Raw genomic sequence first — 123,163 nt, 5'->3', positions numbered from 1 at the left:
TCAGTTGCCCCCAGTGTGTGTATATATAGAAAATAATGTGTTTGTATTTAAATTACATTGCGCTTTTCGTCTGGTGTGCCCTTCAGACGCGTTTCACTCCTGCTTTGCGACAAGCTTTGATCTCACCCGTCTCTTCATGACTCTCCACTGACTGCATTTAAAACATGTTCATTTAACTGTTTAACTTGTCAAATTTGACAAATAAATGTTCGATAAAATAACCTGTCGCTTTGTTTATCATTGATAATTGATGGTTCAGTATGAAATTAATAAGCTTTACATTAAGTAAATCAAATTTTTTTAGTTAAATAATACTCACAAAAATGTCTACATCTATTTAACATTTCTTTAGGATTTTTGATTACATATACTCAATTTTTTGTGATAGAAAATACATGTAATTATTGAAATATACTAAATGAACAGATTTCAAATTTACTCCATATTTTTAAGTGTATAAATGAAAAGTTTTTAAAGTGTATTACACAAATGGCTATTGTTTAAAAATTCTTAAAACTGTGATCACTTTTAGTAATAATCTGCAGCGCTGATCGAAAACTTTAGCTCAGGTCTGAGTTTTATGCAGACCAGTTCTTCACAGACTCAATCAATACTTTTTTTAGACCTTGGTTGTAATATAACCTTCCATGTTGGAGTAGAAAAAGGCCATACATTGTTGTTATAAAATAAGAAGCACATGTGTGTGAAATATTTTGTAGCATTAATTTGTACTCACGGAAATTATTAAAGTATAGTCAAACCTGTTCATTAAGGAGCGTGCCAATACTTTGTCATGACAAAAGTATAAGACTTTTTTTCTGCGTATTACAAAAGTGCTGAGTGTCAGATAAAATGCATCGTTTTAACGAATGTGTAACCCACACAACACACAAGGTTACTGGAGTGCAATTCTCTTTATCGCCTGCAGCTAGCGCAGGGAAATCACTCTGCCTGCAGGTTGCCAGGCAACCTAGTAAACAAACACACTTTCCTCCGGTTGAAGACGTTGCTTGAAAGTATCAAGAACTGTTTGAAAGCTGTGAGAGAGAAAGTTAAGCTGCAGGATGTTGAGTTTTTCAAGATACCTCCGATTGTTTTTTTTAGAAAGGGATAGATCTGAATCTTACCCTGGCGGTCAGTGGTGAGCCAACCGCAGAAGTGAATGGACCAAGAGCCTGGTGTGGCCAGCCGTGGCATCTTTGGACCTATCATCATCATCCTTTGCCTTCATTTTAAAAACTGATAGTGAAGAGAACATATACTTCAAGAAACACTGAGAACTTCCATGGACTCATTCTTCATTTGAGTTATTTATTTTGAGTTTATTATGCACTGTGCACTCAGGAAGCCGACTTAGGTAGGCAGGGAATGTAAATAATTAATTTATTTTTTATAATACACTTTATAATACATTTTCAAATTTACCTGTTTTGTGTTGTCTGTTTTCTGCTAACCTTTTACTATTTCAGGCTCCGTAGAGCTTAGCCCATATCTCATTTTTAATACTTAAATTAGTTATTAATTACACTAATTTGAGACAAGGGGTTACAAGTGCACATAATAGTCAAAATATTAGCATACATTTAGGCCTACACGTAAACTGAATATATATAGTTTTGCTGGACCGCATGTTTATATTTCCATCAATTTTCGCTTAGTGCTGAATGCTGATTAGTGCTGATACAATCCAGCAAATAAATAAATACATGTTGATATATAGTTCAAATGGGTTCTTTATATATTATTGCAGATAATTCATATACGAATATAGCCAACCAATATTTGTTCTGTCTCATTATATTATTATACATGTAAACACAGCTCTCTTGCGCTCTCTCCATCTTTCTTTCTCTCTCTCTCGCTCTCCACATGGCTTACTATGGCGTTTGAGATGCATAAAAAAGCAATACCAACAAAAGCATTTCATTCCAAAAATCTTACAATTGTCTTGAACCAGCATATGGCGGTGGATAGTATAGCCTAAACGGAACAGCAGTCGATCAAAATATTAGAAACATGCACACCCGCTGGCCGTTCGTCCAAGAAAGTCAGCGGAGGTGTGGGCATTCCCGTAATTTCGGTGGTTTTAAATATGCATAAATATAAACATAAATATAAACACATAAATTTGCCTATTGAATTTGCCTAAATTACTTTTCAAGTACAATGCACTCAAAATGAACAAAAATGACTAAGGAAGAACAAAAAGTTAGTTAAGTCCAGTAATTGTCCGCATACTTCATGATGAGCACTGAAGAAAGCATGGATTGAAACGTCTGCTCTCTAGTCTGTTTTTTATACACTTTGCACTGTTGTCACTTTTGCATAAAATATTTTTGAAATATCACTTATAGTCTATTATAGCTTTATAGACTATTTACGAAATTTGCTAAATTGCATGAACATGAAAAATCTCTTATTCTATGCGTTCCTTTTTATTGACAGCCATTAAAAAAATAAGCGATGTTGATAAACAAAACAAAAGAATTTAAATCCGCCCCAAAGTGGACTTGAACCGCAGCAGCATCGACATTAGAACCGAATGCTCTAACCACCAGGCTAACTGAGACAGTTCATGACTAATCGACTAATACAGTTGATCTGTTAGACCAGGTGGGATTTCATGTTTATTCAAAGCTGTGAAATATTTCAACCCCTTACTTAATGTCTTGGGTAAATGTATTTACTTAATAATTGGGACACCTTAAATGAGGTTGGTGTGCTATTACCGCTCCTATTTTAACATGATACAGAGATGCAGTATTTTTTTTCTTAAGCTAATATATTTAATCTTAGTAACGTTAGAGAAAAAACTATAATTTGCTGCCCATTTATGATATGCTGCGCATGCATGTAATCTTTAAACACTTATTTCATCATGGATGATCAGTATGAATTGCTCTGGCCTGACTCAGTTCATCATTGATTGGGTAAGAACGGTTCAAACCTACTGGCTGTGGAAATTGATGGGAGGGGCTCATTATACCACTAGCAAACGCCGCTTTTTACGCCGTCTTTGACAGAAGATAACGCCGTTATTTACGGCGTAAATGGCAAGACAAACGGCGTCTCAAAACGGCGTCATTGATTGGATTATAAAACGCCGTAAATAACGGCGTTGTTGCCGATTTTCGCGCGGTTTTTACGGCGTTTGGAATCCCGACGGCGTATTTAGCGGCGCAAATTCTGTTTTAAACGCCGTTAAATACGGCGTTTGGATGCAAACGCGATTCATTCATTGCGTAAATGTGGACCTTCTGGCTTGCCATAGAGTGCTCTGTTCCACGCCCGGGCGCGGATTGGTTAATCGCGCTGCGGCCGGGTTGCAGAGGTGGGCCAGAGCGCGGTTCACTTGGGCTCAGGCGCGGAAGGCTGTGGTGTGAGCGCAATCGCGCCTGAGAGCGATTCAAAAGGTGAAGACGTCAGTTGCGCGACCACTCACCTTCATCTGCCTCCGTAAAAACCTTTTGATGCACGCAGCGGGGTTACGTGAATGTCCGCGCTGCGCACATGACAGATCAACTAAGCAATATGATGACATGTGAGAGGGCTGTCTGTAATCGCGCACCAAACGACTCCGAATAAAAAAACACAGACCTATCATTACGGTGGGTTCCAGTGTTCAGTGAGAGCTTTACTTCCTGCTTTTTTCAAAACAATCGCATCTTAATGACGAAAGCGCGCCCGGACTCGGATCTGTAAAAGTACAGTGTGAGTGCGTGCACATGGGGGAAGTAGGGAGGGGTGACATTCGCGCTGGGGCATGGTTTGGTTTGGTTTGGATAATGTGAGTGCGCCCTAAGTCAATTTTAGTAAAAAAAAGTATTCTTTAACAAATTAATTTAGGTTAAAAAGTGTGGTGTATTAAATACTATTAAAATGTGCATTAAGGTTGTCCCTGAGGGCTTGCCGTTGTTTTAGTCGGTGTGCCTTCTGCGCATGTCATGACAAAAAAGTTGAGCCTCATATACCCTCTTGTTGAGTTTGTGTGTTACGCTGCGACCTCCCTTATAAAGTTGAGAAACACGTTCCTTGCCTTGTTGTTTAAATACACCACAAAAAGTATTGGAAATGGGCTTAGGTTTGACAAGTAGATACATGTAAAACCTTAAGCTTACCATGAAATGTGTCACAAGCCGAATGTCGAGTAAAATTGAATGTATATACAGCGTGACAAGTTACCTTTAAAAATATTAGCGTGATGAGCCTTCAGGTGCCGCTTGAGGTTGGTGGTATTCTTCCCACCTAGTTTGTGGCCACATTTACCGTCGTCTCCCAATATGAATTCCGTTTTTCTTTCTGATGGATTATACTGAAAGTATGTCCATAAATCATCTCGTCATTTCCGTTTATTGGCGTCACCGCCACGGTCCTTCGAACTCGCCACAGCCGCAGGTGTGTTTTTGTTGTATGAAATCTGGTGTGCGTGCGCGGCATGGCGGCAGCCGGGTGGTGGGCGTGAGTGAGACTGTGTTGACCAAAAACAAGGATAGGAAGCGACAGCATTGCTGATACTTTTTAGCTAAAAACAGACACGCAAAATTGGCAGAAATGACATGCATTGTGAACGTCAGACTTATAATCATTTTCGTTCCGTCTCGTCTCGTCAACGAAAACTCGAAAGCATCTCATCATGTTTTCGTCACCTTAGAGACATTTTTAGCTAGTCATCGTCGCGTTAGCGTCATAAAAAATAGGTGCGTCAACGAAATCATTTCGTTATCGTCATCGTTGATGAAAACAACACTGATGGGCAGTTCAGTCATTTTATACAGATCAGTTTTTCGGACACAACCTCGGCTCTTTAAATGCCGACATCTCTATAATACACACACACACACACACACACACACACACACACACATACACACGCATTCTGGTTTCCATGTTTTGTGGGGACATTCCATAGACGTAATGCATTTTATACCATACAAACTGTATATTCTATTCCCCTTACCTGCCCCATTCCCTAACCCCAACCATCACAAAAACCTTTGTTGTACCTTAGATTTTCAATAAACATCATCATGTTTGATTTATAAGCTTGTTTCCTCATGGGGACATCAAAATGTCCCCACAAGGTCACAAAAACACTGGTATTCCTATCTTTGTGGGGACAATTGGTCCCCACAACGTGATAATTACCAGGTACACACACACACACACACACACACACACACACACACACACACACACAGAAGTAAACTTGCTCCTTTGTCTGTGTGTCTTTACAGCACGTCATGTCGCTACAACACTACACAGCTGAATGAAGTCGTCTTGACTCTGTCTAAAGCAATCATGGAGTTATACATGTTGTACAGCTGTTCCTGACATAGCAAAGAATCATCTCTCTCTCACACACACACAGACCCACACACACACACACAGCTCCTTCAGACTTAAGGAAGAGGGAGCAGAGAGCCAAGCTACGTCCTTCAGCTGACCGCCAGCGACAAAGCATCCCCTGAGACCAACTAGGACAGTTAGAGAGAGAGAAAGAGAGAGAGACATTGGCAGGAACTCTGCAGCAGCCAAGCAATGATACTGAGAAAAAGATAAAAAGCACAGAAAGATGACCCAAAACATATAAGACAATCTGTTTCTAAAAGCAGGCAGTGGGCGAAATCCAATCTGAAGTGATCATCCCTATGCCATATATTCCCTTCGAAGATCAGAACTCTTGATGTGTAAACTAAACAAGAGCAAATAGTGCGGCCGATTAAAATACACTTGGTGAATAGAGCAATGAAAAACAACGTCATTATCTCTTTATTTGGGGGACTGTTTATTCAAAATCCCCTTCCTGAAGTGCCCTTTAAAGACGCAAAAACACCTTTTGGAATTCACCAAGTGATGTTGAATGACAGGCACGTACCTGTAAAAAGTATCAGTCAGCACAGAATAAGTACAGTAATTAGCCATTTACATGGAACGTGTTGTTGGGTTTTAAACAGCTAGACAAACACAACAGAATGCAGGTGTCACACACTTTACACTGCGTTCTAACGGTGAGAGATACTGAAACAAAAGCAACAAACGGCAACAAAATTTGTGATGTAAAAGCCAAAAGGGTCCTTTATATTAGATTAGGTGACCAGACTTCCTGGTTTCCTTGATTTCAGCTGTTAAGTTCACTTTGACTTGAAATATCTTCAGTATCTTTCAGTCAACAGTACTGTCCCTGGTGGTTCTCAGTTGAAAGAAACTGCAATGAATAACAGCTGTTTCTTCGTCTGATTTGCAGATACTGTCGTTGTAGGATGACACATGGCATATGTACATTTCCAGTAATGTACAGTATGTGGTTGCCGACATAATGATTTGCAATGTTTGCTGCTGTCTTCTGCAAGCATCTCCTTGTTAGCAAGCAAGCTACATAGGAAAACAGGCAAACAAAAATAGGATTTTAACAATATGAGAGAAGCCTATCTGCCATGCATGTGAGCTGTATCTCTGTCACCATGAATGTTTTCTTACAGTACATCTATGGAGGCAAATCAGACACTGAACAGCTAAGCACCACAGTCAAATCAAGCTTGTTTTTGTCATTGTGGTACAACAATACACCCTAAGGGTGTACAATATGCTCACACTCTGTTCATTTAAAGCATCTGTTTCAAACCTGTAGGGCTTTCTTCCTTAGTTCGTTCAGGCATGTTTGACCATGGCAAAAACACTCGGATCTGCATCAAAAATATCCGTACGAGATTGCGGGCCGACACCACCTTGATCAGGCAAAATGAACTCTGGAGCGTGTTGTGAGAATGCAATCCAACCCGATGGACCAGGCTGAATATGATGGGTAATGAGGTACATTGTGTGAAAAACGGTAGTGTGTTTTACACATCTGGTCGAATAGACGTATTTCACTTTTATGCAAAACCGCATTTCTTTTGTCACTGCCACCCAATTCAAAATAATCACACAGATTTCTGATGCATTTTTCACCCCTTGTGATTTCCAGGCTGTTTTTAAACAATCAGTTGATGTCTGATAAAAATGTTTTTATGTGCCGATACCAATTTTATCCCATATAGGGCCCTATTTTAACGATCTGAAACGCAAGTGCGAAGCACAATGCGCAAGTGACTTTGTGGGTGGATCTTGGGCGCTGTTGCTATTTTCCCGGCGGGAGAAATAACTCTTGCGCCAGGCGCAAATCAATAAGGGGTTGGTCTGAAGTAGGTTCATTATTCATAGGTGTGGTTTGGGCGTAACGTCAAATAAACCAATCAGAACGCTATCCAACATTCCCTTTAAACGCAAGGGCGCAAGTTCCATGGCGGGTTGCTATTATTATGACGGATTTATCAGGCGCACGCCAGGAGCGGTTCACAGCCGAGGAGACCGACGTTCTTGTAAGAGCAGTCAAAGACAGAGAAGTTGTTTTGTATGGGGATAGGAGAAACCCGCCCAAATCAGCGTTGGTTAAACAGGTGTTGGAAATAGCCACAGTCTCATCAGCTGGCATCCCCATGGTTGCGCCAAGCGCTACAATGATGTCAGGAGACGGGGGAATCCCAAGCTTGCCAGCATAAATCGGGCACGCCGTGTAACGGGAGGTGGATCTGCCTCAGGGGCTGACGCCAGCAGAGGACATCGCTGCGTCCACCCTCACCGCTGAAAGGGTTTGGGGGCTTTGAAAACGGACCCAAAAAACGCAAGCAAGGTCCAACCACAAAGTACACTTACAAATCAAGTTCATATACATTAAGGTTTCTTATGAAAATATTTTAATCCTTATTTGCATGAGAATTTTTTAACGCAGCCACACAATAAATAAAAACTATTACCACAATGCTCACCACTATGATTCCCCTTATCTCATGTGTTAATATTTTTTATTGTAACAATTTATGATTTGCAAAAAAAATGGTTGCATCTGTGTAGATTAGATAAGCAAAGTGTGTGCGTGTTGTGCATGGTCAAGCATGCGCCCTTAAAATACCATAATGAACCACGCGCAACGCGCCACTGACTTTAGACTAGTTTTTTTTGGTCAGTGGCGCAATTGTTTTTTAAAACTGCAAAATAGCATCAGGGATGGTTTGCGCCGGAACATGCCTCCTTTTTTGCGCTGAACCGCCCAGGGAGCGCAAGGTCATTCCCTAGTTTGCCGACGTGCGTCTGTGGAGGGAAAAACCCGCTGTGCGCCGGTGCAAAATACGAATGATACATGCGTCACTGACAAAGTCAATTGCGCTGGGTGCAAGCTGGGCCCATAATGTTTAATTTTTGTGTTTATTATACTTTGTTTAAAGAAAGGGTTGCATTTAGTCTAAGATAAAGATGTTACAGGATTAAATTTAAGCCAAGACAGACCTTAAGTATTTAATCTCCTCACATACCTACCTGAGGCAATAAAAGAAATTTAAACTGACGGTAGATCATTTCCTTTAATTTTCTTGAGCAATTGCTAATACCCTTATAATAAGCACCAGCGATGACGGACTTACAGTTCGCTGACGAATGAATGCAAACAAAACTGCTGAAGATAGCCACACACTTTTTGCTCTTAATATTGATCTATGTGTTTTACGGAGACATACACATCTACTAGAGACCTGCACAATTTCCTTCAGATTCCTCTGCGTAATGGCTTTAAGAACTGCTGATTTTATTAGCCGTGATTGGCTTACCCACTCTGAAAATTACCAATCGAGTTTCTTGAGACCCGGGCAGGGATTCAAACCTGCAATGGGTCATGGTGTGTTTAAACTTTGTCGCCCAAGCGGGCCACATTCATTAATGCAATGATAAATTAATCAAGTTTTTGAACTGACCAGCTATTTTAGAGTTTTAAAGCAGGAGCGCAAGACTGCTGACCTGGGGCTTTACCGTCCTGGTCCTCCGTGAGGGATCATACCTTATTTACCTCACCACTGTTTTGTGAGACAATATGATTAAACTTTTACTTTGTAAGACAATTAATGCAATAAATTAAGTTGATGGTCAAGTCAGGCTGTTTTACATCCTCCCGACTCATTGTCTTTTTTCGCTTGTCAACACACACACAATACATTTTCTAAGTTGTATATGTAAGTGGTCATGCGATTGTAAGGCCAGGACAGGTGAAGGAGAGAGAGGGAAATCAATATGGAGCCAAATAGGAGAAATTCTTCCCATTATTTTATCCAATATTTACAGGACTCAGGAGGTACATAAACAGCACACACCCTGGCACTTTGCAATACTATGTTGTTTCTTTATCTTGTACAGTGATTATACATAGGTTTGTGTTTGTCTCAATTCTTTGTGACGCAAAATACAATGATTTATTTTTATCCACAATACGGTCGATCCATGAAAAGTTTATGACTTCAGCCCGTAGGCACGCTCACACACAGCAGCCCGATTTCATCCAGCCAGAACAATTCAGGAGCTCATAAATTTCAATCTGGAACAATCACCAGCATCAAATTTAATACATTATGCATCACTCGATAACTCACAGAATCCGAGCTCTACATTAACACTGGCCTAATGATAGTGATGCATTATTCTCAAATTCAGAACATAAACAGTACAAAGAGAGCAAGGCCTTACTGCTTGTTCGGTGGAAGCCACCCACCGTCATCCATCTGAGGAGACTGCGCCAGGGCACAGGGAAGGTAAACTGGGAATGTTGTACCAGGAACTGTGATTTGGGGGAAAGCAGATTTATAAAATATCCTTATACAACCACACCTGACTGAGTGTGAAAAACTGATAGATTTAGATTTGTTTATAAAATATTTAGCTTACTGAAACACTATCTGTAAAATAAGAAAGATTTGTTGGTTCAACTAAAAAAGTAAGTTACCTGGTTTCCTTAAAATATTGAATTAATCTTTTTCTCTCTAATGACGCGCACACACACACACACACACACACGTGAATGCAGTGCCAACAGAGCCCTGCCTCATCTCGTTCACTGGTTGAACCGTACTTAAAAGAATGGGGAGTCTCCCCGACTGATTTTAGATGACAAAAAAGACAGCAAGAGTGCTGTGAGGAGCTTTTTGGATGCGAGTCAAATGAACATGGGAAGCCGAAGGACACAAGTGAAGTAAGCCAAATATTCAAGTGTTGCTACAGCCACTAATTTAGTAAAGCACTTGAAGGACCGACATGCAGACCTGTTTCAAAAGATGAATCATCATTAAAGGTGCCATAGAAAAAAACTGTATTTATGTAGGCAGAGATGGATAATAAGAGCTCTGTGCATGGTAATGACATATCGTGAGCCTCAGACGCGTTTGTTTCCTCATTTTTATGTAAATCTTGTGCAGACCGCTGGAAAACAGGCCAATCTAAACTTAACGCCGACTGTGACTTCACAGTTGAGATGTATGCCCCAACATTAAATTACACAAAAATAACAAAGTTGTTCAAATGCTAAAAACAAAGTTAATTACATTAATTAGCTACATGCTAATTAATGCTATATGCTAGCGGTTAGGCTGAAGTTCTACTATTGACGTTACAGTTACGGTTTGCAGGTCCATACTGAAAAAACCCCCACAAACTTTCCATTCAGAAACTTCCATTAACAATCTCCAAACAATTAGTTGTTCCTTAAAATCTATATTTTATAAGGTATAAGTAAGGGATAATGTAGAGGCAGCCGGTAGTTATCGGGAAATAAGCCCCGACGCGAAGCGGAGGGTCTTCTATCAAACTGAAGGGGCTTATTTTGCGATAACTACAGGGTGCCTCTACATTATCCCGCTTATTACACGGCTACTTGCCGTTACTTTGGAGCGGTTATTATTTGAAAAGAACGAACCTGCAAATGTCTCAACTGACCAATCAGAATCAAGCATTCCAGAGAGCCGTGTAATAAGGCAGAGCAATCAGAGCAGAGCTCAACATTATTCATGACCCTTCCAAATAAGGTAATAATAGACTATTTAATTATAAGGAGAAATCCTAGGGTTGTAAATGGACATGTTAAAAAGTTTCTGGATCATTTATGAAGAATTAAACATATTATTTCAATGCATTCTTTGGCACCTTTAAGTATTAATTCTAGACTTTCCAAATTGTTGTTGATATGTGTGTTGTCCCGTTTTTTTGCCTTTAATTATCAAAGTTAATACAACCACCTCAGAGTTATAAGACAGCGTTTTAGCTTACAAGAAAATACTTTGACTATGGTTGGAAGTAAGTTAACACAGATATTGTTGTGCTTTAAGTTCACAAAAATTTATTAACATTTATAAACCCTCATCTTGTTCAGTGTGGTTTATTTTCACATTTGCATTATAATCTGTTTATTATATAAATGTTAACGTATTAATGATAAAGTCTTACCATTAACATTTATTTTCCAAGATTAGTTAGCTAGTTAGGTTTATTTTAAAAGCCTGAATAAAAACTAAATATTTCCTAACGTGTGATAAGCCTATATCTTCTGTTATAGCATCAGGCAGAAACAGATGAGAAAAAATCTGCAATGAGCTTGCAGTAATGTTACAATGTGAAAGTAAAAAAAGGCCATGTTGTGTCTAAGCTTAAGGCCTTAATGTTGAGGCAGATTTTCCCTTTTTGTATTGAAAATTGCTATCAAATAATGATAGTTTTCCAGGTATAGAATTCACATTAGAAATTCCAGTATGGTGACAACACTACCCTGCACAACATGAAAAACAACCACTTTTCAAAACAAAAAGCAGAGTTTACTGATGTCACCATCTAATTTCAGAAAATAATATCAGATGCTGCGGTTCACTGTGATTTTCATTCTGTTTGGTTGGTTACTGTATATTTAGAAGCGGTGAGTGTCAGGGTTGTTTTACGCAAAGACAAAGCAGATGTGAGAAAAAGAGAATAAGTAAATGGATTTTACAGAAGACAAGAAGAAAAGCCCAGTTTGGCAATATGTGATATTATTGGGCACTAATCCAGACCAGAGAAACTCTGCCAACAAGACAACTGCTTTGTCCTTCATTTGAATCTTTCCGCTTTGCTATGTTCACTTTTACTTCCTCACACATTTTAAGGCAACATTTTAAATGATTTTTTTTTTCACATATAACATACAGTGCATTTGGAATATACGTCCATGCAAACAAAAGAAACAAAATATATCCACCTTCCTCTGACCTGAAAGATCTCAAATGTTGGAGTTTAAAAAAAAGTGCCACTACACACATTTGCGTGCAATTCTGAATGACATTAATGAGAAATATTACAATGGTTACCAACCATACATTATACTTTACACAGAGACAACACACACACAGAGAGAGAGGGAGAGAGAGAGAGAGAGAGAGAGAGAGAGAGAGAGAGAGAGAGAGAGAGAGAGAGAGAGAGAGAGAGAGAGAGAGAGAGAGAGAGAGTGTACTTACAATCCTGAGGTAATAATTGTTTCATTTGTTCTATCGGCTGGCAGATAAATATGTGAGAACAGACTAGAATTAGCATAGGATCAATGAGCCAGGACACTAAACTAATTAAACCAGCTCAGCCATATAGCACGAGTGCCAACATTCCCATACACACACACACACACACACACACACACACACACACACACATTCTGGTTTCCATGTTTTGTGGGGACATTCCATAGACGTAATGCATTTTATACTGTACTAACTGAATATTCTATTCCCCTTACCTACCCCATTCCCTAACCCCAACCATCACAGAAAGCCTTCTCCTACTTCACATTTTCAAGAAACATCATTTTGTTTGATTTATAAGTTTGTTTCCTCATGGGAAAATCAAAATGTCCCCACAAGGTCACAAAAATACGGGTATTCCTATCTTAACGTGATAATTACCAGGTACACACACACACACACACGCACACACAGTCATGTTGGCCTTCTGATTTATACACAAATACACAGATCCAGAATTACAGTACAAGACAAAAACATGCATGCTACACAATGTCCTTCAAACAGCTCTTGGAGTGTAACGCATTGGTTTTGTTAAACGACAGGGACAGTAATCACACAGGTGGATGTTTCTGCTGATGGTGCGGTCCTAAAGGTCAGTGGGTATTTACACACACAGACTGATCAACATGCTGGTAGAGCTCAATAACATCTCTACATTCTGTTCTCAGACCTGTATGAACACGTTTAAACTGTTTTATCTGCCCAAAGAAGCAAAAGGTTTTGGTTATTTTATAGCAAAGCTTAATGCCACTGAATTAATCAAACAACTTCACTTTTGATTTAAACTATGTGTGAGTATCTACATGTACTGTATATGCACGTGTGAGCGAGTATGTTTGTGTGATCTCACTCCTTATAGAGCTCAGCGTAATCTTTTGATTCGCTGGATTGACCCCACTTAATTCAATGGAGGAGAATTGCTGTGACAGCAACACCGCATGGATTTTCAATGCTCTGCACCTGCACTAAGTTAAAGGGTAACCTTCTTTCAGATAAAGATACAGTATACTGTCCATTTAATAAAAACACGATTCTTCCTTTTCACCCTATGTCATGTTAATAATTTGTTATCAATGTAATATTTGATTTCAAGGATATTTTTGTTTATGTACACTAAACAATTCTGGTTTTGCATTGTGTGATATCCAACGTAAAATCTGTGTCTCGAAATAAAACGAGTTGCTGCAAACAACAGCGTTAAAGCATCCTGTACGGCTCTCTCTTTGTCTAAATATACAGTAGTGAAGGCCTATCAATTTAAAAGACTGCAGCAGAGCTCAAGATCAATGTCTGCCTTCAACGGCCTGTCTGCGTACTGTCTGGCCTGGAAGGGGACAATGTATTGTGGTGGCAAAACTCAGGTCTCAAATGTTACAATAATGTTATCAAGTCAAAAGAGCCTACTGTACACATGTCTCTACTAGGGGTGGGCGGAATGACCAAAAATCTATTTCACGGAATGAGTCATTTTATTTCACGGAACGGAATATTTCACGGTATAAATGTTTTTCAGTTTATATTGTTTTTTGATGATAAAAATTTACAGAAATACACCACTCACTATAGCTTTTAACTAAATGCTCACCACAGTTTTAAAATATGAGCAATTTAAAGTTAATAATGATACAGTGAAAATGCCTAGAAGATAACAACAGATAAGTCTTGATTAGACAGAATCTTGTTTTTAATTGAGTTATTAATTTTATAGACTATTGAAGCTATAGTATGGCTTCATTTGTATTTTGTATTTATGCATACATTACATTTAACATATGCAATATGTAAAATGAACAGGTATATAAATATATGCAAAAACCTACAGACAGGATAAATACCTTTATATGAGAGAAGAAGCTCTAGATATTATAAATGTGACAGGTGCTATGATGTGATGATGATCATAAAGTTTGTTTTAAGGTCTTGACACCCTTTACTTTCTATTAGACCTACATTTGCATCTTTCTCGTCTTTCCGATCAAATATGTTTGTATAAGCAAATGCTTACGAAAATTAACCATGGTTTTACTACAGTTAAAACCAAAAAACCATGGTTACTGTAGTAAAACCATAGTAACTACAAAATAACCATGGTTTTGACAATCATGGTTTTCAAAAACCATAGTTAAACCATAGTTAGTGTAGTAAAACCATGGTTTTGCTGATAGTAATCAGTACACCAAAAAACCATGGTTACTACACTTTTACCACAATATAACCATGGTTAATTTTCGTAAGGGCGCGTCAAAACTACATCACTCCAGCATCGCACGTGTCACTGATATAAACGCGAGTTTTGTTTTAGCTTGCTTAAAGTTCAGAGAACTTTACAACTATTAGCATTATGTGCGAGAAGAACTCTTTATTTGGCGTCGCAGCTCCTTGCGCTTGCCTAGAGAGATCTCTGCACGTGAGAGACCGGCCGGCTGCTGCATGAGGAGAGAGAGCGCGCAGGCAAGTAGAGGTAGCTGCAGGCTGGAGCAATGGGCGTGGCAAGAGTTCGGAAAGAAATGGGGCGTGCCACGAGGAATGGGGCGTGCCGTAAGGTCTTTTCAATTGGACGCGAAAAGCTTCCTGATCCGCATAAAAGCGAGCCCTAAACTTAATCACTATATATTATGTTGCTTGCTGATGTATGTATATAAACAATTTTATCGTAACACACAGAGCAACACTCACACGCTGTTTGCTGATTCACTCACTTCTTTTACTGCTTTATTCAGTACAGAACTCACTCTAATATAGAACACTGTTGCCCCCTAATGGCAACTCTTCATATAGCACAATATTTAGCTGCATATATAACACTATACAAAATACATTTCTTTCACTGTAAAAATAACAATAATGATATTGAGAATTCATTCAAAAGTACGTTACCTTCGACACCTTCTGTATGGCGCGGGTTACATGACGTCATCACCACCGCAACTTTTTCAGGATCAATCATTAAAAACATTCATAATGTTTGTGATAAATGCCCTTTTTGTAAAACATCACTTAAAGATATTAAACATTTATTTTTGTATTGCCCTTTTTCTATTTCATTTTGGACTGACTTCAAAATAGGTATTCCTACAATAGAAATTCCCATTATTAGAATTTAGAACCTCATGACATTTTACTTTGTTTCCAAAACCCATATTTTTCTGGAAAAAAATATATAATTAAATTATTTTGTCGACGTTTTATATGCATAATACACAAATAAAAGAAACCCTCCTATATTACCTTTTATAAGACCCCGCAGTATACTTTGAAACCCTTTCAAACATGAGATCACAAAACAAAAACGTTTTTGAAAATATCTATAACTACTTTGATTCATAAACTTTTATTTTTGTATTCGTTTGTATTTTTCATTTTATACTTGTTATTCTCCGATTTACACATTTTGAGCTGTATTTACAATGCTTTGTTTTCATCGTTTTTTATTGCATTATACTTGAAATGTCTGTATTTGAACTAAATAATAAAATAAAAAAATCATTAAAAAACTAATTATTATTTTAAAGATAAAAATGTATCTAAAAGTAATGTTATTTTTATAAAAATGGTACAGCAAATGTTTTGGCTGTATAAAGGCATATACGTGTTTGATCAAACACTCACCATATAATTATTAAATGAAGTAAAAACGGTTTAATAAACTTCTTTTAAGTGACATTAATCAATTAAGCAAAACAAACACCATTTTATCCAAAAAACATTTATTCAGTAATTTTACATTAATTTTTTTGAAACGTCAAATGAAGTTGTTATCAAAGGCTTGTGTTCTTGTGTTCAAAACTCATTCCTTCGAACAGAAGCCATCAAACTCTCTATCTAAATAGAACGCATAGTGACCCTTCATGGCGAACCGCGCGAAACCTGTGGCTTTGCAAATGGCTTTGTATCACAAAGTCTAACAACACTGAGAGCACAGAACGGACATCGACATAAATCGCCGACTCGGATGTCTTCGATGCAAATGCAGTCATTAATTTTTCTCACTGTAACATGTATCTGTCAACAACAATTAAATAATCCCCGAAGCTGAAACGACGTCAAGCAAAGAGACCATCAAATTATATCGCACATGTATTATATCCATCTTCTTCTTTCCTTCAAAAGAAAATTACGATTTCATTTTAGCTAAAGGAAATGACGTATAACTATGGTTACGGCTGATTGGCCAACGCAGTTGCCCGGAGGAAGCTCCTTTGACCAATGAGAAACCTCTTAGCACGCCCCTACCTCTTGCCACGCCCCTACCTCTTGCCACGCCCATTGCTCCAAGCTGCAGCTACCCCTGTCTCCGCGCAGGAGAGAGAGAGAGCGCGAGAGCGAGCAAGACAAGAGTCTCGCTGCGTGACCCGCGGTGGATTCACTGGCACTTATTATAAAAATTACACAAATAACTCGTTCATTTTTTATAAGTGAATTATTTTACATGTTTCTCCGTCACACTCAGTCTAACATGCTGGAATGCAGAGTTAGCCACGCCCAATTATTTGCATTCCGGGGAATAGACGGAATAGAAAAATCTGTTACGTCTGACATTTTATTACGCGGTAACGGAATATACCGTCATACCACCCAGCCCTAGTCTCTACTATTCTGATGCAGAGATATAGGTCTTGCTAAACAGTTGCCAGGTTACTCCGTTTGTTTGTTAGTGAATGAAATGTCATAATAAATTAATATACTCCGAGCCACAGTTGAAACAAACCCACAAATCCAAAAGTCTGCCATTTCCAATTTTGATATGTCGTCATTTGTATGTAGTCTGGAAGATATATGTATATGGAAAAAATGTGGTTTTGAGTCGATCGGAATAACGCTCGCGGAGATATTCATGTTTTTTCGGACTCCAATAAGGGATCAAGTCCTATGAAAATATGTCAACTGCAGCCAAAGTTCAAGGTGTTTAAAACATTTGTGTGACCCCTAGGTGGCGCTGCGACAAAACTTAATGACTGCCATCACAAGTGCTACGTGTTGTGTCAATACGGCGAAGATACAGCCTCAAATTGTTTTTTCACACTCTATGTAAAAACCTGTTTTTTCCCAAGTGGTCTCCCATCCAAGTACTGACCAGGGTCAGCCCTGCTTAGCTTCAGTGGGCAAGCTGTCTTGGGCTACAGGGTGATATGGCTGCTGGCTAAATTTTATAACTTACGTACACTTCTATGGGATTCCCCTAGGGCTTGAACCCTAATGTATTCAGTGTAATGCACTCAGGGAACTACACTAACCTTTTCCACTGGTGGCACTTGCGCTACCAACTTTTTCAGTTACTAGCGCAAAATATGATTTGGTCGCACATATTTTTTTTTAAGTTATATTAAGGCGCTCTGGATAATAATGAACAATAATGAAACTGTATTGCATACAGATATGCTTTTTATTTTACTTGCCATCTTTTAAACCACATGCCTTCTTGTTTTCTTAAACGTTGCAGTGTTTCCCACAGATCTGAAATGTACTTGGTGGTGGTAGCCGGTGAAAAGGGCAATTATTACCCCCTGACAAATAATGGTCTACTATACATGTGATGTAGAACTAATAATGTGTGACACAACACAATACTTTGATTCATTGAAAATTAATATTAATTTCACATTATATTTCATCAATCTAACCACCCCAAACTTTCTTTGCCATTAACAAAGCTGACACTGTTTGTCAAAGCACCACGAAAACACTTACTGTTTTTGCACTGATATATGAAGCAATTAGACCCCTTTTATCAAAGTCAATATAATACAATACTATGTATAGTATATTAATAGACAGTGCATGGTCTATAGATTATAAATGTGACTGATGTTATGACTGATGTTATAATGGTAGTAATTTCTATTAGATAGGCACTTTTACTGCTTTTGCTCTATCTTTCTATTTCTCTCTTGCCGATTTAAAAAGCTTAATCCACTCATTATTTCAGATTTAAAAGTCTACTTGCTGTCCCGGTGACAGACTTTACATTGCTTTGCTCGTTCAGTGCAATTGGCTTGACATTAGCATTGCTTTTTGCTACAATCTCTGTCCAAACTTAATATGGATATGGTTTTAGAAAAGATATGGTTTATTAATAATAAGATCATAAAAAAAAATGTGAGAAAGCAAATGCAGCGCGTGGTCGTAACAAGAACCATCGCCATAGAAACCGGAGGCACGCTGAAACTGCACTCGAGCTTTAGCGCGGTAGCGCTCATGGCCGTTTTCCGATCGACTCGGGTTATAAACACAACATTAATCAGACTTGGGACCCAAAGTAATTAAACTAGGACCTAACCGGACCCGACAGACCATTTAAAATATAAACCCGGAACCATACGGGTCCCGCGTCCTCAGTGAAGAAAGCCTCTGCTCAAGTTCAGAAACATGAAAGACACTGCGCTTGCGTCGCACCTAATTCATTGAGAAACAGCTGAGCACGCAAACGCACACTGATAGGGAGAGACACGACGTGCTTTCACGCAAAATGAAGCCAACGTGTTGATGGCTCAGAGCACGTTATAAAACGTATTCTTAAAATCCACATTTCTGTTTTAATAAATGCTCATAGTAAATCATAGCATATTGTCTAAAACATTAGGTAGCACATTTGCGACCCATTAAAAATTAGGGTCGCAACGGCAGTTCAAAAGGTCGCATATGCGACCATTTTGGTCGCAGTGTAGCTCCCTGAATGCACTGTAAGTCACTCTGGATAAAAGCGTCTGTCAAATGCAAAAATGCAAATATATATGTACAAAATAATGTCAGCGTATTATAGATACCTGTGTTGTCAGGTGTTTACTTGCAAATCAATAAAGCAGCTACACAGAAAACCTCTGTGTTGAAAAATTTGTCTGATACATCTTTAGTTAATATATAATCAGTATGTGCGAATAATAATAAGTAGGAGTTTATTAGCAGTATTTCAGTGTTGGCCCTTTAAATTTATATTAGATTTACACAATAACCTGAGGTTATTTCTGCCTGTTTATTAAAGCACAACAATCATTTTCTTTTACAGATCAATAGAGCAACAATGTTTCCATGACTTAACATTACGGATGCACTTTAAACACAGCTTTCTAAATATTCAATGCACTGTTCTCTGATTCCCTGTAGAGAACTGTTTAAACAGCACACATCCTACACATAAATCATCAGCTATCTCTGTGTGTAACTAACAATCAATGGAGTGCGCCCTCTAGTGGTGCTTCATTATAAAACACAATAGAGTCGCACTGAAGCAGGCTGGAAAAAAACAGCGCATTATCTGGCTGTAACCAATTGAAACAAAACAACTTCTAAAAAACCGAAGTCGTTATTTATACAATATAACAAAACATTAAATGATAAAACTGACCCCTTTTCATGGTCCTCATCACTTGAACGACTCTTACTGGATGTAAATTGACCAGGGGTGACTATAACACTTACTGTACATGGGTCATTATATCCTAACAGCACCAAGCAGCTTTGTCTTATAGCATCAATTAAAATCTAGCTCAGTAAAAAGCATCACTGTATGCACACTAAATATTTGTTTACTTTTAAATAGCACTTATTTTACCTTTTACAAAAGTTATAATGGGATTTTCATAACTTAATTATAGAGACAATGAAATATTCAATTCAAACGCATAAGGACCATTAAGATAAATACTAGGGCATTAATATTTTTATCTTTAACTAATTTATACTATAGACATGTCAGGTATTTATAAAATGCATCTACAACACATTTTAAACTTCACAGCACAATCTTTGTGCATGTACGTAACACCTGTACAGTAACGTGTCAGTAATGCTGCGTTCCAGGCATCAAAACCACGACTCACGAGTCACGACTCTATGCGTTCCAGGCAGCCTGTAATTTACAACCTTCTACCTGTGAAAGTGCAGTGGAACGGCAGTCAAACTCGTGACTTCCCACCCGTGAACTCGTACTAGATCCATGTACTCCCAGTTCAGAGTCGTGATTCACGGGTTACCGGTTGCCTGGAACGCAGCATATCTCCCGCCAAAGCTCCCATCCCAGTTTCTTGCTAATAACACACTAGCGGGCCAACAGGTTAATCGCAAGTTATTATCTTTAACTAACTTTACCTAAAAAAAACGTCAACATTTGCATATTCCAAAAAGTTTAGTCCTGTGATTCATGTTAAAATCAAGTCGGTTAATAAGGTAGATAGATGTTTCAAACACTGCGCATGTGTACAATCCAAAGGAATAACAAAACTGACAATCAATGGGAATATCTCCACTCCACACACACACACACACACAAAATGAAACCCTATACAAATAAAGTAGTACCTGTGCATTGAAGTACGTTAACCAGGAAATGCTGTTGTTGATATGCGGTTTTAGCTGAGTTGCCACGTCTCAATTGACTTTGTTGACGAATGAGGGCATGAGGCCCAGCAGCTAACCGCCCTTTACAAAATGGAGCACCACCACCAAAAGTGTCTACAGTTAATACGATAATGCAGTTAATATATCGAGAATAATCCAAATAAATTAACACAAATAAATAAAAAATATAAAAAAAATTACTGAATACAACATTATTCCTAAATTAACAATTAATATGTTTACATCAAAACAAAAGACTATATTAAAACACTTTAATGCGTTATATCACATACAATATACTGTATAACACAAACCTGAAGCAATATATATAAGTTTTACTAAAATATTACTACTACGTAGCCGGTTATACAAAATTTGCTTTCGAAATGTTGCAGTTGCATGTACTGCCAATAGATGGCAACACTGTACTTCTTAACGATGTCAGTGTTTCCACTGTTCACATAAAATGAAATGTTCTGAAACTTGCATTTTGCTCTTCATTTGAGCTTTTCCTTGTAAACACATGAGTACGACTGCTCTTCATGTTTAACATAACTGTCTGGCCTATATTTTCTATTTTGTTTAGATAGTTTGAGATCAAAGATATAGGGGTGGTTTCCTGGACAGGGATTAGTTTAAACCAGGACTAGGCCTTAGTTTAATTGGGTAATATAACTAGTTTTAACAAACATGCCTTCCTTAAAACATTACTTTTATGGCAAAAAAAAAGGGCACTGATGTTTTTTTAAGAAATGTCAGTGCAAGTTGTTTTCAGTTTGGACAGCTCTAACATTTATTTTAGACTAGGATTAGTCTAATCCCTGTCCAAGAAACCACCCCATATAGATTATAGATAAAATTATAATAATAATAATAATAAAAAACTCAACCAATATCATAAAATACTCTTAAAATGAACCACTTTTTCTCTTTGTTGTTCCTCTTAAAGGGGACAGAGAATGAAAACCCATTTTTACCTTGTCTTTGTTGAATAATGGTAGTCTACCCACATTCACAAACATACAAAAAGTGCTAGACATGCTAAACATCTCAATCTCATAGAAATTTCTCTTTTAGAAATGTCAGCCAGAAAACGGCCCAATCTAAAAAACTGATGTTTATGACATCACAGGCATCTAACTGCCCCTCCACTTTAAAATAAGTGGCTACATTTTTTGAGTGGCAGCAAAGTCAGCCAATCAGTAATGAGATTGCAAGTTAAGCCAGTAGGGGGAGCCAAATAGGTGAAAAACCACTTGTTTAAAATCCCCCACCCTAATAGAGCTATCTGAGAGAGGTTTTCAGGAAGCTTCTAAGGCATTACAGACCCAAAAAAAAAATTTTTTGTCTACATGTCACATCACAGAACAAGGATAAATACCCAGTTCAATCAGTCTATGTCACCTTTAAAAAGATAAATTAGAATAGTATTTGTTTTACACATAGTTGTCATGTTAACTGTGATCAGACCACGTTTTCTCATGCCTCCCACTAACTAAAAAAAACCCAACTCAGACATGCACCTGCTTGTTAGCATTGTGAGCAGCTTCACTTCCTGAAAAAGCTCACACACAGTTGCATATAGAAACAGTAAAACCACTAAAGAGGACAAACACTATCATACATTACCACAGAAAAGGTCATGATCGGAAAGGCAAAATGAAGTACATCTTTATGGCCACATTCACACAGCACCAGAATACAGTCATTCATTCCATAACATCAAATCAATATGAATCACTGGCCATATTTAAACAGCTAAAAACAGATACCTTAAAAATCGAATAAATACATAACTAAATAAAGATAAATAAATTAATCTTGAATATGTCATTTTGCTTCATTGTTTGTTTGATATGGTATTAATAACTGATATTAAATTAGAAAAGTGTATTCTGTAGACACGTAACAATAAAAACTAAGGTGTGTGATAAAATTATGTTGCCTAATATTGGCTACTATAGTATTTACTAAACAGTAGTAGGCTATTGTAGTATACTGTAGTACATTATAGGCCTAATAATTACTACACTTACACGTATTAGTTTAGTAGTAGTATATTTATTTATACAGTATATTACAGTATATTTATTATATGGTTCAAAAACACTATATTAAAACTACAGTTTACTATAGTTAATTTAAAAGTATACTAGATTATGTTGTCATATAAATTAACTTTTTCTTTGTATTTTTTATATTTTAAAGTCATGAATTTTAAATACAGGTGATACGTGTACCAAAAACAGCCGGTAGTATGGATGATAGCTATTGGTTCAGAAGCATAACGCCATGGGAGGGCGTACTCTCACTTGATGACAGCATCGTAATTCGCGGGCTGAGCAGCATTAATATCATCAACATCATCATCATTTTATTCGTGGATGTACGGAAGAAAAAACAGCGTGCGTGACCATGTACACGAGCGTGGAATGCAGCAAAATCAGTCTGTCGTGAATGGAGAAGTCTGAATAATCAAATAGTGAAACCGTGAGTAACTTTAATGATATCCTTATGATACCTGAAAGCATAACACAATGCAGCGAACCATGTGGTTTTCTTGTCACATGGACTGATGCTCACTGATGTCTGTATCTTAATATTTATCGGCTATTGTGTAATACTGCTTAAAATAGAGGAGAGGTGAAGTGTTTCCTCCACCTGTTTCAAATACGATTATTCATGTCAACACTAATCCGTGCAAAACAAAGGCTATCATTATTATGTTTATGTTGCTTCTGTCAGTCGAGATATGTTGATACGGGTTACTTTATGCATCTGACACGATAGCCCGTCTAGTAATGTTTAGTCATCGTTAGAGTAAGGGCGTGCCAGCAAACAGCAGTTTACACTGTTTTCTCATTTGAACAGCGTGCAGGTGGCGCGAGGGATGCTCCGGCATTTCCGCATGTAAATCTGCTATTGTAACAGTGTTTGTAACCTTTTTAGTTACATTTGTTCAGCTATTGTATCTAAATGACATACTGTAGGCTAATACAGTACGCACGTCTGCGCAGTGCAACAGTGCTAGTAATTGGGATTAAACCGTAAATAACCTGAAATCCACGTGCATCAATTCACCTAACATGTATTTTTGTCTGCTGTAACTGTCACTTTCCTGAAAAGGAAATGACACACTGATGCTGTTAAATGACTTATTGTACGTGTTTAGCAGTAAATGCATACCTTTCAATACACATATGTAACGTTATCAGACTACAGTGATGCACAAACAGACAACAACATGAACAACATTGCTTCACTGACAGTATAACTGGTTTTGCTTATCCATTTACTAGCCAGTTAATCATCTTGAGTATATTCAGTAAACCCTTTTAATACTGTGTTAGTTTAAGTAGCTAAATAGACTAAAATCTTCAATGTCTAAAGAAAGATCAAGGTCCAATAGGCATGGACTCGACTCCAGTTTTATATTTAAATGTCTGATTCTCACTAATAAGTTACAGTTTGTGGCTCAGCCGTTACACACTTCTACCCTAGGGACTGTTTAACACTAATAATCACACAAAATATCAATTGCTTGTCTTAGTATTACAAATGTGATGCAACATATAAAATCACATGGCAGTCTGTGGCCTAATTTGTAATGCCATGCACAGAATACCACTTTCTTGGGTATCATCATACCTAGCGGATTTGATTTGCTGTAGTATTTTTTTCCTGTATTTATTTTTGTGGCCTACCAGTCACAATGTTTTGTAAATAAACTGTATTACAAATTATATTTATGTAAATATTTATTTAATGTACTTAATCATACTCTTAATGAAAGATGGTAGGCTGGTTTTAGCTGTTCTTCCAGCCCGGTCAAGTTGGTGGGTCATCTGGTTTAAGCTGGTGTTCCACTATGAACAGCTAAAACAGTGGCTATGGCCAACACCAGCCTGCTATACGGGGGCCTGTTTCAGAAAAGAGGTTAAAGGGATACTTCACCGATTTAGCATTCAGCTTTGTATCTGTAGAAACCCGGCAGTATTACTGAATGACCATGTTTCCCTCCCTCATTTCCCCCTGAGAGGAGAGATATCTGCATTTTGGTTCTGAAAAAAAGTCCTCCGATGATGTAATATGACGATTTTTGCATCATCGGAGGACTTTTTTGCAGAACCAAAATGCAGATATCTCTCCCATCTCAGGGGGAAATGATGGAGGGAAACATGGTCATTCAGTAATACTGCCGGGTTTCTACAGATACAAAGCTGAATGCTAAATCGGTGAAGTATCCCTTTAAGGAAAAACTCTGAGTATGTTAACTCTGAAATGAGGTAAACTATACTGAGTATAAGTTACCTCTCCTTCTGAAACAAAACCCAAATTTGTTTCCAGGGTTACTTACAGTACTCTCTGAACCTAACCTGGTCGGGAGCAGGTTTTATTCTGTAAACTCAGAGTTTCCAATCTCAGAGTAAATCAACTCAGATTTCAAGTTTTAACTCAGAGTTGGTTGAGCCTCCAAATGGGCCCCAGCTAAACCAGCTAACTATCTTTTTAGCCGTTTTATTCAGTAGGAAAGGCTTTGCATCAAAAGGTTTTTAAGGATTTTTTAATAGTACTCTTAAACATAGGTCAATTTAATGCTTGCAGTCCAGAATGTATTGTTATGGTTGTCTAAAGTAAGGACATCACGCTGGACTATATGTTGACATGTAAAACATGGACATACAGTATATCCTTGTCTTCCTGACAAATGCTTGTTAAAGGAATAGTCTATCCATTTTCCATATTAAACTATGTTATTACCTTAACTAAGAAGAGTTGATACATCCCTCTATCATCTGTGTGCGTGCACGTAAGCGCTGGAGCGCGCTGCGACACTTCGATAGCATTTAGCTTAGCCCCATTCATTCAATGGTACCAAACAGAGATAAAGTTAGAAGTGACCAAACACATCAACGTTTTTCCTATTTAAGACGAGTAGTTATACGAGCAAGTTTGGTGGTACAAAATAAAACGTAGTGCTTTTCTAAGCGGATTTAAAAGAGGAACTATATTTTATGGCGGAATAGCGAGTCGAAGTACACCCAAAAGTGCTATTCCCCCATACAATATAGTTTCTCTTTTAAATCCGCTTAGAAAAGCGCTACGTTTTATTTTGTACCACCAAACTTGCTCGTATAACTACTCGTCTTAAATAGGAAAAACGTTGATGTGTTTGGTCACTTCTAACTTTATCTCTGTTTGGTACCATTGAATGAATGGGGCTAAGCTAAATGCTATCGAAGTGTCGCAGCGTGCCCCAGCGCTTACGTGCACGCACACAGATGATAGAGGGATGTATCAACTCTTCTTAGTTAAGGTTATAACATAGTTTAATATGGAAAATGGATAGACTATTCCTTTAATAACATGAATATAAACTACTCTTAGATTATACTTTTGAAACCATAAAATGTGGATAGTAAAAAGAATCTGTGCACACATCCTGTGAATATCCTTCTCAAAATCCATCATAGTATATAAAAGTGTAAAATAAAATGAACAATTTAAAAAGTAGTTTTGCTCCTCTGCTCAAAGTCTAATGTATTCATAGTGTGGTTAACATTTATATCGAATTGACCACTGTATTTGTAACCGCTTGTAATGACAGTCTATGTTAACCCACATTTTCCTGTGCCACTGGCAAAACCTGGAGTGCAGAGAAGCTGATTGGCTGCTTGTCTGGGTCATTCATTCCACTCGGTTACACCTACTGGACATGCAGACAATTCATCAGATAAATGATGAGACAATCCGCTGGAGACATAAGACGCTTTGTCTGACTCTGAACACATGCATCAATAAAAGTAACGAGCAAACGTGTAGTGAAAATAATAATAATATAAAATAATAGAAAATAGAAATATATATATATATATTATACTGTACAGAAATAGAATGTTGCGGATAATACATTGCTTTGCATATGTGACATTATGTGTCTGTATATGCACATGCTTATTTGCATGTGGTCATTGCATAAAAATTGGTCATATGCAGGATATACAGTAGTGTGGTTATTACTTAGAAAGTTATTACTGGGATGCGACTTCCCAGTCTGATCCCTTCAGTAGGGCTCTGGCAATACATCGCATTCCCCATTAAAAAGACTTGCCTGAAATCGATTCTGAATGGCAAGGCTCCGATTCTATGTTTCATGCACAGCTTGTGCATGTACTACGGCTCTGTGATCAGTAGGAAGTCCTTATCAGTCCTTACCAGACTAGTCATGCTGTTAATTTAAACTTCAGATTTCATTAATTTCAGGTTTAAATTAACTTTAAGGTGCCTAGAACTGTAAGTATCAGTTGCCTTATTTTCCACGTGGTGACGTAAATCTGAGTGAAACTGGTTTCTGAAATGAAATAAGGCAGGGCTGGATTTGAATTTGTCATTGAGATCGGATTGGATCATTTGAAGTTTGGTTGTATTGCTAATTGCAGCGATCTTAACCTGGACCCTGCCCACCTGCCATACCATATGACCGGAAGTAAAGAAAGATCGTTTTGAGGAAAGGAATGAGATTTGCGGTTTTGATTAAAGATTACGAGGGCACATGTATTTAAAAAAAATTTAAGCTCACAGATAAGTCTACCACAATATTCCACAACAAACTTTCTAGAGACACCATTATGAACCGCAGAAGATAAATGAAAAACCTACTAGGGGTGTAACGGTACGTGTATTCGAACCGGACCGTTTCGGAACACGGCTTTCGGCACGGTGCACATGTGCACCGAATGGCCGAATGCAATCTTTTGAGTGCGGAACATAGGTCAATTTTCGTGTTTCCACACAAACGTATTAAGTGGCGGAAGTCTTCTGTCAAACATATGAAATATTTCGGCCCGCAGAAAGATTTTTATTTTCTTAGACTTAGTTGTATATACGTTTGATTATTGATGTAAGCGCGAGTGTTAAACGTGTGCCAACGCGCTGTTTGTCCTTTCAAAAGTGCGTGAGAGGTTGCGCGTCTTTCGTTGCTACGCGATCATGAGTCGCGCTTGCTGTGACAGCGAGAATAAGGAATGCGTGATCAGATTTTTCATCTGCACCTCACCTCAATCATATCATTGTCACAATGCGATCAGTTAGTTGTGACAGAGAAGAGCTTTAACCCGGGCTTACTCAGCTGTTACTCAGCTGCGGAGGGGTTCGTTAGTTTAAGTCACAGCTTACATTGTCAACACAAGCAAAGATTAGGAGGAACGTGCAAATGATAAAAGAAGGCTATGTATGCAACTCACACATCACAATATGAGCATATAATAAGTATATCATCATGTTGCTTGCTATGCAGTTACACGTAGAGCAGTAATATTATTTTTATACAGAGATGGTACATAACCAATTCAATACTTTGACGTAAAAAAAAACAAAATAAATCAAAACCGAAACATTTTTTGGTGGCAAAAATGTAGGCTAATAGTTCATAATGTATTCAGGAATTTAATTTGTTAGTTTAGTGCAAGGTTTTTGTAGAAAAAGTGTAAGAGAATGTTAAGAAAAGATTTACCTACTGTTATAAAATAATGTAAAAAAGTATTTTATTTAGTGGAGAACTTTGCAGCAGTATTTTATTTATTATTCTTTTTTATTTTATATATATTTTAATAAAAAGTGTTTAAAAAAGTGTAAACAAATTGTTAAAAAAAAGTTTATAGTAATAAACAACCTGCAATTTTGAACCGAACCGTGGCTTCAAAACGGAGGTACGCACCGAACCGTGATTTTTTCGTACCAAGGTCAGAGCAAGCACCCTTCTTTTAAAAGTTTCTGCTAATATGACAGTTAACAGCAAAAGAGCGCTTAACCTTCAATATTTTATTGACAGTTAATGTTTGGTGCGCCTTACGTTTCCTCACGCTTACGTGTTGGTTTGGCACTAAAGTTTCTGCAGTGTCTGGTTCTGAGGCCATTTTACAACAGGTTAAGCTACGGCGTAGAGTAGAGTTGCTGCCTATCACAGTCCTTGCGATTAGAAAATGACGTTTTACCAGATTGCAGTTTGATCAAAGAAGCAATTAATCATTCAGTCTTAGGTCTGGCATCAACAAATTCAACACTTTCATTTTGGCCAACATCATCCTCTTCTCCATAAATCTCTCCTACAGTTTCAGGATTAATGTTCTTGTCAGTCTTCCCATAAACTCTGAACGTTTTCAGGAAGTTTGATCCATTGTCAGTTGTTGTGTGAACAATCTTCTCTTTGTTATTAAATTCGATTTGAATATCATTTAGGGCACCAGCCAGGGCCAAAAAGGTATGGGACCATTTAAATTGCTTTGATGCTAGGACAGCACAAGACCTCTGCATGGTCTGGGGGTTAAACCAGTGCACAGTGACACCAATGAAACCACGATGGTGTGCCATCCAGCAGTCTGTTCTTGTTGCTAAGAACTCAATTTCACCAAGGGTAGCTTTCAGTTTTCTTTTCATTTTAACAGAGGCCTTTGTGACTCTGTTTACAACAGTATTTTGTGTCATGACATATTTGGCTGAAGATGTTGCACAAGATCAATGAAGCCCTGTTCCTGAACAATGTGTGGTGGGTGGTTGCAAGCTTTGGAGAATGAGTTGGAAGACTACTTTATTCACACTTGCCTGGCTGGGACACTCTTTGAGTCTCCCACAGCTTGGTTTGTTCCTTTGAGGGCTGCTGAAGGAAGTTGTGTGTATCTCTCTAGACGAGTGGGATGTTTCTTCTGTGGAGAAAATTAATGTACAGGCTAGAGCACGACCGATGTGCGTTTTTCCAGCCGATGCAGATATTAGTGAGCAAAAAAGAGTGATAACGATATATCGGCCGATATTCTTTAGGTGTATATTATAGTACAGTACACATATAATACAGTATATTATACTACAGTACTGTACATAGAATACACTATATACATTAACAGACTATACTATATATAAATAAATACAATGCAATGCAATGATCACTAACAAATGTGGTGATCAAACACTTAAATTGACGTGACAAAGATGTACTATAGGCAATAAGCTTGCGCGAGCTTATTAAATTAATTGCTCTGAAATGAGCATGTTTAGTAACAACACAAGCAGCTTTAATCTCATATACTGGTATATAAGTGCACGACTGTGCGTAGTTTAAACGTGTCATTTCTTCGTCTCGCGTTTTAATAACTCGCAAGTCGACAAAAGAGTCGGATTAAAAACACCAAATTTAAACGGGAATGCATCTCTTTTAACCACTTATAATAAATCGACCAAAGCGCGTCTTAAAGGGGACAGAGAATGAAAAAACATTTTTACCTCTCTTTGTTGAATAATGGTAGTCTACCCACATTCACGAACATACAAAAAGTGCTAGACATGCTAAACATCTTAGAAATTCCTCTTTTATAAATGTCAGCCAGAAAACGGCCCAATCTGAAAAATTGATGCTTATGACATCACAGGCATCTCACTGCCCACTTTAAAATAATTGGCTACATTTTTTGAGTGGCAGCAAAGTCAGCCAATCAGTAATGAGATTGCAAGTTTAGCCAGTAGGGGGAGCCAAATAGGTGCAAAACCACTTGTTTAAAATCCCCCACCCTAATAGAGCTATCTGAGAGAGGTTTTTAGGAAGCTTTTAAGGCATTACAGACCCAAACAAAACATTTTTTGTCTACATGTCACAGAACAGGGATAAATTCCCCGTTCAATCATTCTATGTCACCTTTAATACCAGGTGTAAAAATATTGTAAAAGACACTGCGTGACTGCAGCCACCTGAACTGAGAGATCACTGACTGAAGTGAAGGAGGTGGGGGATTGGCTGGTGTTACTACAGTGAGTGACCTGGGTCACCATTAGCAACCAATAGGGCGCACTCTACTGGACAAACCAGTACTTACATCTTTCAAAAGCATTTAAGAAAGTTCTTTAAGAAACGTTCATATCGGCTGCATATCTGCGGCTCATATGCCGATACAGATATATCTGCGACAAACTCATATCGGCCGATAAAATCGGCAAAACGATAAATCTGTAGGGCTCTAGTACAGGCACAGATTGAGAATTATTATTTCTCTCAAACCAGAAGCTCAGACTGTCTAGGACTTATGCTGTTTTAATGTCATGCTTGAAGTTCATGAATGAAGGTCAGACTACAAGTTAGGGAGCAGTTTCACTAGTCTATGCAATTATGTTGAGCAGTCCAGAATATTGCCACTTAAAGGTAGGGCTAGTGCTGTTACGATTTTTTTACCACCACGTTTTTTACTAATGGTTTGATTTTAAAGGTCGCATTCTTTCTGATTCCATTTTTTAAACCTTAGTGCGTAATGCACAAATTCACTGCGGTGCTGTGGTTATAGATTTTGTGAGTGTTGGAAGGGTGCGTGCATGAGCATATGTGCATATTGATGCATATAGGTCTTATAAATAATGCATACATATATTTTGAAATATAAAAATGTAAGCGATGATCAGATATACAGTTTTTAACAAACGTGCATGTTCATAGGTGCCAAATTCTTTCTACGCCGGTGTGTGCTCGTCACAGCGTCAAGCAATGCTATGGTTACGTGGCAATGTAAGAGGCTCTGGGAATGCGGCGCGGTCAGGTTTTCCGTGTGGTTTTAGATGTGACATGTGAAGCAACTGTGCCTATGTGCTTGGCCATTTCGGTGGCTGCTCGAGCCGAGCCCTGGAGCACTCAGGGGATCGCTGCATATCTACTTGTTTATTGTAGCATTTTTACTCATGAAACAACAAGTGAGAAACCTTTTTGAGGTTATAATGTTTCCAGTTGTGCTGAAAACGCGTTTTGATGGTGTACTGGTAGTGCAGATTGGTGTTTCACTTTGAGTGACCAAGAGAGAATATCCGTCTCTCAATCTGAAGGCTGGAGCCTCCGGAGGTTGCATATGCAGGCTGCATGTCATCAAGTCTCGTTTATTATTTTCAGACATTTGCAAGTCATAAGCATATTACAACAATGTATGATTAACAAAGAATAACAGTCAACTTTATAATCATTAATGTTATGAAATAATAATCAGGATTATGATTTTTACCATAATTGAGCAGCCCTAGCGCACACACCTGATTTCCATCCACCAGTTTGTTGTTGTCGCTATGAACTCAGTTTCACTAAGGGCAGCTTTCAACAGAGACCTTTGTGACTTTGTTTACAACAGTATTGTGTGTCATGACATTTGTATCTTGCTGAAGATGTTGCAAAAGATCAATAAAGCCCTGTTGCTGAACAATGTGTGGTGGGTGCAAACCTTGGACAATGAATTGGAGGAGTATTTTATCCACATTTGCCGGGACACACTTCGAGTCACAGCTTTTTTTGTTTGGAGAGTGGTTTATTTATATAACACAAACTAAAGGTAATAACAAAATCTATAGTTTTGCACAATTACCTTACAAATAAAGTAATAATTTAAGCTGAGGTAACATTTGGCTGAAGTCGAATTTCAAATACTGTATGTCAATAATCGACTGATAATAAAAAATTTAGCTTACCTAAATATGCTTTTGAAATTAGACGGCGAGTTTTTGAAAGCCATTACATCGTGGTACTTGGGTGCCCAGAGCTTGCAGCACATTTGAAACGATTTGTTTTTACTCTACTTCCTGTTATTTAACCTGGAAGTTAAGGGGTGTAGTCCAAACCGGCCATTCGCTGTATGCCTTGAAATGGGAATTCTGTTAAAGAAAATAAATTGCCTGCCAGTGAACTTTGAGCTTTATCATTTTACAGGTATTATTAATGCTGTTACAGCAACATTACACACTAACTAAAATTTGAAATATGGGATCAGGAAGAATGTGACCTTTAAGGTAGGAGATCTGACTCCAATGGCTAAACTTTTAAGACTGGGCTACTCTTATTTTAACTCCCCTAGGTTGACTGGTCGAGGTGGGGGCCTTATGTCTATTTTTAAAGATGACATCAGATGTCGGATGATCTCCACTGAATTTTGTAATAGCTTTGAGCTACAAGCGTTTTACATAATGTTGACTAAGCCTGTACTGACGTACATTTACTTAATATTTAATTAGACAGATCCACCTTTTTTTATTCATTTTCCATTAAATTATGTAATCTGATTAGTTTAAAACTCCGTTTTACCCTGTTTGGTTCTTTAGCGACTGCCGCGAGGGGGACCAGACCATAGACACAGACAGATGCCTTGCTGATTGTCCTGTGTTTATGTGAAAATCTGATTTATTCACTTGTGTTTTATCTGAACTAGATGAACATTTCTCACAACCCCAAATGTGCCATGATTAATGTTAATGGTATTTATTTTATGTTTATGCGAACAAAAGTGCACTTACATGTAAAAACATTTTAAAATCAACATTTAAAATTGTTAGCTAATGAGGTAACTGGGATCTGTGAAAATTACTGAAAATCTGTGGTAGTGTCATAATGATGTAAAATTTTCATACCATTTCATCTCTAGTTTGTACATTGTTTACATTTGACTCATGCTGTGTGATCGTGTCTCTTTTGCACTTTAATACTGCTTCTGCCACCTTATGACAATGGATTTACAAATTGAATGTCATCAATTGGTTGGAAAATGTCCTTCTTTTCCCATAATTTTTTAACCGTCAAATTATCATTACTGCAAAAATTCTTAGCCTAATTGCCCACCCCTACTTGTCAATTTGTTTTGTTTTTAAACAATTACAAGCACATGTCACTGAAAATTTTATTGGTGAGCCTTTTTAGTCTGGACTTTTAAGTCCTGTCATAGCACATAACAGTGCTAGTCTGGTATAACCAGACTCTCGTACATTCATTTCATTTGTACAGAGAGTCTGGCCAGGCTCCATTGGAAAGCGTTACTTCCGTTAAGGAGGGTCCATTGTTGAAGTTTAAAACTATTGGATCTGCGCAGAGTCACTCAGGATCTGCCAAAGCCAATCGCTAATGTGGTCGTGACGTATATCATGCACCAAAACCGTCTGGAAACAACAAGTCAGAATAATCAGACAAAAAAAGTTAGCAAACCTGGTTCTTGCTCCGGCTTTAACTTCTGTATATTCGGCAGTTTTGCAACAAAGGACCGAATAGCTTTTCTCACGTCTTTCTCCGCTGCCATTACTGAACTACAACTCAAACTGACGCACGACCTCAACGTCATCGTTCTTAGCCACCCCCATCTGTTCGCTGATTGGTCCTGCAGATTTTTGCAGGAGAAAACGAAACTCTATAGAGCCATCCCAGACGTACTGCTGAAGCGAAATGAAAAATAAGCGGAAGCACGTAGGAGGGCGGAGCCAGGCTATAACAGTGCTGGTCAAGGTGTTAAATTGAATTTTTGTTTCACTGGATAATCGTGGAAACGTCGTTTTAGTTTTGCTCGACCTTTCCACAGCATTCGACATGGTTGATCATGAGATCTTACTTGACCGCTTAAAACATGGGGTTGGTTTAAAAGGTAATGTGCCTTAAAGGGACAATAAGTAGAATTTGCCCCCATCTAGTGGTGAAATTGTATTTTGCATTTAACAGATAGTGCTCTCTAGTGCCTCGCTTTTCCAAATGCGTGTTGGAACTATGGTAGCCGTTATAAACTCACCGATTTCCTTGTCCGTTTCAGCTGGTTCACGTGTTCTGTTCTATGTTATTAAAATATTTCATGCCATAGAATTTTCATTATTCTCACAAAAAAACTTATAAGTAAAAAGAAGATAAAAAAACAAAACTCAAGCTCACTGAAGAGTCAGTGATAAAATAAGGATAATAAATAATAATGTATATCTTATTAATAAGGGTGTCTTGATTTTAAATCGAAATTGATTGAAATTAAGTTACAACCTCGAACTTTGAATAAAAAAATGGAATCGTCGATGCTGCCACGCCCCCATGTCACATCCGGTCAGCTTGCCAAGTTGGGGAAAAAACATGTTGAGTGCTGCGAGTCAACCTCCTCTAACTTCGCTAGCTACAGCCAGTTAACTCTTTCCCCGCCATTGACGAGATATCTCGTCAATTAAGAGAAAACGCTTCCCCGCCAATGACGAGATTTTCCGTCTTTCCGCAATACCGCTATTATCCACCAGGTGGCGCCCTTCCGCAACTTTTTAAAACCGGAAGTATTGCCCTATGGCAAGCTGCTGCATGTCCGTGTCTGTTTTAAAGATCGCTCTGAATGGGATCTCTATGAAAAGTCCGTCATAAAAATGGAATTATGTCTGCTTTTTGCTCAAAATATGGTGTTTTTGCAAAAACCTACCCATATTCAAAAGCTGATTGCAAAAGAACCACTAAAGGTAGGATGAAACGGTTTTTTTTGTTTGAAAGCAGAGGGTCTGTTCTTTCATTTGGTATATTGTATGTTTATATATTTAAAGAAGAACATTTTCTGGAAGGCATTAAACTTTGGTGAAAATCATGAAAAACGCTGGCGCTGGCTGGCAACTTTTTTTAAAAACGCTGGCGGTGAAAGAGTTAAAAGATAGCATTGCCGATGCAGGAGACACCACACGAGCTGCTCTTTACATGGGAAACTAAAAACAGCAAGCGCCTCCCACCTTCATCTGAACTCAATCAGAGCAGAGCGCCGTCTGTAACAGGACCAGTCTTTTCTCTGACCTTAGATCTGTTTAAGTTTCACAACAAATTATTTCAGTTGCTTAAGAGTTATGAAAACAGCATTTAAACATGACTAAATGGGGTATAGTCTCACAATCTTGTCTGCAGTAATACAAGTGCGTTTTTAAGGTGCAAAGTACTGACAGGAATGTTCATCTGACAGGAAGTTTTGTTTGATCAGGTATGTGCGTGTACCAAATTTTTCCACCGGCAGCACGACTAACATGGCAGGGCACCTCCGGGTTCAAGGTCAGTTATTATATTTCATAAAAGTCTAGTCAAAAAATTTCATAGCAACCTGTTCTTTTAAAAAAATGTAAAAATCGAGAATCGAATCCTGACCATAGAAGCAAAAATGTAATCAAATCGAGGATTTGGAGAACTGTGACACCCCTACTTATTATGGGTAAAAAAGTGATTTAGTGAAGAGTGGTGAGAGATTTTCTCTCAATGCTGTTTGATTATCATGAGTAACAGACAGGAACAAAAATAGGTAATTTCCCCTTTAAGACCAAAGTCCGAACCCAATATAATGTTACACCTGCGTTTTTCTTTTAGCGGTTTACTTACTCTTGCAGGACGTGTTTATGAGGATACTTGCAAAGAGGGGAATTTTGAAGCATATATGTATTAAAGGCCAACCGTTATTAATCTCACTAAAGTGGTTGGCTGTATGAGTCAGAATCATTTATAATATGCTTACACTTGTTTTTAAAGTCTTGCGCAATTTAGCTCCTGTTTATTTGTTCAGTATGGTGGTACTCTATACCCCCCAGATCCTTAAGATCAGAGAGTCAACATCTGCTCTGCGCTACCAGGACAAAATGTAAACAGAGGTGACAGTCAGAGCCTTTTCCCGAGCAGGTCCTAAATTGTGGAATGCTCTACCTCTATCTATTCCACCTGCTAAATCCTATGAGATCTGCTAATCCTAAGGGTATGTTAAAATAACATCTTTTAAATACAACTGGGGAGCAGTTTAAAATTGGGTTAACTGTTGATTTATGTTTTATGTAATGTGGGTGTTCATTTTATTGTTGTTTTAGTGCTTATTTTTGTTTGAGATTGTGAAGCACTTCGGGCAACGCGAGTTGTATTAAATTGTGCTATATGAATAAATAAACAAGCAAACAAAAGTTTGATCGGTTGTTAGTTGTTGTTTGGACAATCTTCTCTTTGTTATTAAATTATGTGTGAATATCAATTATGGCACCAGCCAGGGCCAAAAAGGTATGGGACCATTTAAGTTGCTTTGATGCTAGGGCAGCACAGGACCTCTGCATGGTCTGGGGGTTAAACCAGTGCACAGTGACACCAATGAAACCACGATGGTGTGCCGTCCAGCAGTCTGTTGTTGCTATGAACTCAATTTCACTACGGGCAGCTTTCAGTTTTCTTTTCGTTTCAACAGAGGCCTTTGTGACTTTGTTTACAACAGTATTGTGTGTCATGACATTCGTATTTTGTCGGAAGATGTTGCACAAGATCAATGAAGCTCTGTTGCTGCGGTGGGTGGCTGCAAGCCTTGGGGAATGAATTGGAGGTCTACTTTATTCACACTTGCCTGGCTGGGACACTTTAAGAGTCTCCCACTGCTTGGTTTGTTCATTTGGGACTGCTAATGGAAGTTGTGTGTATCTCTCTAGACGAGTGGGGTGATTCTTCTGTGGAGAAAATAAATGTTCAGGCACAGATTACGATTCATATTCTTTCTCTCAGAGTTATATGAATAGAGTTAAAGGAATAGTTCACCCAGTGTACTAAGCATGTGCTAAGGATAGTCATGATCCTGTGTGTATGAGAGTGCACAAGCCTGTGTGGGGCAGCCTTATGGGTCCTTGTAAAGAGGTTATATTCCCAAAATGCTGTTTAAAAAAAACTTAGTGCTACTTTGCAGTCATGCCTACAGCTGCGTGTGAGGTGTCAGAATGGTATATGTTTATACTTCACATCCAACCACAATCAATTTTACTATCCGGTTGGATCCAACATATCTGGATAGGGTTTTTTATGATAATGTAACTATCCAAATGAAAACAAGCTGAAATGAAATGGGACTTACAAGGCTATTTTTTTAATGTTTGACAAAATTGCTGAGGAAACAGAATAAACTAAGTTTAGACACTTCAAAATTTTTTAAAGAAACATATTCAGAAAGAGCCATATAAATGTACAGTACCATGTTCTGTGTCTGTCTACTGTATTTACAACAAGTTTTAAAAATGGATGTTTGTTTGTGTGAATGTTTCCTTTCTGTAAACCTTTGGTAAAAGTGTGGTTTTTGCTTTGCATTGTTTCCTTGTTTCTTCTCTCTGTAATTCATATCGCATCCTATGACCATCTAGCGTGTTTCAAAGAGACGGGAAGGAACCTGCACCCCAGAACAAACACATGTTCCCACCCTGAGAGTCTGAACTTGCTAATCTTATCCTTCCCGCTTTTTGATCACACTTTTAAAATTAGAAATCAAAGAGTTCCTAGAACTCAATAACAAATAATTTGAGTTATTCAATAATCTCATTGTGAGAATACACGGGTCAGTTCCTTTTTAACACAGAACTGAGAAATAGTTCACTCACATGGTCTCAACACCACCGGTACTCTTAAAGCAACAGTTTGCCTTAAAATACATGCAAGCTTAAGAAGTAAAGGATATAAGTGATTATACCAAAGGGTATTCGGAATAATTGACTCTGGTCCTTTGAGTTATTTGAAAAAAAATATTTTTCTCTGGTTCAGATTTTTACTTGCCCCACTAACAAGCACTAAAAGAAAACAGGCCTGGTTATTGTTTTTGACCCATGTAGTCTTAATAAATAAGGTTATATTACCAAAAACTGTGAACTGTTAACATTTAGGCTACTTAAGACATAACTATGTTTACAAGGATAATCCTGACACTTTATTTGGTGCAATGTCTGGACCATTTGCCCATATACAAATGCTATCATGAGATGTGGCTTACTGGGCTCACAGTCCAAATGTATGCAAACACAAATCTTTTTAGAGCGCATTAGTAGCGCATTGACATCGTTTTGTGTCTTCTTTTAATGAATATTTAATTTGACAATGCCTCAAAAATGTGTGCAAATGACACTGATATACAGTGGCTATGTTTACATGCACAATATTTTGTCAATCCGACTGAATTTAATATGATTGAAGGTTATGACAATACAGTTTACAAGCACACTAAACATTGCAATCTGATTAAAATGTTTGTTTACATGTACATCTTATATAATCCGAACCAAATGTCTGCGCAAGGGCACAATCAGTGTTGCCAGATCCGCGTATCAATCCAAAGGGACATTCAAAACTAGCCCAAAAGCATCCCAAATGACTATTCACAGCCCAAATACCAATAACTAATGAATGGAATCCTTTCATCTTTAATCCGCAGAAAAAAAACTGGTGGAAACAGGTTGAAAAATTGCTCAAATCTAAACTCGAAAAAAGCAGAGGACTTGGCAATGCCACGCTGCAGACAGCATCTCTCATTGAGTTCAAGCTTTATCTCTGGATAAAAGTCAAAGCTGAGTTGAAGAAAGTTGTTCTTAAGACATTTTTAAATATAGGCAATGTAAACACAATTTATTGCTTTATGTAATGTTATGAAAGACATGAACACTGCAGAATGTACAACCCGTGACCCCATTACTTCAATAATGCGTGTTGCCATTTTCCTTGCTATTGCATGTTTCTGTGACGAGAATCATGTGATGCGTAAATAAGAGGTAAATATAAGATATTTTTCCATCCCAAAATCTGAGAAAATACTACTATTCACGTGCTTACATACATACTTTTCTCCTGCTGAACGAATCACAGATTGGACTACACAATGGAAATTTGCATCCGATCAACCTCAATCATATTGATTAACTCCTTCCCCGCCAGTTTTTTGTTTTTGTTCTTTAAATATGTAAACATACAATATAAATCAAATGAAAGAACCGACCCTCTGCTTTCAAAAGTTTCATCCTACCTTCATTAATTTAGTTCTCTTTTATCATCTCTCAAATATGGGTAGGTTTCTTCAAAAACATAAAATTTTTAGCAAAAAGCTGAGGTGATTCCATTTTGTGAAGGACTTTTGATAGAGATCAGATTTAGAGCGATCCTCAAAACATACACGGACATATAGCTGTTTGCCCTAGGGCTATACTTCTGGTTTTATAAGTTGCGGAGGAGCACCACCTGGTGGATAATAGCGGTGTTACGGATTGCTGGAAATACTTCTCATTAGCACGGAAGCATTATCTCTTAATTGACAAGTTAACTCGTCAATGGCGGGGAAAGAGTTAAAGTGTTTACATGAAGGCTTTCCAAAATGAGTGGAATGAGTTTTTTTTTTATTTTGTTTTCCCTTAATAATAAAAACCTTCATTTAAAAACTGCATATTGTGGTCATTTGTATTATCTTTGACTAATATTTAAAAAAAGTTGATGATGTGAAACATTAAAGTGTGACAAATATGCAAAAACATAAGAAAATGGAGGGGGGCCAAAACATTTTCACACCACTGTATGATGTGTCCGACTCTGTGCATGATGTTTTAAATGAAGTTTAAAAATGCATTTTATTCTGGGACTATTTTCGAGTTCAGATCTGGCTACTGTTTAAACTGTCTCCACAGGTTGTTTTTTCCTGTGGATTAAAGATGAAAGGATTTTGTTTGTTAGTTATTGGTAATTGGGAAGTGAATAGTCATTGGGATGCTTTTGGGCTAGTTTTGAATGACCAAGCATTAGGATGGCTCAATCGTATTAAATTCAGTTGGATTGACAAAATTTTGTGTATGTAAACATAGCCACAGTCTCTGCAAATATTCTGGTAAACACAATTGTTTGTCTAAGGTGAACATATAGAGGTGAGAGAAATCGGATCGATCATCTCTCCCGTAACCTGCGTCCTTCCATTTCATTTAAGGTAATCAAACAACAAAAGATGAAAAGAAAATCACTTTGGGTCTTAGAAGAAAGGCCGTAATGACTTAGTAGTTAGATCGTAGTTTCAGAAATCCTGCTTTAATATGCTTACTGTTTACAACATGCATGCTATTTCAGTTAATTGACGATTTTGTGGCATCTACATTTTCAGTTTAAGTGTTCAGTGGCACAAAATAAATTAAAATCATTCAGTGTTTTCATTGTGGCAATGCAAATACCTTTGCTAATCAATTTAAACAGGTTAGTTTAAATTTGTTCTGCTCTATTTTTTACAGTGTATAGCAGTTGCATCGGATATCTCAATAGATTGTATCGTGGGCGTGGCACATGTATCGTGACATGCATTGTACCCCAAGGCCCTTGCCATTACACAGCCCTACTGGATTATTTGAGTATTTCCAGATAATAAGCTTTAGGTTCTGGCTATTCTCATCATGCTTGCGGTTGCTGTTTGTTTATTATCCCATATCCTCCAATTGTACATTTTGTGGTTTATATCACCATGGGGTCTAGACAAGATCAAGTTGGTCTTTGTGGTAAATGGCCAGAGGCCCGAGTATACTTCATTTTTCTATAACCATACGTACAGCCTTGCAAAGTATACTTTATTTGACTTGTATGTGTACACAGGCGTTTGATGCATGAGCATTGCAACAAATTGTAATACCTCTTCTGGCCTACAGGGGTCCGTACTCTTTACTCTTTCATGGTACTATCGTATAAATCAGGGTACTTCCTAACCTCTTCACACAGTCATCTGTGGCCTCCATTGTCACTGTAGCTTGCATGTGTTCGATTTTCGTTATGCAGTTTTTCTCTTTCTATCTTGTAAATTAACACACCCAGAGAACGGTTGCTGCCTTTGTGGGTAAATGAATTACTGCAAAATAAAGTGCATACAAGTACATGCGGTTTCAAAAATTAGGTGGTGTGCATACATTACACGCCATAGACTGTAAAAACATGCACAACGCATGTCTCTTGTTTCCTCAAGTGTCAATCACAGATTATTCAGGAGCTTTCCCGCCTTCTCGCATATTGCCTTTCCAAGCAAAAAGTGTCTTAGAAATTCCAAATTAATATATTGTTTTATGTGAATGAGTAGGCAGAATGATATTCACATAATTTTAAAGAAATTTTTTTTTATTTTTATTGTTGTTTGAAATCATGTTGAAGATAGGTTTTGTGGACTTATGCGTGGTCTTTGAAAAAGCAAAACTTTTAAGTCACTGATATAAGCATTTTTCTCCTAAAACTATAAAAACATGTACATACATCAGCGTTGTATAAAGTACTAGAAAGCAATACTTGAGTAAAAGTGCAATTAGTATTGTACTAGAAAAAGACTTTGGTAGAAGTGAAAGTTATCTTTTAAAATATTACTCATGTAAAAGTCTTAAAGGATCTGATATATACTGAACTTAAGTATCAAAAGTAATTTTCTGATATTTAATGTACTTAAGTATTTGAAGTAAAAGTAAAAAGTTATTTTTTTAAAAGCAAGTGGTTAGAACTTTGATTGTGAACTTTATTGTGGCTTTCTTACACTGTTAGACATTTTCAAGGATTTTTACAGTAACCTACTGGCAACACTGTTAAGTTAAGTGATGAATTTACCACTTTTAGGAGATCTGCTTCTAAACAGTTAAAGACACTTTTGAAAAAAGATGTTGGGAGTGTGTCAAGGGCGCAGGTTGATGTTTTAAGATGCTGTACTGTTTCTTCCAAAATTTTACCATCAACTGCTTCGAAATCAGACATCGTAACTACTTTCTGATGTTGTGGTCTGATTTGTCTGACCCCGGCACAGCTCAAGGATGTGCTGATCACCTTTCTAATATTATTGATTTTCTCAGAGAAGAAGTAAGCAAACTCACTGCATTTGCTGTCTGAGAGCATTTCACTTGGAATGTGACTTGGGGGGGTTGTTAGTCTCTCTATAGTAGCAAAAAGAGTGTGTGTGTTATTTATGTTTTTGTTTATAATATTTGAAAAGAAAGTCTGTCTAGCTTTGCCTAGTTCCACACTGAAAGCACGAAGGCTGTCTTTATAGATATTATAATGGACTACAAGTTTTGTCTTCCGCCACATGCGCTCAGCTTTTCTGCATTGTCTCTTCATATTCTGCACAGCTGTTGAGTTTCTCCAAGGTGATTTTTGCCTGCTCTTCTTCTTCCTGACTTTTACAGGAGCAATATCAGTGCTACATCCTTAATAACAATTGATGAAATGTTTACACCCTTGCTAATAATTAAATCTAGAGTGTGTCCACGATTGTGTGTGGGTCCATGTACATGTTGAGTCAGATCAAAAGTATTTAAAACAGCTGTGACATCTTTTGTCATAATGCTTTCTGGCTTATCTATGTGAATGTTAAAATCTCCAGCAATAGCAAAACAGTCAAACTCTGAGGAAATCGTTGATAACAGTTCTGTAAAGTCCTCAACAAATGCTGGAGAGAATTTTGGGGGCCTGTAAATAATGATCAGTAGAATGCGTGGGGTACCTTTCAACACAATACCTAGATGTTCAAAAGACGGGTAATTCCCAAATGACACTTGCTTACATTGATAGACATCTTTAAAAAGACCAGCTAGACCTCCACCTCTCCTAGCAGTTCTGCAGAAACTCATAAAAGTAAAGTTTGGAGGGGCTGTTTCATTAAGGACTGTTGCACTGTAGCTTTCTTCTAGCCATGTTTCATTTAGAAACATAAAATCCAGGTTGTTTGTGGCTATTAAGTCGCTGACTAGAAGTGATTTGTTTTTAAGTGAACAGATATTTAAAAGTGCTAACTTAACAGTACTACTTTTTTCCCTAACAGAGATCTTAGTTTGACATGTCACAGGCAGCAGATTAGATTGATTTGCCACACGATTTGACCTAGCCTTACGCTTTCTATCATGTACTAAAACAGAAATAGAGAAAGATATAGGCACACTGAGTTCCTGCTTTTGTAAACATTTGATAAAAGTATTAGTATTTTCATAGCAGGAACCCGACACACATAACTGAGAGCCGTTATCAGTTGTTTTTGGTTCACCTACAGTAGATGGAGGAGGGTGTGTGCCTTGGCGTTGTGTCAGAGACCGAAGAGCTCTCACGGGACGAGGAGGGGGAACTACTCGAATCACTGCAGATGGCCACAGGTCTGTGTGTTATGACAGTGGGACGTGGTTTTCTGATCGAGGCTGAATATTTACTGTACAGCTACCTTTTCCTCAAAAGCAATTTTATACAAAACAAAAACACATTTTAAAACTTTATTTTATGCAAATTAGGTTTCAGCCTTTATGTTTAAACATATTCACATTGAAAATATAATGTTTTTCCGATTGGCCACCACACACATAACATACGGTCATACGTTGAAGTCGTTTGTAAAACTAAATGTTAAGGAAACTATTATGTTCTCATGGGACTTTCTAAAATGCTTAACGTAGTTTAACGAATTTGAAAGATAAAATTTTGTTATACATCTTATTAATAATGCATAATTTATGTAACAGGTAAAGACAAGCGGATGAGAATATAAACACAACGTGGTAACTTACACTTTTTTAAATATGCTTTTATATTAATAAATTATTCTCTCAGGTAACGTTATATACTAAATCTGATCTTTTCATATCATTGACGTATACATTAGGCTACGTTAAGCATTTCTTCATAATAGTTTTATAAAAGGAAAACACTAGCGTGTAATTTAACGCACCGCGCGTGCTCTTAGGCGTGCATACACATAACTTTAGTATGATTTTTAATAAGGTTTATACTGACTTTGGTAAACTAATATTACCGTTATGTTAAGCAACGCGTCCGTTTAACGGTTTTAAAATGTCCCGTTCGGGTAAACAACAACCGCGGGTCTGATAATAAATACCTTATATAGATTATTTTACCTTGCTGGTCTTTTTTCAGTCTCTCCTCTCGTGTATCTTTAACTGAAAAGTGCCGCTGTCCCAGCAGGGAAAGTCTTGTTTGAAAACTCTTCAGTTTATGTGCACACCTGAAATCGGTCCTCTGAACACCTGTGCTGCTACATGGTTCCTTAGCTAAAATAAGTCAACGCCTGTGTGTATACAATTGTCAAAAATGATGATTTTGAGAAAAATAAAATAAGGATTTGTGTGAATAAGGAAAATACCAACAAAATACAAAAGCATACAGCTATTTTCAAAAATACAATAAATTACTGTATATGATGTATGATGTCACAGAAAATTCCCAAAATGCAACGCGAATTACAGTTATGTACTGTATAAATAGTTTACAGTATTATACTGGGTGATATACAGTAAATAACTGTTAAAAATTACAGAAATTTCTAACAGTGTATAGTAAAGCATATTCAGGGTCAATCATCAAATAAAAATCTGTGTCTTCCAGGACTTTTCAAGCACAATTCTCTTAAGTTCAAAGAGCAAACAGCATATTTTTAGAGCTGACATCAAATAAAAAGCCAAAATTTCACTTTTGTATGAACTTCAGGTAAAAATGAAAAATAAATAATAACTTATTTCTTTCAAAACATGAGCATATTTTTGAAAAAAGTGCAGTATCCCTTTAAGTTAGCTGCTCTACTAAGAAAAAAACGCCAACTCGTTGTGTGGCAATGAAACCACTGTGACTTTGATCAACAATGCAAGCATACATTCACAATGTATAACATTGGCACAACATTATCCTATAACTACTGAGTTTTGAGTTAATTAACATAAAAGGAAATCTCAAGTTTGACAAAACGTATGATGCTTTTGAAGACGTGAATACAGTCTCCTTAACACTTTCTTTCTAACCTGCCACTGATAGCAGTTTTTAAAAACTATTTCTCTCAATCTAACATTAGCCTACCGGAGGGAATATCCGGCCGGCAGTTATGCTATAATGTTACCATAAACAGTTAAGCATGTTTCAGTTGAGAGTTCTCTGTGAATTAAATAAATCCATGGGAAAATCAGCAGTGTAACGTTAACGTTAAAGTTGACGTTAATTAAACATGTGCCACTGGCCATCACACTAGACAGATAATTATCTAATACGGCTTATGATAACTAATGTTGAATCACATTGACATTGTGGCTTTACTTAATAACTATTATTTTAACGTACCTTGATGTGATTCTTCAGGTTGGATGGGGAGTTTTTAAATGACACAATTTAAGTGATTTTCGGTAGGCATAAGAGGCGCTTTATTCGGTAGTAAGAATCTTTAATTCCAATGTACAAAAACATTTCTTTCATATACGGCCACGGGTGTATAACAGTATCTTTCTCACCCGGTTCACCACTATCGTCGGGGTGGTCGTCTACGATAACGGGAGGTCCTCCAGTAGGTGCTTTCATTGCGGTTTCAGTTGTGCTTCCTCCTCCTTTGGCAACACTACGCTACAATAGAGTGTGCGTGAAATAGACGCTGCGTCCCAAACCGCATACTTCCATACTATATAGTAGGCGAAAAGCACTACTTCTCGTACTCTTTGCCTATTATATAGTACAAATACAAAAGCTTGAGTCTATTTTTAATGATGTACTGTTTGTTGTGGTAAGTAAAATATTTTACATTATGAATATAAACAATACAGTGATCATTGACTACTGACTGGTTAATGATGTTAAGATAGGGGTGTGACGAGACACTTAATCCACGAGACGAGACGAGACACGAGATTGGGTTCACGAGAACGAGACGAGACGATATTTTTACACTTTTTAAGAAACCCTCAATGATAAAATAAATGAACTGAAATCATGTTATTTTTAAATGTTTTAACAAATCAGGGACTGGCCCTAACAATAATTTTTCTAACTGATAATGAAGTAATTTGTTATTTTTGGGTAATAAAAACAGACCCAAATGAGCAGTAGCCTTTAAAATTACATAATAACTATGCAATAATAATTGGTTCAAAAAAGTATTAAAACCAAGTTACATTAAACAACATTACATTTACAAACACATTACATTTGTGGTCTATAAATAAAAAGCATTATGTATATATTATAAAAAATGCCTGCAGGGGGCGATAGTGGACTCGTCTCGCGGACGCTATCTTCACTTTCACTTTAGACGGAGAGAAATGCTTATTTTTAGCTAAACAATGTTTAAATCCATTTGAATATTTAATATACGTCAATTTCTTTACAATAGAAATGATACAGCCACTGTCATTTTTTTGAGAAAGAACATGCAGACATTAAATCATGTAAACTATGTGTGAGGGTTTAATCTGCTGAGACTTCACATCTGACACTGACCAACAGACAAACACAACGCGTCTCAGACTTCATACGAGTTCCCAAATGAAAATTATTAGAAACCCAAACAAAAAAGCGAAGCAGTAAAAAAGAGCAGTGCGACGCAGATTTTTATATTGCTAAGCAACCACCGAGTCAGCTGTCTTGTCAATCAAATATTGAAGCGTGCGCTCTTTTGCTGTTAACTGTCATATTAGCAGAAACTTTAAAAAGAGGACGCTTGCTCTGACCTTGTTTGAGGGTGAGAGGTGCACAAACACACAGGAGAGAGTGAGCGAGTGTAGTCCGGTTCTTCAAAGCAACCGTAAACTTCCCTCACCACCAACGTAAGGCCCGCCTCTCCCCTCATTCGACTGGACAATGGACGCGAATGACGTCGGGCGCTTTTCCGCTCTCAGCGCTAGCCAAGAGTTCAAGGACCTAGCCATTACATTGTATACATCTTACATCTTAGTTAAATAGATGATACGCATTCGATATGAACAAAGGTAATTTACTTGTCATTTATTTCCCTTGTTATCAGATATAAAATTGTTGCGTTTAGTCAACAAAAGCCGTTTGTTTATGTTGTTGTTGCTGAAACCGTCTTTAACCCAAAGGTTTGTTCATAGTTGACCCAACCATGGGTTGAAACAACCCAACATTTTTTAAATTGCACTAAAAACTTTTGCACATGAATAAAGACTGCTGTTATATCTCAATCGGATCTGGTGACCTAAGAAGACCTTTCATTCTTCCTAAAATACCATGACCTTTGAGGTCAGTAACAAACATGTATGCATCAATACAACCACAATCCTTAACATTTTACCTCTGAAAAAACCTTTATCACCTCATTGGCAGTCATAACTGTACCGAGTACCTAAACTGTAAATAATTTCTGATGTTTTAATCTAATTAAAAACAGCATGAAGTGCAAGTTGATCTAACAATGATAATTGTTAATAGAAACTTGCCTGAGTCATAGAAACTCGCTGAAACACGATTGATTATTTCATACATAATCCCGCCAAGGCTGAGAACAGAGAAACATCACCAACTAACATCGCACAAAACTGCAGAGCTTTATAAATACACCTTTCCCATTTGCCCCACGGTCTGCACGCTTGAATCTACTAATTAAACAGCCGACCAAACAGAAAACAAAAATGCCGTACTTAGTTGAATGCATCTGCGAGTAGACACTTATAGTCGAACTGTAATTCCCAGTTAAAGAGAGACCCTAAGGGAAGTGCTGATAGTATTGAACATCATTCAGTCTGAGCACCCGAGCTCTCTGTATGCTCCGCAGATTCCTGCATGCGCACACGCACACTAGTCCTTAAACTTGCCCCAACCCTTAAGTAAAGCACTAAAGTAGATTCTGTAATGAGACATATGTCTCCAAAGCCTCTCACCATCCAACCCAGTATCACAAAATGACGTACCTATAGTCACGTAAATTTGTGATTCTTTTCCGTGACACTGTCACGTTTTTCCGTGACCGTATCACGTATTTCTGTTTACGTGTCACTGTCATGTATTTGTTACTCAACTGTTTTGTCCTATTCTCTTACCATTGTTGCTTCGGTTTAGGATAAGATCTACATAAAATGACATCATTACCAAAAACCCAACTCTAACCCTAATGTCAGGCGACAATGGTTTAAAAATCATAAAATATAAAAAATAAATCATGAAAAAGGTATAAACCAATACTTAAAGTGACTTCCTAACGCAAACACCAAGTCTAACCCTAAACCGAAGCGTCAATGGTTTGAAAGTAGGACAAGTAACAAATTATGTGACAGTGACACGTAAACAGAAATATGTGACATGTTCATGCAAAAAGGTGAGATTGACTTGATGATTCAAACAATGCTTGACATACGCTAGCCATTAAAGGATTAGTCAATTTTCTTAAAAGAAAAATCCAGATAATTTACTCACCACCATGTCATCCAAAATGTTGATGTCTTTCTTTGTTCAGTCGAGAAGAAATTATGTTTTTTGAGGAAAACATTGCAGGATTTTTCTAATTTTAATGGACTTTAATAGAGCCCAACATTTACTACTTAACTCAACACTTAACGTTTTTTTTTCAACAGAGTTTCAAAGGACTATAAACAATCCCAAACGAGGCATAAGGGTCTTATCTAGCAAAACCATTGTCATTTTTGACAATAAAAATAACAAATATACACTTTTATTCCACAACTTCTCGTCATGTAGATCGTCTCGGTTACGGATGTAACCCTCGTTCCCTGAAGGAGGGAACGGAGACATCACGTCGTGACCGACGAATTGGGAACTCTCTTAGAGAGACCAATCTGCTTCGTATACTACTAAAACGCCAATGAACTTGGCCTTGAGATATTTGCATAATGCTGGCGCCACCCCCGCCAGGTGCCTATATAGGCAGCAGGTGCAAATATGGAAATTAGCTTCTTTTCGCTGAGAAAGGCGGGAAAATGAGACCGGCCGATAAACAGCAGGGGGCAGCCCTGTGGCGACGGGACGTGACGTCTCCGTTCCCTCCTTCAGGGAACGAGGGTTACATCCGTAACCGAGACTTTCCCTTTCAGTCGGTCACTACGACGTCACGTCGTGACCGACGAATTGGGAATCCCTACCAAAACGCCACTGAGGGCTGACCTCTTCCAGTGTCTGCGTAAAGCCCTCCGGTTCCACTTAAGGAGAAGGAGAATAGGTTTTAAGGCAGAAGGCCGGGCACTAGATGTTCCTTAACCCCACAGTAGTGCCAGCGACTGGGAAGCGCCCTATCTGAGCGGTATAGGAACGCTGCGGAAGCCACCACCCTGTAAAGGGCTAATGGTGGGCGAAAGTCAACCGTAGTTGAGGAATAAAGACAGCCGTGGCTGTGTAAGCAAAGCGGTGCTCTGCTGAGGGAAACGTGGGCTAGTAGGATTAACCCCACGGAAAATACACACAAAGGAACCCGGTGGGACACAATGTGGAGCCCGAGCCAGACACGTAGGTTCGCAAGGATACAGCTATTGAAAGGCTGACAGCCAATGCTCCGCAACAAAGGCTGCCAAGGCAGCGGACACAGTTGACACAGTTATGAAGCGTCAGTTGGAGGCTGCAAGCCGACCTGCGAGACTGCTCTCCGTGCTCCCCCTGATGAGGAAAGAACATGAGAGGATACAGGCTCGATACGAACACTGTAGAATCAAATGAACGTATTAGGTGTCGCCCAACCAGCAGCTCTGCAGATGTCTGTTAGCGAGGAACCACGAGCGAGAGCCCAAGATGAGGCGGCACTCCGTGTGGAGTGCGCTCTCAAATTAAAGGGGCAAGGAATACCCTGAAGATTATAATCCAGGGCGATAGTATAACTATCCAATGAGACATCCTCTGCTTAGTGACAGCATTCCCTTTCTGTTGGCCACCAAAACAAACAAAGAGCTGGTCTGAGGTCCTGAGGCTTTGCGTGCGATCCACGTAGAGTCGCAGTACGCGTACGGGGCACAACAAAGCCACGGTTGGGTCTGCCTCCTCTGGGGGCAGCGCTTGCAAGCTCACCACCTGATCTCTGAAGGGAGTGGTGGGAACTTTGGGCACGTAGCCTGGTCTGGGTCTCAGTGAGACAGCAGGACCAAACTAAAGGCACGAATCGTCAACAGAGAATGCATGTAAATTCCCTACTCTCTTCACGGAGGCCAATGCTAGCAGGGTCAGAGTTTCCTTGACAAAAACTTCAGACTCGCAGACTGCAAAGGCTGAAATGGGGGACCTGAAGGGCTTCAGCACCATGGACAGGTCTCAGGAGGAATAGAGGGAGGGCGCGAGGGGTTTAGCCTGCGAGCGCCTCTTAAAATGTAATAACCAAATCATGCTGGCCAACTGATCTGGCGTTGATAAGTGAGTGAGTGACGAGCAGAAATAGCGGCGATATCAACTTTAATGGCGAAGGGACAGCCTACCATCTAACCTATGTAGAAGATATAAAGCACAATGTTAATGGGGCATTCTCTGGGGTCCTCGAGTTGCAAAGAGCACCAGGTGACGAAAAAGGTTTCATTTAAGCGCGTAAGCCCGTCTTGTGGACGGTGCTCGAACCGCGTCGATGGTGTTAGATACCGTTTGCGATAAATCACCTAAACCTTGCGCGCGCTCAACGACCATACATGGAGATCCCACAGGTCGGGGGCGCGAGTGCCAATGTGCCCCTTCCTAAAGAAAGAAAGTCCTTCCTCAGGGGAATCCGCCAGGGAGGGCTGTCGCGAGGAGCATTAACTATGAAAACCAATTCCCAGTCGTCCAGTACGGACGATTAATAAAAAGGCTCTCCTCGTCCTGCCTGACTTCGCACAGTGTCTGCGCGATAAAGCTCACTGAAAGGAATGTGTATTCACGCATCCCCCGCGGCCAGCTGATTGCCAACGTATCCACGCCGAGGCTGCCCTCGGTTAGTGAATAAAATAGGCGACAGTGGGTATCGTCCGGCGACGCAAACAGATCCATCTACGCACGACCGAACTTCTTCCAAATTAGCTGGACCGTCTGGGGGTGGAGTCGCCATTTGCCGGGGGCGCAGCTCGGGAAGTGCGTCTGCCGCTGTATTGAGCGACCCGGGATGAAAATGGTACGAAGGGACCTCAGATGCTTCTGACTCCAAAGGAGGAGATGACGAGCGAGATGCGACAGGTGACGAGAGCGCAAAACCGCCTTAACGGTAAATAACGCAACAGTCGCAATGTTGTCGGTGTCGGCTAATACATCCTTCCCTCGCATCTCCTTAGCGGAGCGTACAAGTCCCAGATATACAGCGCACCGCTCGCGGCAGTTGGGGTGCTATGCACACCCCTGAGACTGCAAGCCCGTCATACGTGGTGATCATCCCGTGCTAAGGGCATACATGCTACAGAATGCCAGGAGACCCCTCAGGGGCACATCCTCTATCGGAAATGCCGGGTCTACCACGGGGAAAAGTTGAAATGACACGCAGGTGTAATGTTTACATGGTGTATGCCGGTGCGCCACGCTCTCCTCGAGACTCGATCGTAAGCCAACGCTGAAGCGGTCTCATATGAAGCAGCTCGGGCGGTGTCACAGCCGCAGCATGCTATCATATGTCCAGGAGCTTCTGAAATTGTTTCAGAGGGACCGCGTACTTCCCTTGAATTAAACCGAGGCAAGTCAGAACTGACTGGTTGCGCGCTCTTGTAAAACACGCCAATTAGTCGATCGAGTCCATTTCCATACTGAGAAAAAGGATCCTCTGCACGGGGCAAAGTACTCTTTCCCAGTCGACCTGATGACATAAACGACCGAGATGCCGAAGCATTAACTCTCTGTGTTCGCGCACGTCTGCCAAGAACGAGCTATTATGGTGGTGAGTAAATTATCTGGATTTTTCTTTTAAGAAAATGTAATATTCCTTTAAGAAAAAGACAAAAACATGCTGGTTTATTTTTAACCCGGCACTGGTACACAAAAAAGGGACACACCCAGCAGCTTGGTTAAATTAACTCAAAAAGTGTTTATGTTTGAACAAACAACGGGTAAAATGAACCCAGCATTTTGGGCTGAAACAACCCAACTTAGGTTAAATTTTAACCCAGCAAGTTGGTTTCAGCCTTTTAGAGTAAATGTGTCTGTAAGTGCCAGGACACCTTGACACAAAAACATCTTTGGAACGAAGTGTCTGCCAAATGCATAAAAAAATTTGGCTGAATGTAGGATTATTAAACGTCTTTGGAATCGTTTTTATACTCCTACATTGATATGCAATCATGAAAAGTGTCAACCAAGACAAGATAGCGGTCAAGCAGAAAACAGCTTTGATTGGTGATAATCTGTGCAGTGTGTCAACAGCAAAAATCCTCTTAACACAGTGCAGCCTATTGTCTTAATTCCTAATGCTTTATTGTTGCTTCGGTAGACAGATGCAATCAGATTTTATGAAGCACAAATTGCTTGTTAATAACATACGGCATATTTTGGCAATCATATTTCTATAAAGCTTATATATATATATATATATATATATATATAGTTTAGTTTCTAAAGAGTTTTTAAGTGCTACACATAATGTTTTATGTCATGTTTATGGCCTGTGAGACCTGTTTTTGTACCAAATGCTTTTGGCAACCATATGGCACACGTTTAGTACAAACGGTGAAGGACAGGCTCACTTAAATCTGGACACAGCTGAACACATAAATTAAAGGAATAGTCTACTCATTTTCAATATTAAAATATGTTATTACCTTAACTAAGAATTGTTGATACATACCTCTATCATCTGTGTGCGTGCACGTAAGCGCTGGAGCGCGCTGCGACACTTCAATAGCATTTAGCGTAGCCCCATTCATTCAATGGTACTATATTGTATGGCGGAACAGCACTTTTGGGAGTACTTCAACTCGCCTGAAAAATCCGCTCCCCTTCTCACTCTCATAATGGGAGAGGGAGGGTGTTACTGCACCGAGTCGAAGTACTCCCAAAAGTGCTGTTCCGCCATACAATATAGTTACCCTTTTAAATCCGCTTAGAAAAGCGCTACGTTTTATTTTGTACCACCAAACTTGCTCGTATAACTACTCGTCTTAAATAGGAAAAACGTTGATGTGTTTGGTCACTTCTAACTTTATATCTGAGTGGTACCATTGAATGAATGGGGCTAAGCTAAATGCTATCGAAGTGTCGCAGCGCACTCCAGCGCTTACGTGCACGCACACAGATGATAGATGGATGTATCAACTCTTCTTAGTTAAGGTAATAACATATTTTAGTATTGAAAATGAGTGGACTATTCCTTTAACACATGATGTTAGATTGTGAACTATGCTAGGGTGACCATACATCCTCTTTATCCCAGACATATCCTTTTTTTGGATCTAAAAGGTGCAATGTGTAAAATGTGTGTGGATATAGTGACAAATATTTAATATAATATATAAATAAATATTGCATAATAATATGTTTTGATTGCCTTAAAATAAGCCGTTTTTATGCACATACACCACGGGTCTCCTTACATGGAAGTCGTTGTCATGTTTTAACAGTAAATGGATAAACTGCTCTATAAATCATGTTTTGTCACAAGGTTGTTACTCAGATAATAATTACATGTTTGTCCTTGCTTTGACGTTTCTCTTTAGTTTTCCGCCTTCTCGCACGCCACGGTCGGTCACAGCTCTTCCGAGTGGCGCGAATTCAAAATATGTGTTTGTTGCAAACAAAATACTCGCAAGACACTCCCTTAGCAGTAAACTCTGATTACACATGAGATTAAGTGAGTATCTGACAAATGCGAGCGTCTCTTTTATCATAAACCCTTTAGACGCATCTGCATCAGGCACTTATTTTGACATGTTCACTTGAGGCACGAACACATATTTAGAAAAAATGAAGAACCACACACATGATGGACTACATACATGTTGTGACGAGCTTGGCATTGTGCGCCCACGCAAAAGAAGTCACTGGCCGCCACTGGTCAGTCATGTACACAAACATTGGTCAAACTCATTGGTCAATGTTGTCTTGTAATCAGATCAGTCAGTACACAAAAGTAAATATTCACAATTGTTACCCTTATGAAAATTAACCATGTTTTTTTGTGGTAAAAGTAGTGGTGTTTTGATTACTATTAGCAAATCCATGGTTTTACTATGGTGTTTGGTTTACAAAACCATGGTTATTTTGTGGTAACCATAGTTGTACTACAGTACAACTTTGTTTTGTTGTTGTTTTAACTGTAGTAAAAGCATGGTTAATCTTTATAATACAGTGGAATGGTGCAATAATGTTAGTATAAAATCCAATCATAGTATTCAAACAATTTCTTATTTGTTTAACACACCCTTATTGGGGGCTGAAGATAACCTGGGGTTAAGTGCAGTGTAAAAAATCCCAGAGCTTGGAAACACATGGTTGATTTGAATAATAGAGTCTCGGTGTGGTAACGTTCAGATCGATGGTACAACACGTCCCCTTAAGAAACTGCTGTGGGAAAGTGGTGTGGGAAAATGTCTTGGCAAAAGACCTGAGAAATGACAATAGCTAGACTCAAATTTGTGACATCTGTCTGAGGTGTCTGAACGCAACACTGTAAAAATGCTGGGTTATTTTCGACCCAAAGTTGGGTTAAAAAGGGACAAACTCGACTTGTTGGGTTGTAATTTAACCTACAGTACAGTGGCGTGCACAGGGGAGGGGCCGCAGGGGCTCAAGCCACTGCCCCTTTTGTCTTAAAATGTAATGTGCCCCTCTCCACTAATAGTAAATAATAATGTTTTTTTTGTATAAATATTATTATGAATAAAAATACGTGTCTATATACAACTGCCACTAACATTAATAATACAAAAAATAATATAATGTTTTATCCTTTGGCGGAGGTGGGGCGGTAGGCGGAGTTTCCTTTGCAGCACGCACTACGTACTGTAGCGGTAGCCGCGAGTCTTCAAAAATAGCTACACGAGTGTCACGAGCAGCAGGGCAGCAGGTAAGCTAATAGGGAAAATAGACATTTATCCTACATGCTGCTACTATAAGGTTTGCGACAGCATGTGAGTTATGCTTAACCAATTCGTAAAACTAGATTTCAGCTGCTTTCTGAAAATGTTCTCATACTTTCTGTAATGTTTTCATCGAAGGCCAATGTTACGTTACATCCTCGTGTTATTAGTTTGGAGAAATTCATCTAGTGCAATGAAATCTAAGACCATGTCCATCTCTAAATTGTAAGGATGGAACTTATCATTGATTTCATAGTAATGCTTTACATGAATGCTGTATAAGTGCAGTTATTAGGTTCATGTTAACATGTAGTTAAAAGCTCTTACTGATCAAATATCATCGCGAGTGCAGCCTGATTCTTGCTGTTTACCTATTTAATGTAAAAGATTGTACTTAACACAACAAACAATACATCATTAGAAAGGTGTAAGGCTCAAGCGTTTGTATTTGACCTTTATATTATATTTAAAAAAAAATAGAGACAGTAATGTCTTAATTTGTGTCACAAGTTATGAAAATGAAAATCGGACTCCATACCTGTAAAATGAAATATGACCAGCGGTCGTCATGAAAGCACGTCACAAAACAACATCCTCGGGGCTTCTGGTTCAAAGGCATGCATGTTTGGAAACACATTGATTGATTTTATATGTTTACTTCTAATTTCTAAAGAAAAGAGTAATATTTATTCAATTTTTATTCCAAACGCGGTGATATGAGCCACTGTTGAACTGACCTTTACACGAGTCTGTTCATTCATACGTGACGCCTGAGGGCGCCCTCGTGCACCATAGCGCAGAGACACTTTAGAATTGACACACGAAGAACGCTGCGGTCCGATTCAGAAGCTGTGTCCCAATTCAAGGGCTGCAACATTATGAGCATTCGACCTTAAAAGGTGAGCACTCGGTCTTTCAAGGTGGAAGCCTCAGAAGTTCGCGAAGAGAACTGAAATGAGACGGTCTAACCTTCGCAGGACCCATAATTAGCATCACCTGCTGCACGCGCCCGCCTGCACGTTTCTGACTTATTAAAATAAATATGACATCAGAAAAATCATTAATTTATTTTAGAAATATGACACGTTGATGTATATTAAACTATTCAACAGTATACCAAATTAATCAACCTTATAAATATACGCAACATAAAAAGAATATTATTACCACAAAACATAACTTATAATAAACTTACAGTGACAAGAAAAAATGTTTTCTGATAAATACACTTTTATTTAATAAAGGTTTTAATTGTTTATTTTAGAATATCCACCCATTATATTCAGCCGTTGCAGACGCGCAATGACTCTTGGGACATCCTCGGCTGTTAAGGATCCATTCGTTCTATCCTTAAAAGCGCGGAGAAATGAGGACGCATTTTGAGGCTTCATTCTAAGCATCCTTTGAATTGGGACGGCCTTACTCGCCTTAAGTCGCGCTGCTGTGATGCAATCGGTCTTAAAATACGTCCTTAGAAGGTCGCAGCCTTTGAATTGGGAAACAGCTAGAATTTACACTTTTAAGGGCATTTATCTACCCTGCTGCCAATAACATGCAAATAAAGATGTTCTGATGGATAAAACAAGAAGACAATAAACTTAATTAGGATTATATATGGTATATCTGTGTTGTTCCGGTCATGTTGGGTATTTTCATAATGCAGTATATTTATTTATTATAATGCAACACTTTAGCACTGTGCAGAATACCAAAAAGAAAGAGTGTATTATCTGTTTCATTTTGCGATCTGAAGCCACATCAGCTCAAAACACTTGATCTGCTATAAAGTTAGTTTGGAGCAAAAATATTAATCCCACTATTTGTCGTGTTTTGATGGTGTGCTAAACTAACAAAGTGGTGTGTTTTAGCTATGAAAAATAGGTTTTAGGAATAATTTCAAATGGTTAAGCTTATTGTTTCTTTTTTGTAAGCGAGACATTTAATCAAAGAAATAAGCAATTAAAACACTGTGATAGACCGGTTAACTTGCTGATTTAATGATAGCTAACACTTTTATACATATACACATAAGTCCTCAAAACTTCTTTCTCGAAATTCTTGCGAAAGTAAATAATATTTTCCTAACTTGCCTATTTTAGTTTGATGTGTTATTCATTTGTTACAACATTATTTAAATAATGCCAAGGAAAGAAAGAATAAAAACACCAAAGTAATGAATACATTTGATTGTTATTTGACGTAAAAAAAATTATGCCCTTTTAAGTCCGTCAGCCCCTGCCCCTGAGGAGGTCTGTGCACGCCACTGTATGTTGTTTTAACCCTATTGTTGGGTCAACTATAAATATTTTCTGGGTTAATTTAACCTAACGGTTGGGTTTAAAAGAAGTGAAGCACTAACCACTAGGCCATGTGACTGTGATTTTGCCAAGCAGATACTGGTTTGACTTATCATTGGTCGTTGAACAACATTTCTGATACCTTATCAGATAGTAAAAGAGGCAGGCTTAGATGTTTGCAATTCGAACAATGTTCTTATCAAGCATAATTTCTCTTTAATTTTAAAAAGTTGGAGTTGTTCCAGGACAAACAAAAGATCTAGGATTAAACCTTACTTGCCAAAATTTCCCAGATTGCGAAACATAACTTTTACTTTTAACTTCATACAATACACTATCAGACCAAAAGGTATAAACGTTGTCACTGGGATGGTACCTTTTAAAAATGTTCCTAATTTTGGTACAGATATGAACCTTTGAGGTACCAGTAAGCAACTTTGAGGTACAAAAGTTTGCTTTTGAAAAGGCACTGCTCTGAGAGTGTACAAACCCTTTTTATCTTACAGCACATCACCTTAGTCATGAGCTGTCATGAACCTGTCAAAAACTGTCTAATAATTTATCCTCAAATCATGAGTCAAACTTTTCAGAAACAAGGCGCGTGTCTCAAGCACACCTTTTCCTGCATACTGTAAGTCTTCAAACGCTGTGTTCATAGCATGCCGATGTCCCAAAAACAAAGCCACGCTTGCTGTGACTGCCGCATTTTTACCTTTGTCTAAAGTGTACCTGCTCATTTATTTAGTCATCATTTACCCTACCACTTTTTGTTTGGACAGGAGGTTTTACGACATCGTAAAAATACTTCATCAAAACAAACCGATCTTTAAAAATGGAAGAAAGGAAGTGAAGAAAATCCCAACAGGCTGGAAGAACAAATATATTGTCGGTCTCACAAAAACATTCATTCATGCTGAATGCCGCACCACAAAAGCTCCTGTAATTATAAGCAGGTACATGGGCTCATTGATGTAGCTCTTTTCATACTTTACGCAACTCTTGTGACTGCAGTGTTACAGGTGCGTTAAGACACCTGTCACAAATGAAACCAACAATTTGAGGAATCTCTACTTGCGGTTAATCGTGTTGGCCTATACGCGTGTGAAATGTTTTTTAGACATGTCACAACCAATTTACTTTCCTTCTCACACCATTACCTTTCTTTCTGTCATGCATAAAGTGGCTACAATATATATTTACTAAACTGTAAAAAATTTGCTGTAATTATGCAGCTGTTTGCCAGTAACTTACTGTAGAACAGTGGTTCCCAAACTGGGGTGTGCGCAGACTGACCGTCGGGGGTGCGCGAGAGAATGTTTGTAATGGCGGGGGAAAAGATTGGCTCTTTATTATTTTTACTTATTTAACTGTGGTAAACTTCACATGGGAAAGTTTTAGTAAGAAATACAATTTCACATTACAAGCTTTAAATTAATTCTGATTTAATTTCCTTTTACAAGCACGTCTGTGTCACAATAGCCCCGCCCTCTTCATATTAGGCGCTAACTGATAATTCGTTCATTTATTTTTTCACTTACTACATTCATCAAAATGGACACCTGGTTAAAAACGGGCACTTTAAAGAAATCAAGGGACAGGAATGAGCCATCTACATCAGCCTCTTCCGACCACAGCGCTGAATATATAGAAAAACCCGATCAAAGGGACTCGGATGATAATGAACGAAGTAAAGCGGCGGGAACAGAGAAACCTAACAGAGATGTACTGGTCAAGAGAAATAGGCCTACATGCCAGAGTGAGAAAATGTCAAGTAAGAAACGCAAATACAGTGACAGTTAAATTGCTTTTGGGTTTACATGGATTGGTTATGCAGAAAGTCCAAACCCGCAATGTGTAGTCTGTGGTGAAATTTTAGCTGTTTTCTAATCTACAGTGAATATTTGTATTTAGTTACTGCAATTAAAAATGTGAAGTTTAACCAGAGTAAGGTGTTAGGGGTGCTTGACAGGTGTCAAACACTATAAAGGGGTGCATGCTGCAAAAAGTTTGGGAACCACTGCTGTAGAAGATAAAGACTGAAATTAATTTAACTTTGAACAAACTGTTGCCAGTAAATAACATAAATGTAAAATCTACAGTAAGTTACTGGCGACCAGCTGCAAGTAATACTGTAATTTCTACAGAAATGTTTTACAGGGTATGAATATACAGTATGTATATATAGTAAATATATATTGGAGGAAATATATGAAAAAAGTTCAGAGACCACTTGGTCTCAACTGGTATGTGTTGGGTCCTTATGGTATTTTATTGGAAACCATTCGAATTTCTGTGATGGTTTCTATTTTTTTTTTCAGCAGCACTGGGTTTTTAATCTTTGGCCTCACATATTCAATTTTCAAGATAAGGTTATATATTTTTACAGAAATTTGATGGTTTAATGTATTAAACAGTAAATCACAAAACAATTACTTTAGTTTTTGCAGGGTCACATTTATGGTGTTTGTTAGGTTGTTAAATGAAAAATCCTTTAAGTCAAAATTGATATTGAAAGCATTTGAACACTTCCTTGGTGTTTATGGGCACGTTTAGGCCCTATACTATATTTTTAGTGGTGTCCGAAATCATAGTGGAAATTATTGCACTTATTCAACCCCACAATGCACCTCAATAATGAGTGTACAACTAATGTACACTCACAAGTAGCTGCTACTCGTCCACTGAGGGTCACACCAAATTAAATCTTGCATTTCAGAGAAAGACACTGCCCCCACTGCAGCGCTTTCGGCAAACTCAAGTGTCTGAATTCACTCACTTGTTTTCATTCACTACTTTTCGAATGAACTATATGAGTAGACTAATGTAGGGAATGGTAAAGGAGGGTATGGGGGCTATTTCGAACACTACCTTAGTTAAACATGTCCATAGTTTATGTTAGGTACTGCACCTTATTTTCTGTGGTTATTGGTTACTCTCTAGGACACCTGAAATGACTAAATTAACCCACTGATCAAGCTTGCGACTAGAAAATGTAAGCTAATCCTGAGAAAAACCCCAGCATCATCAGTAGATGACCACAAATTTGAAATGTAGTCTATGTTCTCAGAAAAAAGTTGTCACTGGAGCAGCAGTACCCATTAGGTACAGATGTGTACATTTGGTACCAGTGTGTACCTCTGATGTACTAATGTCAACTCTATAGGTATAAAGGTGTATTTTTAAAACGGTACTGGCACAGTGACAGCTAGGAACCTTTTTTTTTGGGTGCAATTTTTTCGACCATTTTTTCTTACAGTGTAATGCAGTAACAATGATGTATTCAGTAGTTTGGCTAAAGTGTTCATAAACTTATTTTGCGGAGGTACTGTATGCACCCAAAAGTCAAACACATCAAAAGTGTATTAGCGGACCTCTGGGGTATTGTTTAATACAAAACAAATAAATCCCAAATTCTGTATGCAGCATTTAACACTTTAACACCATTCATCCAAAATGACTCTTGACTTTTAACACAGAAGAAACCGGAACGATTCAGATGTGTTGTGTAGATATAAACACCACATATAAACTCACATATAAACAACACATATAATCTCACATATAAACAACACATATAATCTCACATATAACAACGCATATAATCCGTATTGCCACATTGATTAAAAGGTATCAGTATTTCTGCTGTCCAAACCCAACAGTTATATTGACATACACTACTATATCTACACATGTCAAATCTGGCACAATAAAAAAGCTTTACTAAGAGAGCTCAAAGCTTCAGCAAAGAAGACACTTTTCTCTAGAGAAAGTGATAAAGTGGTAACATTTTCAACAAATTGCAAACTGAAATGCGAGGTAAATAGACTTACCTGGAAATGCTCTTCTTCTCACCCGTGTCCTTTTCCCTTGACCCAGAAGTAGCCGGTTTGGGACGCAGCGAGAGTGTGCGGAGTGTGCGTAATGCAATCTAGAAGCACTGATTCGCCAAAACCTCCCTTATTGAGGTTGCACACATTTCTTCTGATTTTATTTTGTAGTAACGAGTAACGAATATGCTTAGTGGAAATATATCGGAGTAAAAGTATACATTTTATCTAGAAATGTAGTGGAGTAAAAGTGAAAGTTGACATAAATTTAAATAGCGAAGTAAAGTACAGATACGTGAAATTTCTACTTAAGTACAGTAACGAAGTATTTTTACTACGTTACATTACAACACTGACATACATGTTGCTCACATAATATTGTAGCCCAGTTTGTGCTGAACACAGTGTTATAAGACTTTTGCCATTTATTATGTTTTTTAAGCAACTGAAAAAAGCACAAATGTCAGTGCTGGTCAAAACTGCTCAAGGATGCAAAATCAGCCAAGACCCCAGAACAAAAGTTGCTTAGCTTTTTGGCAGGAAAGACGGTTCCTCTTCATCTAAGGCAATGAATTACATGACTTTCTCAGTAATGCCACATGCTTTGGCACTATCATCTGCCAATTCTTAGACTTTTCAAAGAGTGTGGCGACCAAGGGTGTTTGTGATGTAGTTGAGGTACTTTTAACCAATGTTGTTTTGTGGTACTTTTCATGTTCAATTGGATGTCTTGATTTCAGGTGGTGTATCAAACATGTTGTTGAAAAGTTCTTTGGCACCTCATCCCGTCTTGAGATTTTTGCAGAACAAATGTTGCATATTGCAACTTTGGTGTCCTCATCTGAAACTTTAACTGGACACTGGGCGTGCCTAAAGGACTGTTCACATTATAACTATAACGATAACTATATTAGCGTCCACATCACTGGACGATAACCATAAATTTATGTTAATTCGCTCACACGTGCAGCGCTTGCGCAAATCACTTGCCTTTAATGGCATTTACTAATATTGCATATTTCTTGTAATAAAAACATTTGCAATTGTTTACATGTCATTAAATATATAAATATGCTGTTCTTGTTGCATTTATACACCAGGTAACCAGCAGATGTCCTCAACATGCTGCATTTCGCGTAAATCTAAATATAGTTTGTGTAATCTAATATCTTACCATTTGGCATAGTCAATGTTGGGGAAAAGTATTATGTAGTCAATTTCACAGCAATTTCATCCGTGCTGTGATGTGAACTCCGCTAATCTCTTTAATATTAACCGATTTTTGAAACTATATTTTTATAGTTATCGTTATAATGTGAACGGCCCTTAACTCAGCACTCCTGCATGTTAGACTTAGTGTGTGATGGAGAAATATGTAAAATAATCCACTCATAACAATGAACGAGTATTTTGCAAAGGTCTCTTTCGTGTGCAGTGCACTGTCTATTGCTGTCTACAGCAGGAAGTGGCTTACATTGGTTGGTTAGCTCCAAATATCTACTTTCTCTTTTCACTCCATTCTCAGCATCACATCACTAAATTAGCCTAATTACCACACACACACACATAGACGCACACACACACACACACACGCACAATTTGTAAGTATTTTTAAACTAATGACGGCATGTGCAACAGTCTGTATTTCAATTGACAATTGAGTGTTCCCTGGACATTGGTGTTCCCAAATTGACACCCTTACTCTTCTACATGTGAATACCCTAATTTAGTGCCTTATTTTATAATAATAAGTGAAAATTCTTATTGAGTTAATATTCAGGTTTTTATCCGATTGGTCGAATAATTGAAAAAAGTATTGCCCGATTAATCGATTATAAAAATAATCGTTAGTTTCAGCCGTAGTTCTCATAAGGTGGAGCCACGGTATCAAAGCCACACCCATTTGCCTGTGACAAACACACAAATCAAGTCATCACACCTCTTTTTAATAACATTTTGGCTGTTTCTCAATATGCGTCCTTGTGTCCTCGCTCGCTCTACGTCATCATTAACCATCGAAGTTCAAGTCCAATTCTCAAGAATGCAGGTACAGAAGACGCATGAAAATACCCAGATGTGTTCTTGATATCTAGGATGCATCGAGTGCAGACTTTCGCGTTGAAGTTGCTTTACTTCCCAGAAGTCATTGCGGCAAAACAATGGCGGAGGTCAGGTGACCAACAGGAAGATCGCACACATCTCAATTCTCACAGGTGCGTTCTGTGTTCTTGCGAGTTCGTCCTTCCAAGGTCGCCTGGCAAGACCGATCTCCACGAGAACACGTGTGTTCTTTGCAATCTTGGAATTGAGAAACAGCCTTTATGACTAACTAAAAACAAAACTTAATAGACAATAGGGGTGGGACAAAAAAATAGATTCTTAGATGAATCGCGATTCGGGCGTGGCCGATTCTGAATTCGATTCATAAATGTCAAGAATCGATTCTTGAATGTTAGTTTACAAAATAATAACAACATAAGAGAGCACGCACTGCACGAGCGCATAGCGGAGCTTACAAGAACAGAAGAGAAAGAAATCAAATCTAGAACAGCCCTGTTTGACTCATTCTAAACTGCAAGAAAACAAAATACACTTTGGGATAGTCTTTCTCTGCCTTTTCTCTGTTCAGTGAGTGGCAGGAAGAAACAGCGCATTTAATTTAATGACTCTTCTGACTGTGCTAATAGCGTTTCCCTAAACCATCCGCTGACTGTTTAGATATGATATGAATATATTTCTGTAAAAATATAAACACAGTTTGTTATTCAGTTGCTGGGTGCGTTGCATTATATAAAAACAGTAATACTGGCAAAATCACTGTGTATAATGATGATGCTAGACGCTTAACGTAAGTCAGTTCGTGGAAGTTAATGACCGTTATAGATTTAATGTCACGTTTAATTACTATTTTTACTGGTTTTAATGTCTTACAACAGAAACAGGACATATGTATATAAGAATGACATTAGTTATCCCTTATTTGCATTAAAGTACAGTATATGACAGTTCAGGGACTAGTAGCAAAAGCGCAAACATTAACAGATATGCAAATTAGTATGTCAAGAATCAATTCTGAATCGATTTATGAAGGTCCAAGCGATTCCCACCCCTAATAGATAAACGAACACTTAAAAGTGCATCAGCCATACTTGATAAGAAATCACTAAAAACCATTACTGCATACTATTTTGATGATGAAGTTTGCATTACACACACTGTAAGCTGTCCCTCACGTACAAGTAAAAGTGACAATACCCAGGTCTTAAAGGAGACATATCATGCTAAATCCACTTTTTTTAGCCCTTAAATGCATTTTGTTGTATATTTGTAGTGTTTAGAAGTACATAAAAGTTGAAATTAGTCTCTTCAGGTGCTTTGTTGATATCTTTATATTCTGTTTTGGTCATATTTTCCAACCTTTTCTGATTTTTCTATTATCTATTACATTTTTTGAACAATTACGTCACAGTATTTGCAGCGGAACTGCCAAATAAGGACATCGACTCCTAGCCCAACACTTCGAGCAATCCCTATTTTTATTTCTCGCTGCAATATTGTAGTCCAAGCTCAAGGATGCAGAAGTTACGAGAGAGCAGGTCAAAATGTTCGCTTCGAAGTGCCTGGTTGAGGTTTATTTTTCACGGAAATGTACCCACATCTGTGGGTAAAGTCATTTTTGTGTGCGCAAAGCACTTCAAGGATAACTACTTCACCAACTTCCGCCAGTATAAAGTAGGATTTGCTGATAGACTTCCTCTGATTGAGGGGTCAATTACTTCTATCTTTGGAGACGACGAGCAGAGCACTTCGGTAAGCTGTAAATAACTAAAAAAAAAGTAAAGTACACGGCGGTCATGGTTTAGCAGTGCCGTTTTTCAATCCGAAAGCTGCAGCCTGCGGAGATCGCTTTTGGTCATCAAGCCTGGTTTATTTAAGTTAACTGAGCATTACATTTGCAAGTCATGAGCATATTACAACAACTTATGATTAACTAAGAATAATAGTCAACTTTATAATTGTTAATATTCTGAAATAAGACCTAGAACCCTAGAAATGCGACCTCCGGAGGCTGCAGCCTTTGGATTGACAAACGGCAGTAACACACCATTGCGATACTTCCATACGAAGACGTTGTTCTGCAGGTTCGTCGTCTTCATTTTCATCTCGCTCTGTTTCCGACTCTGGCTCGAACATGTAAGGCTGGATGGACAAGTTTTCCGTTGTTGACATTTTGTGAATAACGAGTGAATAAAAAGTTTCTGTGCCGCTAGATAATCGTATCTCTGCTATAAAACTACAAAAATGGCAGAACGGGTTGGAGTTTAACCAAGGGTCACCTCTGCAACTTGGAGAGGGGTCAGGGTATGAAGTTTCTCATTTCCTTTTAAAAAGACAGCACCAAAATGAGTTGCTCTCAGATGCACACCAGAAAAGGGGCCTGTGGAGCTATAATAATGAGGAATTCAGACCCAAGCATTGCAGTTCCGCTTTACATAGACCACAAATGTATGATTTATATGTAAAAAGGACGGATTTAAAAGCATGATATGTCTGCTTTAAAGGGATAGTTTACACAAATAAAAGCTTACATCTGTTGTTTATTTACTCACCTTCAGAAAACTGCAGTGCTTTGTGATCCATATAATGCAAGTAAACAGGTACTTTGAGAGTTCAAAAAGGAGATTAATCCCAAAACAAAGTAATCCCCACAAATCCTGGTGACATGTTGACGTCTTGTGAAGCAAATCGCCCCCTTAATAGTCAGCTTGTACTACAGTATATTCACATGGGGGTCCTGGTGGTCAGCATGTACTGTATTTACAGAGGGTCCCTAGAGGTCTTGATTGTAATAGTTGTCACCATGTATTCAACAAGGGCCCCAGATTTAATCTTTTGTTAAGTTTCTGAGGTCTTTGTTAGCTACATTATAATCTAGCTGTAGATGATTATTTTTACCCAATAAAAAAGCTGTTTTCGCCGTATTAAATAATTCACAATGATCATATCTGCATGATTAAAAAAGCTTAAGAAGTTAATAATAGTGGCCAGTGATTACATCTTTTGTATCTATTCTCTCGGTGTGCACTCTGAATAGAGAGCTTTAATAGAAAATTGAATATTTGTGTTATTCCGTCCATCAGTTTTCTTAAGGTTATGTTAGATAGGTAATATATTACATGTCTGTTAATATATCCTCTCATTTGTTTTTGTTTTTTTCTGTTGTGTGCAGTTGTTACATAGCCAGTTCTTAAGGCTATATAGATATTACCGGGATGCCGCAGTGCATTACTATGCAATAGTCATACGGCCCAGTTAAAGAGTCAGTTGTAAATTGTAAAAGACTGGTGATTCTCCAGGGGAAAAGAATATAAAGTACTTGCCAACCTTTGCAAAAAAAAGTGTTTTTAGTGCAATTTGAGCTTAAGAAACAAAATTTATAGCGCAGTTGATGTCAGGTTTAATTGTCGGTGTGAAATATGTTGTTTTATTGTGACCTTAGCCAGCGATTTTAAAGATGTCTGGTCTTCTACCATTCAAGTAGATGGGACTTGGTCTTGTGTGACTGAAATCTGCCTAGAAATATAGATGACTTTCCTTGAAGAGATTTTGCTAATACTATTAGTTGGATTAATAGCTGTCATACAATACAGCCCTTTGCTGCAGTATTGTTACTGGGTTAGATGTATTACAGTTTTAAATGGCCTGTCGACTATACACAGTATTTTAGTCCTGGCAGGTTAATAAAGATAAATACAGTCCTGCACCCACAACTGTAGCTGTATAAAGCGTGATCAGATGAGACGTTGAGGTGCTGATTATCTTATGTAAGGTAGGTACTGTAGCCTTAAGGACAAGTAGTCGAATTGGGTCAGTTACCTTTTACTGGATGTGAAGCAGACTAATAGTAACGCCCATTTTTGGGCTGTCTCAGTTGTTCTTTGTCTCTTCCCCTTTCTTCTTTGCTACATAATCAGACTCTGTCAGACTGAATTAGAGCGATGAGCAGTATCATGTGGAGCTGAGGTAGGAAAAGTAAATAGTTTTTGTTGGTCTTTTAGTGATACTAATGTAACAGAGCTTTTTTGTGATGTGTAATGCATTTATTTATAAAAAGGTAATGTTGTTTATGAATGTTTCAGGGACATGCAAGGTATAGTGCTTAATATTTTGGGTAATGTTAGTTGCTGTTGCTCAAACGGCAATGCATTGTAGGGTCATGGATTTGATACGCAGACAATGCACATACAGATAAAATATATCTTGGGTAAACTAGTTACTTCAGTAACTTAGTTACTCCAGATAATAGTGTCAGTCGAATCTATAATTATAATAATTTAAAAAAGTAATAATAACAAATAATGCAAATCTTAAAACAATTCGTTTTTATATTCTCCTGAGAACCAGGAAAAAAGTTCTAGAATTTTGTTTTGTTTTTCTTTTAAAATGTATTTTGTTTTTGCCATTTTGATTAAATTTTCATATTTGTTTAATTATACATTCTTTTTTTTTATTAGTTTTAAATTGGACATTTGATCCAAGATGATATGTAGCATTCTAACTTCTTGGCGACACATAGGAACATGTTGCTCATGTTACATCTCACAAATGTTCTGCTTTACATCTGGGCGTTCAGCATCTAGAAACCTTTTTCAATGTCCAGCTTGAGGCAAATGGATCATGCACCATATTTCCTAAATTCTCTCATCTGGGTGTGGCTTACTTTGAATTATTTGGTAACACTTAGGTTGTATTTGTTAACATTAGTTAATGCATAATCATCTAACATGAACCAACAATGAGCAATATACTTTATCAGCATTTATTTAGGGCCCGACCACCAAGGTGCAAGGACCCTATTGTTCTTCAAGGAGTTATTATTATAGTATTTTTTATATATAATATATATTATAATACATGTTATTTAATGCATTTAATAATGTTAACAAATACAACTTTATTTAAAGGCTTACAAATTATTTTATTCAAAAACTTCTCAGCATCTCTCATAGAGCTGCCTAAAACAAACATAAGAACGAAGTCCTGGTGTTCACTACAAAGAACATCAAATAAAAGTTGTTTCCAAAGAGTCAGAATTATTGTACATTTCTGAAATACTGCTAAGGCTAGGCTCTCATGTAGAAAACACAATGATTATCAAGAAAACACATATTCTGCACAAAAAAAAAGGATTACTTACTTCTATTTGTCACACAAAGTCTTGGAGTCAATAGCAAGTTCACAAAGTTTATTTAGAAAAATGGAGAGAGATAAAGGCAGATCAAAAGTCAGTAAACAGGAGACCACACACAACGACCACCGCCGACTCACTCTGGAGGGAATCACTTCAGAGGGTATGATGCACACACGACTGAAGGAGAGAGTGAGCTGGGAACTGAGGACTAATGATCCGCTCTGATCTTGACTGGAGAGCAACCCACACACACAGCCGATGACAGACAGATGCACACTCGACTGAAGGTGGGTGAGAGGCGGAGCTGGAAGATGTTATAATCCACTCTGGTCATGGACCGGGAAGAAATCCACTCACGGAAGATGATGGTGGCCACTGAAACCCGGAAGCAACTGGTGTAACGCCTAAATACTAAGCGAACCAGCTGTACCGGGAAACAGTGAGAGCTCAATAGAGGTCAAGTTCAAGTAATCCACAGGTGTGTGAACACCGGGCAAAGACGAGCCTCCGGACGCCGAAAACCAAACCTGAGGTCAGATGAGAGAGAGAAAACACAGATACTTCCGACATGAAAAGGCAAGGCAGCAGGACTGTGACCGAAACAATGAGCGCGCGACGAGAGATAGGACGGCGTGCTATTTAAAGGGAAACATAAACGAGACATCACCGGTGAACAATTACCGAACAAGCGGGCGGGGCTAGTGAACACATGAGGAACCATCACCAACAGGTAAATAAACAAACACACACCCACACACAACCACAGATCACCCAGGAGTCATGACAGTAGCCTCCCCCCAGGAACGGCACCAGACGGACCAGGAGACTCACCCTGTCGCCGACGGAGGTCCTCGATCAGACCAGGATCCAGTATATCCAGAGCCGGAACCCAACACCTCTCATCCGGACCGTACCCTTCCCAATCCACTAAATACTGAAAACCTCTGCCCCTGCGACGAGAGTCTAGCAACCTCCTAACTGTAAAGACAGGAGCACCATCCACTAAACGAGGGGCGGAGGAGTTAGGGGCAGAGACAGGGGGATTATTATGGGCAAAAATCACAGGCTTAACCTGTAAGAGTAAGAGGTAACTTAAGCTTCACCGTTACCGGATTAATGACCTTAGAAATACTGTATGGCCCAATGAATCGTGGAGCCAGCTTACGAGAGGGCTCACGGAGAGACAGATCCTTGGTAGAAAGTCATACCTTTTGACCACAAACGTAACGAGGTGGAGGTCGCCGGTGACGGTCAGCCGCAGCTTTGGTTCGTCTGGAATTAGATAATAACAGTGTTTTAGCTCTCCTCCAAGTGCGTCTGCACCTGCGCACGAAAGCTAAAGCAGACGGAACCGCTGCGTCGGGCTCCTGTGATGGGAAAAGGGGAGGTTGAAAACCGATGGATAATTCAAACGGGGACATATTAGTAGACGCTATGGGAAGAGAATTATGAGAATACTCAACCCACGGAAGCTGCTCACACCAGGAATTCGGATATTGTGACGACAGACAGCAAAGTGTTCGACCAAGATCCTGATTAGCCCGTTCACAGAGACGAACTGAGGACCCCTATCTGACACTACATCAGTCAGAATACCGTGTAACCGAAAGTCGTGATTTATCAACACCTGAGCCATATCTTTGGCAGAAGGAAGTTTAGGTAAGGGAATAAAATGAACCAGTTTAGAGAAGCAATCCACCACAGTCAGTATAACAGTGTTACCATTAGATGCCGGTAAGCCGGTGACAAAATCAAGGGCTATATGAGACGAGTGGCGGGAAGGCACGGGCAAAGATTTAAGCAGACCAGCGGGAGGTAAATTAGATGCTTTATTACGAGCACAGACTGAACAGGCTAATACAAACTGTCTGACGTCCGTGGTCATAGAAGACCACTAAAAGCGTTGACGGATGGCAGCCAACGTTCTCCGAATTCCCGGATGGCCGACAAATCTGGATTCGTGACCCCACCGGATGACATCAGAATGTAAACGCTCAGGAACCCATAGACGACCCGCTGGGCACCCCTCCGGAACTTCCCCCTCTCGGCCAGTAGGCTTGTTGCGATAGTCGGTGAAACGGTGATTACCGGTTTTTCAGCCTCTCACACGTTAGATCACTTGCCCACCGCGACACCGTCTTTCACCGTCGTTTTGATATTTTCTTGTAATTAAATAATTTAGTTTCGTTAAAGAGAGCAAACACTTACAACTGAATGTGTCTGCTCCCTGAATTCAGCCAAGCTGAACACGCATCACGTCACAGAGCAGCAGGTGTCAGATTTCATTTCTTTCAGTCAGAGTTTGCTAGGCTCGCGTCATCACAGAGCAGCGGCTGCGGGTGTCAGATTTCCTTTATTCCTGTCAGACTGCGCCGAGCAGATGATGGCAGAAGCCGCGTGCTTACTCGTTTTTGTTATAAGATACATATATGATGTTTAATATAGGCGAGATCGTTTTGTTGTTGTTTTTTTCATTAAGAATAATAATAAACCCATCATTCAAGCAGCGCTTTATGGAGGAATAGCCGGTTGCTCTGCTTGGGACAGCCGGGTTTCTGTCAGAAGTACCTGCGCACATTGACTCAAGCACTTAAACCAGCTGTTGCACTCGCATTTGCATGCAAATTCATACGCGATTTAACGCAGCGTACGCAAGCGCTGGATTTAAACAACAGTTGCATCTAATGCGAACTTCTGTGCATTTATAAGCCCCTCCCACCCGGTGAAACCGGTAAAACCGAGTTTGTCACGCGCTGATTAACCGGTGGGAAAATTCTGTCACCGCAACAACCCTATCGGCCAGCCTCCCTCACTCGCTGTTCGATTCCCCACAAGAGGGCACCGACCACCCTCCCCTCCGGGAGGATGGTTTCGGTCCGCTCCAACTCAGACTTCTCGAACAGACGGGAGAGAGCGTCAGGTTTCGTATTCTTTGAGCCAGGCCGGTACGAGAGGGTGAAGTTAAAAAGATCAAAGAAAAGTGCCCAACGAGCCTGCCTAGATGTTAGTCTTCTAGCCGAACGGATATATTCAAGATTCTTATGATCCGTCCAGACCAGAAAGGGTTCCGAGGTTCCCTCCAACCAGTGACGCCACTCACCCAGAGCGAGTCTAACCGCCAGCAGCTCCCGATTGCCTATGTCGTAATTTCGCTCAGCTGGGTTTAACTGGTGAGAGAAAAAAGCGCATGGATGCACTTTTCCATCAACAGATGATCGCTGAGATAAAACGGCGCCTACTCCGACATCGGATGCATCCACTTCCACAATAAATTGTTTAGCCGGGTCGGGAATAGAAAGAACAGGCGCAGAGATGAAACGGGACTTTAAATCATCAAAGGCCTCCTGAGCTTCCTTATTCCAATGGAAACACACGTTAGGGGAAGTGAGAGCGGTAAGAGGTTTAGCGGTCTGACCAAAGTTTCTGATGAAACGCCAGTAAAAATTGGTGAAACCCAGAAATCGCTGAAGCTCTTTACGAGTGTCAGGTACTGGCCAATCGGCAACCGTTTTAACCACAGGGACGAATCTCTCCCTCGGCAATAACAAAACCCAGAAACGAAACCGACTCCCTGTGGAACTCGCACTTCTCCGCCTTAACGAAAAGCTAATTCTCTAGAAGCCGTTGCAAAACCAGGTGAACATGCTGAGTGTGTATCTGCATGGAGGGAGAAAAGATGAGAATATCATCGAGATACACAAAGACAAATTTGTTAATCATGTCACCCAGCACTTCATTGACCATGGTTTGGAAGACAGCCGGAGCGTTACAAAGACCGAAGTAATCCGCCGGGACCCCCGGGGGGTCGGCAGCTGGAACCTGAGAAACAGAACAAATGACAGGAGAAGAAGCAGGACCAAGACAAGAAACATGACACGAAGACTTCCACGACAACACAACATTGTTCTGCCAATCAACGTGAGGGTTATGTTTGGATAGCCAGTCATGTCCTAAAATGGCGAAAATTCGATCTTCTCAAGATGATTGCCAGAAACAAACAAACTCACAGGGGTTGTGTGATGCGTGATCACAGCCATATGCTGACCCTTCAATGTCCAGGCAGAGAATGGAGAGTGCTTGGCTTAGATGTCTGAAACTTATGTCCACTACAGAGGGCAAAAATGAATTGCTGGGTCTCATGAGGATATGTATGTAATTATCAGTGCATTGATGCATTTAAAAAAATGCAATATATATTGCAAAACATACATAAATACATAGGTCTCCAAATCAGAATGTAGTGTACCTCTAAGTAAGTTGTGGTGACAGAATTTTCCCACTGGTTAATCAGCGTGTGACAAATGTGTGGGAGGGGCTTATAAATGCACATGCAGCCGTGTGCATTTTACTTTCACTTTTGAATTGGAGGGAATTTTTAAATGCAGCGCTTTGCGTACATAATGACATTGTCATTGTCAGTCAGGTCGCCTCACACACTCTGGCGGTAATAAATGAAATCTGACACCTGCATCTCTGTGATGTGACATGGGTTCAGCTCGCACTGAATTCAGGCAGAAGACACATTCACATTCAGTTTATAGTGTCTGCTCTCTCTAACAAAACTAATCATCTTTGAAAAATCACGGTTTCACAGTATAGATCAGGAGTCTTCAACTACTCTTCTTCAAGGGCCAGATTTTAAAAATGTAAATATGGTGCAGGCCAATCTTTAACCCCTATTTTTACCTTTTATATATTTTTAACTTTGACCTATTATTTTATGTTATAACTTGTTATTATTTTATGTTATGTTGTTTTTGTAACTTTTTGTTATAGGTCATATATTAAAATACATGCATTTTCAAAAAAAGACTTGTATCCAGCTTTTTGCCTTTTAATGACTGAAAACTTATATTTTCTTTTTAATATTTTACAAACAATTGCAGTTTAACATTGCAAGAGCCAAATGTTAATAGTTTACCTATGCACATTGCACAAAAAATTTGCAAGTGTAAATCAACACATGTATTTTTGTATAGCACTAACTAATGCAGAGTTCTTAAACTTATTTTGTTTATAACTGTTTATAACTCACTTCATGTTTCCTTTTTTTATATTTTAAAAGATATATTGGCTAAACCGCCTTTCCATTGTAAACTACATTTGTATGTACCTGATGAAATTTGCCCCTTAGCGGCAGTAACATGAAATTCCAGTTTAATCGTAAATCCGTGTCAACATGGGAGAGAACCCCGTATATTTAAAATGTATAAATATTTTTATAAAATATAAAAAATTTATAATTTTCACCTTGCACACAGTGTTTTGATTTATGACACACTGAAATACATCACGTCCTGTCTGATTTTTTTAAATGCATTCAAAGCTCAAACTGGATCCGGAAATTACACACCCATGCAGCCCCTTTCCGACTCTTGTTCCGGTTATCGGGGGTCATTCGTCATGTACAGTGAAAAGGCGGCTTTAAAGTTCCAGTCTCTGTTTGTTTAATGGTCTGGCTTGTGGCTAAACTTAAAGGACAAGTTTGGTACAGTATTTTACACTTAAAGCCCTGTTTTCAGATTGTTTATGATGAAATAGAACGGGTTTGACTGAAATTTCGACATCTGCGGCTGCCCCGAGAATTTTGGGGGGTTTGTGTTTCACCTCCCACCTTTACAATGGGTTTAATGGTGCACTGGAACAATCCTTCCTAAAATGCATTAAACTTTCGTTTACAAAGACGTGAAACTCACCGAGTGGTCAGGGTTGTTCACTGATATGCTCACACAAAAATCGCTGCAAAATACGCATTCCAACAGGTTTTATCGTAGTTTTTGCCAACTCCATTGACTTGTATTAGTTGTGCTGTGAGGTACGGTATTACTCCGCGCCGGGAACTTTGTTTCTATTCTTGCAATTGGCAATGGCGGATTAGCGCCACCACCTGGGCTGGAGTGTCTATTATTCAAGCTCTAAGCGGAAGAATGTACGGGTGTGAGGCGTTTGGAAAAATAGATCCACAAGTTAACAACGAATGCTAAAACAGCTGTTGGAAAGCATCTTTTGTAGCGATTTTTGTCTGAGCATATCAGTGAACACCCCTGACCACTCGGTGAGTTTCACGTCTTTGTAAACGAAAGTTTAATGCATTTTAGGAAGGATTGTTCCAGTGCACCATTAAACCCATTGTAGAGGTGTGAGATGAAACACAAACATCCGAAAATTCTCAGGGCAGCCGCATATGTCGAAATTTCAGTCAAAACCGTTCTATTTCACCATAAACAATCTGAAAACAGGGCTTTAAGTCTAAAATACCGAACTTGTCCTTTAACTCTGAAACAAATACCTAGTCAAAAATGTTTTGAATTTCTAAAGACCAGGGGAGGGTGCAATCATGGATCACCACTGTGTGAAGGGATTACATAAATTTTAGGAAGATGTTTTGAGGAATGTTTGTAACCAAAATGTTCATGATCCCCATGTATTCACTTCCATAGTATTCTTTTATCCTACTATAAAAGTGAATGGGGCTCATGATTGGTTTGGTTACAAACATTTCTCAAAATATCTTCCTTCGTGTACCTCTATAAAGGACGGATTTGAGCCGATTTTCCTCCTTATGACAATCCTTATTAAACAAAAAACAGCTTGAAAGCACGTCAGAGGTGCTCCGAACACAAATTGTAAATGTTTATCATGTCGAATATTTGAAGAGATTTGTTCCAAAATACAATAAATCCATTTTGTCTAATTTTGGTAAAAACGTGTTTTCTATACCAAGAAAATGACAAGATAAAAAACACAATTTTCTGTTAAAAACTTTGACATAGCATCTGTAGATTATAATAAAATTAAAAATTCAAATTCATAATTTGATTTTCAAAGATTTTTTATAAAAAGTTTTTTTCCAAAATGCTATAAATCTATTGAATCAATATATAAATGTGCATTCATCTTTGACATGTTATATTCATTTAGTTGGCAAGTGGTATACACTGATTAAAAAATAACATTAATGGCATTAATCAAAACATATTACACTGTTATTGCTGCGGTTATCCTTGGGAAGTTGTCGCTGAACTTTTTTGACAGCAATCAGCTGTAAAATGTTTTGGTCCTGCTCAATTTTCGTTGGCTTCGAGTAAAATAATGTCAGGTTTTTCATAAGATCCTCTGGGGTCAATGTGTTAGCATGACAGAAGCTTGATGCTGTCAGGAGAACAAGCAACAGCCACCATTTTTCTGTCTCCCGAGTGTTGTACATTATTCGATTTTGATGGCTTATGTTTCTTCCCCGTTGCAGAAAACCACTACAGGTTTATCAATGCCATCAAAAGTATTATTTTGTTTTTGTTTGTTTGTTGATCACGAAGAAGGAAGTTGATGAGGAAAACTGGATTCTGTGTGTATGATGACAGAATAACATGGCGGATTGTGGATTTTTGCGTAAAATTAAGAATTAACTTTTTAATACTGACCTTGTAAAAAGGTATTTATCGCATTTTGGAACCAAACTCTTCATTTATGATCAGAAGTCCTGTTGTGTGAGGAGGACCTGAGGACAAACACGCAAACACGCTGTAGATTGTCCCACGATACCCAATCAGAAAACGAGCTGATAAAAGACATTACATAAAACATAACAACCACAGTCATAGCACAGCAGGCACAGTTTAAAGTGCAATATTAATATAACATGGTATTAATCCTTATGCCCATCGTCCGCCATGTTTGTTTACTGTTAAGTCATGTTTGACAGCTAGAGACATCGCAAGATTTCCTGTTACAGCCGAGACTTCCGTTGTTTGAGGAGCACTACAAAGTTGCTAAATTGTAAATTTTTGGTTGTTGTTGTTATGTTTGTGGTCTCGCTTTTTAAAAATCTGATATAATCCCTGCTCATTACTGTTTGGGGGGTTCTTTTGCTCATTGAGCGATCCAACAGAAGTTATTAACTTCAAAAATCAGCACTCGATTCCCTCTTTCTGTGGATTCATAATTAAAGTTGCATAAATAATGTAATGGTTTATTAAGGTTAAATATACCTAAACTTAAACTGTCTCTCTCTTCCACCTCTTTACAGAATTAAGCTTTACAAGAAGTACACTTTTGGACTTTGGCCATCCTCAGTATAAACTGGAAACATCTTTGGGCAGACATCTTTTCAACTGTGCACAGCTGGACACAGAATCAAGCTTTACTGTGTAAAGTATTTCCTGATTCATTTTTACAAGTCCCTAACTGTGCCCCCCTTGGGGCCATGCCCCACCTGTTGAACAATGACACTTCCTTTAGCTCCAGACGAGAGCTTCTGGATTTACATAACAGCCGCCCGGGACCCAATCTAGATACTCCAAGCCCTGTGGAGTCCCAGGGCTCTGGTCCAAGAAGTCCATTCGAAGATGCCAGCACCATAATCCAAAACACTGGCAAACTCGGCATTGATCTCACAGAGCCACCACTTAGAGTAAAGTTTGTCCCCACGGTCACAGAAAATCTGTGTGGATGGGGAGCACTGACTCCCCGGTTTATCCAGACATTCAATACTCCACGCTGGGTTCTCTTCTTCCTCTGTGTGGCCTCCTTCCTCCAAGGCATGATCATCAATGGCTTTATCAACACTGTCATCACCTCAATCGAAAGACGCTTCGACCTGCGCAGCTACCAGGTCAGTTTTCAGTGTGCATTAAATTTTCCCCGAATGCTACAGATGATGATGTTTCTTAACCTTACTAATGAAATGTGTTTTTGTGTTGTCCGTTCAGGCAGGACTTATCGCCAGCTCCTACGACATCGCCGCTTGTGTGTGCCTGACGTTTGTAAGCTACTTTGGTGGTACTGGCCATAAGCCACGATGGCTGGGCTGGGGTGTGCTGATCATGGCACTGGGGTCACTGGTCTTTGCCCTGCCCCATTTTACTACGCCGGCGTATCAGGTGAGAGTTCCGGAGCGCATGGGACTTTGCTCGGGCAATCACACGGAGACATGTGACGACGAGCAAGGCGGGCTCTCGGCTTACCGATTCGTCTTTATGCTGGGCCAGTTTCTTCATGGTGTTGGTGCGACTCCTTTGTACACACTTGGGGTCACATACTTAGATGAGAATGTGAAGTCAAACTACGCACCTGTATATATAGGTGAGTGACCCTTGAACACTATACTTATTTTTAGGAAAAAAGGGTATGTCTGTGAAAACCCTTTTTGTGATATACTGTTAAAGGAATAGTCTACTCATTTTCAATATTAAACTATGTTATTACCTTAACTAAGAAGAGTTGATACATCCCTCTATCATCTGTGTGTGTGCACGTAAGCGCTGGGGCGCGCTGCGACACTTCGATAGCATTTAGCTTAGCCCAATTCATTCAATGTTACCAATCAGAGATAAAGTTAGAAGTGACCAAACACATCAACGTTTTCCTATTTAAGACGAGTAGTTATACGAGCAAGTTTGGTGGTACAAAATAAAACGTAGCGCTTTTCTAAGCGGATTTAAAAGAGGAACTATATTGTATGGCGGAACAGCACTTTTGGGAGTACTTCAACTCGGCGCAGTAACACCCTCCCTCTCCCATTATGAGAGGTAGAAGGGGAGCGGATTTTTCAGGCGAGTCGAAGTACTCCCAAAAGTGTTATTACGCCATAAAATATAGTTCCTCTTTTAAATCCGCTTAGAAAAGCGCTACGTTTTATTTTGTACCACCAGACTTGCTCGTATAACTACTCGTCTTAAATAGGAAAAACGTTGAATGAATGGGGCTAAGCTAAATGCTATTGAAGTGTCGCAGCCCGCTCCAGCGCTTACGTGCACGCACACAGATGATAGAGGGATGTATCAACAATTCTTAGTTAAGGTAATAACATAGTTTAATATTGAAAATGAGTAGACTATTCCTTTAACATAAAATCATCTTGCATAAAGAACATTCTTTGAAAATATAAGCTTGATTTCTGTAATATTGACTGAGAAAGATTGAAATTAAAGTGAAATCCATGAGTGAAATCACACTTTGATGCTCCTAATCTCAAAATTAGATTACCCGACCTCAGCCTGGATTTCAAAGACACACATGGCAGATGGCAAGTCACAAATGGCCGTGTGTAAATACATGATGGTAATAGGTTGTTAACACTTTTTATTTATGATTTTAGGACAAAAATGATTTAACTCACAGACCAATTGCGTCAATCTTTCAGCATTCAAAAAATCTTTCTTTCATTCAAAACAGGCTTTCTTAAATGGTGCATTAGACTAATGTTTGTAATGACTGACTATTGACACTCTCTGGGCCCTATTTTAACAATATAAGAGCATTGTCTAAAGTGCACGGTCTAAACGGGCGTGTCCGATTTACCTTTTGCTAATTTAACGATGAGAAAAATAGTTTAGGTGCCAAGTGCACTGCCTAAATGGGCTGTTCCTATTCTCGTAATAAGTGATGGATGTGTTTTGGGCGTAACGTGCAATAAACCAATGAGAGTCTCAGCTTTCATCCCCTTTAAAAGCAAGTTGCACCTGGCGCAATGCCTAATCCCTATTTAGGAAGCGGAATTTGAAAAAATAAGTGGAGAAAGAAGTAAAATTAGCAGGCTTTCAATTGCTGTAAATGAATGGATAGCCTACATGATCTATGTTATCTCAAGTATCACAAATATGCAAAAAAAAGGTTTGTACTTTAAAAATACTTTATTTGTAACAAACAAGAGATAAAGAATTTACAAATGTGTGGAGAGCCTTCAGCTCTTGGACAGCCCCGTGAGTGCTTTTAAAAGCATTGCTTAAAAATGGTTCTCATCTCACCATATCCACAGTTACAAAGTTATTATATACAATAAATCCGTGGGTAGCATTAAAAAAATATATATATGTGACCAGTCACGGAAAGTAGGGACACAAGTCGGATCTGGGCATTTTGAGTTATTCACATATTCTGAAAGTGCAGTTTCTAAGCTTTCCAACGATGTGTGACACATGGAAATTTGATAAGATTTGGAGAAGTTGTGGCCATTTGAATATAGGAACTCAGAAATACTCAAACCGAGAAAATCGAGACGAAAGGGACTCTTCTTTTCAGCTGGGAGAGACAAAAGGGCTCATTTACATCTCATTTAGCTAAGCCATGCCCCCTGTAAAACCTAATACTACATATGTAGTATTTTATGACCAAATGACAACACGCAAAAATAAACATGACTCTTTTTACCTTTGTGGGGATCACAAGTCGAATCCGGTCTGTTTCAGATTATCCAATGACCATATTTGTCCACAAATGCGTATAATCCGTGAAATATAGATTGTTTACATCAGATTTCGCATGAATGTCTGGTAATACAATATAATATACAATCTGAAGACTATTTAAATCGTAACATGTAAGGGTATATGAGCTTACACTCCTTTAAACACATGAACCCGCCTTCAAAGTTTGTATTTAAACTCCTTAAGTGGCGCTGTCCCGCTCACGGGACACCTAAGTTACGTCAATTTTTTCTATATAAATTTTATGTATATCACAACAAACTATATATTATTGGAAAGGTCTAAGCCTCTAGAATACATATATCAACAGTGTTTTATAAAATAAATTATGTAGGGAGAGTAATTGATTCAATTTTAAAGAGAGTGCGCCTCAAAACATTTATATAATAGGGAAGTATAATAATAGATCATCCAAACAGCGCCGTCGAAAACGTGACATCCTTTAGAGATGTTACCAATGGCTCGCTCGTTCCTCCATCAGCCAATGACTTCGTGGAAAATATTGATAGACAAAACATGTAGCCAATTATATGAAGAATACAACGATATCTGTGTAACTTCTGTGTGTTTGGACTCATGCTGCGCTGCAAGAACTGACATAGAGATGACGTCAAAGTACCGCGAGAGCGAGTCGAAATTAAACTACTCCGTGAGATTTCTTGAAGCGCTCTCGCGGTACTTTGACGTCATCCTACTGCGGCACCGCATAAAGTCAGTGATGCGGCTGACGTACGATGCGGCTGACTGTTATTTGTTCCGCCCCAGCTTCTTTTATTTTTCTTTTGTTTTGTGCGCCCGAGCTTTACAGTCTGGGGAGACGCACGCTATAAGTTTGAAAAAAAAAACTTAGCAAACATGTCTGAGGAACAGGGCAGCCCACTACAGTCACGTGACTTCACGCTCGAGCCTGAAGAGAAGACAATGCTGAATAAAGTCGTAATTCTGCTATTTTTGGACCAAACTATATTTTCGATGCATCAACACAATCTTACTGACCCACTGATGTCACATGGACTACTTTGATGATGTTTTATTACATTTCTGGACATGGAAACCATACATATATTTTCAATGAAGGGGATAGAAAGCTCTCGGACTAAATCTAACGATAAAACATCTTAAACTGTGTTCCGAAGATGAACGGAGGTCATCCGAGTTTAGAACGACATAAGGGTGAGTCATTAATTACATTATTTTCATTTTTGGGCGAACTATCCTTATTTAGTAGTCACGCTGTTCTTTTTGGGGGCGGAGGCGAAAACAAAAGCTTATACAGTATGTAAATATACACACAGACAATGACGCCCCCCGCTGCACGCTAGAATCTCCGGAAAAACAAGCCTATTTTAACCGCAAAATGTACGCTTTTAAATATACAAAAACTACTATCTCAAACATGGAGAGGCTTCTTCGTGATCTCAACTAACAGATTCTGCAATAAAACGAAAATCACAAATTTTGAAAAAAAAACTTTGTTTCTCATTTTCTCGAAACTTGTGCTGCCGACTTGCGTCCCTGGTTTCCGTGACGGGTCACATATATGCAATATTTGCATTTGTTTAAAGCAAAACATTTACTTACTTACTTGGCTACAGGTGAAGCAGCTCTTTACACTTTCTAACGTCTCATAATCAGTTCTCATTTGCGTCCAAGAGACTCAATAATAATCTTTTACATTTAAATCCTTAGATTTTTCATATTTTAAAACGTTTATGTGCTGCTGCGCATCCATGTGATAACCAAATGCGTGATGTCGTCCTGTTTATATTACTAACGCGCTCATTAAATAACAAAAACAATATTGTGCCATCGTCTTTAGACCAGGTTTTAGATGGCCTCAAAATAGCAACGCGCCAACAATGCACCTGAACACACCTTGGCAAAATTGGGCGCAAATGCATTTTGCTATTTAAACAACGTGGCGCTAAACGTGAAAATTATAATTGTGCCGGGTTGAAACCAGCAAAAGACACTTGCGTCGCATTGCGAGAGTATAATAGAGCCTCTGTTTCACTATGAACAACCAAACAAGCTTTTATTGTAGTAAGTGTAGCAAGACCTGTGAGGAGGAATTTATAAAATAATTAATGTCTATGCAAATCTGAAAGACATTACTGGTGCATTTACACCACAACAGTATACATCAGATGTCATACTGCTAACATAGTGACAAAATTGAATTATACTTAATTTTATCAGAGGGTGCGTTTTATTTGTCAACTGTAGGCGGTCTAACAGCACACAACTAAAATGCGTTTGAATTATGTTATATATCACATCAGAATGACCTCAGTGAACCCTGTAATTTTGTCCCATTCATTCATCGGCACACCTAGACGTTTCTTTTGTCTTTATCAGTATGCTCCACTGGCTTCCACCTCAGACATCAATAAAACCTCCTTCAATTGTTTCTCTCTCCACCGTCCAATTTTCAAAGGCCATCGAAGACAATTGCTGCCCTGCTTGCCTCCTCTTCAGACATAGGCACTGGAAATTCAAACTGGATCTCACTTGATGATCAATGGGCTTTTGATCAAAATTAAGAAAACATGAACCAGTGTGAACCCAGACCAGCTTTTTATATGACTCGGCAGGCAGTAAAAGGGTGGTACAGACACCTATTGTAGACCTCACATGTGATGTGTTTTCCCAGGCATCTTCTACACGGCTGCCATTGTGGGACCAGCAGCCGGATACCTGCTGGGTGGAATCTTTCTCAACATGTACACAGAGATCGACCAGACGTAAGTGGCTACTAACAGGTCACCTGGGAAAACTGATTCTATACAGTACTGTTCAAAAGTCTAAAGCCAACATCAGCTTTTTTGACCATTGTGCCTTCACACCAGCTGTGTGGGCAGCGCATAGTGGGCAGCTTACCAACAGTATAAAAATCTCAAGTTCACATTACTTTATTTTACATGCATTTATGAGCAAAACCTCTTCAAGACACTTTTTGACTGCCAGTGTAATTTAAATAACTGTGATAATGTTTATCTCTATCAGGACAGAGCTGACTCCTGAGAACCCAATGTGGGTTGGGGCCTGGTGGATCGGTTTTCTAGCAGGAGGGGCAGCAGCTCTGCTTATTGCTCTGCCTATACTGGGTTACCCACGCCAGTTACCAGGTACAGTACTACTCACAAGCACCATTTAAAAAAAGTCCACCTTTACAGCACAAACAGTATGTATCTTATTGCCTTTTTTTCTGTGTTCTCTATCACGCAGGCTCTCAGAGATATGTGGCCATGCGCGTTTCTGAGGCTCACCAGCTGAAAGATGGCAGCCAGGTCACAGCATCTGATCCTCAGTTTGGCAAAACCGTAAAGGACATGCCCAGGTACAATATAAACACAAGTACATTTATTTTTACTGTACATACTTTGTATAGGACCGTGAATGCACTTTATTGTAACATGCAGAAATGTAAATGCACAGTATGTGGTTTGTCAGCCACATTAGTTAAACAGTATCACGCTGTCTATTAAAGTAGCTGTCATGTGTATATTTGTACACTCTTGACAGAAAAAGGCCAAGACTGTAATTATCTAGTTTGTGAAGTTCAGCGAATTCAGAGATGTTATGGGTCCCTTGATGACTTTTGTGCAATACAGAGAATTAGCACAGTTTACTGACGCTTCACTCTTGCTAACTCGACAAACTGCCATGTTCAAAAGATCAGGCTGTCGATTTTAATTTGGTAGATTTTATTTGGACAATGAAATACGAAACCTCCTGCAGTTTTGTCAAACATCCACTTTTAAAGGCCGTTTAAAGGAATAGTGAAAATTACCCCATAATTTATTATATGCATCTGTATAAGTAAGTAAAACTACATGAACATATTAAACACTATTTTAATAATTTATTGTTATATTTTAGTATGTTATTAATTATAGTATGTGTGGTTTAAGTTGCTCTTTCATTTTTCGTACATTTAGATTACATTTCAGTGTAAAAGTTTGTAAAAACATTCTTATCTTTTGTGCTTTTTTATTCCACTTTTCTCTCTAGATCCATGTTGTTTCTTTTAAAGAACCCTACTTTCATCTTTCTGTGTCTGGCTGGGGCCACAGAGGCAACACTTATAGCTGGGATGTCCACATTTGGCCCCAAATTTCTTGAATCTCAGTTTAATCTCAGCGCATCAGAGGCAGCGACTTGGTTTGGTATGAATCACTGCACCCTCTCTGCAAGCTTACATTTTTATTATGTGACCCTGAACCATAAAAACCAAGATCGTAAGGGTCAATTTTGTTCAATTGAGATTTACACATCATCTGAATGGTTTATTAGGATAGGACAATATTTGGCCGAGATGCAACTATTTAAAAACCTGGAATCTGAGGGTGCAAAAATATAAATAATGAGAAAATTGCCTTTTTTAATGCTAAAGATCATTAGGATATTAATTTAAGATCATGTTTCATGGAGATGTTTTGTAAATTTACTACCGTAAAAATTTACTACCACTTTTTTTGAAAATATGCTGATTTTTCAGCTCCCCTAGAGTTAAACAACACATTGTTTTTTTACAGCACCATTTTTATGTTTCCGACTCATGTGTGATGTGTATGTGGATAAAAGTGCAAAGCTCTTGCTACAGTGTCTGTAAGGACACACAACTTTTTTCCTCTCTCTAATGTGTGTTTTCAAATGAGAGTAAAGGCCGTTAAAGTCTCACACCTTGCAATGCAGATATCAACATGACATGTTAGTTTAACACCAGACAAAGTAGGCCTAAACACATGTTTGTTATGTTTTAAACCGGACTACAATTGGCTTAAAGGCACACCGTGGAACTTTTTGGCCACTAGGGGGTGCTAGACATGTATTTTTCACATCTAGTGCCCCTAGAGGCCACAAGCGCCGCAGCACTGTTGCAAAGGAAAAGAAGACAACTCTTTAGGTCACAAATGGCGCTTTTCCATTGCATAGTACTCCACGGTTTAGTTTAGTTTGGGTCGGGTCAGCTCACCTCACTTTGGCGTGGTTAGCTTTTCCATCGAGTTTAGTATCACTTCGGAGTGGGAGGGATTATAGGCGTGTCGTTATATTTACGCTGCCTACTGCTGTGACATCATACACGTGAGAGCGTTGTTGTACATTCCCATACATTCATTTATTTCTCAGTCTGCCACAAAATAAAAATTGGCCACCACAAATAGATGTTTGCACATCGCGTTTATAACTACCTCTGTCTCACATGACAGTTTCTGTTCAAACACCCGACCCGTGGCATCAGTCGACGGCGCTCCGCTGAGCCTCATTCAAGTTGCATTTAAGCATATATAATGCAGACGTGCACGTCGCGAATGTGCCGCCACAAACTGTAAGTCTGGAAAAAACTGTTATGGTGTCCCGGATTGTCAACCTGCGGATGTTTTTCATCGCTTAAAGGGTGTTTGGAAACTTATAGCAGAACACAGATAACAACATGTTTGCTTGAGACAGCGCAAGCTAGCAGTAAGCTAAAGCTAATATTTACATTATAGCGATGACGTGACGATTCTCTCAGACCAATCAGTGATCTACAGTGTTTTCGCGTCACGTTTGGTATCAGCTCGGGTCGCTTGGAACCCCAACCGAGGTGGTACGAAAAAAAGTATCGGGTACTACGTACTGCACCCAATGGAAAAGCTCCCAACAGTAAACTGACCCGACCCAAACTAAACTAAACCGTGGGGTACTATGCAATGGAAAAGCGCCAAAAGTGTGCCTTCCAGTATGTCATAAATATAATTTCTTGGGTTTTATTTTTTCAAACGCCAAAAAATCACGTAGCTCACATTTACAAGGCTGTTGTAACGGTAAAGTTTATATTTAAAAAATTGCCTTAAAGGGGAATCGAACCATATCGGCCGTGTTGTAGGTCCATGACGCTGCCACTGCGCCACAGCATCACGTGATATATGTCTCTCTCTACACTCTTCAAGTAGCCTCCTGTAAAATATAATGTTCAATAGTGTTCGGGCACCAGACAGGACTTTGCAAGCAACATAACATTACTTACTAGTTCAAAAGCATGACGGCCAAATCAGCATCGGTCAGAAACCCCTCCTCCTCCTTTGGTTCACGCCAGTGAGCGCTGGCCCAATATTGATTCTCCTCCTTCTTTTTATTCTGTCACTCCTCCCGTTTTCTCTTTCTGGTCTCCTTCGACAAAACTTAGTTGCTGCTTCGGCCATGACAAAAACATCAGGAAAATAAATAGTTGAGCTCTCACATCCGAATTTGAGGAAGTGGAGGAAGTGACGTATGCCGTAAAGCAGATATTTGTAGTTCATTTTGTGCTCGGGATACTACCCGAAACTCCAAGTTTAAAAGTATGAGTAAAAGTCTCATAGAAATTCCTCTTTTAGAAAAGTCAGCCAGAAAACGTCCCAATCTGAAAAACTGATGCTTATGACATCACAGGCATCTCACTGCCCCTCCACTTTAAAATAATTGGCTAATTTTTTTGAGTGGCAGCAAAGTCAGCCAATCAGTAATGAGATTGCAAGTTAAGCCAGTAGGGGGAGCCAAATAGGTGCAAAACCACTTGTTTAAAATCCCCCAACCTAATAGAGCTATCTGAGAGAGGTTTTTAGGAAGCTTCTAAGGCATTACAGACCCAAACAAAAAATGTTGTCTACATGTCAGATCACAGAACAAGGATAAATACCCGTTCAATCATTCTATGTCACCTTTAAAGCTTCTGACCAAATTCCCCAGTCATTTTTGGCACTTTCCAAAAATACTGTAGTGTCCTGTAATTTTAAACATCAACTTACTGTTTAGGGCATCTGTCTTGTTGCTTTATTTTAAGCAGTCCACAATGCATTGTTAACTACAGAACTAAACCTTTTAACATGAAAACAGTATTTTAGTGTTGAAAATTGACTGTAAACTTTTACTTTGCCAGAGCCGTTTTTAACATGTCTTTTTAAAATATTTTTTAAACATTTATTGAACAATGGTATATTCGATCATTTTGCTGACCAAAAGCTTTTCTAGGACATTCCCTAGCAAAATACCTCTGTGTAACTGTAACCGCTTTTCTTGTACCATACTGCTCTTTTATACAGTACTTTACTGTATATACAGATTTTAATATGACACACATGCGTATTGTTTTTGCTGTTGTAGTTATTTTGTCTATAAATTTGGCTAATACCATGAATTTCTGGCTATTGCTATAAATATACCCCTGCTTCTTAACTCTGGTTTTCTGGTCCAGGGAGTGAACACATTTTGTGTATTGTGTCCAAAAACAACTACTGTACATCTAAAAGTTTTCTCTGTTTATTCTAGGCTATATGGTGGTACCGGCAGGTGGAGGTGGTACATTTCTTGGTGGATACATTGTAAATAAGCTCAACCTCCGTTGCAGAGGTATAATTCGATTCTGCATGGTGTGTGCACTGGTCAGCCTGTCTGCTATCTTCATCTTTCTCCTACACTGTCCTAATGTGCCGATGGCTGGTGTGACGGTCCCTTACAACAGCAACCTAAAAAACCACCACTACAGCGCCCCCTACCTACAGACAGAAATTCACAACAGCAGGTACTGAACACAACATCATCTACTGCATTTCAGGCTCTTTGATTCATGAATTTCATTTAGCTTTTTTATTATTACTGTAACAGTTTCTTTCCCAGTCATGTTTTAAAGCGCATCATCTTTATTTATGTCTAACATGTGTACATGTATTGATTGACATTCACACTTACAGCAGGAACAAATGTATTAACACCTTATTGGACTGAGATTTTAATTTATTTAAATTGGAGATTATCTCTCTCACAGCATCTCAGAGCTGGGCAACCTGACCGTGAGCTGTAACGTGGGATGTCACTGTGTTAAGGAGCTGTTTAACCCTGTGTGCGGTGCAGATGGAGTGATGTATTTCTCTCCCTGCCACGCTGGCTGCAGCTCCATCAACCACACATACAGCGCCAAAGGCAGACAGGTACAAAACACACCTGCGACAGCTCATCTCACTTAAGACTCATAACAATACTGTTATTTTAAATGTTGCATTAAGGGGGTCATTTTATAACACAGATGGTCATAAGCAGGCATTATCAATGCCAATAATATAGCAACATACAGTAAAGAGCTTGATACAGGGATGACGTATTTTTTTAAGCCAACACGTAAGTTAGCAGGACACTTGTTTCTGTACAATGCTTACCTAAGGTTAAAAGTGGATTCCAAAGTAAAAGTATGAATTGTATGATATGGTCCCTTTAACCCTTGAATTGTGTTTGATTTTTGTGACGATTTTGATGGAGCGGGTCAAATTGACTCGCATTGGATTCAATGCAGTTCACTAAACATCACATCATGAAAAACAAGAAAGAATTAGGTATGAACAGGACTATTTTAGTATCAATATTTGACACATTACAAACAATTAATATTAAAAAGTATGATAAAAATGCATTTAACCACAATTTTTAACATGTTTGTTTTAACAAATGTTGAAAATAAACTTTACATTTAAATTCAACATGTTTGATTTAACATACCTATGTTTAAAACATCGTAAATAAACAATTTTATATTGCTGAACAATGAAATTAAGCTTCTTTGTTCAGTTGAGAAGAAATTATGTTTTTTTAAAGGAAAACATTCCAGGATTTTTCTCATTTTAATGGACTTTTTGATTGCTGTTTCAACTGAGTTTCAAAGGACTATGATAAATGATCCCAAACGAGGCATAACTACGAGGGTCTTATCTAGCGAAACGATTGTCATTTTTGACAAGAAAAATAAAAAAAATGCACTTTTAAACAACAACTTCTCGTCTATCTCCGGTCCTGTAAAGCGCCATCGCGACCTCTCGCAATACGTAGTCATGTCAAAGTTACGTATGCGAAAACTACGCCCCAGTGTTTACAAGTGTGGAGAAAGAGGACCGTTCCGACTTGTTGTATGTCGAATGATACTTATTAATGTCTTTGTGTCAGTTTATTGTTTAAAATTGTCAGCAAATGTGCGTTTCATATATGTAACACGTGACTTTTCGACGTCATAACGCAATTACGTGAGGTCGCGCTGCCGCGTCACAGGGCCGGAGATAGGCGAGAAGTTGTGGTTTAAAAGTGCAAATTTTTTGTTTTTCTTGTCAAAAATGACAATCGTTACGCTAGATAAGACCCTTATGCCTCGTTTGGGATCGTTTAGAGTCCTTTGAAAATGCAATTTTAAACTACATTAAAACTGTTACGTGTTGGGGTCCATAAAGTCCATTAAAATGAGAAAAATCCTGGAATGTTTTCCTCAAAAAACATAATTTCTTCTCGACTGAACAAAGAAAGACATCACCATTTTGGATGACATGATGGTGAGTAAATTATCTGGATTTTTTTAAGGATATTGACTTTAATTTGTATCTATACAGTTTCCTTGGAACAAAATATATTGGTCAAATTGACCCGCGAACATTAAAATCGTAATAAAATCATTATTTGTGTTAAAAAAAATATTTCAAAACACATCAGTATATCCTAACTTTGCATGCATGTTCGTGGCCCTAAATGAGAAAGTGACAAAATGTCTGGAAGAAAAAGATAACTTGAGTAGTATTTCATATACATTGTAAATAGAAATGATAGCTCACTTTTACCATCTGTGTCTGTAAAAGTCTTTTCAGTACTGTAAAAGGGTGAGGAGAAGCATTTTTACCCACGTTTAGGATAGTAAAACTCCAATATAGCAACAAACACTGAAAACATATATTTTATTTGGGTCTGTACAGTTGCTTTGAAACAAAAAAATGTGGGTCAAATTGACCCGCGAACATCAAAATCGTTACAAAATTAGTTGGGTACACTTCAAAACATATCAGCTTCCCCAAACTTTGCAAGCATGTTCATGTCCATAAATGAGAAAAAGTCACAAAATTTCAAGAGCAAAAGGTTAACTCTTTTTTTCCGACAGCTTAAATATCAAAACGGGTGAAATTGACCCAGAACATAATATATGAATAAGTATGTTCATGTCTTCATGTTTCTGCATTTGTAGGTGTATTCTGGCTGTAGCTGTGTGGCAGGAAATGTGTCATGGGATGAGGTGGGCTTTGCTGAAGAAGGAAAGTGTGTTTCGTCCTGCAATCACATGCCAGCCTTCCTCAGCTTCCTCTTTGTCGTCATCTTCTTCACCTTCCTCTGCAGTATCCCTGCACTTACTGCCACACTGAGGTACAACGCACACACTCGCTTTATCTGTTCAATCTGTTTGTGTATTATGTGCACTGTAAGGTAATTTTCTGTATGTAGTTGAGTTGTGTATAGGATGAGTTGTAGGAATACAGATCTCTGTAATATTGCGCATGCACGTACGCATAACAAAAAGTACCACACTTCAGCCTTTAAGGCTTACACACGAGGTTTCTGAAAAATTCATTTCATTCTAACCCCGTTCTCTGTTTTACCCTGTAGGTGTGTTCCTGACAGTCAAAGATCATTTGGACTTGGCATCCAGTGGATTGTTGTAAGGACTCTAGGTGGGATCCCGGGCCCTATAGCATTTGGGTCAATGATCGACATCTCCTGCCTCCTGTGGGAGGAGAAGTGTGGGGAATACGGCTCTTGCTATTTATACCACAACTCATCCATGAGTCAGTACTCACTCATCGCTGGCATTATATACAAGGTAGATAAAAACAAAAATGTGATATCACAATGAGGCCAATACTTTATCAAATAATTTTCATAAAGTTATTGGATTGTGTAAAGTTTTGTTTTTCTGTGTATGTGATGTAGGTTTTAGGCTCCCTGTTCTTTCTGCTGGCCGCTGTTCTGTATAAGCCTCCCCCTGAATCTCCTCAAACCAGCTGCGAGAGCACAGACACGAGCGGGCAAGACAGAGACCTGCCAATCAAACACGTTCCCGCCGAGATCATCACCAACCCACACGCACAGTTATGACCACAGATACACAGCCAATACACTGCGGTTGTGTCATACGCACCAATGCTCTCATAGATCTCCTCACCAGCCTGAACTCCCCTTCGACCTGATTTCATTCTAGATAGGAACGTTTGTTACGACTAAAGAGGCCATCATATCCTTCACGTTCATATACATGTTCAGCATACCAGAGCATATGAGTTATGTAAACAAAACATTACAGAGACAAACATAATCTTATTGTGAAAATGCATCATTTGTGAGTTTAATCTGAGATCATTTTTATTGAAATAATCAAAATGGAAAATGCCAGCATATGACTTTAAATAAGCCATATACAGAAAAGAGCACTTAATATATAAAACTCAATTTCCACAGTACAACAGAACGAAATTGTGCCTTAAGAGTTTAGCATCAATCGGCGCAATTACAATTTACAGATTAAATTTCACACATCTTCATTGTTAATTATGTTTAACGTTCATCTCTTTAAATTGCACTTTACTGATGGAAACAAACTTTTCAGCCATGTACAGTAATGAAATATGTGCCAAGTTTTGTACTCCGTTTCATACATTACACCAATTCTGATTCACATTCTGCCACCATTAAAGTTGCATAATTGTTGTATTTAAATTGATTTGACCACATTTGTGATCCAGTCTGTCTGGTACAGTCATTTATTTACTATACTGTTTTCTACATAAAATCATACTGCATATGCCAAGAACATTCTGAAAAAATATAACCTTGATATCTTTAATATTGATTAAGTTCATGTCAAACATTGATATCAAACTTTGATGCTCCAAATCTCATAATAAGATGAGACTTTAGCGTGGATTTCAAAGGCAGGGTCACATGTTATCACAAAAATGTGCCAAAATACACCTCACGACAGAGATGCTTCTTAATGTCTGATCACAGAGATGTAAATGAGAGATTAAGATGGAGCCGTTTTTCAAAAAGCCCTTTAAACACTGCCTCCGTCAAAAATGAGATAATGATAGTTACCGAATGCACGTATTATACGTTCATTGATTCATTTAGCTTAAAATCCATTTAATCCTGGCCTCAGGCCATTCAGAAATAGAGACTGATAACAGAAAACATTTCAGACGTACTGAGAAGGTTTTGCATCTGAGCTCCATAAAAAGAAACTTGTACTGTATTTACTGTCCATGATGGGACCTTCATGGAAAGCACTTCACAATCAGATTATACAGAAAAATATCCATTGTGTCTTAATGAGACAAAAAAAATGGTTAAAACATAATTCATCCATGTACAATTAATTAAAATTAAAGAGCACACAACTCTTGACAGTGGTTTGAGCATAGCACCCTGTTTAATTTAACCAATTAAGCTGCTAAAGGCCAAATATATAGAAAGTATAACTAATATCTGCTTCATAATTTGCTTTTATCACAACCTCAGTAATGAAATTTTACAATTGAGGTTTTTATTTATTTAAAAATGAAAATTCTGTCATCATTTGCTCACCCTCATTTTGTTACACACCCACATACAGTTCTTTGTTCTGATGAACACAGAGGAAAATATATTGAGAAATGTTTATAACCAAACCATTCGTGGACCCCATTCACTTCCATAGTAGGAAAAAAGTATACTATGTAAGTAAATGGGGTCCATGAATGGTTTGCTTACAAACATTTCTTAAAATATCTTCCTTTGTGTTCATCAGAACAAAGACATTTATACAGGTTTGTAACAACATGAAAGTGAGTAAATGATGACAAAATTTTCATTTTTGGGTGAATATCCCTTTAATGCATTTGTTCTAATGAATTTATTTATTAGCTGGAACTTATTATTTTGTTACTTTTCCCTAATGTAAAATATATATATATACATGACAAACTATGAATGAAAACAATGCACTCAGAAATGAAATATTTGCACAATTAAATTGAACATGCGACAAGATAACTGTGACATGTCATTGTATTTGTGTGCTGCTGTCATGTGTATTTTTACCCGTAATGGCTGAAAGAAATGACAAATCCTCTTTTAGGTGACTGGATTGTGTGGAGTGAGCCTGTTATTGTCTTTATTGATATTTTTCATGTGAATTGAGATGTCTTGCCACTGTTCTACTCATAACAATGTAATTCGTTTTTTGGTACTTTTTGTTAAGTACTTTTTATGCAAAAGTTTTGATAAAAGTTGTAGCAACAACCTAAATACAAAAAAGAAAGAAAACAAAAATGTCTCTTTATTGCTGACTATATACAAACAATGCACTGTAAAAAAGTTAGTTACCTGGTTGTCTTAAAATTTTGAGATGATAAATAACTTATTTAAACTTTTTGGAGTCAAATCAACTAATATTTTTAGACAACTGGATAACTTACTTCAAGTTGAACCCACAAATCCTTTTTACAGTATGGTGTCTGAAGGTACAGTATGGGTGTAAACCGCTAGTAAAATTGCTTTTGTATTTCATTTTTTTATTTTTGTATAGCAATGTAACATAAACATTGCAGTAAAAGCAAAGAAATGTGAAAATTAGTACAGTAGATAATATCAAAAATGTCACACTTATTTGATAAGTGTCCTTGAATCTTTTATTTTTTCAAGTTAGACGTTTTCAGATCTTTTAATATCTATATTTTTTATTTTTCTCCCTTCTTTTTTCAGGTTGGATTTGACTTTTAGATCCCATTACACTGTTTATCATTAATTTGTACCACTAGATGGTGATGCAGTTCTGTTCAAATCAGATCATTCTGGATGTTGTATAATAACATAAAGTTTATGTAAATATATAGTACATTTATACAATATAACCAGACACACTTTGCATGTTTGTTATGGAGTAATTGTACATTATCTTTCTAAAAGAAATGAAAGGGAAAATATGTGCTCATGACTATGCAGGACTGCGAAAATAAAGAATATTTCTGCCTCACAGAGACACTGGAGTTGACACATGGTGCACCTAAAAAACAAATAATGATCGTCATTCAGATCAGAAATGGGTTTAAGTTAAAAAAAGATTTAGATTAGAAGAATCTCTGCAATTTTAGCAAAAAGAGACACAGATACCTGGCTGCTGCATTACCTCTGTTAACTACAATTGTTTTGCATCATTGCTACAGACAGACGCTTTATGAATTTCAATCCATTATTTTAATAAAAGTCGATTTAACACTCATCATTAATGATAAGGTCACATATACACCATGTCTGGCAATTAATATTTCCCTAGGGGTTGTACAATGTTTGTTTTCGATACATTTGTGTGTGTGCGCATGCATTATTTGAATATAGGATTGCATCTGTAATTGGATGTTGTGCTCTTATTACAGACAATCCACTTTATGAAGATGTGCATTGAAGTAATATTTTGAGGGTGTCTGGGTTTGTTAATTCCCTCTGCCTACCACCGTACTGTATAATAATTAGACTCTTGGGACCTTGAATCAATATGAATATCTCAGGATTATTTAAGCAAATATATATACACAATCACCTAAAGGAGTATTAGGAACACCATACTAATACTGTTTTTGTCCCCCTTTCACCTTCAGAACTGCCTTAATTCTACATGGCATTGATTTAACAAGGTGCTAAAAGCATTTTTTAGAAATGTTGGCCCATATTGATAGGATATCATCTTGCAGTTGATGGAGATTTGTGGGATGCACATCCATGGCACGAAGGTCCCGTTCCACCACATCCCAAAGATGCTCTATTGGGTTGAGATCTGGGGACTGTGGGGGCCATTTTAATACAGTGAACTCATTGACATGTTCAAGAAACCAAATGATTTGAGCTTTGTGACATGGTGGATTATCCTGCTGGAAGTAGCCATCAGAGGATGGTAACATGGTGGTCATAAAGGGATGGACATGGTCAGAAACAATGCTCAGGTAGGCCGTGGCATTTAAACAATGCCCAATTGGCACTAAGGGGTCTAAAGTGTGCCAAAAAACCATCCCCCACACCATTACACCAGCAGCCTGCACAGTGGTAACAAGGCATAATGGATCCATGTTCTCATTCTGTTAACGCCAAATTCTGACTCTACCATCTGAATGTCTCAACAGAAATTGACCAGGCCAAGCTTTTCAATTGAAACAGACCAAGCAACATTTTTCCAGTCTTCAACTGTCAAATTTTTGTGAGCTTGTGCAAATTGTAGCCTCTTTTTCCTATTTGTAGTGGAGATGAGTGGTACCCGGTGGGGTCATCTGCTGCCCATCCGCCTCAAGGTTGTGTGTTGTGGCTTCACAAATGCTTTGCTGCATACTTTGATTGTAACGAGTGGTTATTTCAGTCAAAGTTGCTTGAATCCACTTGAATCAGTCGGTCCATTATCCTCCGACCTCTAGCATCAACAAGGCATTTTTGTCCACAGGACTGCCACATACTAAATGTTTTTCACTTTTCACACCATTCTTTGTAAACCCTAGAAATGGTTGTGCGTGAAAATCCCAGTAACTGAGCAGATTGTGAAATACTCAGACCGGCCCGTCTGGCACCAACAACCATGCCACGCTCAAAATGCTTAAATCACCTTTCTTTCCCATTCTGACATTCAGTTTGGAGTTCAGGAGATTGTCTTGACCAGGACCACACCCCTAAATGCATTGAAGCAACTGCCATGGTATTGGTTGACTAGATAATTGCATTTATGAGAAATTGAACAGGTGTTCCTAATAATCCTTTAGGTGAGTGTATATGTCTTATTAAAAAAATGCTGCCTGAAGTTTAATTTAATTTAACTTTTAAGTTAATCAATTTAAACTTGTTTTTATAAGTTAGAGGAACACAAAAATCTATGCTGATATGATATCATTTTTTTAAAGTGCTAGAGGTGTACAAAACGTTCTTGTATGTTTAAAATGTCCTGATACTATTCTGCATTTGGTCCTTTTTCAAATCAGTGTCAGATATTCGTGCAGGCCGGACCGAACTCGCCACAGACAGAAAGATATTGAAATCAAATCCAACCATTTCTTATGGTCAACAACAAAACATGTTTTGTTAATGGTATTAGAGATCTATGGTGGTTGTGAAGCCGGCTGTAAAGGTCAACTCGTTCATGTCAATCTCACACACAACAGCCGCTCCATATGTCAATGTGTGATCAAGATTAGAGAGCGTCAAGAAGACAACCAATTCCCCTCTGAACACAGCACACACATTTTCACACCTTCTTTATCATGATCAAATAACCTGAGCCAAAAGATGAAGATAAACACATGCAGACCAGTTTACCATGGTGCCTGTAGAGCAGTGGTTCTCAAACAACCCCCCATAGGGCATCCCTTCATAAAACAATCTCAAACTTAGAATTTGAATTGAAGAAAATATATTAAATGATACAATGCAGTGTTTATTTGTCTAAGGTTTATTATTACACAGAATTTATGATAAATTAATGTTTGTTATAAAATGTATTAAAAAAAAAACGTATGTCCCCAGTTTAAGAACCACTGCAATATTTTGATATCTGTGAAACAGCATTGCTGACAGACATAATCCTAACCTTATCCCTAATCTTAAACTACTAAAAAATCTGAGGGGATCATTGAGGGGGAAAAATTTTATCAAACCCTGATCCTTAAGCATGATTTAATTTGATGATGAAGATGTTGAATTAAGATCCCGTCCTATAGGAGAAATCACAATAAACAAGTTTACTTTGAGTAAGATTAGTTTAAAGGGCTCAGGGCATGAAAATCTGGCTTTTTCCATGTTTCAGTGCTATAATTGGGTCCCCAGTGCTTCTTTCATCCCAGAAAATGTGAAAAGGGACAACCCTGTCACTTAGTTTTGGTAAACCATTCTCTGCAAGCACGTGAAAAATTAGGTCATTGAAATTTGGCTCCCCTTGTGATGTCAGAAGGATCTCTCATTATAACTAGATGGTAAAGTTTGAAGACAAACTTTATGTTGGCTTGAGAAAGCATAGCCTGAACGTTTAAAACGGTTTGACATAAGTTTAGTTTAGTAGGCTATCTGGCTGTTAGTATGTTTAAGTATGAAGGTAGCATGATTTACCATGAAGCTAGCATGATGTTAGCATGATTAGCATGAAGCTAGCATGATGCTAGCATGATTAGCATGAAGCTAGCTTGTTGCTAGCATGATTAGCATGAAGCTAGCATGATGCTAGCATGATTAGCATGAAGTTAGCATGATTAGCATGAAGCTAGCATGATGCTAGCATGATTAGCATGAAGCTAGCATGATGTTATCATGATTAGCATGAAGTTAGCATGATGCTAGCATGATTTGCATGAAGCTAGCATGAAGCTAGCATGATTAGCATGAAGCTAGCATGATGCTAGCATGATTAGCATGAAGCTAGCTTGATGTTAGCATGATTAGCATGAAGCTAGCATGCTGCTAGCATGATTAGCATGAAGCTAGCATGATGCTAGCATGATTAGCATGAAGCTAGCATGATGCTAGCATGATTAACATGAAGCTAGCATGATGCTAGCATGATTAGCATGAAGCTAGCATGATGCTAGCATGATTAGCATGAAGCTAGCATGATGTTAGCATGATTAGCATGAAGCTAGCATGAAGTTAGCATGATTAGCATGAAGCTAGCATGAAGTTAGCATGATTAGCAGGAAGCTGGCATGATGTTAGCATGATTAGCATGAAGCTATTATGAAGCTAGCATGATTAGCAGGAAGCTAGCATGATGTTAGCATGATTAGCATGAAGCTAGCATGATTAGCAGGAAGCTAGCATGAAGCTAACATTTATTGCGTTGCTAGGGTACTAAGTTTGGTTGCTAGGGAGAAAATTGGCATCCCATAATGATCACCCTTCAAGCCACAAGTAAAACGGTCCAACCCCCGTGTCTCTACAATGTTCTGATGCGGAGATATAAGGCTTTGTTTATTCCGTTACTAGGGTACTAAGTTTGGTTGCTAGGGAGAAAATTGGCATCCCATAATGATCACACTTCAAGCCACAAGTAAAACGGTCCAACCCCCGTGTCTCTACAATGTTCTGATGCAGCGATATGAGGCTTTGTTATTCCGTTGCTAGGGTACTAAGTTTGGTTGCTAGGGAGAAAATTGGCATCCCATAATGATCACACTTCAAGCCACAAGTAAAACGGTCCAACCCCTGTGTCTCTACGATGTTCAGATCCAGAGATATAAGGCTTTGTTTATTATGTTGCTAGGGTCTTCATATTTTGTTGCTAGGGGCGTGGCTTAATACCTCAATAAGAATCCTAAGAGACTGATTGGATGCCTGAGTAAAATGAGCCCACCCCTATGTCTCTATGACACTCTGGTGCAAAGATATCCATCTGGGCTTTTTATAATGGTAGTCTATGGGAGATGTTGCTAGGGTACCCAAAATTGTTGCTAGGGGCGTGGCTTAATAGCTCTGGGGTGATCCTAAGAGACTGATTGGATGCTTGAGTAAAATGAGCCCACCCCCATGTCTCTAAGACACTCTAAAGTGAAGATATACCATCTGGGACGCTTTTATTCCCTTTTATGGGCATGTTTCCTGCCCCATTATAAGTCAATGGGAAATTTTGGGGGCCTCTTACACCCCAGCAGTACAGCTTACACCCCATTGTGAGGTATGCTCTTACACAGCCTGTCAGCCTCCTTAAATGGGGTAAGCCAAAAGTTTCTACAAGTTTCTCACTCGCAGCTATGACCCGTCAAAGTTTGTCTCAATGTTAAGTCAATGGAAATTTTGGGGTGTTTCAGCGCCCCGTTTAGGAATTCGGAAGGTCCCATCAGTTAGAAAAGATATAGCAACTCGAGTCAGATCAGACCGAAGGTCTGTCCAAAGTTTGATGGCTGTAGCTTGAAAGCTCTAGGACGAGTTAGAGTTAGAAATTTTAGTCTCGGAAAAAGAATAATAATAACTAGATATTAAAGTTTGAGGACAAACTTTATGTTGGCTTGAAAAAGCGTAGCCTGAACATTTAAAATGGTTTGACAGAAGTTTATTTTAGTAGGCTATCTGGCTGTTAACATGATTAGCATGAAGTTAGCATGATTAGCATGAAGCTAGCATGATTAGCATGAAGCTAGCATGATGTTAGCATGATCAGTATGAAGCTAGCATGAAGCTAACATGAAGCTAACATGATTAGCATGAAGCTAGCATGATGCTAGCATGATTAGCATGAAGCTAGCATGAAGCTAACATGATTAGCATGAAGCTAGAATGAAGCTAACATTTATTCCGTTGCTAGGGTACTAAGTTTGGTTGCTAGGGAGAAAATTGGCATCCCATAATGATCAACCTTCAAGCCACAAGTAAAACGGTCCAACCCCCGTGTCTCTATGATGTTCTGAAGCGGAGATATAAGATTTGTTTATTCCGTTGCTAGGGTACTAAGTTTGGTTGCTAGGGAGAAAATTGGCATCCCATAATGATCAACCTTCAAGCCACAAGTAAAACGGTCCAACCCCCATGTCTCTATGATGTTCTGAAGCGGAGATATAAGGCTTTGTTTATTCCATTGCTAGGGTACTAAGTTTGGTTGCTAGGGAGAAAATTGGCATCCCATAATGATCAACCTTCAAGCCACAAGTAAAACGGTCCAACCCCCGTGTCTCTATGATGTTCTGAAGCGGAGATATAAGGCTTTGTTTATTCCGTTGCTAGGGTACTAAGTTTGGTTGCTAGGGAGAAAATTGGCATTCCATAATGATCAACCTTCAAGCCACAAGTAAAACGGTCCAACCCCCGTGTCTCTATGATGTTCTGAAGCGGAGATATAAGGCTTTGTTTATTCCGTTGCTAGGGTACTAAGTTTGGTTGCTAGGGAGAAAAATGGCATCCCATAATGATCACACTTAAAGCCACAAATAAAACGGTCCAACCCCCGTGTCTCTACAATGTTCTGATGCTGAGATATAAGGCTTTGTTTATTCCGTTGCTAGGGTACTAAGTTTGGTTGCTAGGGAGGAAATTGGCATCCCATAATAATCAACCTTCAAGCCACAAGTAAAACGGTCCAACCCCCGTGTCTCTAAGATGTTCTGAAGCGGAGAAATAAGGCTTTGTTTATTCCGTTGCTAGGGTACTAAGTTTGGTTGCTAGGGAGAAAATTTGCATCCCATAATGATCAACCTTCAAGCCACAAGTAAAACGGTCCAACCCCCGTGTCTCTATGATGTTCTGAAGCGGAGATATAAGGCTTTGTTTATTCCGTTGCTAGGGTACTAAGTTTGGTTGCTAGGGAGAAAATGGCATCCCATAATGATCACACTTAAAGCCACAAGTAAAACGGTCCAACCCCCGTGTCTCTACAATGTTCTGATGCTGAGATATAAGGCTTTGTTTATTCCGTTGCTAGGGTACTAAGTTTGGTTGCTAGGGAGAAAAATGGCATCCCATAATGATCACACTTAAAGCCACAAGTAAAACGGTCCAACCCCCGTGTCTCTACAATGTTCTGATGCTGAGATATAAGGCTTTGTTTATTCCGTTGCTAGGGTACTAAGTTTGGTTGCTAGGGAGAAAATTGGCATCCCATAATGATCAACCTTCAAGCCACAAGTAAAACGGTCCAACCCCCGTGTCTCTATGATGTTCTGAAGCGGAGATATAAGGCTTTGTTTATTCCGTTGCTAGGGTACTAAGTTTGGTTGCTAGGGAGAAAATTGGCATCCCATAATGATCAACCTTCAAGCCACAAGTAAAACGGTCCAACCCCCGTGTCTCTATGATGTTCTGAAGCGGAGATATAATGCTTTGTTTATTCCGTTGCTAGGGTACTAAGTTTGGTTGCTAGGGAGAAAAATTGCATCCCATAATGATCACACTTAAAGCCACAAGTAAAACGGTCCAACCCCCGTGTCTCTACAATGTTCTGATGCTGAGATATAAGGCTTTGTTTATTCCGTTGCTAGGGTACTAAGTTTGGTTGCTAGGGAGGAAATTGGCATCCCATAATAATCAACCTTCAAGCCACAAGTAAAACGGTCCAACCCCCGTGTCTCTAAGATGTTCTGAAGCGGAGAAATAAGGCTTTGTTTATTCCGTTGCTAGGGTACTAAGTTTGGTTGCTAGGGAGAAAAATGGCATCCCATAATGATCAACCTTCAAGCCACAAGTAAAACGGTCCAACCCCCGTGTCTCTAAGATGTTCTGAAGCGGAGAAATAAGGCTTTGTTTATTCCGTTGCTAGGGTACTAAGTTTGGTTGCTAGGGAGAAAAATGGCATCCCATAATGATCAACCTTCAAGCCACAAGTAAAACGGTCCAACCCCCGTGTCTCTAAGATGTTCTGAAGCGGAGAAATAAGGCTTTGTTTATTCCGTTGCTAGGGTACTAAGTTTGGTTGCTAGGGAGAAAATGGCATCCCATAATGATCAACCTTCAAGCCACAAGTAAAACGGTCCAACCCCCGTGTCTCTAAGATGTTCTGAAGCGGAGAAATAAGGCTTTGTTTATTCCGTTGCTAGGGTACTAAGTTTGGTTGCTAGGGAGAAAAATGGCATCCCATAATGATCAACCTTCAAGCCACAAGTAAAACGGTCCAACCCCCATGTCTCTACGACACTCTAAAGTGAAGATATTCCATCTGGGACGCTTTATTTCTTTATATGGGCATGTTTCCTGCCCCATTATAAGTCAATGGGAAATTTTGGGGGCCTCTTACACCCCAGGGGTACAGCTTACACCCCATTGTGATGTATGTTCTTACAGAGCCTGTCAGCCTCTTTAAATGTGGTAACCCACAAGTTTCTACAAGTTTCTCACTCGCAGCTATGACTCGTCAAAGTTTGTCTCAATGTTAAGTCAATGGAAATTTTGGGATGTTTGAGCCCCCCGTTTAGGAATTCGGAAGGTCCCATCAGTTAGAAAAGTCATAGCATAAATCTACGGACCAGTCTTAAAAGTTTTGTAAAGTTTTGTGGGTGTAGCTTGAAAGCTCTAGGAGGAGTTACAGTCAGAAAAAGTAGGGATCAGAAGAAGAATAATAATAATAAGACTAGATAGGTACATTTCCTGAAGAAAATGTGAAGTGGTGCTTGCCGTGGCAAATTTCGGGGGACAATATATGATTATACTCCAAGCCAAAAGTAAAACAATTCAACCCACATGTCTCTACGATATTCTGATGCGAAGATATAAGGCTTTGTTTATTCGGTTGCTAGGGTACTGTATTTGGTTGCTAGGGAGAAAATTGGCATCCACTAGTGATTACACTCCGAGTCACGAGTCAAACGGTCAAACCCCCGTGTCTCTACGATGTTCTGATGCGGAGATATAGGGCTTTGTTTACTCTGTTGCTAGGGTACTGTATTTGGTTGCTAGGGAAAAAATTGGCATCCACTAGTGATTACACTCCGAGATACGAGTCAAACGGTCAAACCCCCGTGTCTCTACGATGTTCTGATGCGGAGATATAAGGCTTTGTTTACTCTGTTGCTAGGGTACTGTATTTGGTTGCTAGGGAAAAAAATGGGATCCACTAGTGATTACCCTCCGAGTCACGAGTCAAACGGTCCAAACCCCATGTCTCTACGATGTTCTGATGCGGAGATATAAGGCTTTGTTTTACTCTGTTGCTAGGGTACTGTATTTGGTTGCTAGGGAAAAAAATGGCATCCACTAGTGATTACCCTCCGAGTTATGAGTCAAACGGTCCAACCCCCATGTCTCTACGATGTTCTGATGCGGAGATATAAGGCTTTGTTTACTCTGTTGCTAGGGTACTGTATTTGGTTGCTAGGGGCGTGGTTTGGGAGTGGCCAATGATGAGCCTAGTGATTACACTCCGAGTCACAAGTAAAACGGTCCAACCCCCGTGTTTCTACGATGTTCTGATGCGGAGATATAAGGCTTTGTTTACTCTGTTGCTAGGGTACTGTATTTGGTTGCTAGGGGCGTGGCTTGGGAGTGGCCAATGATGTGCCCAGTGATTACACTCCGAGTCACAAGTAAAACGGTCCAAACCCCGTGTCTCTACGATGTTCTGATGCGGAGATATAAGGCTTTGTTTATTCGGTTGCTAGGGTGCTCAAATTTGGTTGCTAGGGGCGTGGCTTGGGAGTGGCCAATGATGTGCCCAATTGTTACACCCCTAGTCACAAGTAAAACGGTCCAACCCCCGTGTCTCTACGATGTTCTGATGCCGAGATATAACTGTTTGTATTTTATGTTGCTAGGGTGCTCAAAAGTGGTTGCTAGGGGCGTGGCTTAGTAAGTCTGTAAGGATCCTGAGAAACTGATTGGATGCCTGAGTAAAATGAGCCCACCCCCATGTCTCTATGACACTGTGGTGCGAAGATATCCATCTAGGCATTTTATAATGGCAGTCAATGGTATAGGTTGCTAGGGTGCCCAAAATGGTTGCTATGGTAACCTTACACCCCATTGTGGGGTACGTCCTGACAGAGTCTAGCACCCTTTTCAAATTTAGTAACCCACATGTTTCTATGAAATCCTGGCTCGGACCTATGACCCGTCAAAATTTTTGCAATGGTAAGTCTATGGGATTTTGCCCCATTGACTTTTCATTGGGACACTTTTGGGCACCTCTTACACCCCAGGGGTACAACTTACACCCCATTGTGATCTATGTTTTTACAGAGCCTACCACCCTCTTCAAATGTTGTAACCCACATGTTTCTACAAAATCCTCGAGCGGAGCTATGACCCATCAAAGTTGGGCCCAATGTTAAGTCAATGGGATTTTTGGGGTGGTTTTTCGCCCCCCTTTCGGAAATCCTGCACCCGATCCCTTATAAAAGTCATAGCACATCTCTCCTCAATAATCCGGTCGATTTGAGCCCTCTTTCATGGGTCTACAACAAAGCGTGCGGGACGAGTTAATCGCCGAAAAAAGTGTCCGGATGTAAGAATAAAATATAACTAGATATTAAAGTTTGAGGACAAACTTTATGTTGGCTTGAAAAAGCGTAGCCTGAACATTTAAAATGGTTTGACAGAAGTTTATTTTAGTAGGCTATCTGGCTGTTAGCATGATTAGCATGAAGTTAGCATGATTAGCATGAAGCTAGCATGATTAGCATGAAGCTAGCATGATGTTAGCATGATCAGTATGAAGCTAGCATGAAGCTAACATGATTAGCATGAAGCTAACATGAAGCTAACATGATTAGCATGAAGCTAACATGAAGCTAACATGATTAGCATGAAGCTAGCATGAAGCTAACATGATTAGCATGAAGCTAGAATGAAGCTAACATTTATTCCGTTGCTAGGGTACTAAGTTTGGTTGCTAAGGAGAAAATTGGCATCCCATAATGATCAACCTTCAAGCCACAAGTAAAACGGTCCAACCCCCGTGTCTCTATGATGTTCTGAAGCGGAGATATAAGGCTTTGTTTATTCCGTTGCTAGGGTACTAAGTTTGGTTGCTAGGGAGAAAATTGGCATCCCATAATGATCAACCTTCATGCCACAAGTAAAACGGTCCAACCCCCGTGTCTCTATGATGTTCTGAAGCGGAGATATAAGGCTTTGTTTATTCCGTTGCTAGGGTACTAAGTTTGGTTGCTAGGGAGAAAATTGGCATCCCATAATGATCAACCTTCAAGCCACAAGTAAAACGGTCCAACCCCCGTGTCTCTATGATGTTCTGAAGCGGAGATATAAGGCTTTGTTTATTCCGTTGCTAGGGTACTAAGTTTGGTTGCTAGGGAGAAAATTGGCATCCCATAATGATCAACCTTCAAGCCACAAGTAAAACGGTCCAACCCCCGTGTCTCTATGATGTTCTGAAGCGGAGATATAAGGCTTTGTTTATTCCGTTGCTAGGGTACTAAGTTTGGTTGCTAGGGAGAAAAATGGCATCCCATAATGATCACACTTAAAGCCACAAGTAAAACGGTCCAACCCCCGTGTCTCTACAATGTTCTGATGCTGAGATATAAGGCTTTGTTTATTCCGTTGCTAGGGTACTAAGTTTGGTTGCTAGGGAGGAAATTGGCATCCCATAATAATCAACCTTCAAGCCACAAGTAAAACGGTCCAACCCCCGTGTCTCTAAGATGTTCTGAAGCGGAGAAATAAGGCTTTGTTTATTCCGTTGCTAGGGTACTAAGTTTGGTTGCTAGGGAGAAAATTGGCATCCCATAATGATCAACCTTCAAGCCAAAAGTAAAACGGTCCAACCCCCGTGTCTCTATGATGTTCTGAAGCGGAGATATAAGGCTTTGTTTATTCCGTTGCTAGGGTACTAAGTTTGGTTGCTAGGGAGAAAATTGGCATCCCATAATGATCAACCTTCAAGCCACAAGTAAAACGGTCCAACCCCCGTGTCTCTATGATGTTCTGAAGCGGAGATATAAGGCTTTGTTTATTCCGTTGCTAGGGTACTAAGTTTGGTTGCTAGGGAGAAAATTGGCATCCCATAATGATCAACCTTCAAGCCACAAGTAAAACGGTCCAACCCCCGTGTCTCTATGATGTTCTGAAGCGGAGATATAAGGCTTTGTTTATTCCGTTGCTAGGGTACTAAGTTTGGTTGCTAGGGAGAAAATTGGCATCCCATAATGATCAACCTTCAAGCCACAAGTAAAACGGTCCAACCCCCGTGTCTCTATGATGTTCTGAAGCGGAGATATAAGGCTTTGTTTATTCCGTTGCTAGGGTACTAAGTTTGGTTGCTAGGGAGAAAATTGGCATCCCATAATGATCAACCTTCAAGCCACAAGTAAAACGGTCCAACCCCCGTGTCTCTATGATGTTCTGAAGCGGAGATATAAGGCTTTGTTTATTCCGTTGCTAGGGTACTAAGTTTGGTTGCTAGGGAGAAAATTGGCATCCCATAATGATCAACCTTCAAGCCACAAGTAAAACGGTCCAACCCCCGTGTCTCTACAATGTTCTGATGCTGAGATATAAGGCTTTGTTTATTCCGTTGCTAGGGTACTAAGTTTGGTTGCTAGGGAAGAAATTGGCATCCCATAATAATCAACCTTCAAGCCACAAGTAAAACGGTCCAACCCCCGTGTCTCTAAGATGTTCTGAAGCGGAGAAATAAGGCTTTGTTTATTCCGTTGCTAGGGTACTAAGTTTGGTTGCTAGGGAGAAAAATGGCATCCCATAATGATCAACCTTCAAGCCACAAGTAAAACGGTCCAACCCCCGTGTCTCTATGATGTTCTGAAGCGGAGATATAAGGCTTTGTTTATTCCGTTGCTAGGGTACTAAGTTTGGTTGCTAGGCAGAAAATTGGCATCCCATAATGATCAACCTTCAAGCCACAAGTAAAACGGTCCAACCCCTGTGTCTCTATGATGTTCTGAAGCGGAGATATAAGGCTTTGTTTATTCCGTTGCTAGGGTACTAAGTTTGGTTGCTAGGGAGAAAATTGGCATCCCATAATGATCAACCTTCAAGCCACAAGTAAAACGGTCCAACCCCCGTGTCTCTATGATGTTCTGAAGCGGAGATATAAGGCTTTGTTTATTCCGTTGCTAGGGTACTAAGTTTGGTTGCTAGGGAGAAAATTGGCATCCCATAATGATCAACCTTCAAGCCACAAGTAAAACGGTCCAACCCCCGTGTCTCTATGATGTTCTGAAGCGGAGATATAAGGCTTTGTTTATTCCGTTGCTAGGGTACTAAGTTTGGTTGCTAGGGAGAAAATTGGCATCCCATAATGATCAACCTTCAAGCCACAAGTAAAACGGTCCAACCCCCGTGTCTCTATGATGTTCTGAAGCGGAGATATAAGGCTTTGTTTATTCCGTTGCTAGGGTACTAAGTTTGGTTGCTAGGGAGAAAATTGGCATCCCATAATGATCAACCTTCAAGCCACAAGTAAAACGGTCCAACCCCCGTGTCTCTATGATGTTCTGAAGCGGAGATATAAGGCTTTGTTTATTCCGTTGCTAGGGTACTAAGTTTGGTTGCTAGGGAGAAAATTGGCATCCCATAATGATCAACCTTCAAGCCACAAGTAAAACGGTCCAACCCCCGTGTCTCTATGATGTTCTGAAGCGGAGATATAAGGCTTTGTTTATTCCGTTGCTAGGGTACTAAGTTTGGTTGCTAGGGAGAAAATTGGCATCCCATAATGATCAACCTTCAAGCCACAAGTAAAACGGTCCAACCCCCGTGTCTCTAAGATGTTCTGAAGCGGAGAAATAAGGCTTTGTTTATTCCGTTGCTAGGGTACTAAGTTTGGTTGCTAGGGAGAAAAATGGCATCCCATAATGATCAACCTTCAAGCCACAAGTAAAACGGTCCAACCCCCGTGTCTCTATGATGTTCTGAAGCGGAGATATAAGGCTTTGTTTATTCCGTTGCTAGGGTACTAAGTTTGGTTGCTAGGGAGAAAAATGGCATCCCATAATGATCAACCTTCAAGCCACAAGTAAAACGGTCCAACCCCCGTGTCTCTATGATGTTCTGAAGCGGAGATATAAGGCTTTGTTTATTCCGTTGCTAGGGTACTAAGTTTGGTTGCTAGGGAGAAAAATGGCATCCCATAATGATCAACCTTCAAGCCACAAGTAAAACGGTCCAACCCCCATGTCTCTACGACACTCTAAAGTAAAGATATTCCATCTGGGATGCTTTTATTCCCTTATATGGGCATGTTTCCTGCCCCATTATAAGTCAATGGGAAATTTTGGGGGCCTCTTACACCCCAGGGGTATAGCTTACACCCCATTGTGATGTATGTTCTTACAGAGCCTGTCAGCCACCTTAAATGTGGTAAGCCACAAGTTTCTACAAGTTTCTCACTCACAGCTATGACCCGTCAAAGTTTGTCTCAATGTTAAGTCAATGGAAATTTTGGGGTGTTCGAGACCCCCGTTTAGGAATTCGGAAGGTCCCATCAGTTAGAAAAGATATAGCACACTAAGTCAGACCAGTCTGAAGGTCTGTGGAAAATTTGGTGCATGTAGCTTGAAAGCCCTAGGACGAGTTAGTGTTTATAATTTTGGGGGGAGAAAAAGAATAATAATAATAATAATAATAATAAGTTTAATAGCAATAACAATATATTGGCTTTTTCAAAGCCAACATAATAATAAGTTTAAGTGCAACAACAGTATGTTGGCTTTCTCAAGCCAACATAATAATACCACCCTTTAATCTGCACTATCCTACTACAGGACTGCCATTTAGTGCAGAGAGAAAGAAAAAACAATTGACAGCACAATTGAGTTTGAATTGCATCAAACCACCATCATTGCTTGCATTTCATCAGCTCATTTGCATTTAAAAGGACACACCCAAAAACGGCACATTTTTGCTGACACCTACAAAGTGTCAATTTTAACATGATGTAATAAATTATCTATATTGTATTTTAAGCCAAAACTTCACACGAGTATTCTGGGGACACCAAAGATTTATTTTACATCTATTATTGTGACATGTACCCTTTAAACCAGGACTAGGATTAATAAGGAAATATAACTAGTTTTAACAAACATGCCTTACTAAAAAAACATTACTTGTGTGCATTTTTGAGGTAAAACAAAGGGCACTGATGTTTTTTAGATATGTCAGTGCAAGTTTATTTAGTTTGGACAGCTCTTTCATTTATTTTAGTCTAGTCTAATCCCTGTTCGGGAAACGCATGAATGGCTGTATTCGATTTCAATATCTATCTGTCTGTCTGTGGCGACTTCGCTCCAGCCTGCATGAATCTCTGACACTGATTTGAAAAAGGACCAAATGCAGAATAGTATCAGGACATTTTCACCATACAAGAATGTTTCGTACACCTCCGGGACTGTAAATAATGATTTTTATAGAATAGATTTTTTTATGTTAATTTAACTTATAAAATCAAGTTTGAATTGATTAACTGCATGGACACACCTAAACCCACCTATATGGTTTTTATGGCAGCAAAAGCGGAAACCAATGATGTCATGGACATTTTGAAGAGGGGCAGAACTGCAAATTCTCTGACATTTGGGATAATAAGTAAACATGTGAAAAATATTTCTGAATATTTTAAATCAAAACCTGACATATTGTGCCTTTAAGACAAGCAGCGAAATTAGAAGCTCATAAAAAACATGTTGTGCATGTGACCTAAAAAACTCTTTCTACACCCACGATTATACACTTGACTGGAATAATGGTGATCTCTCCCTCACACTGACGCAACATATAAGAAAGAAAAGAGGATATTGTGAACCTGCGTGTGTTGAATTACTCATTAAAAACTCAGTTTAAACATGTTTGAACAAAAACAGTTAAAGCTATATAACATGTTTTTTTTACTGTTTTTTTATGTTTGATGCAGCACTCATGTTCAATACAAGGCGATGAATATCAGTTTGTATATGGACCAAAACAATAGCACAGATACAGTAGAATATATAAACTGTTCTTAAAGGTGCAATAGGTGATTTTCTACAATAACTTTTATGTTATACTGGTTAAAAGTCTTCTCATAAACCTATTTTAAGAATTAATTCTCTGTTCCCCACACCCATTGTTTTTATTTTTTATATACTCAAGTATAATGCAGTTGTTTATCATTTTATATTCCTCATATTTTTATGATTGAGCAATAATTACTTTCACATATCCTATTTTAAAGGTACCAAGCTTTTGTAACTTCTCTATATGGTTTTGAACCTTGTTATAAATGGATTAGTTCAGATTAGATCAGCATCTGTTGTATTCTTGTGTACCCAAAGTCCCTGGATGAACTTCTCCTTATGGCCGGTGTTGATCAAGTCACGTAGGCATATCGAACCCCAAGACTTTCCATCTCCTTGGGGATACTTCTCTAATTTGTGATACTTCCTTATGCCTAAATTTAGTTGGCAAAAACATTAGACATAAGCTTAACAGTTATATCTCCAGAGGGATTATATGACCCATGCCAGACACCTGCATGAGTGGTCTCATCCAGTTTCAGGTGACTAAGGGCTCTATCTTACACCCAGCGCAATGCGGGACGCAAGTGTCAAGTGCCCTGCGCAATTATAATTTTCACGTTTAGCGCCACGTTGTTTAAATAGCAAATGCATTTGCGCCCCTTTTTGCGCCCATGGGCGCTCTGGTCTGAAAACGAGGTGTGTTCAGGCGCATTGTTGGTGTATTGAAAAAAAATAAGTAGAAAGTTAAACCTCTGCTTGATAGTGACCCTAGCAACTTGTCAACCCACCTGTGGTCTGTGGACGTTGGCATGGACGATCGATTTACTTCTCCTTTCGGTGTTTTTTGGCAGTCTGTAAAACGATAGCTTCGAATTCTTGTTAATCTGTTAGTGCAGTCCATCCCACAACAGCTTTTTCCCATTTAGATGCGTTTTCTGCGTGTTTTTGCTGATTTCACACTGTACACACATGCTGCCACTCTGCCTTTTGCCACTCAGTGGGCGTAACCGCAGTCACTTTCGCCGAAGGTGACGTCACGTGCATACCCTCTATTGTTTTGCCGCAATGATTTCTGGGGTGTAAAGCAATTTCAGCGTGCACTCGATGCATCCTCGATATCAAGAACACATCTGGGTATTTTCCATAGACTGTAAAAAATTATGGACTTTGACGTCACCCGTTGGTTTGTGAAGATCGTTTTTGAAGCTTAAAGTAGGCGTTGCCTGCCGTCACCATCTTGGTCGCGCGTCAAAAACCGAAAATCGGCAAAGAGGCGGGACATGGGTGAAGCTGAGGTGGCTGGTTGCTGAAACCACACCCGCCTAGCTCAATTCTAGTGACAGCAGTGGCAGTTCACCCCTCACTCAAGTGGCCACACCCTTAATTATGCAGAACATTAAGGCTTAATATAATTTAAATGGATGAGTAACAAAAAAATCACCCCCAAATTAGCTATATAGACCAAAAACACTTTTTGTATCAGGCTGTAAACATATTATTTTCTACTGTAAAATTGGGCATTGTTAACATGGTGGTCTATGGGATTTGACTCCCTTTTGGAGCCAGCCTCAAGCTGGATCGTATGCCTTCAATGCTATCAGGCTAAAGTTAGCATTTTCCAAATCACTGACCTCATCTATAAATCTTGCACAAATCTTTTGGAAAATAAATTTCTCTGCACTGTAAGCAAGTCAGTACATTCAATGGTGTGGAAATGAAGCAAATAAAATATTGGCTTTTTCTTAAACCACTTTACATAAAGTCAATTAAATGAATTCATTTGGCACAATAAGGTTTTATCTCAGCAAATACTGATATGCCAGTTATTTAATTAAATGCAGTTTGTTCATTACATTTTTAAAATCGAGTGACTAATAAATATTTAGGTAGAAGTCTCTGAGAACTCTGTGACTGTGGTATTGATTTCTCGCAATAGCTGTCTTTAAGGTCTCAACTGAAGTCAAAAATTATAATCATTAGAAGACAATAAAAAGACTGAAATGCATTCCCAGATCAAATAGCAGCTTCGTGAACATGTGGAATTGTCTGTCTTTTGTTAAATGGTATTGATTCACAAAAACGTATAGCCTCTATTGAACAACACAGACTGCTGTATAAGCGAAGTGGATTGCAAGCTCATTTCTGACTGCCTGAAGTCTCATAAAGATGGCCTCTATGAAACCCGTCTTCACTGTTCATATTTGTTTATTGGAAATTCTTACATTCTCTGTGATAAAAGTTGGATATGTATAATCTGTGAAAACCCTTAAAGTCATTTCTTGTGATTTACTGTTTTCAGAATCATTATCACAAGAACATTGTGTGAAAAATTCATATTGATATCTTAAATATTGACTGAATAATGTCATGTCAAATCCTTGTAAAATCAATGACAGAAATCAAACTTTGATGCTCCTAATGCTCATAATTGTATTGTGAGGCTTTATCTTGGATTTCAAAGACAGGGTCACATACCCTGTATGTTCAGAGGCCAAGCATCCCCAATATCCAGGTTTTGGGTCCGTAAAAAAGGGCAACATGAGCTTGGGAATTCAATGCCCAAAGAGGAAGCCATTGAGCATAGGTTGTAAGTCTCCACCATAAGTGTTATTATAACACATCACATCCTTGTTGTCAATGATGTTCTACTGCAGGGGTCGGCAAGTAACTTTGGCCGCGGGCCAATATTTTTTTTAGCCAGTAGATGGCGGGCCAGCTGAATTTAAAAAAAAAAATTACATTTTGTTTTTATTTCCTATTTAAAAGACGAAAGACGGCATTTAAAATTGCTTAAAACATGGTTGTTCTGCTGTTTCTTTGTCTGTTTGCACCCGCAATAGGCCTATAATCATGGAATATGATGGGTCCGTGTATCATTTGTTCAATCGTTTTTTCAAATTAAAAACAAAAATAAAAAAATGAAAAAAACGACTTGTTTTTCCATTATTTATTCCTTAACTTAACACCTTTATAGGCATATATCAATGAAATCATTTTAAGCAGATCAAGTGCTATAGTGGTAACATTTTACAGGCATTTATGCTCCCATAAAAGTCTCTTACAGTCCGGCTTTTGAACTTTATTCCATTTTTAATTATCATTTATTCGGGACACACACATACACACCTAAGGTTTAAGGAGGTATGTGCTGGACTGTTTTTTTTTCGTCCAGCTCCCACAAGTTTCTATTCAGCAATGCTTAAAATACACTCTGTGTTCACACGCTTTATTTCCCGACCTGACGGGTCCGCAAAACCTAAATCTCATTTCCAGAATCTCAAATTCAAATGTCTCTAACTGAAAGAGAGAGATTAAGTAGCCTATAACAATTATAAATGCTATACAAAAATTGTGTTCGTGTCAATATAAATATTATTTTAACATTGTACTGTCAGCAGAGAAAACATGTCACAGAAAAAATAATGAAATATAAATAATATAAATTAAATAGGACAAAGCCTATCACTCAAATATCTAACCAACATAAACGGAAACCATATTGCCCTACTTACAAATGAAGTAAGCTATTTTCTGCCAAACTATTTCAAACATAATTGCACAAAAATAATGTTGTTGGCTGACAATGGTTTCAGTACCAAACAGCTCCTAAAGCTGTACAGGTGGTCAGAATGAAGTGTGGATACGCTGTCACAGGAGGGCTATTGTCAGTCAGACCACCCGCTCCGTCCAAAGTATAGGTACCCCAGAGTTCCGCTACCGTCTTTATACTTTAAAATTTCATCATGCGCCGCATGAATCCTTTTGGGCGTTTCATACAGTATGCAGCGGTGAAATCGTCGCGCGGCTACGGCTTTTCTCAAGTAGGCTAGTTGAAGAGTTTTGTGCAGCATTTAGTGCAAATATGTTTTATCAGGTAATACATATTATTTATTACGAATAAATAATGAAAAAAGTTCAAAAGTCGGACTGTAATAGAATAAAACTGGCGCATGGATGCTATTCAAACCATTATTAAAACGGCTGTAATCTGTAATAAAAAATCTGTAATAAAAATTAGTCTTAACCCGTTTCATTAATTTTTTCTATTTTTGATCTGAGCACACAATCAGAAAATCGGAAAACGAGTCATTAGGCCTATTTGTTTTTTTAATTTTAGTTCAGAAAATAAATAATAGAAAAACAAGTCGTTTTTCTTTATTTTGTTTTTGGTTTAAATTAAAAAAAACGAATGAAGGAATGATAGGAGCCATATTTGTAAACTGTTATTGTAAAATAAAAATTGTCTGATAAAAAACGGACTTCCAAAATAATCCGGCCGTCCAGAAAATTTTGCTGGTGGGCCACTCTTGGCCCGCGGGCCGCCTGTTGCCGACCCCTGTTCTACTGTATTGAGTGAAATTGAAAAAAGTAATAGATTTTGACCTGTCTACTACAAGAAGATGGTCAAGAAAGACATTAAAACTTTTGAATATAGTGAGCAATTCTATCACAATAGTCAAACGTTAACATAGACAATCCAGTGGCTATACTTTCAAATAAGTGTGTACTTGTACTGTAGTTACTGCTATTTAAAGGGGCCATGGCATGAAAATCTGACTTTTTCCATGTTTCAGTGCTATAATTGGGTTCCCAGTGCTTCTATCAACCTAGAAAATGTGAAAAGATCAACCCAGTAACTTAGTTATGGTAAACCATTCTCTGCAAGCATGTGAAAAATTAGGTCATTGAAATTTGGCTCTCCTTATGATGTCATAAGGAGACCTTATTATAATAATATTTCCCCTTAATCTGCACTAACCAGCCACGGCACAGCCATTTAGTTCGGAGAGAAAGAGACAGAGAAAATAATTCACAGCACAATTGAGTTTCAATTGCCACAATCCACCATCATCGCAATCAGTGTTTGAATTTCATCAGCTCATTTGCATTTTAAAGGACACACCCAAAACGCCACATTTTTGCTCCCACCTTCAAAGTGTCAATTTTAACATGTTATAATAAATTATCTATATGGTATTTTTAACTAAAACTTCACATGTGTACTCTGGGGACACCAAAGAATCATTTTACATCTTTAAAAAGTTTTGTGACATGGCCCCTTTAAATAGCCTACATTTAGCATGTTGAGTAAATGATCATTTTTATTTTTGGGTGAACTGTCCATTTAGTCATTTATGTGTGAAACTTGTATGCTCTCAGAGAAAACATACAAAAGCCGTTACTGGGTGGTACCTTTTTAAAAAGTACATCTTTGTACCTAAATGGTACATATTCGGACCTTTTAAATGGGTAACTTTTGACCTTTTTGTACAGTGCACTGTACTGTATATAATTTACAGATTATAGCTCAAAAAGTAGTAAACGTCTTCCCTTCAGTTAAAGTGGTCACCATACCTCTGCTTCTCGTGCCATTTTTCATGTAGTCTTTGTATTTATTATCATCAAGTTCTTAAAGAGTAACTAAACCCCAAACCAACTTTTTTTAGTTAATGATCTGTAAGAATGATGCTTTATTAGTGCTGTTCATTGATTTTAGTAAGTTTTTTGACATTTGGATATAAAGTGTTTCAATACTACAATATATGGTGTAAAAACGTCTGAGTGCTGCCCTCTTCAGGTTAAACGGTGGCTAATGCAGTTGAATTTTCCTATTGGATGTTGGGTCCAAGAAATGACTCGTGACGTAAGCAGGTTCAAGCTCACCACGCCCTTGTTACGATCTCACCACACACTTAGTTCGTCCCCCCTATCTCCGTTGGGATCTGCCCACTTTTTCTGCATTTTTCAAATATTGCAGTGGGTGGAGTCAGGCTCTGACCAGGGGTTTAGTTACGCTTTAAAGTAAAAACGTGAGAGCAAGAGAGAGAGGCAGTGAAATGAGGGAGTCTGTCAATAGGTATCACTGTGATTTTTATTTGCCTTCTGAGCAGGACTCCAAACAGACCGATGTAGAGGCAGCCCGGTTTGTTTTATGAGTCAATTATCGCCCGCATAGCTGTATAGATATTTCTCACCGGTGACAAACAAAGTCATGTGGGGAGAGGTCAAGAGCCTCCGCAACAATTATAACTAGACAAGAGAGAAAGAGAAAGAGAGAGAGAAATTAATTTGATTTGAAGTAGGAGTACTTGTGTATGTTAATGGGGATTCAATGTATTCAAATAGGACAGAGGCTATAAGAGATCATGAATCGCTGGTGAAGAAATTGAGGTCTTCGAATATTATTACTTTGAAAAACACCCCAGGTGTGCATGTTATGAATTGAAATCTGACATAGTTAATTACATTATATATTAAAATCAAAGATCATCTACATAACGCCTTTTGAACGGCCCGAGACAGTAGTTAAAATCCCAATGTTAGATTTTCTACTAAATTGTCTATATCATATTTTCCCATTTAGATTGCTACTGTACTGTAAATTCTAAATACTGTAACAGGAAAGACAGAGGGGAAAGGAATGAAATTATAAGCGTGTAAGAAGAAATGGAAATATTGTCAGTCAATTCATTTTCTTTTCTTTTAAATTCAGCTTATTTGGTCAGTTAAGGGCTTTGTTTCTCATTTTGTTTCTCTGATTTCACGTGAAGAAAACCAACACATAAGGCGTGGCATTTCTTAAATCTGTGATGTAAATGAATAACCTGGCATCTGAAAGAAGAGTGAAGTCTAGTGAATCATAGGCTCATCATGTTTTCAATGACCTCTGGGCATTAATATTTCTTGAATCCATTTCTTTTATCCAATCTATTTCTTTGAGGCTAAAGAGCAGAGAGTCCTGTAATTGGATCAAGTAGTGGGATCAACCACCTCTTTGTCTGATTTGATCTCAGATAAAAACACAAAGTGCCTCTTGTAACCTAAAGCTGTCAGTGCCATCTTACCACACATGAATGTAAAAGAATAGGGAAATGTGAAAATTCTGTTATAATTTGCTTACTTTTCTTTCTTCATTTGAAAAGTTTATTAAATTCCAAATTTAATATACAAATAAAAAATTGCAATCACACATCCATGGAATCTCAAAAAGCTGTCACTGGGATAATACCTTAAAAAAAAAATCCTGATATGTACCATTGAGGTACCTGTAAGGTGCTAATTTGTGCTTTAGATACAACTTTTGTAGTTTTTGTTATTACTTCTACATAAGAGCATAGACTGTAAAAATGTCACTGTATCAATACAAATGTTAAAAAGTCTGGCAGCAGAGATTCCAGACAAATTCCGCCAAATTAAGGAAAAATAAATTTTTTCAAAACTACGTGCAATAAACTGTAAAAAATACAGAGATGATTTTACAGTCAAGAATAATTAAAGTACAGAATATGAATAAACATCCCTTAAACCCTAAAAAACAAATCATGAATATAAAAATGCATATAAAAACAATAACATCTTTGAATGACAAATCTCTGCAAATAATTTACAGATTTTATCAGTTAGTTTATGAAGCTGTTCTGTAGTTTTTACAGAAACAAACAGTACCTTAAATACAGTACTTTAAAATTAATGCTTTTTCATGTACAATAACTGAGAAATATCCTTTAAAAATAGAAAATTACTTTAGGGATTTTATCAGTTAGCTTATGAAGCTGTTCTGCCTTTTTACAGGAATTAACTTAAAGAAAACCTTTACCATGTTACCCATGTTGTATGTTTTGTTCATCGATACCAGAAATAGATCATGAACCCAAGCGACAATGATTTGAAAATAGGAAAAAAACAATGAGAAAAACAAAAACAATACATAAAATGACACGAGAAATCCGTGGGAGTGACACGGAAAAGATATCTGTGCTCCCATCATGGAAAAAAGCTGAATTCCGTGACATGAACACAGATAAAGTATAAAAAATTTTGGTAAAACATTAAATTACAGAAAATATATGTAAAACAACAGACTTTCAGTGTATAACAAAAAAAACTAAGAAATGATGTAAAAATACAGTCAGTTGTATTTCCATCATCAATGCACAGACAAGTATCCAAATATCAATATGGAAGCCATGAATAATAACAAAGTACTAAACTAGAGTGCCCAGTGTTCAAGTACCAATTGTGTGACTTTGAGGTTTAATAAAGAGACCCTTATAAATAAGTGGAGAGCAGTTAAAAATGCTTCTGAATAATTATTATCTCCCTGATACTTGGAACAAATAATGTTGCGTCATCCAATAAGAAGGACTCTTATCAAGAAAAGTGCAGATAAAACGATGCTGAAAATTAGTATATAGCTCATTTTGAGTTATTGTCATCTTTACTTCTTGAAGCTGTTTTTCACTTTCATCATATTGTCTTACTTTCAAGTGTCATGGCCTCTTTCCATTTATGGGATGAAAACAAAAGCAGAACTGAAGTAAAAGACCAATTTTATGTTGAAAAATAGCATCATCCGGGTGCTGTTCCTAGATGTGGATGAATCATCTGATGACCATCTCTGCCAATATATGCACGCATGTCAAAGGGTCTTGTGGACTCTAATGGCTCTATTGATTCACATTTTCAAAGAGGAGAATTTTTTATCTCATTTGTTTACCTCACACATCTCTCAGGGTTTATTACAGCTGTGCCTGTTTATTTGTTTGTTTGTGTGTGCGCGTGTGTGTGTGTGTGTGTGTGTGTGTGTGTGTGTGTGTGTGTGTGTGTGTGTGTGTGTGTGTGTTTTAGAGAAAAAGGAGAAGAATGTGATATTTACACTCAAATAACATAACAGACAGTCACTTTTCAATTCAAATGCATGACTGTTGTTCAAAACATGAGAACTTCAGGCAATGTTTAAACATTCATCTCTTCTGGAGCTCAGATTTTATTTACTTTTGTTAGATCTGAAAGTTTGAGGAGAATGAAAGGAAATGAGAGAATGGATCGAGTCGGACATGCTTTACACTTTTCACTCACGCTGAAAACGATTGCATTGCATCAGTTTGTTTTGCAAAAACTTTGTTCACCTTTTCCACATTACCACTGAGGAGTTTAGATGCAAAACGTCACCTCCATCAAAACATAATGAAATAATGATAATAACCGAATGTTTTCAGCAGTGGCGGCCGGTGACTTCTTATTTCGAGGGCGCTCAATGCGAAGTTCATCAAAAAATGTATGTAGCCCCTCATGTGTGTGGTTCGTAATTTCAAAATATGTGTTCTGTGCGTCGAGTGATCCTATGTGCATCACGTGTTTTGTCAAAATATATATATATATATATATATATATATATATACATTTTTGAGATTTGTAAGAGAAGGTTTGTGTTTAGTGTCATACAGTACTGACAAAGTAGCAGATATTATTAACATGACCAAATATTTTGTAGTATTTGTTTTTGGGCACATTAAGAAATTTTATTAAACACAAAGAAAAAGGAAGCATTTTTGAAACAGGTAAATTTGTCTTTTTTTATATACTGTTGTCTAAGGTCTACTTATGATGTTTGCGTGGTTTTTACATTCAAAAACATCAAAAGCAATAAGTAATAGGCTATGTTGTTCCCTGGTTATGAGGCTGGTTAAAAAAAACGCTCTGTTTTGTTGTGCATTTTTTTTTCAGAATTCTGACTTTATTCTCAGAATTCTGACTTTATTCTCAGAATTCTGACTTTATTCTCAGAATTCTGACTTTAATCTCAGAATTCTGAGATTAAAGTCAGAATTCTGAGATTAAAGTCAGAATTCTGAAAAAAAAAGTCAGAATTCTGAAAAAAAAAGTCAGAATTCTGAAAAAAAAGTCAGAATTCAAATAATTTTTTCACCAGTGGCCCTAATCCTCTTCCGTACAATCCTTCGTCATTACATATGGGGAATTGTTTTAAAAACGTTCAATGTGGAAGAATGACAACCTGAGAGATATACCCATATATGTTTCCAATCCAATATATGTTCAAGCTGCAAGATGATCCATGCATTGCACATTAAGAGATGACAATGCGTATGGGTGAAGCAGCAAACAACAAATCTTCAAATGCGACGGTCTTAGAGTTTCCATAAACAACATATTCACTGTGTTTTCAAAACACAGCTGGCTAGATTTTTGCTACGTTTTTGCTAGAATAAATGAAACTGTAAATTTTTTGAGAAAGATTTGGAGAAAATCTACCCACTGAGGAGACAAAGTATAGAAAAATGATCAACACATGTACCTCAGCTGTCATTGGGGCTGTACCTTTTTAAAAAAGTGAATATTACATCAAAGATACATATTATTATCTTACGTTTTAAGGAAATCTGTATTTATTGTGATCTTTTTAAAGGGTCCTGCCCTAGAGACAGCTGTGGTATATTTTTTGATAAATGTTCTCTAACAGTGTAGCCATAAATAACTTTTAATTTCTATGTCAAAATTTCTTTTTGTCTTGTATCGGGTTCTGACTCTTTGTCATTTAGGGTTCATTTCACTGATTTAAACATGATGTGACTGAGGATAAATCCATTATGTGCAAATCAAAAAAACATTATTGGATTTTCCACATGGCTCGTCTTAGATACAGCGAGCGATCCCATATTAAGAAGCTGACCACTTAGACCAGATTCAGTGATAGTGAAGGATTTCAATAAAGAGGTGGACACAGGTGTGTCATCCAGTCCTTTGCATTTACATGAGGGTGGATAGATGCAACATGACTATGCTGACCAGCCTGGTGACTAACTCCTTTTAGAGAAAAGGGGTTGGGTTGGATGTGATTGAAAGAGGCTGTTTGTGTTGTAGTTCTCGAGACCGATCTCGGTCTCAAGACCGGTCTCAAGACCACGTTTTAAAGGTCTTGGTCTCGTCTTGGAATCGACCGCATTTTTACTCTGTCTCGTCTCGGTCTCAGACAAAGAGGACTCGGAATTTTATTTCAAGACCGGTCAAGACCACAACTGATGGCAAACTGCAAAAAAAATATTTTCAAGAAAAAAAATCTTATTATTTTTGTCTTGTTTTCAGTAAAAATATCTAAAAATTCTTAAATTAAGATGCTTTTTCTTAAACGACCCAAGAAAATAAGTCTAGTTTTTAGAGCAAAAATATCAAATTTAAATGATGTTGTGCATAAATCAAGCAAAAAAATCTGCCAATGGGGTAAGTAAATTTTTCTTGAATTTTTCTTTAATTTAGTGTTTAAGAAAAAGGTTCAAGATTTTTTTCTTACCCCATTGGCAGATTTTTTGCTTGTTTTATGCACAAAATCACTTAAATGTGATATTTTTGGTCTAAAATCTAGACTTATTTTCGTGGGTAGTTTTGCTCATCAAGCATCATTTGCAGTGCACATCACAAATTAATTTTTTATCATTAATTTTATGCAGTTTATTCAGGTTTGGCATATGATGTTGGCATTGTTTAAGCATTGTTTAAGTTTCTCCCAATGACAGTTTTTCTAATTTTATTACTAAAAACACCTGCATTGTTTTAAGTGGATGGCAAGCCATGGAAAGACAGTTCAGAATAAATAGTTAAGTTGATTTCAGCTCTTTAGTGTTTGTTAACTTTTATTTGCTTGTAGACAAAGATAAATTCCCACATATCTGCAATGCCTTTGATTATTTTATCAACTTCTCTGATGGCATACACACACACGCACGCACGCACGCACGCACGCACGCACGCACGCACGCACACACACACACACACACACACACAAACACACACACACACACACAGATAAGAAGTGCCTAATCATATGCATATTCCACATTTATCATAAGTGTTTTAATGCAGTGACTTGCACTGGTCTTTGTCTTGTCTTGGTCTCGGCCTGTCTTGGTCATGACTCGGTCTCGACCCTTTAAAGTCTTGGTCTTGTCTCGGTCTCAGCCTGTCTTGGTCATGACTTGGTCTCGGATTAGGTGGTCTTGACTACAACACTAGCTGTTTGTTTCTGATTCATAATTTTGTGTAAACAGGTGCAATCTACAACACTAGCCGATTTAGCAATCACTGGCAGGTGTCTAACAGTAATTATTGACTCATTGTTGAACTAAAATGACAGAACATTTAATTACCAAAAACATAAAGCGTGTGTCTCATGTTTTGTGTGCAAGCCAGTAACCACATAATGTACCTAATTACAGCAAATGTAACTTGTGTATTGTGCATTCCTTGGTGGCCCTCAAAAAATGTATAACATAAAACATCCTTAAACTAAAAATTTGAATTGAACAAAACATATTAAATATTTACAAAGGGCCCTAGTTTAAGTTACTTTACACTGACATATAGAGGTTTTGCATTCCTATTTTACAGAACAATTCTTCCCAATTCAGGCCCGGCAGCACATGATAGCACCTGCTACAGAACACCAAAAACAATTTCATTACTTCATGCATGTGACATAAAAATAAAGATGCCCTAAACAGGCATTGATCTTATTTTATTCCAAGTTCTCAATCCAGACATGTTGCATTCCCCTTTGATGATACAATCATAATTTCTGTTATTTTTTGCATGAAATGATTATGAAAACAAATACACCTGCAGCATGCTTCCTTTTCCTTGTCACCTGCAGAGCAGGTAAAGAGTAGTCCTGCTGTTTCCTGAAGTGAGTTGCCCTTTAAATGTCAAAAACAAGATTCTGCATGGGATCTGAGGATCTCTAAAAGCCGATCACCTATAAAAAATACCTGAGAAAGCTAAAATACGAATACATGTCACTAGCACAAACACACTACAAAGTATTCAACATACATCACTATATATCCCAAAGTCTGTCCTCTTAATCCTTTAACTACCTCTTATTTAAATAGTTGAGCACATTTTTTTCAAAATATTTTATTGAGAGGAGTACCTAAGCTGAGCTATCTCTACTATTTGCTTAAGGTATGTTATACAAATAAAATCCACTAGATGTCAGGGTGTCAATCAACAGCAATTGTCACAACATTTCTTCTTAGATGATGTGAACTGTTCTTGGTGAAAACTTTCAAGGAAAGCTTATTTTTTGTCATTTTTTTGTAAGAGCCCTAACATTACAAAATTATGTTACTTGGTCCCATGAAAAAGCGCTAAAAAAATTTTCAAAACGTGCTATAACAAAATGGTTGATTTTTCACTTTACGGTAAAAGTAAAAAAGCTAAGCTAATGTTTTCAGATCATCCATTTCAGTAGTAGGAATGTATATTTGCTGAGAAATTTCTGATCATTCACTATGAATATAAAAACTCAGGCAGTTATTGGGTTAAAACAGTCCACCAAGTATGTCCACCCAGTCGCTTCCATAGTATTTTTTCCTACTATGGAATCAATGAGGCCTCTGATCGGTTTGGTTACAAACATTTCTCAAAATATCTTCCTTCGTGTTCATCAGAACAAAGAAATTAATACAGGTTTGTAACAACATGAGAGTGAGAAAATTATGACAGAATTTTCACATTTGGGTGAGCTATCCCTACAAACTAATGAAACAGGTCATATGCATTGTAAAAATTCTATAATATTAACATATATTTTTATGTTACTTTAACTTAAAAAAATAAGTTAATCAATTTCAAAAAAATTTTTAAAGTCAAGTAGGTTGAATTGACCTGCAAAATAAGGTTGTTTAAACTTCATGCTTTATTTTTTTTACAGCAGCAACTGTACTACAGTGCATTTTTATTAATAAAGGTTAAGCTTTGTGGACAAATATAATAGAAATGCACACAAAGTAAGCACAATTAATTATTCATGCAGCTGTGAAACCTTTAAAAGGGGTGGAAATATCAAATGCTATTGTAGAAATGTTCAGACAAGGAGGCTAAAGGTGACCTCAGTTAATGTCTCACTGGGAGGTTTATTTGCCCATTTTTGTATACTGTTGTCCTTTATGTTGTCATATTGTACACTATTAGTGAATCAGATTTAAATGGGAGTGACTGAGCTCCAGCAGATTCACAGGTTCATTTGACTCACAAATTCAAATGAGTCATCACAGCCAAAAACATTTAATAGATGCAGCTGTTTGAGCAATGTATTATTATTAATAATGAACAAACATTATCATCAGCGTCACACCTGTACCAAAATTGCCCTGGGATTGTCTAAACTCATGTAGAGACTCAGACAAGAATGAATTTGAATAGTTGCATCCAGTGTTGAGGGTAACGCATTACAAGTAACCCGCATTACATAATATTACTTTTAAAAAGTAACGAGTAAAGTAACGCATTATTGTATAAATGTACACATAAATATTTGAGTTACTTTTTGAAAAAAGTAATGCAAGTTACTTTTCAATTTACTTAATTCAATTTAAAAATAAAATAATGTACTGAATTAAACTGAACATAATTAACATAGAATTACGCACACTGTGTGCCTGAGCGGAAACAGTTTGAGTCAGAAACAGAGATGGCAAGCCAGAGCTTGAAATTTTTGCAATTATAAAAACACCTGCAAGGCCTGAAAGAGATCAAGCCTTGGCCAAGTAAGAAAAAGTAACGCAAAAGTGACTTAAAAGTAACGTATGCATTTATTTCCATGAAAAGTAACTAAGTAACGTAATTAGTTACTTTTTTGGGGAGTAACTTAATATTGT

The 123,163-nt window shown here is 38.3% G+C and overlaps 1 protein-coding gene across 4 annotated transcripts; it reads left to right on the top strand.

Annotated features, from left to right (window-relative positions):
- The first annotated feature begins 23,040 nt into the window (after positions 1-23,040).
- Positions 23,041-91,868, top strand: slco4a1 (solute carrier organic anion transporter family, member 4A1). 4 transcript variants are annotated; one of them, XM_065286156.1, is made up of 12 exons: positions 23,041-23,216; positions 76,323-76,907; positions 77,005-77,377; positions 82,154-82,244; positions 82,507-82,628; positions 82,729-82,840; positions 83,515-83,669; positions 86,794-87,046; positions 87,290-87,452; positions 89,513-89,688; positions 89,929-90,142; positions 90,253-91,868. In XM_065286156.1, the coding sequence occupies exons 2-12, from the start codon at positions 76,500-76,502 to the stop codon at positions 90,415-90,417; spliced, it is 2,232 nt and encodes a 743-aa protein (XP_065142228.1). In that variant the 5' UTR covers positions 23,041-23,216; positions 76,323-76,499; the 3' UTR covers positions 90,418-91,868. The 4 variants fall into 4 exon arrangements, with proteins under 4 accessions (XP_065142228.1, XP_065142229.1, XP_065142231.1 ...); XM_065286157.2 differs by lacking the exon at positions 23,041-23,216 and adding an exon at positions 36,103-36,235; XM_065286159.1 differs by lacking the exon at positions 23,041-23,216 and adding an exon at positions 43,383-43,400.
- Positions 91,869-123,163: the final 31,295 nt, after the last annotated feature.

This window comes from Paramisgurnus dabryanus, chromosome 21 (genome assembly GCF_030506205.2).
Source record: "Paramisgurnus dabryanus chromosome 21, PD_genome_1.1, whole genome shotgun sequence".
In the NCBI taxonomy this organism is placed as follows: domain Eukaryota; kingdom Metazoa; phylum Chordata; class Actinopteri; order Cypriniformes; family Cobitidae; genus Paramisgurnus; species Paramisgurnus dabryanus.
The sequence above is the reverse complement of the archived record's forward strand: the minus strand, read 5'-3'. Positions and strand labels throughout refer to the sequence as shown.

Excerpts from the sequence above, each read along its gene's own strand:
- slco4a1 (XM_065286156.1), top strand. The coding sequence starts at position 76,500 with ATGCCCCACCTGTTGAACAATGACACTTCCTTTAGCTCCAGACGAGAG. Across the intron at positions 77,378-82,153 it reads CTACGCACCTGTATATATAG|GCATCTTCTACACGGCTGCC; the intron begins GTGAGTGACCCT and ends GTGTTTTCCCAG. Across the intron at positions 87,047-87,289 it reads ACAGAAATTCACAACAGCAG|CATCTCAGAGCTGGGCAACC; the intron begins GTACTGAACACA and ends TCTCTCTCACAG.